The sequence below is a fragment of the Antechinus flavipes genome, chromosome 3, assembly GCF_016432865.1.
Source record: "Antechinus flavipes isolate AdamAnt ecotype Samford, QLD, Australia chromosome 3, AdamAnt_v2, whole genome shotgun sequence".
In the NCBI taxonomy this organism is placed as follows: domain Eukaryota; kingdom Metazoa; phylum Chordata; class Mammalia; order Dasyuromorphia; family Dasyuridae; genus Antechinus; species Antechinus flavipes.
The window spans coordinates 171,949,233-172,071,128 of NC_067400.1; the positions used below are offsets into that span (position 1 = coordinate 171,949,233).

At 34.8% G+C, this 121,896-nt stretch overlaps 2 protein-coding genes and 1 long non-coding RNA gene across 5 annotated transcripts; 2 read left to right on the plus strand and 1 right to left on the minus strand.

Annotated features, from left to right (window-relative positions):
• Positions 1-3,473: 3,473 nt before the first annotated feature.
• On the plus strand, positions 3,474-28,550 carry LAMP1 (lysosomal associated membrane protein 1). Its single transcript, XM_051984236.1, has 9 exons — positions 3,474-3,931; positions 12,853-12,971; positions 13,736-13,958; positions 14,073-14,228; positions 23,509-23,717; positions 25,006-25,128; positions 26,669-26,735; positions 26,842-27,012; positions 27,502-28,550. The coding sequence occupies exons 1-9, from the start codon at positions 3,877-3,879 to the stop codon at positions 27,639-27,641; spliced, it is 1,263 nt and encodes a 420-aa protein (XP_051840196.1). The 5' UTR covers positions 3,474-3,876; the 3' UTR covers positions 27,642-28,550.
• A 5,388-nt stretch (positions 28,551-33,938) lies between these two features.
• Positions 33,939-102,310, minus strand: GRTP1 (growth hormone regulated TBC protein 1). 2 transcript variants are annotated; one of them, XM_051984237.1, is made up of 8 exons: positions 101,406-102,310; positions 99,472-99,623; positions 87,252-87,410; positions 83,598-83,722; positions 79,762-79,858; positions 48,599-48,771; positions 48,190-48,375; positions 33,939-34,343 (listed from the first exon to the last, which is right to left on the minus strand). In XM_051984237.1, the coding sequence occupies exons 1-8, from the start codon at positions 101,462-101,464 to the stop codon at positions 34,254-34,256; spliced, it is 1,041 nt and encodes a 346-aa protein (XP_051840197.1). In that variant the 5' UTR covers positions 101,465-102,310; the 3' UTR covers positions 33,939-34,253. The 2 variants fall into 2 exon arrangements, with proteins under 2 accessions (XP_051840197.1, XP_051840198.1); XM_051984238.1 differs by lacking the exon at positions 99,472-99,623 and having other exon boundaries at positions 101,406-101,478.
• A 146-nt stretch (positions 102,311-102,456) lies between these two features.
• LOC127553492 (uncharacterized) lies at positions 102,457-105,718 on the plus strand. Of its 2 annotated transcripts, none has more exons than XR_007951754.1 (2): positions 102,457-102,553; positions 103,163-105,718. It is a non-coding gene; the product is annotated as an uncharacterized LOC127553492 (long non-coding RNA). The 2 variants fall into 2 exon arrangements; XR_007951755.1 differs by lacking the exon at positions 102,457-102,553 and adding an exon at positions 102,573-102,868.
• The last annotated feature ends 16,178 nt before the right edge of the window (positions 105,719-121,896 follow it).

A 121,896-nucleotide genomic window follows, 5' to 3' on the forward strand; every position in this document is an offset into this window, starting at 1 on the left:
TCTTTATATGTACACATGTGAAATAATAGCTAGATTTTGTAAAATGTTTTCAAGTTTACAAAGTACTTTCCAAATACACATTTTATCTTCACAACCCCTAAAAGATAGGTGCTATTTTGCAGATGAGGAAACTGAGGCTAGTAGAGGTTAAATGTTTTGTCCTGGATCACATACAGCTAATAAATATCCCATATGAACTCAGGTCCTCCTGATTCCAGTTCCATATTTTTTTTTAATTTAATAATAACTTTATATTGACAGAATCCATGCCAGGGCAATTTTCCACAACATTATCCCTTGCACTCGCTTATGTTTCGATTTTTCCCCTCCCTCTCTCCATCCCCTCCCCAAGATGGCAAGCAGTCCTATATATGTTAGATATGTTGCAGTATATCCTAGATACAATACATATTTGCAGAATCGAACAGTTCTCCTGTTGCACAGAGAGAATTGGATTCAGCAGTTCCATGTTTATAAATGCACACTTCATGTACATTTGAACAATAAAAGAATTTGTACCATAACTTCATTTAGTAGTGATGCCAATTTTTTGGGTTCCTAACAAGCCTGATGTACAGAGATCAAAGAGTAAGTCCTTCCTCTTCTTAGCAGCTTGAAAAAGACACACACTTTGGTAGAGGAGAGGTATCCCCCAAATTCTCTAAGAAATTATAAAATGGAAAAGTTCAAAAATTGCTAATTTAGGTAGATGTGATCCTTTTCAATTAACTATTGAATAAAAGGCCAGAAGCATCTCTGTATGTTCTTACTTCTTTATAGATCATATAGCAATCATTTCTATTTTGGTCAGAAACCCTGATGGTCTCCCCCTCCAGATTTATTTATTCATCTATTTATCCATCCATCCATCCACTTATTTGTTTAGACTAGGTGAAAGAAGTCATTCTTTGCTTCATTTGCTACCTAGCCTTAATCACTGAATAGGTGCAATTTCAAATTTGAGACCTGTTGAAAGCCTCAGTTTAAAAAGGCCAAAGTCTCCCTTTGCTTCCATCTCCAGTTATTCTCCTGATCCATATATTGCCACTGAAGCCAGATGGCTTTGAAGGAGATAAAGGAAGTGATTTTGTTTTATGAGAGAGAGAGAGAGAGAGAGAGAGAGAGAGAGAGAGAGAGAGAGAGAGAGAGAGAGAGAGAGAGAGAGAGAGAGAGAGAGAGAGAGAGAGACCTGCACTACTTTAGGAAAAATCACCTTAGCAGTTTAATGATAGATTTGGAGTGAGGAAAAGACCTCAGGCAGGCAAACCCAACAACAGGTTATTGTAATAATCCAAGTTGGAGGTAATAGGGGCTTGCACTAAAGAAGTGGCAATGACAGAAGAAAGTAATGCATTGGAGACATGTTGCCAAGATGAAAACTCCTAGAGCTTGAGAGGGTTGAGGAGGATTCAGACAGTAAGATAAATATGGCTCACCTCTGGGTTTTGAGACTGAAGAATCATAAAAATAAATGGTTATGCCCTCTAAAATAATGGAGAAGGAAGGAGGGTTTTGAAGAAAGATATTAAGTTCAATATGCCAGGTACTGTGCTAAGTTTTAGGGATTCAGTCAAAAGACCAGCTCTTGCCCTCAAGAAGCTTATATATTCTATCACTTCTCTTGAACCTATCCCTTTTTCCCCCATGTGAAAAATAGCTACCCTAATTCAACAATCTATCACCTCCAAAATAGTCTATAAAGAGCCTTCTAATTGTTTTCCTGTCTCACTTTCAACCTCCAAACTATTCTGCTTTATGCAGTTTGCCAAAACTTTACTGAGGCATAGCTCTTAGCATTATTTCCTTACTCAATAAACTCCAGTGGCACCTTATACCTTCTAAGATGAAATATAAACTCCTGTTTGCTACTTTAAAACCTTCTCAAGTTAGATCGAAAGGACAATTTCTTCCTTATTATTTATTACTCTCTTTGTACAAACACTTGAGTTCAACCACACTGGCTAACTTAGTTCTTTGTGCCCGATTCTCAGTCTGAGTTTGTACACATGCACATGTACACATGAACCCTTATTCTGGTTCCTTACTTCAGTCTCTTGAAATCCCTTTTTTCCCATGAAGATTCAGTCCAAACTCCTCAGTGAACAGGTTTCCTTTCTGACATCCATCCTTCATATGGTCTTTTCTTTCCTTCATATATTCAACCATATTAGAGAAATTTTAAGCTCCTCTAAGATTGGCATTGGTTTCACTAATTGTATCTCTAGCAATCATGAATCCTAGTAGGCACTTAATGCTCTCTATATAAAACCCCTCACAATCTTGCCCCTTTCAATTTGGGAGGGTCTTCTTACATTTGACTTCCCTGCATATATAAAATCCAACTACACTGGTCTCCTACATGTTCTTTGCACACAGCACTTGCCTTTTCATTGGCCGTCTCTCATGCCTGAAGATTGGATTCTTTTTGTTTGTCCTAGTCTCAGGATTTAAAACAGATCTCAAATCCCACCTTCTGCAAGGTTTTCCCCTCCCCTACTTTTAGTTTCTTTTTAAAAAAACTGATTATCTATTTTACACTGCTTTATATCTCGAATATATAATATCTTCTCCATTAACACGGTCAAGGGCCACGTTTTTTCCTAACATTTCCTAGTATTCCCCAGCACTTAGAACAGGGTGGAATATACAACTAGTGTCCAATAAATTAATGTTTTTACATTTCCCTCTCCTTCACATCCAGCCATACGGGCATTCCTAAAGACCTTCGATTACGATTCACTCTTAATCTGGGCTGGGGTCTACCAATTGATATAAATAACGAAATAAGTAGTCACTTCCTCGTCTCCAAACACCGAGGTTACGGCAATGAGCCCATCCATAACTGCATCCATCCTGGTCACTAGCAAGAAATAACACGGGAAAGGTTGTCTTTATTTGAAAAATGGTCTTTTATCTAAGTAGTTCATGAGTGAAAACAAAGCTGCTTTATCAAAGTTTCCATTTCTCCATTCGGCTTCCTTTTTCCTCTTCTCCCCGGAAGTACTGTTCCTTTCTTCATCCTTTCCTTTTTTCCTTCACTTTACCCCCTTTCCACTCTCTTCCCACACGGATCTTTGGCTCTAGTGATTAGGTCGCGACTCCAGGATGTCAAGCAGGTGATCGTTCCCTGGCGGGACTCGCAGGAAAAGATGCTTTCGTTCCCCACTTCCCATTCCCAGGAATACCGAGTCCGCCTGGGTCACCGGGTTGCCCAAAAGTAAAGCTCCGCAGGCCTTAAGAAAACCCATTCTCACCCCCACTCCCACCCCAGAATAAGGAGACTGCGGAAGAGTTAGAACATTAGATAAGATAGGAAGACTCAGACTGGAATAACGGCGATAGCTCAGGATTTCGAGTTTAAAAAACAAAAGTACTTAGGTCTAGTCCTCTCCCACGGAACACGTCATATCGCGAGAATTCTCCACTTATTCTCTTTCCCCCTCCCGTCTTCTCCGCAGGGGCTCACGTGACAACGTGGGGGATGGGGAGGGGCGGTCTCGTTGCGGCGATCACATGATCGGCAAAGCTGTCCGCCGGGGTCTCCTTGAGCTGCGGTTCCCGGAGCTGCTGGGGTTTCTTCTTTCGTTGGCTGGGACGTCATTTGTCTTGCTCTCCCCATAACCTATACCCCTCCCCACCTTTCTTCCTCCCTCGTTTCTTCCTTCATCTACCACTTCCCTTCCACCCTTCCGCCAGCGCGCCCCTCCTCGGCGGTTAGCAAGTTGGGGTGCCCCTCGCCCCCCGCCTCCGCTGCCGTCGTCACTGCCAACCGCCGCCAGGCTCGTTCCCCGAGTGCGTCTCGTGCCCCTGGCCCGCTCGGCGCGCCCCCCGCTCCCGGTCCGTCTGTCTGTCCGTCCGTCCCTCCTTTTTGCGCCCATGGCTGGCCCCGGTGGCGCCCGGACGCCTCAGCTGCTGCTCCTGCTGCTTCTCGGTAAGATGGAGGCGGCGGGGAGGGGCCCGAGCCTCGGCTAGAGAGAAGATCGGCGCAGACTGTAGCGGAGGGTGGTGGGATATGGAAAAGGAGGCCCCTGCTCCGGGCCTTGCTCTCTCCGCCCCAACAGTCCGGCCTTGGCCTCGGCTGACTGCCCTGCCAAAGCCGCCGGGGGATGGGAATGGTTTTGGTCCGAAGGAGGTATGAGGTGGGGGCGGCACCTGGATAGGGCCTTTCAACGTAGACGTCTATTTTATGACATCCCCCGTCCCCCCAATCCTCCCAATAGTGGCGATCAGCTCCAGGCCTCTGAGGCCTGAGGAGAGGGCACGGGCCGGAGCCTCGGGTTTGGCCTTTGCCAGCCTCCACGAGGAACGTTTTTAAGTTGAGGGTTTAAACTAACGCGAAACTTTTTTTTTTTTTTAAACTATTTGCCTCGTATTTTTATTTATCGATTTGTCACTGTGGTTTTCAGATAGTTGGTTTTGTTGACCTGGTCAGCCGGGCCAAGAGAAAGCAGAAACATGTGGGCCCTGCTCTTACAGCCTGGAAGAAGTTCAGATCTTGTCTGAAAAATCGACTCAGCTTGTTGTGACTCCAGTTAATACTGTGGCTTTCCCGGGGGAGAGGCTGGGAAGAGATTCCCAGGGCCTCTTGGACTTGGTCCTTGGGTTTCGCAACAGCCACTCCCATCCTTCCCTTTCTTGGGTTCTTCAAATTCGATGGAATCCAAATTAAAGTTTGGGAATTTCTGAGATTTTATCCGTAGCCTTGGGATATAATGGATTGTAAAAACCAAGATTTGGAGTCCTGCACAAGGTACTCGCTTGCTCCTTCCCCACTGAGAGGCTTGGCAGTCACAAGACCTGGGTTTCGGATCTGACACTTCCCACAGCCTGGGGATTCTTTGGCAAGTCACTTGTCTCTGAGCCCGAGTTCCTTCGTGTGTTAAAACTGGGGCAGTACTTCTCATCACCTTCCTCCTCTGGGTTATGAGGGGGAAGCATTGCAAATGAGTTGTCTTATGGACTCATATGTTTGGGAGACTCATGATTCCCAAATGATAGGTGCAGGCTCACTTGAACATCACTAAGAATCTAAGGATTTCTTGAAAGTGCTGACAGAAGAATAGAGAAAGGAAATCAGCACCTATTTCATAGTCTTAACTGCAGATATGTTTTATTTGTTTTATAAGGTAAAGACCCATCTCCCTCGCCATACACTCCTGTTCATTTATCTATTATGGCTTCTTTTTTCTCCATGACTTTGCCCTTCAGTGCAGAGCAAATCAATGATTAGAATGTGTTTGGATTTTTGGAAAATGTAAATGTGTGCATATATTCATGCATTAAAATAATACCTTAAACTATACCCTGTTTAGATCAGAAATCACCAAGAGCACACATGCAAATATTTCTACCTGTTGAGTAAAATAATTTAATTCTGAATCTTCTATAGCTACAGAGATGACCTTGTTCCAGTAGTAAACCTGAAACCTTTGCATGTGACTGGTGAACCTTGCCATCATGTGTAATTAGTTACAAGTGGAGTTGTTTGAACAAGTCAGCTATTTTGTCATGTCACAAATACAGTACCTACTGTATTTTATTAGAAATGCTTGTAAGCATTATAATTCATTTTTCCTGTTTGTTTTAAAAACTAACCTCCATGAATATGGGAGAAAAAGCCATTTCTTGCTCATATAGTAATAACTTATTTCCTTCCTGAATTCAGAAATAAGATCTCACGTTATACCTAGAACCCAGGCAGCTTCTTGAAAATTTTGGAGGAGGCAAGAGTAGAGACCAGCAAGTCCATCCTTATTTATTGCTGCTCCCCCCTTCACCCAAAACATGATAGCATATTGATTTTCATATAGACCATAAGGTATTGATAATATAGGTTGAATTCTTCTTTAATTATACTTTTAGTGGGACAGCTATACCTTATTTTCACACTCTGTATTTAAAGTTACTTTCTAGAAATCAAATTAATTTGATTTAAAAGAAAGAGTTTAACAAAAGTTCATTTAGTGTATGTTAAAGGGAAACAATTATACAAGTATATGCAATTATGTTCCTTCACTACTGTTATCTCTAATAATCTAAGACCATTTTTTAAAATGAACTTAGACCCAGTTAACCCTCCTTTAAATGAAAGAAGGTATGTTCTGCCACAGGTTTATAATATTACATTGGTATATCATAGTCTTTCCATTTTTCTTACGCATAATGTTTATTATGCATCTACTTATAGGGTGCATTGCATTGTATTCGGTACTTGGCTAAATATTCATTTACTTTGAGTTGAAAGATATTAGCCAATTCAAATAATTTCTAAGGGAAGTCAAATAGACTAGGCCTGGTTGCTAAAATATATTTTTATTTAAATCAAAAGATTGAAAGGCTTGAATCAGTTTTTCTACTAAAAGTACAATTTTGTTATTTAGAGATGAAGTATATATGATCTTCACAATTGTGTAGGTGTGGATTTTTATTTTATTAAACACTAGGGGATTTTTTTTGAAAGTTAGAAAAACACTCACCATTAACAACAGATTTATTGAAACATTTCTTCCACATTTGCAAAACAAGCAATTATATAATTTTAGATATTTTACTATTTGCAATGTGTGGTTTTGGAAAAGCCTCACAAAATGAAAAAGGCAATTTCAGTCAGGTCAGCATTTTAAAAATTAAAGTACTAGGTTAACTTAGTGTCTAATTTCTCTTCCTGTTGATTCATAGACTGGGAAAGAGATTAGTTTTCCTGTCTTTTAGTTTCTAAACTGTTTCTTAGTTTATCATAAGGAACACACATAACAGGAAAAGGAATGAGTGTTGAGAGATAGATTATAATCTTTTTTTTTCCATAGCTTTTTATTTACAAAACATAGGCATGGGTAATTTTTCAACATTGATCCTTGCAAAACCTTCTGTTCCAACTTTTCTCCTTCCCCCCACCCTCTCCCCTAAATGGCAGGTAGTCCAATACATGTTCAATATGTTAAAAGTATATGTTAAATACTATATATATATCCAGTTCTCTTGCTGCACAAGAAAGATCGGATCTAGAAAGAAAGTAAAAAGACCTAAGAAGGAAAACAAAAATGCAAGCAAACAATAACAGAAAGAGTGGAAATGCTATGTTGCGGTCCATACTCATTTATTTCCTATAGTGAGAGATGGATTCTATCTTGAGGGGAAAAGATTGAACAATCCTTGAAAAAATATTAATAAGCTCATAGAAAGGCCTATGGCAAATTAGGTAAATGTTCAGAGCAGGATTCTGAAGAGACATGAAAGAACTCTTGGGAAGAAATACCCACCTACACTAAAATTATGGATTCATTATGGTTCAAAGGAAGAAAGTAACCCTTCTAAATCTAATAAAGTTGTTAGATTTTTGTTAGAAGAGTGTTAACCACTCAAACATTTTTTAATTTTGGTACTTAAGTGGTTGCTTTCTTTCTTTCTTTCTCTTTTTTTTTTTTGCTGAGGGGTTTGGGATTAAGTGATTTGCCCAGGGTCACACAACTAGTGTCTGGATCAGATTTAAACTTGGGTCCTCCTGACTTCAGGACTGGTGCTTTATCCACTGGACCACCTAACTGTCCTCACTTAAATAATTTTTTTAAAACCATCTTAGTAGCAAACTTTCTGGGATACATTGGAATATATTATTGAAGCTGTATTGTGAGAAAGTGATTTGTAGATAGCTCAGTGACTTAAGGATAAATCCTTGTACAAAGTATTTGCAATATTAGTAGGAAATGTACAGTCTTTCCATGACCTATTTATAAATTTATTCTTTAGAAAGATTATATGAACATGATTAGTAGATGTGATAACTTCTCTTCCATGCTGAATATTTTTGTGCTTTATTTTATATCAAAGCTGTAGTTAAAAATCTATGTACAAGCATTTTTAAATATCTTGGTATTCCAGAGATTGGGAATTGAGAGTTGCAAGGGATGGGATAAAGCTAATCTAATCCCCAACTCTCATTTTATATTTGAGGAAATAGATTTGTAGAGGCTAATTTATTCATCTAAGGTCACACCATGAGGTAGCTCTTAGAACCTTGATTAAAAATCCAGGTCTTCTGTTTCCGTTATTAATGATTTTAATGCAACTTTTCCAATTTAGATAAAATTAAATGTAATTGTAGAGGGAGACTTTTGCAATCATAGACAACAAAATAGGAAATCCTTCCATTTTGGACTGTTGCAGAATGAAATTTATGAGGTTCTTTCTGTGGTATTTTAAGTCAGTTTTGTATTACTTTGTATTATTGGTATCTGAGCAATTTATTGGTTATTTTATCTTGAGCCTAAAATTTAGTATTTGGAGCTTCAGAAAGAAAAATTCACATATTGTAGTCTACCTTGAATTTGTATAGCATTATCCAGTTTTAAGAGAACAAGTATTCTACAAAAATTGAAGAACCACCTAAATAATATGTGACCTTCTTGAGTGCAGGGAATGGTCTGGCTTTGTCTTGATATTCCCTACAAACCTCATATAGTAAATATTCTTGAATAATTTGATTACTTTCTGCTTATAGAAGTTCCTTCAGGCCACTATCATTCAGAGCCTACTTTTGATTAAGGCACAATTCTGGTTAGATTGATTAAAATCCTTCTAGGGAGAGGGGAAAGAAACTAAACATTTTTGGTATTTTGTGCTAAGTGCTTTTACAAGTACTATCTCATTTGGTCCTCGAAATAAACCTGGTGCTGTTATCCCCAGCAATCTAGGACAAAGGTAAACAGATAAAGTCACTTGGTCAGAGTCGGAAAATGGTAAGCATTTTAGGTTGAATTTGAATTCAAATCTTCCACCAGCTGCTTCCAAATTCTGAAATAACAATAAGAACCTTAGAGGTAATCTTGTTTCCCAGCTCCTAGCTATGGTTCTAGACAATTAGTAGGATAGGAAGCTGACAGTAGTGCTCTGGCTTAGTGTTCTGGGATCATTCCAATCACCTCATTATGAGTCAAAGAAGTTCAGTATCATTTTCAAGCATGGAAAACTGTAATATATTTAAGTTCCAGCTTCTCTCCCTTTTAAAAGCTGAAATTTAACTGCTTTGATTTATTAAAAGGGACAGTGGCTATCTAGAAAGTCACTATTAGTTGCTGGTGATACACTAGAGTGAAAAAGTTAATGCTATCCGAGTCTCTCTGAGTGTATCAGAGGATCAATAAATGAGTGAAGGAAGGAATGAATTTATTGCATGTTAATTAAACAGATGTACAGAGAGGAAAAAAAAACAGTTTCTGTTCTCATGGAATTCATATTATAATGGGGAAGATAACACATAGAGATGGTTTCAGTTTTTCATTTCCAATCACAAATTGACTTGTTTGGCAGTCCTATTGAGGAAAATTTTCTGGGTCTTCAGAACCTATTACTATATTACTTCTGTTTGGGGCAGGGAGAGGCCACAATGGGTAATGTTGATAACTTGCAGGGCTCTTGGGCTGTGGCTGCTGGTGGTGAGAAGTGGTCCTCTTCTCTACAGCGATTGTTTCCTTTGGTGATGGCTGTGGGGTTATAGCCTAGTGCAAAGCATGTGATTTCTAGGACAGACCTACCTATTCAATACTAAGGCTCCTAGGTCCTAGGGAGATCTCCATTAGGATGGTCTGAAGAGGAGGTGTGCTGATGTGTGTCTTGACTGCCATAGCCAGGTATTTTCAACATAAATTAGATAGAGGGTAATTTTAAAGAGAAATTTATTACTGGTGGAAGCATTTCATTTAGATGGTGACTTTTAAACTGTAAAAGGAAACTAGGGGATTTGAAGAGGTGTGAATGAATAGGGTGTGGGACAGTCACTGCAATCAGCTGAGAACTTAATAGAAAAAGATGCCTCTTGGACAGGTATGATTTGGACTATGGTCTAGCAAAAGAAACAAAAGGAATGATTAGATAGCTAGAAGAATCGAGGACCAAGAAAGCTGTGTCATGAAAATCCCTAGAGGACAGGAATGCGTACATAGATAAAATCTTCAGTGTCAGTTGCTATAGAGAAATCCAAAGATCACTAATGGCTAAAGGGGGCAGATTGAGATGATGATGATGTCAGAAGCCTGGAAAGTTGAGATGCTTAAGATTGAAATTCTGAAGACCCAAAAAGAAAAATTCCAACAAAAAGAGAAATGGGATTTTTTTTTTAAGAGACTGATTTTGGATGTACAGGAAACTTAACCAGCCAACTTTTTAAAAGTACAGAAGATGGAAGGAGGACAGGTTAACAGAAGATGAACATAAAAGAGTTATATAGACTCAGAAAAGAATGTAAGGATTGTTAAATCTCAAAATGATGTGAGGCTTCTAAATTATATTAAGGGGAAGGGTGATCAAAGAAGGAGATAGGATATCTGCTTGAAGTGTATGGGATGATAACTGACGAGAGAAAGCAGAGCTGTTACTTGTTGTATTTTTCCAAAGAACTGTACTCTGGAAATAACAAAAAATAAGGAGATAGTAACATATTTCTTAACTACCCTTGATGAATTATTACTTTTGATAACTATCTACTAAGTATTGCCTATAGATAAACTGCATTTTTGAGTTTCGAAAGAATGGCAGATGGGATTGTGCAACACTCAGTGATATTTGAATGATCATGTGGAAAAATAGCCACCATGAGTTTGGAGAAAGGCAAGTTTTGTTTCTGTTTTTAAAAAAGGGAAGAATATAAAGTCGTCTAAGACACTGGTCTATGGACCAGTGAACTTTAAATTCCTCAGAAAATCATTTAAAAAGTGTTTGGTGAATACCCGAAAGGGAAGCAGTGAATATAAAAAGTGAGCTTGGTTTCCCCAAGAATAAGTCACACAGGGGCAGCTAGGTGGTGCAGTGAATAGCCCTGAAGTCAGGAGGACCTGGTCTCTGGTCTCAGACACTTAACATTTCTTTGCTGTGTGACCCTGGGCAAGTCACTTAATGCCAATTGACTCAGGGGGAAAAAAAGAATGTCACACTTACCAAACTGACCTTTTTCTTTTTTCTTTTTGACAAGATTACTAAATTAGTAGATGTGAGGAATGTGGATATAATTTATATGTGGATTTTTGTTGTGGTTCAGTCGTTTCAGTTTTATCATGACTTGGGTGGTTTTTTTTTTTTTTTTTTGGCAAAAATAATGGAGTGGTTTGCCATTTCCTTCTTTAGCTCATTTGGCAGATGAAGAAACTGAGGCAAAACAGGGTAAAATGACTTAAACAGGCTCATGTAACTAGCCTTACTAGGCTTATGGCCACATTTGAACTCAGGAAGATGAGACTCCTAGCCTGGCACTCTATTCACTGCAGTGCATAACTGCTTCATATTATTTTTAATAAAAACTTTTTTTTTAAAGGATGTTATTTTATTCTCACTTGCAAAAGCAATTTTTAACATTCATTTTAAAAATAAATTTTAGTTCCCTAAGTCCAATTTTTCTTGTGCAGCAAAATAACTAACTATATGGATATGTATACATACATATATTATATTTAACATATACTTTAACATATTTAACATGTTTTGGTCTACCTGTCATCTGGGGGAGGGAGTGAAAGAAAGGAGGGGAAAAGTTGGAACAGAAGGTTTTGCAAGGGTCAATGCTGAAAAATTACCTATGCATATATTTTGTAAATATAAAGCTATAATAAAAAAATACCAAAAAAAAATACTTTTTAATTCCAAAATTCCCCCCTCCCTACTCTCCTCTCTCCTCGAGAAAGCAAGCATTTTGATGCAGATTATTTATATGAAATCATTCATATTTTCTTATCAATCATGTTGCTAAAGAATGCAGACAAGAAAGAAGAAAAAGAAAGAAACCAAAAAATACTCCATTTCTTTTGGAAGTGGATAGCATTTCTCATCTTAAATTCTTGGGAATTATGTTGGATCAAATTTCCGAGAAATTGCTAAATTATTTGAAATTGATCATCATACAGTGTTGCTATTGATTTTAGTAAAACTTTTGATTAAAATATTTTATATTATTCTTGTGAAGATATGTATTACATGATCAATAATCCTAAGGATCTGGAATTAGAAAGTTAGTGCAGTTTAATAATTTTTGTTAATGATTGGGATAAAAGGAGTGATATTATGCTCACTGGATTTTCTGAAGACACAAAAGTTAGCGTCTGCATGGCTTACATGCTACATGACAGAATCAAGATCCAAAAGGATTTTTTTTACAGACTAGAATCTCATTCATAGGCAGGTATTTAAAAAAAAAAAAACAAACAAACACCACCCCCCAATAAAAAATAAAAGAGGCATGAGTTGGAAGCAGTTCTAAAAAGATTTTAGTGTTTTGATGAACTGCAAAGTTAATGCAACTTGGGTTGTATTAATCTTAGCATAACTTCCAAGAGTAGGAAGGTGGTAATTTCATTGTACTCGTGCTCTTGTCAAATCTTATCTGGATACTGTGTTTAGTTCTGAACACCATGGTTTAAGAGAGACTATTATAAGTTAAGAGTGGCCAGAGAGAAGGCATTTACGATAGTGGACCAGAGGATATGATGTTCAGGATCAATTGTAAGAATTGGACCTGTAAGAAGCTGTTAAGTGAAGGAAGGATTAAACCTGTTTCAGAATAAGTAAAAGTGGAAAGAAATAAATTTAGTCTTAACCAGAAAAAAACTTAACAATTAGAGCTGCCCAGAAATGGAATGGGCTGCCTTGAGTGGTATTGACTTCTTTTCTCTGCCTCACCCGTACTCCACTCCCCAAAACAGAAATTTAAGATTCGTTTATGGTTGGACTGGTAAGTGGCTGTTCTCAAATTCTATGTGATAGATGACTTCCTGGGGAAGGGTGGAGGAAACCCAACTCGGTTTGAATGTCCTGTTTTCCTAAAAGTAAATTTCATTTGAATTTTTAATTTTTCCCCCTCATTGTCAACAGGACTCATACATGTTGCATCTTCAATATTTGTGGTGGAAAATGGCACTAAAACTGCATGCATAATGGCTAACTTCTCAGCTGCCTTTATTATGAACTACACCACTAAGGGTGGTTTTCTGGTAAGTAATAGCTCAAGATTTTAACAAACATTGAATTTCATTTTAGTTTTTTAACCTTCACGAGTGGTACAGTTTACTTTCAGTTTTCTTCTTTTATTAGATGCTATGTTAACACTATTGTCAATATTACTTTTAAAGCAATTTTTAACCTAATAACTGCAAGGGTAAAACAGCTCAGTGTTTCTTGTCAATGACAAAACTTTTTAAAAAGTGTTTGCTTTCCCGGCCAGGGAAGAGTTATTTATTATTTAGACTGATAACTTTGCTCTGCACTTTCTGGGTAATTTCATTTTAGTGAGAAAAATGGGTTGTAAAAAATCACTGTAAGTATCAGTAATTGAAAGCAAATACAAAATATTGGCAGGTGACGATATTTTTACTTAACATAAAGGGCAATGCCATTTCTTTGAACATATCAGGGTTTACAATTTAAAACCTTAATAGGCTGACCATTTTACATCATGTTTTTGCTATTATGTTTCATTTAGACTTTTTTTTTTGACTTAAGGTCTTTCTTTGAGAGGTAATATGGCCAATAAAGGGTCAGGATTAGAAATCAGAGTGTCTTGGAGTCATCTCCCATCTCTTGAAGACAGCTTACTTAAGACAATATGTTATGGGACAAATGCTGATTTATATTGGTATAGAGAGAATTCCCATATGAGTGAATGAGCTTTAACCAACAAATGACATGTACAGAAGATATCTGTGAATTCACTTAATAAACTTTATTCTAACAAGGTTTCAATGTAATTGTCTTGTAGAATACAAGTTTTGATCTTCCACAAAATGCAGCGGTATTGAATAGCAGCAGTTGTGGTCAAGAGAATGCATCTAATCCCATTCTAGTGATTGGTTTTGGAGGAGGACATACTTTGACTATGAATTTCACAAGGACTTCAAAGAGTTACCAAGTTCAACTATTAAGTTTTGCTTTTAACTTGTCAGATAAAGTTTTATTCCCTAATGCAAGTGCAACTTCCAAAGGTAAAGAGAAATGTATTTGACCAGTTTATGGAGAAAATTTGAGGAGGGAATCATGAAATTCTTCATTATTTGTAAATTTTTATTAATTTTTTTGTTGTTGTTGTTGATATACAGAAATGAGTGTGGAATCCCAAACTGATATTCAAGCAGATATAGATAAAAAATACAGATGTATCAGTGACAATCAAATAAGTATGAATAATGTAACAGTAACCCTGAGGGATGTTACTATTCAGGCATACCTTTCAAATAACAGCTTCAGTAAGGAAGGTAAGTGCTTTTAATTAATTAATCATTGTTGTGTTCTAAATGACTAAACATTGCTATGTTCCTATTGCCTTATATCTGGACATAATAATTTGTGGATTAACATCCATATTGGCAAATGATAAGTTGGTAAAAATTGCATTGTATAAGGAAAACAATATGCCAAGCCATCTTTTTCTTTCAACTAAATTGGCCTTGCAAATTAGGATTGATGAGAGTTGATTAAAGCACTGGGAACAGGTACTATCTCCTTAGTTTCTGTGGATCATTATAAGTTTGTATCTTGGATAACATATCGTACCCCTTGTTCCAAACTGTTGGTTTCCTTTTCAGTTTTTTCATAGCTCTTATATTTCCTAGTTTTCCCAGTTAGCAATCTCCACTTGTTTGTTTTTTAATTATTTTTAATATTTTTAAACTGTTTTCATCTCTTTCAGGAACTCTAGTTGAACTTGTTGCTTAGGCTGTATTTTTCTTTGAGGCTTTGCTTTTAGATTCTCTCCTTTGGGGTTTGTGACTTCAACTTCCTTGTAATTGTAATAATTTTTAATTGTAGGATTCTTTTTTATTTGTTTGTTTGCTTACTTCTCCATCCTGCTTCCTAACTTCATATTAGGTTTGGACTCTTATCTACTTCTGCAGGAAGATGTGGACTGGTGCTTTCTTGGGATTTTGAATATTGCATTTATTATTCCAGGATCTCAGAAATAGCTCAGGTTGGGAAGCTGCAAGCTTTCAGTTCTCTCAGGTCTAATCAAGGATGAAGTGTGATCATTGTCTTAGTCTGAGCTTTGCAGATTTCTGACCTGGGTTAGGAGCAACAGTTGTATGAACTGGTCCCATATGGAGTTTCAGTAGACTGTGCTGGATTATGTGATAATCAGCTAGCTGGAAAGTTCTGCTAGTTCAGAGTGACAAAATTGTAGGTTCCCTTTTGGTCTAGGATTCCTGCCCTGGTTGTGGCATTGCAGGGTTCAAACTGCCTGGAGTCTGGAATTGAAACCTCACTTTGCTTCTGGTATTAGACCCATACAAGTATTGCTTACTTTGATACTAACTCCTTGCTCAGAGCATAGTTTAGGACCTGTAATGGTTCCTCCCTGCTGGGATGCCACCACCTAAGCACAGGTCCCTTTCTCAATTTTCCCTGGATCTGTGACTCTGAACTGGATACTGTGCAATAGAGTTGCCAGTTGGCACTGTTCCTGCATAAGTTTTTTCTCCCTGTATTCTGGATTTGTGACCTCCTCTTTTCCTGTTACATAGCTTTCCTGCTGGATCTCTTCCCCAATGTTTGCTTATGGCTCTGATATCCAGAGTATACTTATGCTAGAAAAATAGCTCACAGTAATTTTTTTTTTCTTGGATTTCTCAGTTAGAAAAATCTAGATCTCTTTTTAAGAAACAAGGAAATGGACTTGCCAGTGCTTCTCTTTTGCTCCTCCATCTTGGCTCCCATTATCTTACGAAAGCAAGTAGGCTTAAATATTATAATCCTGTCTCATACATAGAAGAGAGACTCCATTTTTGTGAATAGGTCTTGAAGATAATTTGAAAAATTGCTACATTTTATTTTTATTTATTTTTTCCTTATTTATTTATTTGTTTATTTATTTAAATAATTATAACTTTTTATTGACAGAACCCATGCCTGGGTAATTTTTTTACATTATTCCTTGTACTCACTTCTGTTCCGATTTTTCCCCTCCCTCCCTCCACCCCCTCCCCCAGATGGCAAGTAGTCCTATACGTATTAAATATGTCATAGTATATCCTAGATACAATATATGTGTGCAGGACCAAACAGTTCTCTTGTTGCACAGGAAGAATTGGATTCAGAAGATAAAAATAACCCGGGAAGAAAAACAAAAATGCAAACAGTTTGCATTCATTTCCCAATGTTTTTTCTTTGGGTGTAGCTGCCTCTGTCCATCATCGATCAATTGAAACTGAGTTAAATCTCTTTGTTAAAGAAATCCACTTCCATCAGAATACATCCTCATATAGTGTCATTGTATATAATGATCTCCTGGTTCTGCTCATTTCACTTAGTATCAATTCATGTAAGTCTCTCTAAGCCTCTCTGTATTCATCTTGTTAGTCATTTCTTAGGGAACAATAATATTCCATAACGTTCATATACCACAATTTACCCAGCCATTCTCCAATTGATGGACATCCTTTCATTTTCCAGTTTCTAGCCACTACGAACAGGGCTGCCATAAACATTTTGGCACATACAGGTCCCTTTCCCTTCTTTAGTATCTCTTTGGGGTATAAGCCCAGTAGTGAAATTGCTACATTTTATAGAATTTTAGATTCAGAGAATTCTTACAAGAAAACTGAAACTTAGAACTTTTGTCCATGGTCACATAGTTAAGAGACAGAAGTAAAATTATAGTTATATCTTCTGATGTAATTCCCTTTCTAATCCATTGCCTTTTTTATTACCACTTAGTATCAGTAGTTATTTATATGATTTTAGGCATGTAACCATCTCAGTGTGACAGTTTCTTCATCTATAACTGAATATAGGCTGAATGCTTAGCCCAAAGTTAAGCAGTGTCTGTCTTCTAAATAGGATTGAGGGGAATAAAATCCAACCAGCAGAACTAAACTGTCCTCCTATAACACTTCTCTACTAAATCTTGGGGAGCTGATTGCAAGTAAATCATGTAGAAGATAATGATCATTGCAGTTGGATTTCTATCATGAGGAGGAAGAGTCCTCTAAGGAGGGGATTCTAAGGCACGATCATTAACACTATAGGAACAGAGAAGATAATTTACTATGTGGTATGAAATGTTCATTTTGAGGAATCATAGAAAGGTTTCTGGGGCATGAGCTGTCTTGAAAGCTAAGCAAAATAGTTTGAACATAATATAGACAAAAGGAAACATTTTAAATGCTGGCGGAGATTGGAGATGATTAGATGATTACATTGATATATTGAGGGAGAAAATACTTGAATTGCTGGAAAGAATATATGAAAATATTTCCCTATTTAAAATGTTAGAGTTAGACAATTGAGAGAAACTAAGTGATATAAAAAGTCACAAAATTTCTGACTTGAAAGGACCCTTAATTGCCATCTGGGCCAACCCATGCCTGAAAAAAAATCTAATATATCACAACTATAAGTTTATTTGAAGACTTTCAGGGGACCATAAATTACTTAAGTCAGCTTTTTCCACTTTGGGTCACACTTGATCTCAAGGCTGATTTTGCTTTTTTGAAATTTCTATTACTTACTCATAGTTGCAAAGTGGAACTATTCTGATCCATCTTCTATACTGACAACCTTTCAAGTACTTTTGAAGACAACTATTAGGTTTCTACCATCACACTCTCCTCTCCATTCTTCTTTCCAGGATAAATTTGTCTAGCGCCTTCAGATGATTCTGATGTGGCATGAACTTTAGACTGTTCTTTGAGAAGGCCCTTGTCTAGCTTATCAGTGTGTTTTCTAAAATGTAGGACACAACTGAACACAAGACTCATGACAGGGTCATAGTATAAGTAGTATAGGTCTGTTACCTTATCTGTGTTCTTGTTAGCTATGTTCTACTCTTGTAGAATAGTAACATTAAATTTTTTAAATGATATTCACATTAACTTAGTAAGTGTGAAGTGAACTCAAATCTCTGAGTCTAACCAATTCAAAATGCATTTAATTGTACTTCATCATATATATGTTGTATTTGTTTACTTGTCATATTGTTTATGACCTTTATACACTATAAATTATAATCTTAAGATCATAAAATGAAAATTTTAAGGGACTTTAATAGTCATCTAGTTCAGTTCCCTCATTTTGCAGGTGTGAAAACATCACTCCTGAAAAAGTTGGTGCACTTGGCTCAAGATAAGCAATTTTGGAGTAGAAAAATTACAAAAACCCAGATATGAATCGAAGTCCTTTTTATTCTAGAATCCAGTATGTTTGTCTATTATACTAGATTAGCTTCCATTGAGGGTAAGGCCTATTTTTGTCTTTGTATTTCTAGAACTTGCAAGCAGTACCTTGTATACAGATAGATGCTGAGTACTTTCTGAATACATGAATGAAATGTTTTCTTGAAATCTAGGTAAAAATAGATCTACAACATTCCTCTACCAGTTTAGTAATTCCTGTGGGAAAAAATTAATATTAGTTAGGTATTGCCTATTCATGAAAACATCCTAAGTTAGCTTTTTGTAGTTACATTTCTGCTTTGAGATCTTTATTAACTATTTCTTTGAAAATAAATTCTAGGATTTTATGAGAAATTAAGTCAAACTCATTGGTTTAGAGTTTGACAATATTGTGCTTTTGCTTTTTCTAAAATTGAGGCTTTTGCTTTTCTTCACGTCTGTTTTCAGCTTTCAGAAATAGTAGCTTAGGCACAGTTGGCAGTTTTTATAATACCCCAGGATATACTGTTTGAATGAGATGATTTGATTCTCCATTGAAGCCTTACCTTCAATGCTGTGAATTTTTATCTCTATTTATATAGGATACCATCTTCCTAGGAGCCATTTTTGTTATATTGTTTTCAGTCTAAAATGTATTCTCCTTGGCAGCAAAATCAAGTCAAATAAATAAGAAATGAGCAGCTTTGCCTTGACTCTTTTGGGAGCATCACTTATCCTGGTGATCTTATCTTTTCTCTGGTCCTTCCTCCTCATAAAGTGAAACTTTAAATCATTGCTTTAAATTGTTTTCTTGCTTCTGTGTACTTTATTTTGTAATCACGTTGCTTGTTTTGTGGTGTAGTGATATTCCATTACATTTATCTGACACAACAGTCAAAACCAATGGATGGGCATCTCCTTTCTAGTTCTTAGCCAGTATAAACTTTTATACTATTTTTTTATTTTATATTTTATATACTATTTTTAGTATAAAGAGAATCTTCCTCATAATTCTGCTATCATTGGGTCAAAGGGGAGAATATAATTCTCTAGAACTATTTTCCAGAATAGGTGGACTAGTCAACAAATAATTTTAGAAGTAATCCATTAATGTGTTTATCTTGCTTTTTTTTTTTTTTTTAAACCACAGCTTTTCCAACATTTTTGTCCTGAAACTAGTCCCACAAAATTGTGCCATGCTTTTTTCTATTCTTACTGTTACCTTCCTTTCCTTTCATCTTTTGGATATTGTTTTGAACCTAATTTCTTCCACTCTGCTTTCTAGTTTTTCTAAGAGTTCTTGTTAATAAAGAGTTTTTTCGAAAAACTATGTAATATATATTTTGTGGGATCTTTGAGTTCAAATTTTGATTGTTCTACATCTAGTCTGTTTAATTTTTTTGTTTTTCATTTTTTAATTTAATTTTAAATGGTTCTGGTTGTTATTGCTTTATAATGTAGCTTGTGTTATGGAAATAATATTTTAATTTCCTTCATTTTACAACTTTTGCCTTTTTAGATGCTTTATTATTTCATCTAGCTCTGTAAAATAGCTTGGTAGCTTGTATAACACTTGATTTATTAATAAATTTAAGAATAAAATCATCCCCTAAGCTATTAGGGTTTTCAAAAACTTCATCTTTTATGTTACTTTTGAATATTTTCCCCATAGATAACAGTTTTGGAAAACTTAACTTTACTTTTTTGATAAGGTTGTCTCATCAGAGGAAGTCACAGGCACCATGTATATGACCTGGGTGATGGAGTTTATTCATAACTGGTTGACAAGTTCAAAAAATGTGGCTTAATGGAGTAGAGTCAACCTGGAAAGAGTTGTTTAGTACAGTACTGTGACTTAGTTTGTTAAATATTTTTGTTGGTTTGGATGAAGAACAAAAGCCATAATTTTCATGTTGTTTTGTATTGCAAAGCTGAAAATCAAGATAAATAAATTCTGTCATCTGATGAATTAATTACCTGTCTCATAAGATTTTGTCAATTAATTTTAAGTTGTTAAGATTGACAAAAATCTTTATGGGTTAGAACTGGATCATAAACGGAAACCAACAAATTGAAATATAATAGATATAAATGTAAAGTCTTACTTTTGTTTTAAAAAACAGTTGTAAAAGAACAGGCCTCGTAGGGAGGAAGACATAGGATTTTTAATAAATGTGAGTCCATGACTGCCAAGAAAAGCATAGTAAGATTGAGCTTCATTCATAAATATATAATATCCAGAATAATTGAGGTAGTCATTTCAGTGTTTTTCTGTGGTGGTCACACCCATATCTGGAATATTGTAGTCAGTTCTGTGAATGCATTTCAAAGTGGTTATTAATAAACTACATTGTATCCAGAAAAGGGCTATTACTGAAGGAGAGGGTCTGGAAACTTTGGTAAGGAATAGATTCATTTGCCCTTTTTGACAGACTGACTAGCTTACAAAAAAAAAAAAAAAAATTCTTAGTCTTACCCATGATTCTTATCTGAATTTGGGTCCTGAGAGCAAAAGTTCATGAGACATAAATAAGATTTCTCTTTTGGGGGATTTCATATTTATACAGAAAATTATACAGAAAAATTTGGAAATAGATAAACTTTGTTTCTTTTCAGACCCTCAGTCTTATGGTTCATAGAACTGGAAAGGAACTTAAGATTTTCTAGTCTAGACCTATAAAGAAGCTAAGGCCCTGAAAGGAAGTGATATATACAAGAAGAAACATCTAGTAAATGCCAGAACTAAAACTTGAACCTGTATCCTTTGACTTCTAAACCCTTCGTTAACAACTCTCATTTTAGGCTTCTCTTATCCCTTTCCCAACTTCTCCATATGCTGTAAAGTTAACTTGTCTTCTTTCCTATCTTTCCATTCTGAATTCAAATAGAAAGGAATCCAGATAACTAAATTCTCTATCTGATGGTTTAATATGGTTTCTGTAAAGAAGAATTGATCTAAAAAGGAAAGCAACATAAGCCAAATCTCAGTAACACTAATATGTTATGGTCTCTTTAGTCTTACAGAAAAACTAAGAGTTTTTGTTTTAACCCATGGTTTAGTTGAAGAAGTAAAATATATTTAATAAGAGGACTGTTTATTCATTCTATCCTTGCCTGGTGTTGTGTTCTATGAATCATTCCTTCTAAACTATGCCTACTTTGGGCATACCTCACTGGGAATCATCTTAATTATCATTTCTGTTTATACCACATTAGGGCACCCAAGTATTAAGAGGCTGATTGTAGTGTTAACTTTACTGATAATTAATATAGTCATAGAAATGTTGAAAACTGTACCATTTACATTTATTTATTCTACTAGTTTTAAAGAAGCTGAGATTTCATTAAAAATACAAAAAGCTGAAAAAATTCTGGGGCAGTTAAAATGCATTAATTAAACTAGTTATAAGAATTTCAATTGCAAATTCACATTTTGTTCTGGTGTAGGTTGTAGCTACAGGCCCAGTAGCTACAGGGTGCCGGCCCTGAAATCAGGAAGACTCTTAAATTTAGAATTAGACTCAGCTGAATGACTCCAGTTTAAGACACTTAACCTTTGTCTTGTCTCAGTTTTCTCAACTGCCTAGTGCCTGTAGTAGGGACTTAATCAATACTTATTTCCCATTCTTCCTCTTTAGTAGCTATGGTCCTGATTAGACTTCTTTTCTACTTAGTTTTTTCATTTTTCTTTTAGTGCCTCGTGGATGTATTTTTACTTGTGTTTTCTAAAGTCTTTGAAGGGGCAGCTACAGTGGATAGGGCACTGGCCCTGGAGTTAGGAGGACCTTAACTCCAATTGCCTTGCAAAAAAGCAACAACAACAAAAACAAAAAATAAAACAAAAATTAGTCTTTGCAAAATAAAATCTTTCATGCATCATGTCAGGAAAAATGGAGGCAAACATAGGATTTTTTTCTGTGTGTGTGGTTTTTTTATATACAAAACATATGCATGGGTGATTTTTCAATATTGACCCTTGCAAAAACTTCTGTTTCAACTTTTCCCCTCCTTCCCTCCACCCCCTCTCCTAGATGGCAGGTAGTCCCATACATGTTAAATATGTTAAAGTATATGTTAAATACAACATCTGTATACATATTTGTACTGTTATCTTGTTGCACAAGAAAGATCAGATTTAGAAAGAAGGTGAAAATAACCTGAGAAGAAAAAATAAAAATGCAAGTAAACAATAACAGAAAGAGTGGAAATGTTATGTTGTAGTCCACACTCATTTCCCAGTATTCTTTCTCTGGCAAATATAGGTTTTAAAGTCAGTAATTCCAGTCCATCTCCTTTCATGTAGGAGATGAAAAGTATGTTTCTTTTTCCAGTCTGGGAATTGCAATTGGTTATTGTGTTGATTCAGTTCCAAAGTCTTTGAAAGTTATTTGTCTTTACAGTGTGTCTTAATTCTGCTCATTTTGCATCAGTTGATTCTCTGAAACCATCTCCTTCATCATTTTTTATAGCATAGTAGTCTTCTATTACCATAATCTGTTCAGGCATTCCCCAGTTGATGGACACCCTCTCAGTTTACACTGCAAAAAGAAATGCTATATTTTTATATATGTGAATACTTTTCTTTCTTGGATTTCTTTTGGAGTAGTGGTACAGCTGCATGAAAGGGCATACACAATTTTAATAGCTTATATCTTCCTATAATCCTTTCACTGTTGACTTTCCATGTTAGTCATCTTTGTATAAGGTGAAATACACATAGAGAGCTACTGATTGGCTTCCTCCTGCTTAGGATGGGCTAGATTCTCACTACCTAATTGAGAAATTGAGGGAAAAAATGTTGGTAGGATAAAGTGAAAAGGATATTTGCATAATAGATGCTATTTGTAACTCAATGATAACTTGGATAATTTGAAGCAGTAATTTCTTGGATTTTTTGGTGGGTTTTGGGAGGGTAATCCTGAAATATTTATTTTAAAAGAACATTATTATCATATGAAACTATTAGCTTGGTAATGAATGTGATAGTTTAAAATAGTTACGATAGTAATATTATTCTGTACCAAAAAAGCTAAGCATCTGCCATTATGATCTTTATCTAGCATTTAATTATCTTTGGGATTTTTGGTTCAAGTTACTACCTTAATTTTAAGAGAGAAAGCCACCTTTGTGAACTATTCAGATCTTTAGGAACAAATGTTATTATTAATGGCATTTTGGTTAAACAGAAAAACATTTTCTCCATATGTAGGCAAGAGTTTTTATATATGAGAGTGCAGTTCTGCTAAAGATGGATTATGAGGAAAAGTTCTGCAAATCTAAACAGATCAAAGTTTAGCCCTATTTAAAGACATTCGATTTTATGGAAGCTAAGATTATAAGACTTATGCATTCCATCAGCCATATTCAGACCTTTGCTTCTTTCTTTCAGAAACTCGTTGCAGTCAAGATACACCTTCCCCAGCACCAGTGCCTACTACACATCCAACAACAACTGCACCTATACCAACACCTACTAGGCCTCCTACACCAGAAACTCCATCTGTTTCTAAATATAATGTGAGTGGCACAAATGGAACTTGTCTTCTTGCCAGCATGGGTTTACAACTGAACTTCACCTATGAGAAAAAAGACAATACGGTATGTTTTTTCCTTACATATGCCATCTTTAATGGGAAATTTTTTACAAACAGAAGTTTAGACTTTATAAAATGGATTTTAGTAATTCTTAAGTTGCAAGTCTAATTTGTCTTTTTAAAAATCTTATATTTTTTGATCAATCTCCTTCATTTTTTACTATATATAACAAAAGCAATCCCTTTTAACAAAGATTTTTAAAAGAAAGGAAAAAGTCATTTTAGCCAAGCCACTCAATATGTGTAACAGTATGTACAATGTTTTACATCAGTAGTCTTGACTCTTCCCTGACCCTGCCTCTACTACCTGTGCAAAGAAAGGAGAGAGATATTTTCTTAATTCTTTTCTGGGATACTATAAATACTGTACTATGAGACTTAGTACAATTTTAATACTTTTCTAAGTGAATACTTCAAGTGAAAAATTGAGTTTTTCTCAGATTTTCGTTATCTAGAGCTTAAGTGATTCATCTTTTTGCTTCCCTAGAATCAAGTAAATTGTGTGTATCTAACTTTTGTTCTGGGTTATGATGGTCTATAGCTGACCAAGGTTTAGGAGATAATGGGCTATGACATTCTTTTATCCTAGTAAACAATTTTTGGAATAATCAACAGCCACAAGGTTGATTCTGTTGAGAACTGAAAGATCTGTAGCTTTCTTTACTTTTAACATTTTTAATGTGTTCGTTTTCTGGTGTGTTCTTTCTACCTGAAGATATAAAGGAATGTAATGTAGGATTTTTTTTACACTGTTTTTAAAGAATGAATAAAAATATTACAATATTGGAGAAACCAAAAAAATTGAGGAAGAAGGGAATTGAGAATATACAATCTGTTAGGAACGAGGAATATACATGTATTGATGTTATTAATTATATGATTGATGTTAATTAAATTGTTATTGCCACAATAGGACCAGCATATAGAAGCACTTGAACAACAAATACTTTGAAAGCACAATCGAAATTTGGGAAAACCTAAATGTATGATACTTATTTCATCCTTAGTTCTCCATGTCAGTATAGATCAAAGATTAAACTCTGATTTTTCAGAGCTGTCTACCTTTTGATCAAATTAACTATTTCTACCTTTGTGTAGTGCTAAGGATTTGATCAGGTATTTCTCATGAACTCTAAAAATAATTTATGTGGCATTGGCTGCATTTGTTGTAATAGAGCATAGCAAGAAGAAAAGATAGTTTATTTGAAAACAGTTGGAGGATAGCTGTATAGTGAATTTTTTTTTCTATAAAAGATTTATGGAGTAATAGAACTAACTTTTTTCGCCCTCAGAGTGTTAGAAGAATAATTAATATCAACCCAAATAAGACTACTGTAAATGGGAGCTGTAGTCCTCAAGTAGCTGTCTTGGAGCTGAACACTGAGAATTCTACTCTCACTTTCCGTTTTGGAATGGTAATAATTTTCTCTTTGGGGAAGGGCAGAAGGAGGGAAACTTTGAAGGGAATCCTGTATTTGCTTCATTTCAATCTTAGTCTTAACCAAAAAGCATGAATCATTTTGATTCACAGTGGTTGCATTACTCAGAGGGAAAGAGAAGAGCTGACAGGTTTGGCATTGGCTTTAAAAGTACATTTTCCAGGAGGAGCAAGTCAGTATTTCATCATTTTCATGTTAGAATTAAGTGAGGACCTTAACTCCTGAAATTCATGGGTCTTTGGTAGTAGTGTCAAACGCAGAATGTAAGGTTCCCTTGGATTATATGGATGTATAAGATAACATTTTTCTTAGATACTGGAGAATAGCAGAGTAACTAAAAATTCTTAAGAATCTTATCCTAGAACAGCAGTTATCAAAGTATGGTCCAGAGTCTCGTGGGGGAGTGGGAGAGGGGAATCTAGTCTGCAAGATCAAAATTCTTTATGATGATACAAAAGATATTTTCATTTTTAACATGGTAAATATTGATAGATATAATCGACATTTATAAATACAAGCTCTTTGGGATCCTCAGTAATTTAAAAAGAGCTTGAAGGAGTGCTGAGAACAAAGAGTGTGATAACAGCTGACATGAGTTATCCCCATTTCTTTAGTCATATAGCCACCGTTCTATTTCAGGCCTTCCTCACTTAATTTTTTCTTGTGTACCTTTGCTTTTCTTTGGAATCTCATTGTTCACACTCCTGCTTCAGTTATGTTAGTTGTTCCCTGTTGAAACTAAGGTAAAATACAAACCTCTTACATTTGGCCTTTCAAAGGCTAAGCTCTTTACAACCTGCTTCCAGTCTTATCCCTGGAACCTGATTTTGCATTTGTGTTCTTTTTTGTGTTCTCTGTTCTTTGTACATATCTCTGTGCCTTTGCAAACACTCTACTCTCCCTTCTGCCAGAATGATATCTTTCTATTTTTCTTTATATAGTATTTTTTCTCTTTTAGATATAGGAATCATTTAGCAATGAGAAAAAATAGGAATATATATTATGGTATAGGACCTCAGACAAAGACTAGATTGAAATCCTACTTTTTATACATATTGGCTTTGTAAACTTAAACCAGTCAGTTACTCTTTTGGCATCTTAGGCAAATTGAAATTTACACATTGCAAAAAAGGTGTTTCTTGGGACGGGGGGCTACTCATCACTAATGCCAGTGAAACCACAAGTCTTTTAAAAAATGGAAAATTAAGGTAGTGAATCTTTTCCATTCTTTATTCATGTTTCTTTTCTGTTTCAATCCCCCCTCCCCCCAAAAAAATATACCATTAGACTATGTTGCTTTAGAAAAATATAAGTTAATACTTAATTCCTTCACACTGTGTGAAAAGCTTGCTGAGGGTGTTTGTCTCCATTATAATAATTGCTGTGGTTTCTCTAAACAAATATGGGTTTATTTTGGTTCCAAATCCTTATTCTTGGTTCCAAAGCCAAAGTTGTTATTGTGATCAAACTTATTGTCATATGTGTCTAATATTTAATGTCTTTTTTTTTCTTAAAGAATGCAACTACTAGCAAGTTTTTCCTACAAGGGATCCTCTTAAACACGACTTTGTCTGATGCTAAAAGTAAGAGTTTTGTTCTTATTTTTATTTGATCATAAATAACTTATATTTTCTTAGTATTCTGTAGAATTATATTTGACTTAATAAAAAAACTATGTATGTTACACAGAACCCAGTTTTGAAGCTTTCAATTATTCACTGAAAGAGCTACAAGCCACTGTAGGAAATTCTTACAAGTGTAATGCAGAAGAAAATGTTCAAGTCACAGAGTCATTTTCAGTCAACATATTCAAAGTTCGGGTCCAGGCTTTCAAGGTTGAAGGTGACAAATTTGGATCAGGTAAGTAAAACCTGTTGAAAATATTTACTGTCTTCAATGGTCTTATAAAAAGCTCTGAAGTAATCTTATCAGGATGGAATCTTATGGATTAGTAAAATCACAGATTCCTGTTTTTAATCTCTTCTATAATTGTGCCTTCCTTTTCCAAATTTAAAATCTATTGGGAGAATTACTCTTCTGTGATAACTTGCATAGCATAACTTAAGAGTTTTAAGTAACTCTTAAGTTACATTAAATATTTAGGAGCAATGTAATTGCTTTTAAAAATAATACCTCTTTAATGATGGAAGGAATGGGTTTTGTCTGTTTTGTATTTTGTTGGGTTTATACAGTCAGCTATCCTATAGGAGCTAACCTCTCCCCCTCTGTCCTCTTTCCTCCCCCAGTTATGTAAACCAGTAAATATAAGAGGCAACAAAGTCTCTTTTAAAGGAAGAAAGGAGAAAAAAAAATCTATTTTAACCTTTTGGTGCCTCCTTTTTATTTCAGTGGAGGAATGTCTTCTGGATGAAAACAACATGCTGATCCCTATAGCTGTTGGTGGAGCCCTTGCTGGATTAGTCCTCATTGTTTTGATTGCTTATCTTATTGGAAGAAAGAGAAGTCATGCTGGATATCAAACAATTTAAAGATTGCACTTATTTATCCACCACTATAGATCAACAGTAGTTGCAAGAAGCCTATGGTTCATTTCCCTGAGCTTAAATTGATATTGAAAGGGAGGCACACTTTCTTGCTAACTGCTGTCCCCTTCCTTCCCCCTCAAAGTCTGCTTTATCAAATGTGAAGTCCATCTTGCAACATTTACTATGCACAAAAGAGTATCTTCTGAAATGATGGTGTTAATTTTGCTAACTTGGTTAAATATTTTGCTAACTGGTTAAAGATTAATATTTACCAAAGTAGACATGTAAGCTAAGGTTAAGAGTGCTTTTCTAAATTGGCATTGACTTCATTATCATTTAACTTTTTAAGACTGGTGTTCATTTATTTCATTCTTTACTTCAGATTTAAGCCTCATAAAGGGAAAAACTTCAGTCTTACTACTTATAACTGCCCTGTGATGTAAGTTAGCAAATTGTTATGCTGATATACTTAAGAGATTCAAATAACAACTGAAAAATCAAAAACTAAACAAAGTACTACAGAAGGCAGGGCTCTGAAACTCTTTAAATTTAGCTTTAAAAACCAGAAAATGCCTGGCATGTGCAGAGGGTGAACAATGCAATATTCAGACCTTATAGGAATTCAATTGGACAAAATATTTCTTTGGTATTTTTAATGCTCTGCCACTTAAAAGAGATGGTACTTTTTTAAAAATAAAATGGGTGTTATTTTTATTTACATTTTTTGTAAAGTGAATTTCACTCTTCTGTTTGAAGTTCCAGGGTGATCCTATTTCTGCACATGTGTACAATATAGATTTCACTCTGCTGATTTTTCTGCTTAAAGCTTGGTTGGGGTTGTACACTTTAAGGATCAGTTCGGATGTATGCATTGCCTGTAACAATGCTAATAAAAAATTCTTTTTCTTTGTTTGTTTGGACCTGGTACTCTTATCACCTGACATTTAGGTGTGTCAGTGGGATCAGTGTTTACCCAATATTGTGTGATTTTTTAGTTAAGACTAATTAATTGGCACAATGTTTGGTTGGTTCTCTTTGAAATTTAAGTGGATTATGGCTGAGATTGCATGCACTATATATAGTAATATGTGTAACTGTGGGGTGAAAACTGGAGCTGGTTTTAAGGCTACATTTTGGTTTTTGCTTTATTCTAGGGGTTCTTTTTGGTTTCAGGATTTCCTCCCCTAAAGAACTTTTGTTTATGTATAAACATTTACCATGTAGGAAATTAAAAGTATCTTAGTGTTAACAATGAAAATAGTTTTGACCTTGCATACCTCTAAGACTCCCTGGAACACAGTTTGTGCATTCATTCTGTGAGCATGCTGAGTTATAGTAGGTTTTCTTCAAATTTACCGTTAGTTAACTGCCCTTATTAGTTATGCTCTTTGCGAAGGATATTTTAAAAAAACAACAATGCCAGCCTTCTCTTTGAAGGAACTTAATTAAAAACACTATTTTGAAACTCTTCTCTTTCACTTAGATATTTAATGTCACATAGTCCTTTCTGTCTACACTCATAAGACCATATGTGTTATATTCAGTCTCAAAACATCCAAATTCATATCCAAAATGCTGTTATCTCAGAATACATTTTTAGAATTGCCTTCAGAGATCTCTGTTTAAATAAGATGGTAAAATTTCATTATTTGAAGATTCAATTTTGGAAAACACTCAAAAACCAGGGGCAATTTAAAAGTTTGTTGGAGAGTTGTAATAGATTAAAGTGTAAAAACAAATGAAAAACAACAGAACAAACCACAGACATTGCCTTTACATCTGAGAGAGGAATTAAAATGTAACTATAGAGTTTATTATACCAGAATATATAAAGGCAAAGGAGAAAATTTAGAAATGCTAAAAAGACCTACTAAGGGAAAGATGGCTTTGTAAAGGTGTGTATCAAGTCAAACTAGTCATTAAAAGATGAGTTAGAATTCTCTTTGAATTAACTACTTGGAAGGCCCAATTGTAGGTGCTGGGCATCCTAAAACATGGGTTTGTGAGTGCACAAACACACATGCAATCCTCTATCTTCAAAGTCCAGTAGGAAAATACAGTATGGAGCAACATACATCCAATAATTAGGAAAGAAAAGTTTGCCCACAGTGGGGAAGGATCATGGAGGGAAAAGACGGGGTAGGCTTTTTATATAAAGATAAGCACAATGTTCAGGCTTCTACTTTCAGAAGCTCTTTGTCTCAAGGCAAAAGATAACCAGATCCAAAAATATTGAGAGGATAGGATGATAAAGTAGTAAGTCAGGGATTAAAAGCATTAAACATTTGATTTCAAAGGTTCACTTTCATAAATACTGATAAAAATTCTGAGGGTTTTTATTGTTTGTGACCACCTAATCTCCCTGTCTTAATCCCATTCCTTCCCACAGCTTTAATCTTTTGGATCTTTTTCTTATTGGGCTCCTTTTGTTTTCAACTTTATTGACAGCCTCTGATTTTCAGCTGTTTCTACCAAATTGCTTTTCTGTCTCATTTGGTAAATGGTCATCTACACTTTTTATCCCAACTTTGTGTCTTTCGAGGTTCGTCTTGGGCACTTTAGCTAGTTCGGTTCACTTCGGTTTGATCAGTGTCCATGGGCTGAAAATTCTCTTTGCATGTATTGCTCCAAAATTATATCTAGCATTAAAATCCTCATCTCTTGATCAAATCTTCAAGACAACTCTATGTGGCTGTCCCATAAGTGTCTTTTAACTAGTTTCCTGCAATCTATTCATCCTGCTTGGTCACAACCTAGTTTTGACAACCTTCTTCACAGACTTAACACTCCCCAATAAAATTGGCCTGCTATTCTCAATCCAACATTCCATCTTTTACCTATGCTTTTGTACAATTTTTGCCTCAAGTTTGGAATACATCTATTTAGCTCAATTTTTGAGAGTCCTTAACATCAAGACAGCTCAGTTTTCACCTATGAAAAGTATTTCTTGAGTCCTCAACCCCAATCCTCAGTCATTGTTCTCCAGGTTCAAATAATCATCTATTGAACAATTTAGCTGGTTAAATGTGAACCTCAGTAAAATCTGAGTTCTTCTGGAATAGGGATATTGCGTTCTCTTTCAAAGTACTTGATGCATGAAGAAAGTTGATGCAATCAGGCTCTATTAAGAGGCATAGATCCAAAATGCAGAATAATAGAGTTTATTCTGCACTGGTCAGACTACATATGGAGTATTATGTTTAGTTCTAGGCATCATTTGAAAGCCATTGGTTAGCTCTGGATAGTGATTAGAGAAGATGATGAAAGGCTTGTTAGACTAAATAAAGATCAGTTGAAAGAACTGGGAATATTTAACCAGAAGAAGATTTAGGAGGAATATGCTAGCTATCTTCAAGTTTGCCTCTGCAAAGAGGTATATCTAGACTTTATATCTTGGGAGAAAAGAACAATTAGAACTCTTTAAGAGCATGTTGGACAGTCTTGTGAAGTTCTCCCCATTTGGAGACATTCATACCAAGGTTTTGTGATCACTTTTTAGGCGTACTGTAGATGGAGTCATTTTTCCACATACAGGTTGAATTGTAATGGCCTTTGAAGTTGCAATTTTGAGCTTTTGTGATAAAAGGCACTCAGGCTGGAATTTTAAGCCTTCCCGATTTGACTCCTATTTGGTTTTTCATTCAGTTTTCACATTACTGGTTCTTCACTTCCATCCTCCCATCTCCAAGGGCATCCCCCTCTACATTTTATTTTTTTAATTGAATTTTTTTATTTTTAAAACATGCAAGGATAATTTTTTTCAACATTGACCCTTGAAAACTTTGTGTTCCAATATCTTCTCCTCCCCCCACCATGGAATGTAATCCAATATAAATTAAAACTGTAGAATATTGCGTTCTATGTATGCTTTGGTGCTGTCTCATGCTAGGGATGCACTTATTCTCCACATCAGCCTCAAAAATACTTTTCTTCAAAACAGGTGGCATGTTCTGGGTGGCCTTTACTGATTTAAATAGCATTTCTTTAAATGTTTCCTGCTTACCTATATGCCCCCAGTAGAATGCAAATTTTTTGAAGCCTTTTTTTCTTTTTATTTCCAGCCCTCACTTTGAACACTGTAGATAACATAATGTTTATTAATATGATTTATGCTGAGATACTATGAAAAACTCATTGGATATGGGAAGAAGGTGAAGGACAAGAGAGTTTAGAATTATTCAGTTTATATATAGGTCAGGAAGATGGTAGTAGCTATCAACAGAAAAATAGTAGAGATGAGGAAGTAATGAAGTGTTTTTTCTATGATTAACTCCATTTTCAACTTGAGACGCTAATGGGACATCTTATCAATGTCCATTTGGCATTATGGGAGAGGAGATAGATGAACCAGGAAAGGAATCTGAGAAGGAAGTAGGATAATAGCAGTGAGTCAGTCATTATTAAGGATCTAGTATATGCCATGCCCTAGAGAAGGAAATGGCAAACCACTCCAGTATCTGCCAAGAAAATCCCAAAGTGGGGTCATGAAGAATCAGACATGACTGGAAATTACAACACATAAATTTGCCATATATCATGTCACCAAAACCAATGGAAGAGAGGATACCAGAAGAAGATAGCCAACCTTAAGTCTAAGGTTAAGGACAGATAATGAAATTTGGCAGTTTGATAGGTTACTGTTTTAAGGAAGTGGTAGGATCAAAAGTCAGAATGGATAGATGTGAATGGTGAAATAGAAGCCCAAAAGGAGTATGAATTTAGCAATGAAAGATATGTAAGAAAACTTGAGGGGATGGCAAGGTCAATTAAAAGTTTTTTTAAACATGCATTAGCATTATTTGTAGACAGTGACAAGCATAGAATTGTAAGAGATAAATCAGTCTGTGGCTTCAGGGAAGTTAAGATTCTACTGGGAATGAAACCAAAATAACAGGCAGAGATTGAAGAAAAGAGGAAGGAAATGGTCGATGTGGCAAGATCCTGAAGAAAATGGGATAGAATCAAAAGCACAAGTAGAGGGGTTAGCCTCTTCCTTAAAGCTTGCAAGTGAGTGTAGCATGTGCTTGATTAACTAGTTTGAATTTTAATGAGAAAGCTAGTAAAAGTGATGAGATGGGGAATAGGACACTCTATGAGTTCATACTTTGTTAAAATGTGTTATAATTGTTGAGGGATAAGAATATGCCCCTGAGGGCTTGAGAACTTTGAAGCAACTGCTTTGCAGTTATGGCAATCAATCATGGAAAGGAAAAATGGCTATGCAAAAGAGATTGCCCTTATGTGGTAAGGTTACATTTATTTGAAATGAACTTAGTTCCTTTGGGTGCTTTTTCCTAAATAACATTGAGCAGCTTGGGTTCCAAGAAGACAAATGGGAAGATTGATCCATGTTTGAGGTTTGGTGGTGGGAATGGCAAAATAGGACAAGAGATATAAAGGTATAATTTAACTTGTTCATTTTTGAAGACCAATGACATCAAGAGTCATACATGAATTGGATTTAAGTGAGGTAGAATTGCACAAAATCGTGAGCTATCTCTTGCAGAGTTATTGAAGTCCAGCGGCAAGACAAAAGTCAGGATGACTGACAGTGGCCTGGGATTCAGTGGACAACCTTGGCATCTTCAGTGAAGGACTGAGTTCTGAGCATTCCACAGTACTTGCTTCAGCTGCCTTCATGGCCCTTCTTCGTACGCTTGGGACACACAACCCCTATTACATCACTTAATTCATGGTCCTTTCACTTGCCCTCAGTTTGGATTAGCTCATCTACCAAGACAGTTTTACTAGGGTATGGCTACTGAGGCTTACAACTGCTTAGAGCCACAGATGAGACTTGGATGCACGCCAACCGTGGATGAACAGTCCCCCAAAGGTCTCTGCACCACAGGGGCTAGTGCTCCTTGAATAACCATGTGTTCCTTTGTATTGGTACAATGACGTAGCTGGTGGTCACTCTTGGGCCCTTGGAGGAAGGCTTAAGGGCATCCTATCCTACTAGAATTTACTTGAGAGCTAAAGTGAAATAGGGGATCTGAGCTACTAACCAAACCATTCACCCATATCTGCAGTTCATCCTATCATCACCATAGTTGTCTCTCCCACTGTTACTAAGGATGAGAGGAAACATTGTGCAACACTAGCTTTCTGGGCAATTTAGAGATTAAAAGGTGCCTCACCACAAACAGACTAAACAAAGATGGAAGCAAAAGGCAGACAAAATTATTTGTAGATTGTAGAAAACGTTTGAATTTCACCATAGGATAGAATAGGTCTAGTTTTTTGCTCATTGATCCAAATCTTTTGAAAATTGCTAGTTGTGTTTAGTCACAAAGAAACTTGGGTTGCCATACTTTATTTAGGTACAAATATTTATGTAATGTGTACAGATCATTTAATTTTATATTATAATTATTAATGCCCAAACAAAAATATTTCTCTTCAGAAATCAACATGTAGCTCACATTCTGTGGAAAACAGAATGACATAATTTTGAATCATTTTTTAAAAATTGTCAATGTTTAGTGAGAATATGAATATTTATACCCACATATGAGAAAAGTAGTGAAAACTTGGTCATGTCCACTGTGGAGGAGACAGTTCTCTCAGCCAGTGCAAATGTAGGAGGAATGTGGAGTTAAAGACACAGTTGGTTTATCCCTGAGCAAGTAGCTTTTCTCTGCAGTTCTTTCGAAGTTTGGTGATGGTGGCATTGGACAAACTTCCAGGTTCTGTAAATATTTTCTGAAATGGAAAAAAAAATTGTTAGGAAATGGTTTGCAGGTTCTTAACCTACCCACATTATTGGGTGGAATATTTTTTTGGAAACAGAAGATTCAAAGAAGATGAGTAGGCTTGGGTGGGTTGACATAACAGTTTGTACTGATGAAGTATCCATGTGGCGAGATCATAGATTCATTAACATCCCTATCCTTAAACCTATTCACTAAATAATAGTAACAAGTGGTTCCTATAAACAAGTTCTAAATTCCTATTAACAGCTAAAGGGAATGAAATGGGGGCATGAGAACATATAACTCATTTAATAAGATAAAAGAACTTTTTGTTTTCCTAGAGCATTTCCCTCATCCTATATTTCTCCCTTGCCTCCATTCACTAACATATGGAATTCCCTCTCCCAAATAGAAAGTTAGTTTGAATGGAAAGCAAGGCAGAGATCATTCCATTTAAAAAACAAAACTTTTTATCCCCTGGACATAGCATATAATAGTCATTTAATAAATATTTATTGGAGAAATTAATGAACGTTAAATCTTTTTTTGAATTAATAGTATCAAAAGTATATACAATTAAATCTTATAGAAAGTACCCTCTTTACTCAAAACACTTTAGTTATGAAACTTTAACACAATGACTTGGTATGAAATTGTGGGAAGATGATAAGTTAGGAACTAAAGGAACTTAGATCTGCCATAAACACTTCTCCATCCAGGTATAAAGTTTAAAAAATACATTGAAAGGAATAACAAAAACAACAAAAGAGAAATAGCTCAAAGTTTTATCCTGTCTAAAACCATACAAAAAGACTGCCAGAGTGCACATGCAGCTCAGATTCACAATAGCAGACAGAGACCAGGGCCAGGCCCAGGAGACCTTCACCCTCTATAGCCACAGCAAAAGGAAATATCAGAATAACAACTAAAAAGCAAATACCTGGGGTCTTGCAGAAAGCTTGCTCCCAGAACAATCGGTACCATCTTACTGGGACCTCTCAGGGTCACAGCAAAAGATGGAACCACTTCTGGGTTCAGAACAAGGCAAAGAGGAGAGAGAAGGGGCCCAGAAATTCTTGCAGAAGACTGGTCCCATTCTTAGTTACTACATCTAGGACTTGCCATCAAAAGGGGCTTGTCCATACCATCAAAGAGTAGAGAAAAAATTTTAAAAAGCATTTATTAAGCACTTAGTATGTGCTAGTGGCACTCTGCTAGGTGCTGGGACTACAGACAGAAGCAAAGCAAACCTTGTTCTCTCATTTCAATGGGAGAGGACAGGACATAAAGGTAAATTGGAAAAAGAGAAGGGATATGTAGCATGGAGGGAAGATGGCCAGAAAATGATATGGAGGCCTGGTTTCTAGTAAGATAAGGTCAGTAATCAGCTATCAGAACTAGGGAATGCAGAAGTTAAGTTCAAGGTCCCAATCCAAAAAGTGGCAGAAAATATGAGTGAACAAAAGAAAATGACTCAACAATAAAGAAATACTATAGATTGAAAGAGAAGCCCAAGAAATTAAGATAAAGGGAAGAGAGTAACCTCAAACAAATCAAAGGAAAGCCTCAGAGAAAAGAATGTTCTGGCCACAGGGAATAATGTAGAAATGAAGTTAGAGATACACAATGTAATGTTAAATGAAATTACAATTAAGGAAGAAAGAATGGCAAGTAGAATTAATAGGTTAAAACAGAAGGTCAAGAACTGGTCTCCCTAAAGATTAGAATGACCCAAACAAAATGTAGTAATTTTATGAGAAAACAAAACTCTAAAAGAATAAAAAAAATAGAAAAAATATATAAATGATATACTATCAAAAAACTATCAAAACCAGACCTATTTAATAATCTAAGATTAAATACCTGAAAATCATGACCAAAACAAAACTCTAAAAGAATAAAAAAAATAGAAAAAATATGTAAATGATATACTATCAAAAAACTATCAAAACCAGACCTATTTAATAATCTAAGACTAAATACCTGAAAATCATGACCAAAAACCTGGGATTCCATATTTTAAGAAATTACAATCTTCATTAACTTCATCACTATAATGCTATTCACATATATTTTATAGATTTATTTATATAAAATGTTTATTATTTATAATTAAATATATTTATGAATGAAATATATTTATACAAAACATTTTATGTATATATTTTGTATTTAAACTATATATATTTATTAAATTTATATAGTACTTTAAAAGTAATTTAGAAAGTACGGGTTACTATTCCTATTTTATATATGACGAAACTTAAACTTAATTCATTGTTTTGTCCAAAATCACTCAGCTAATGAATATTTAAGATGCGATTCAAACTCAGGTCTTCTTCCTGATCCCCCATTCCAGTACTTGATCTATTATACAACCCAGCTATCTCATAAAGGAAAACTCATTTATTAGAGCCAGAGGACAATGAAAATAGAACTGATCCACTATCATCTCCCGAAAGAATTCTCAAAATAAAATGAAAAGTAGACAGTTGACATTTCTTTTTTTAAAAAGGGGAGAAAAAGTTAAAATTGTATTAATGATGAAATTGAAAGAGGAGAGCTGAACAAATCGACATACTCTCTGAAAGACTCAAATCCCAATCTGTGAAAATACAGAGGAGGACCTTTTTTTCCCCCACCAAACCTCTTCAGAACAAGGAACCAATTTTCCAAATTACAAACTTTGGATAGCAAGAGCAAAATAAAACCCCAGAATAATGAAAAACAGTTGTATAAACAACTCAAAAGGAAAAAAAAAAAGTATCAATGTGGGAAGATGATATTGAGAAAAAGGAGTGGGAAAGGAAAAAAAGAAAGTAGAAGAGGGAGGGAGGAGGGAGGAGAGGGGAACAAGGAAGAAGAGAGGAGGGAGAGAAATGGAAATAGATGATAGGTAGAAGACAAATTGATTGATAGATATTACATGTTTACTAGTGCCAGACATTCTGCTAAGTAATAGAGACAAAATAACAGAATATCAGATTTGGAAGGAACCTCCTACTTACATCTGACAAATTATCATCCAATCTAAGCCAGACTTCCAAAGAGGGGGAAATCACTTCCCTAAACTTTCTACTTCACTCCACTTCTGGATGGCTAGAAAACTATGCCAGGAAACTTTTTTTTTAATCTTAAATTTGCCTCTTTGCAACTTTTATCCAGTATTTTTAATTCTGTCCCATGGGGACAAGCAAGAAAAGAAGGTTTTTTTTAAACCCTCTTTCATGTAATAGTCCTTCAAATACTTAAAGGTAGCTGTTATGTCCTGACTCCTCCCTATTCCATTTTCACTTCTTCAGGCTAAATATTACTAATTTCTCCAAATGACCCTTGAATAAAATGAACTCGAGGCCTTTCATCATTTTGGATGACCTTACTCTTGATGTTCTTTGGCTCACTGATATCCATCTTAAAATATGATTTCCAGGACTGACGATAGTAATTATCACTCAGGGACCAAGTATAATAGACACTACCATCTCCTTCTTCCTGCATTCCTGATCTGTCTCTCATTACAATCTAAGTGGATCAAATGATTTGAACTTAACAGTCTAAGAATCATTATCATTAGCCAAGAAAACAAATAAAGATTGAGCAATACTTTCTTCTCTCTATCTCTTCAAACTGCTCTCTCTAAAGTCACCAATGATCTCTTAATTGCAAAATCTAATTGCCTTCTACCCCCTCTTTCCCCACTCCCCCCCCCCCCCATCTGCATTCTTTTTTGGCTTTCTTCTTGACAGCGTTTATTGCGGATCTTCTAGGTACTGTATTTTCCCTTTGGGTTTTTGTGATACTTTTGTCTCCTGGTTCTCCTATTACCTGTTGAATCCTTCCTTCTCAGTGTCCTTTGCTAGATCATCAAGATCATATTCACTAACCATGAGTGCCCCACAAAGGTTCTGTCCTGAGACTTTCTTTCTTTCTTTCTTTTTTTTTTTAATTAAAGCTTTTTATTTTCAAAACATATGCATGGGTAATTTTTCAGCATTGATCCTTGCAAAACCTTGTGTTCCAAATTTTCCCCTCCTTCCTCCTACCCCCTCTCCTAGCTGGCAGGTAATCCAATATGTTAATTTATTAAATTTAAGTGTTAAATATGTTAAAATATATGTTAAATCTAATATATGTATACACATTTATACAGTTATCTTACTGAGCTTTTCTTTGTAATTTCTCAATACTATGGTTTTCTAGTGATCTCATCTGCTCCTGTGGAAAATGATCAGGTTTAGACAGATACCTCTAGTTTTCCTGATCACCAGTCTTGAATCTCCAACTATTTACTGGACAGTTTGAAATAGATATCCCAGATAGCTTAAACAAAACATGTCCAAAACTGAACTTATTTTCTTTTCCCCAAACCCCTCATCTCTTCCTAACATCCCTATTCTTGTCAAAAAATGTCACTATATCCTCCCCACCAGTCAACCTAGGCTCATAACTTAGGATTTATCCTTTACTCTTCATTCTTTCATTCCCTGGATCCAGTAAGTTTTCATGTCATATCAATTCTATCTTTATAACATCTCTTATATATGTCCATTTCTCTTCTGTCACTGCCATTACTCATATCATCTCATGCCTGAACAACCGAAATAGCTTTCTGGTGGATTACCTTCAGTCAAATCTCTCCCTACTCTAGTCAGCTGCCAAATTGATTTTTCTAAAGTGCAAGACTTACTGTGTTATCCCCATTCTATAAAGTCAAGTAACTTTCTATTACCTCCCAGGATCAAATATAAAATCCTGTGTTAGGCTTTTAAATTCCTTCAAAATCTGGTCCCTTCCTCTCTACATAATTTGGGATCTGTTGATACTGTCCCATTTAGTATTCCTCAAACACAACATTCAATTCTAGGCATTTTCACAGATGTCCACCATATCTAAAATTCTCTTCTGTTTCTTGGCTTCCTTCTTCACAGCTAAAGTTTTATCTTCTGTAAGAAGTCTTTCTTAGTCCTTCTTAATCTTCTCTCTGGAACTCTTCTCAATCTAATTCTTATGTATATTTTTTTAAATTACATCTTATTTGTTTCAATCAGAAAAAATCCACATTCTTCTCACAAAAGAAAAATAAGACTCTTTACAAACATGTAGTCATGCAAAGATAGTTTTCAACATTTACTCTTGCAAAACGTTGTGTTCCAAATTTTTCTCCCTTTCTCCCCACTTTTCCCCTCCCCTAGTAGAGTTGTAATCCAATAGAGGAGAACAAGTAATGCAATATAGGATAAATATATACAATTCTTCTAAATATATTTCCATATTTATCATGCTATCCAAGAAAAATTAGATCAAAGGGGGAAAAAAAGAAAGAAAAACACAAGCAAGCAAACTACTACAAAAAAAGTGAAATTACTATATTGTGATCCACTCAATTTCTGAATGCAGATGGCTCTCTCCATCACAAGACATTGCCCTGAATCACCTCATTGTTGAAAATATATACATACAAATATTTACATCACATTTGATTATGACATAATCTTGTTGCTGTATACAATGTTCTCTTGATTACTTCACTTCATGTAAGTCTCTCTAGGCCTTCCTGAAATAAACTTGTTGATTATTTCTTATGGAACAATAATATTTCATTACATTCATATACATAATTTATTCAGCTATTCCCCAACTGATGGGCATCCACTCAGTTTCCAATTCCTTTCCACTACAAAAAGGGCTGTCACAAACATATTTCACATGTAGATTCTTTTCCCTTTTTATGATCTCTTTGGGATACAAATCCAGTACAGACATTGATGGATCAAAGAGTATACACAGTACAAACATATAAAGGCCATCAAGAATTTCCATGTTGTCCAAGTTCAAAAAATAATTGTTACATTATTTTGCAATCTTTCACCTCTCTATCAAGAAGTAGATAATATATATCATTAAATGGTGATAGATGGTGGTAAGAATTTTTTATGTCTCCCCAAATTGTTTGCTTTGACAAAATTAATTGTCACCGCATAAGTTGTTTTCCTTTCACTCTATATCAGTTCATACAATTTTTCCTAGGATTTTCTGAAGCCATTTCATTTCTCTTTCATTCATCATTTCTTACAGCACACAACAATATTCTATCACATTCATATGCCGTAACTTGCTATTGTAGTCCCTTAGATTCCTATTCCTTAACATTTCAAAAAAGAACTATAAATATTTTTGTATATCCTTAAAGTTTGTTTTGCTTAGGACTAATCCCTCCTTTAACTCACTCTTTTTCTAATTCCTCTTCCCCTTTCTCTGTTTTCCCTAATGAATGAAATCTATTTCTATATCCAACTGGATATGCATGTTTTCTTCCTTTTACACGTTTAAATGAGAGTGTCAGTTGCTCCTCTCACCTCTTCATTGTTTGTATAGATATCTACTAAAGCATCCTAATTATGTAAGAAAATTTTTCCTAACCTTCTTTTCCCTTCCACTCCCTCTTCCCATGACCAGTATTTCCTCTTTCCCTGCCTTTCCATTCTTTACTTAAGATCATCAAGACAATACAGAACCACTCTCAGATCTTGCCTCATTAGATTTCCTCTGTGACTCCGATGACAAAGTTTACTAGGTTCAAAACCAGTTTGTGCTTGTTTGGTCCTTTATTCATGTTTACCTTTTCATGATTCCCTTAATTCCTGTGTTTGAACTTGTCAAGATTAGGAGGAACCCTGTTTTTCCATAGCCAAGGCCCAGCAAGCAGGCTCTGTCCTGAGTTTGGCACAAAAACAATCTTTTGCCCTTACTCTCTGGTAACATGCATTATTCTGACCAGCAACAGTTGTTCTCTGAAGATTTATGATTTTCACATTAATTGATAACCACTTAGATTTGCTAGACTTTCCTATTTCCTAGGAACCTGAGAGCCAGGAGCCAGTAATATACTGCAGCAAAAAATTATCAATAATACTTCCTGACATTTTAACAATTCCCATGCTTATAACCACTAAGTGAATCAAACCAAGATGTTGCACTCCTGTTCCTGCCACTTGAGACAATCAACTTAGAGATTGTTCCCACAACACCCAAGAACACCTCTATTGTCCCCAAAATGTCTGCATGCATGGGCCTGTCATGGGAACTGTTTCCTCAAGACCTACAAATACCTGTGTTGGGTCCCGCCTTTTGTGGTTTTCGTGCATAAAAGCTCTATCCCTACTATAAATCATAATCTTCCTTCCCTGGTGAACTTTGATTTTCAAACCTGTTTTCTCATTGTAATTAAACTTCTCTTTGATTCCTGGCCCTCCTGACTCTAGCCTGCTTTGTTTGGCTTTCACCAGTTCCAGTCTGGTTGACAAAATTTAAAGTCTCTATGTAGCTTTGGTCTTTTCATCAGGAATGCTTGGAAATCTTCTATCTCATTAAAGATCCATGTTTTCCCCTTCCAACATTATACTCAGTTTTGACAACTAAGTTATTCTTGGCTGTAAGTCTATATCCTTTCCATTCTGGAATATTGTATTCCAAGTTCTTTGCTTCTTTATACTAACAACTGCCAAATCATGTGTGATCCTACTGTAGGTCCTCAGTATTTGAATTCTTTTTTCCCCTGGCTGCTTGCAATAATTTTTTTTAAACTTAGAAACTATGGCTATGATATCCTTGAGAGTTTTCATTTGGGGAGTCTTTCGGGAGGTAACCAGTCTATTTTTATTTTGCCCTCTTGTTCTAAGAGAGAGTTGCAGTTTTCTTTTAAGATTTCTTGAAATATGATGTTTGAGCTTTGCTTTTAGTCATGATTTTCAGATGGACTAATGATTTTTAATTTTTTTCTCCTTTTTCTGTTTTTCAAATTAGTTTTTGCTATGAGATACCTTACATTTCTTTTTATTTTTTCAATTTCTTGACTTTGTATTCAAGGTATGTTTTTCTCTGAGGCTTTGCTTGCAGATATCTTGGAATTATTTTCTTCTGGTTTATATTTTGAATTGCCCTATCATTATAATAGCTATTTATGGTAGAATTCTTTTTTTAATTTTTTCATTCTGCCAGCCAACTTTCTCACTTTGGACTTGATGTTAGGGCTGCATTTTTGGAGGAAAGATTGGATGCTTTCTTAGTATATTGAGTACTGTGTTATTCCAGAATTTCTGCAAAGGCTGGAGACCTGCAAGTTTTCAGTGCTTCAAAGTGGTCTAACTGAGAGCAAAGATTAATTGCTTCTCTCCTGCTCTAAGCTCTGCAAGTTCTTGACCTGGTTTTCAGTCTGAGCAACAAAAGACTGGTGCTGAACTCAGCTTCTATCAGTCAGCTAGAAAGCTCTGTTGGTTCCGAGTGATAGAATTATACATTTCTCTTTGGTCTAAAATTCCTTCTTTTGCAGAGTAGGCTAGCTGCTAGAATTGAGACCCTGTTCTACTCTTAGGGTCTGGGGCACATAGCTGCTGCTTGCTTCTGAACTTTCTATTTTATAGGCATATTACTCAGGATCTCCCTATAGGGGAATGCTAACCCTGTGCACAGGTTCCCTTCTCAATGCACTTTAGAGCTCTGATTGAGAACGAGTAGCAAATCTTTGGTGTTTGCATTTGTGCCTCTCATAGTATTCCATTGTGGGTCTGGGACTTCTTGCTCTGGTGCACAGACACTCCTTGGACATGAAGTGATCCAAAACAGTCCTTCTCTCTCTTATCCCCATTATTCACATTCCCCATTATTCTCTGTCTGCTTATGCTGGGCAAATGACTCACTGTGACTTTTTCTGGATTTTCTTAACAGGATTAAGTCTGGTATATTTTCCAGATCTGTTTGGAGGAATTTTATGGAGGTGAGCTCAATTGTGCTGCTTCCTATCCCATGTATATTTTGCTTGTATGTAGTTGTTTGTATGTTATTTTCTACATGAGAGTGAGCGTAAGAGTGGAGGCTGTTTTGCTTTTCTTTATATACCTAGCACAGTATCCATAAAAGACCCTTAAATTCTTATAGACTGACTAGCATTGTAGTCTTTACTCATACTGGGAAGCAGTTTCAACTCTTTTTTGATTCTCCTCTTATTCCCCAGTAGAGTTTAAAACAACAAAAACATCTTTTTTGGTCAAAATTCCTTACTAACCTCAGCTCATTCTGAGTTCCAGTACTCTTAACATAATTCCCACAGGAATAATAGAAAGTATTGGTGCCTTTTCTGATAATTATAGTGCATCTAATTATAACTTATGGATAAAAGAATATTGCATGAATCTTTGGAGTTATCTCCATACAAATTATAAGTCTAAGTAACACTACTGGCAGAGGCTTCCCACTAACACAAAGGACCTAAATACATTTTGGATACTTAATTCTCTGACTTGTTGTCCTGACAACAATAAAACCTATAAAACTTCAGTATCTCTGGCAATCTACCAAGAATAGCCTCCAACTTTCCTTACAAGCCCTCAGGTTAACAAAGCTTCCAAATGCAGGGTGAAGGATATAGAAAAGACTTTTACCCAAGTCCACAGACAGAGTGAGTTGGAGTCCTTATTCTATGTGCCATTATCTTTCCAGAAACTTAGACAATTTCTATGATGTACAGTTCTGTCATTGGTAAGGGTCCCAAATTCACAAGACTGAGTTTTGCTCCTACATGGCCTGCTCTTTTCCATAGCCCTTTCATCTACTCCCCCTCCAAGCCCCCATGAGGATATTTTGCCAGCAGTTCTAGTCACTGCCCCCATGTAATTCTTAGATCACAGGAGTCTTATTGTTATTGCCGTTACTCAGTTCTACTGCTATCCTCAGTTCAGTTCTTTTCTCTTTAAGCAACAAAGTCTTTATTATTTGATCTATGGAATGAATCTCAAAGTATGGCATCTCTTTTATCCCCCTAGTTTTTAAATTTTTCTTTTTTTTTTTTTAAGCCTTCAGGCCCTACAGCCCACTCTGCACATACATGGCTTTTTTAGGTAGCCAAGGGAACTCCCTCCTTCCATTCTGGATACAATGACTCACTCATGATGAATCTATCCCACTTGCCTCTTCTATAAGTCGGACCATGTACCACCTCTTTGCATCTTCAAATGAATCTTGGAGTTCTAAAGAAGCAATCAATTATGTTCTGGTTTCCTTTAACACAGAAGACCCCCCTCCCTTTTTATTGAAAGCATTCCGAAAGAGAAGTGAGAATAGGGAATCTGGTACTTATAAAAGGTGTACTTACCATATCTACACTATATATGATTTAAAATTTAACCAATAACTGCTGGCAAACTGAAATTAGAAATATGTTCTTAAAATGAACTAATATTTCAATAATTTAGACATTTTTCTTTACTTTTTATGTCTGTACTCTGTTTCTTGCACAAATTTCCTCCCTAATTTCTCCCTGGTTCCCAAAGGCTATATCATCATAGCACAAGTTCTAGCAGGTCCTAACCAAGCTGCAAAAACTTTGAGCATGGATCTATAGATGGATTGATTATGTCTGTTGCTTAAAAATTAACTTACTTAAATTCGAGTCATCTACTAACTTACAGTGGGATAGTGAACTGGGTTCATTTTAAAAATACTTATGTTAACAAAATTATGTACCCTTGTAGTATGTAGTACCTTGTATGTAAGAAAACTTTCTTATAATAATTCCCTATTTCTTTTCAAAATAGTTGGATTAATTTGCAGCTTCACCAATTGATATATATTATACATCATTAACTAACTCCATCTTTTCCTCTTTTCTTAAACACACACATGTATAGTATTCTTCTGAGAAACCCAATAAAAATTCTTAATGAGTACTGCATTAATTAAATTAATTAAAGAATTAAAGACAAATATTAGGGGGATACATACTACATAGTACATACTACTTAAAGTATGTAGTACATACAAAGTATGTACTACTTTGTAGTACCTTATTTATTTAGTGGGAGAAGTATTTGTAGATTCTTTTGCTTATTTCACTTTACTTCAGTTCATATGAAGTCTACCTATGTTTCTCTGTATTTTTCATATTCATTATTTCTTAGAGCATAGCAATGCCACACTACATATCATAAACTATACTGTCATTTCTCAATAGATATGAATCTAATTTATTTCTAGTTGTTTACTACTAACAAAAAAGCTACAATAAGCATTTTTGTGTATATAGGAACTTTTGTCTTATCTTTAACCTCCTTGGAAAAGTTAGCAATAGGATCTCTTAGTCAAAGGGTAAGAACATTTTAGAAACTTTCTTATAATAATTCCCTATTTCTTTTCAAAATAGTTGGATTAATTTGCAGCTTCACCAATTGATATATATTATACATCATTAACTAACTCCATCTTTTCCTCTTTTCTTAAACACACACATGTATAGTATTCTTCTGAGAAACCCAATAAAAATTCTTAATGAGTACTGCATTAATTAAATTAATTAAAGAATTAAAGACAAATATTAGGGGGATAGTCTTAAAGCCACTGGTAAGGCTGAATGCAAGGGCTACCAGAGAAGTCCAGAGTCCCTCCCTTCTATTAAGTTCTTCCTGCCAAAAAAAACAGGCCTAATGGGATGAAAGCCAACTCCTAAGACAACTAAAAACACTGGTGGCATTAGCTTTCACTTCTAGGACTGCATTGTCACTCTGCTGAGGAAGAAGCAGCAGGAACTGAAACTTCCAAGGAGCTTCACAATTTCTTTGTCTCCCAATCCAAACTGGTGCATTGTCATCTTAACTTTCTCCTTTATGAAGCCACAAAAAATTGTGATTGTCCATCTGGAAGCCAAATTTAACCTGAGAACACTTACATAAGCTCCTTAGAGAACTTGGAACCTGTGCTAACTTACTCTAAATAGTCCTTTAATAGACCCTGCATCTGACAGTGTATTATGGTTTGCATCTTACTTAATAACCTCTCATGTCTCCTCATGCTATAAGAGTACTATCTGTATTCTACTTTGTTCATCTCCTTTGCATTGGGATTTAAATGAGTACAGTATTTCTCTAAGATTGCCTTCTAAGGGAGGAAGGATATTGCAGGCTGCATTTATGTGGGAGTACCAACACCCATGAAATCCTGCATCCTTGAAATATCACAGTATTATCTCTTTTAAACACATCTTTAAAAAGCAACTAAGATTTTTTTTTCTCCAACAAGGAACCCAATCTTCTCTTGGACAAAAGTGTCCTGAATAGGGTTGGATTACTCCAAAGAATCAGGCCAGGAAGATTTCCATGACGCCAGGACCCAAGGTAGAGTTTCCAGTCAGCATCCCAGCTGCTCCATTTCTCCCATCCTCCTCTCCTATTCTTGATAGTTTTGTTTTAGTTTCTTAACTGATTGTACTGGATCTATAATGACATACTTAGCAATACTGTGAACTCTCAATTTTCCATAAGAAGCAGGAAAAAATTAAATCCACTGAAATCTAGTCAACAGTTTTTAACTACCTTCTCTCCTGCCCTCCCCAAGATTTTTGAGAGATTCAACATAATAAGTCTTCATTTTAGTTTTTTCTTTGCAGCATCCCTTCTATCACTGCTTCATCCCCTATATAAAGTTAGAACTCATATTTTCCCATAAAGTAGGTATGAAGAAATTGTTCAAATTTACCCTAGAGGACTTCCAGAGGGAGAAAGTAATATGGCAATATGGCTCCATTGAGCTCTCTCAATATTCTCTTCCAAATAACTTTAAAATGACTCCTCAAATTGAATTCTGGAGTTGGCAGGACCAAGAAAAGATCGGAGTGAGATATTCCTCCAGTTCAACACAACTTAGCAAGTTGGAAAGAGAGATCTATGATATGGGGGTGAAGATCAGTCTGGAGAGTGGGGGGCACAGCAATGGTGGAACTAGAAGGTGGGGGAAAGGAGCATCAATAGTTTAAGAAGCTCTCAAGCCAGAGACAGTAAAGGTTCCTGGCAAATGGAAAGAAAGAGGTTCCAGGCATTCTTGTGCTAGTACTGGATGTGTGACCAGATAGGATGTTTGGCAATTCCGTTGCCTACAACAACTTTTAGATCATAGTTCAAGGGAAGAGAGAAGCACTTTCAGGTGAGGAAGTGGAAACCCTGAGGAGCAATATCATTTTTGGTGACCAGGAATCAAGGACTAACAAATTAATTGCAATTCCAAGATATCAGGGACTCTTCCTCAGTAAGAAACAGTGCAGAGCAGATGATCACACTTCTCCCCAGATCACACCACCTTGGAAGCACCCCAAACTTCCAAATCCCCAGAACTAGCTCTGAAAATAGCAGTGCAGGAAAATCCTGAAGCTTGAGACAGTTCGCTTCACACTCACTTCTCTCACCAATTTAAAAAAAAAGGAAAAAAAACCCAAATGATTAACTAATTCCTCAAATTAAAATAACAAATATACATAATTAAGCAAAACAAATTCCTGTATTGGACCTATCAAAAATATTTCTCTCATTTTGTACCTTAAATCCATCTTCTTCTTTGAGGAAGTGAGCAGCCTATTTCATTATGGGTCCTCCAAAATTGTGGCTGGTCATTGGGTTAATCAGAATTGTTGTTTGTTTCTATAATGTGCTAATACCTAAAACTTCATATACTTTACCAATTTTTTCTACCGCTCTAAAGCATATGCTGATGAATGGTAAATTACCTAAGCAACAGAATGAGGAAAGGAAGCAAAAATCTATACAGTTTATCATTTAGATGTGGTCTCTAAAGAAATAAAGCATTGATGAAAATATGAGTATGGTGTAACTTAAAATATAGCATAGGGTCAACAAAATTTTAAAAATACAAAAACCATTCTTAGCTTATAAGCCAAGGAAAAATAGGCAGAGGGACTGGATTAAGCCTGTGAACTGTAGTTTGCCTAATTCTGGTCTAATACATTTTTTGCAAAGGACATCTACTACTATAGTCTCTTCTTTTAGATTAAGCATAAAAAAAACACAAAAATATTTTACCTGCATGAATGTATGACATTCAGTAACAAACGGCCCCTTTGTGACCTGTTTAAATTTTTCACATATATCTGGGAAATTAGTGGCTTCCAAAATAGAGGCTTGGTGTTGCTTAATTAATGTTAAGGCCACACGAAAGATAACTTTTGAACCCTCATAAAATAAACAATCCCAAATTCGGAGCACCGTCTGTAGAAAAACAAAATTGGAAAAACAGATCACCTAATTATAATGTAATTATTACATATGATACCTACAATATATATTGTATTATTTATTATATACATTATAATGTAAATTATACAAATTATTATATATATTTATATAATTATATGTAATAAGAGTTAAATATATACTTGAGGATTTTTAAAGGGCTAAGGAAATGTCATAGTGAAATGCATTTAAGTCTTACCTCTACTGGGAGGATATCAATAAATAAACAAATAAACCAGCGGGAGACTACTAAGGTCCACATGACATTATGTCGCTCCATTAAGTTTGCCACAGATGGGATTTTCATCTTCACAAGCTCACCAAGAACTTCTTGATCTGTTTTCAAACCCATCATTGCAGGACTATAGTAATCTTTGACAGAGAGAACAAGAGAATGAAGAAAAAAATTAGTCACTGAATATCATATCTTCTTTTAAAAAGAAGTATCAATTTAATCATAAAAATCACAGGACTTCAGAGTTGAGGACAACTCAGTACAGTTCTCTTCCTTCATAGATGAGAAAGATAAAGCCCAGAGAGTTTTAAGTATATTGACTCTGGCAGAGCTGAGATTAAAACCCAGACTCCAAATCCAGTATTATTTGGGCTCACAATAGCCACTATTTCCCCTTGCTAACTTTAAAACATCTCCTTTGTTTATTCAACTTTTTAAAACAAAACTAGCAACATGGGACACACCTTCAAAATGGTGATGACAAAATTAAAGGAAGAACTACGTGAAGGACTCTCCCAGACCCTTCACAGAAAATTAATACTGTTTTGGTCTTAAAATCAAATAGACTTCAATAACCACAACTACTTCTTGAAATGACCACTGGGGGGAATACTCGTGCTTTAAAAACAAAGTATGCTTTCAGCCATGCACTCACTGACCTGTCTTATTTATCTGGTACCTACAAACTGTAGCTGATGTCTTTTTTCATAAGGGGAGAGCAGAACATAATGCTTGAATTTTCTGAATGCTGGGCAATTAAATTTCAGTTGTAAATTTAGGACCGGGGGGTGGAATGGGGGGAGGAGTCTACAAATTGCTTTCATGGGAGTTAATAGGTAACTTACTATGATGGTTTTTTTTCCCCAGGGAATTTCCAGGGGAAAACCCTCAAAACACTGCAGCTCAACTTAAAAACTAGGAGAAAGGGATGCTAAGGGAATCATCACAGTGACTGGTCCAAAGGATCTGTGTTTTGTTTGTGTTCCTGCCTAAGTCTGTCACTCTTTGCATATGTTACCCCTGAAAACTGATCTCTTTATTAGAAGAGAAATTAAATCTTTTGATTTAATAGAAAAGATGGAGAATTGCTAGATAAGAAGAAATAAATAAGTCAGAAAGTAAATATGAAAAAAAGATTTTGAAGAGGTGATGGGAATAAAATAAGTGTTAAGTAGAAGAATGGCACAGAAGAAAAGAAATATTGCAGTAATATAGAAACAGATTTGTTAAACCCATCCCAAAGAGGATAAATTTAGACCTTCTGAAGAGATTGCACTCTATTGCCAAGAAAGGAAAGTGATGTAGAAAAGGTTAATAAAAAAGATTAAACTTATAGATTTGTCTTCTGCAAATTCCAGGAAATTGGTTGTTAAGCATTTACAAGAATACAATTCCTTGCATTTAGAAGGAACAAAGAATTCTACTGTGGAGCAGGGAGTATTTATATAGCATTTATTATGCACCAGGTAGAGTGCTAAGCATTTTTACCTCATAACAATCTTTTTTTTTTAATTTAAATTTTATTTTATTTAATAATAACTTTGTATTCATAACAATCTTTTAAGGTAAGTTATCATCCCCATTTTTATAGTTGAGAAAACTGGGACAACCAGAGATTGAGAATTGCCCAATGTCACACATCTAGTAAGAGTCTGAGACCAGATTTGATACATTTCCTCAGGTTGATGCTCATCTATCAAGTAATACATTAAAAAAAGAAAAGAAGTCATTAAAAATGTTTAATCTGGAGAAAGGCTTAAGTGGAACATGATAGCTGTCTTCAAATATCTAAAGATTTGCTATCCGGAGAATGAATTAGGCTGCCTTTGTACAGCATCAGAGTACGCGACTGGGACCAATAGGTGGAAATTATATAGTGAGGCAGATTTTGACTCAATATAAGATAAACATTTCTAAACTGGAAATGCCTCCATTTTAAAGATTTTGCCCTTACTACAATTTGCATCTTTACAGTTGATGATGGATGACTGTTGACAAAATACTGTGGAATCAATTTCTTACACTGAGTGGGAGGTTACATTAATAATAACAGTTCACATTGATCACAGTTAACAGCAAGATTATATGATGATCAATTGTGATGGACTTGGCTCTTCTCAATAATGCAGTGAATCAGAGTAGTTCCAATGGTCTTGTGATGGAAAGTGCCACCCGCATCCAGAGAGAGAACTATGTAAACTGAAAGTGGATTGAAGCACAGTCTTTTCATCTTTTTTTCCCCCTATTTCTCATGGTTTTTTCTCTTTTGGTCTGATTTTTCTTGCACATGATAAATATGGAAATGCTTAGAAGAGCTGCACACATTTAACCTATATCAGATTGCTTGCTGTCTTGGGGAGGAGGAAAGTAAGGGAGGGCGAGAGAAAAATTTGGGATGCTAAGTCTTACAAAAATAAATTTGAAAACTATCTTTACATATTTTAGAAAAATAAAATGCTTTCGAGAAAAAAGAAGAAAAAATAATAATAGCAATTCTTATTTAAATCATCTGTGATTTTAAAATGCTAAGCAAAACAGAAATAAAAGAGAAACAGCATCTGTCCTTATGGAACATACATCCTACTGGGGGAAGCACATATGTGCATATACATGTATAATAAAATAGCTACGAGGTGATTTTCAAGGAGAAGGCACAAAAAAGCCAAAAGAAATCAAGAAAGGCTTGATAAGAGAATAGTGATTCTAAAAAGGGAGATGCATACTGCATTCCAAGCACAAGCAAAAGCCAACTCAAAGGCATGAAGATGGATAATGGAGTAGGGGTATATGAAGAGCAGTAAGAAAGCAAATGGCTCCCTTTTAGTCTTCAAAATGTCCGAGTAGCAATTGGGGCAGGGCTGAACAAATTGTGAGATAGGAATCCAATGGTATACTATTATTTTATAAGAAATGATGCACAGGCAGATTTTAGAAAATTATGGAAAGACTTACATGAACTGATGCTGAGTAAAGTGAGCAGAAACAGGAGATCACTGTATACAGTAACAGCAAGACTACAGATGGTCAGCTTTGATAGATTTTGCTCTTCTCAGCAATACAATAACTTTAGACAATTCTAAAAGACTCACAATGGAAAATGCTATCTCCACATTTAGGGAAAGAACCATGGAATCTGAATGCAGATTGAAGTATATTATTTTCACTTTTTTCCCTCTTGTTCTAATTCTTTTTTTCACAACATGACTAATGTGGAAGTACATTGTATCACCTAAATTGAGTGCTATCTTAGGGAGGACAGAGGGGAGAGAGAAAAAAATGGAAATCAAAATTTTACAAAAATAAATTACAAAAACTAGTAAATTTAAAAAACAGGACAAACAAAAAAGTAGAAGAGAAAAATCTCTCAAGCTAAGGGGAAAAAATATATCCTTCACCAAAGCAGAAGATAGAGGAAATTACAAAAGATAAAATCGTTAACTTTAATTACTTAAAACTGCATCTAAGATAAGAAGGAAAGTGGTTCAATGAGAAAAAAAAATCTTTGCATTAAATTTTCCTAATAGATATTCAAAATACATTTAAAAAATGTGAGTAGATGACCATCAGTTGGAGAATGCCTGAATAAATTATGGTACATGAATATAATGTTCTATAAGAAATATTTCATAAGAAATGATAAGCAGGCTGATTTTAGAAAAGCCTGGAAAGATTTATGTGAACTGATGCTGAATGAAGTGAGTGGAACTAAGTGAACATTGTACATTAACAAGATAATATGATGATCAACTGTAATAGATTTGGCTCTTCTTAATAATGTGGTGATTTAAAACAATTCCAATAGACTTGGGATGGAGAATGCCATCTCCAGGGAGAAAACTATGGAGACTGAGTATGGATCGAACCATCATATTTTCACTTTTTTATTGTATATTTTTCTCTTGTTTTTTTCCCTTTTAGTCTGATTTTTGGACAACATTACAAATATGGAAATATGTTTGAAAGGACTGCACATATTTAACCTATATCTGATTGCTTTTTGTTTTGGGGGGGGGGGAAGAGAGGGAGAAAAATTTGAAATGCAAAATCTTACAAAAATGAATGTTGAAAACTATCTTTACGTGTATTTGGAAAAATAAAACACTATTGAGAAAAAAAAATGTCCCAGTGGCACAGTGCAAAGTTCTGAGGATATAAAGAAATGCAAAACAAACAAACTAAAAGCTAAACCAAAACCAAAACAATCTACTCAAACCTGCTCTTAAGCTTACAATCTAATGGGAGAAACTACATGCAAATAATTGAAATAGGATAATCGGAGATAATAGCCTGGGGAGGAAAGGCACAACTTTAAAAGGGATAAAGAAAAGCTTCTTCTGAAGCTTGGGGTTTTAACTGAGACTTGGCAGGAAACCAGAGAAGCCAGGAGGTAGAGGTGAAGAAGGAGAATGTTCCAGGTTTGAGAAATAGCCACCAGGAAAATGTCTGTCATTGGGAGTCTTGTGCAAGAATGGCAAGAAGACAGGGTCACTGGGTCAGAGAGTAGTGAATAGGAAGACTGGAACGATAGGAAGGGACGTATACTATAAGAACAGAGCCTGTGATTTTAAAAGCTAAACTCAGAAACTGCAAAAAAAAAGTCTTTGGAGGGAGGAAGTAAAAGAATAAAGATCAGCTCTGGAAGGGAAAGGAGCTCAATCTCAGCAGTCACAAATGTGACTCTCCAAAAAAGTACCCTGCTTCAAGGACAGCTCCTGATTGCTGAAGTCTTTTCCTTTCCCCTTAAACAAAATGAATCTGTACGGAATCTGTCCTTAGCTCCCTAAGTGGACACTGCTGTCAGCTGATTTGGGGTGATACTAGGACAATGATGATATAATGTAGCAAACACATTAACCAGAACCACATTAAATCTTAATTCTATCTGTCCCCTGGATGTAGACAGCAGATTCTCAATTATCTACACAGGATTTTTTATAGAAAAGACTACTCAGTTGGTCCCCTGACCCTTTTCCTGTACCTGTCATTCCAGGTCAAACTTTCCTTTTTTTTTTCCCACACTAAGTCATCTCTTGTTTTTCCTGCCTTCAGCAAATCTTTTAAAGGGATATACCATCTAAGGCTGTTTATTGTTTATATATTTACCAGGAGATCCTGAAGAATGTGCCAAATTCCCTTACCCATATGAATTATGATGGGGGAAAAGTGCTAAGACAGGCAAAGTTCCCTATCTTCCTCTGCTCCATTTTCTTTATTATAACATCCCATTTGCAATAGGGGACAACGGAGGGAATAGTCTTTTAATAGCATTTCTTCTCTTTTTTATTGGAGTCATTAACACAGACTTAAATTCTACAAGCAATGCCCATGACACCCAAAACAGCCTAAGATGAAATTGGCTTCCAGCATCCCAGAACAATAACAGGATTTGTTAAGAAGAAAGGATAAAGACTAATCCTGCCATGACCTTGTTCTCAGTTACAGAGAACTTGAGAAGAGGTTCCAAAAATAAAGGCACTCTATCAGAAACTGTTATATGCTTAATCACCAGGCTCAGGTCACCAAGGTATGTTAATTAAATTAAACCCAGAACCTTTTCTACTTTCCCCTCTTTACATGTCTGAGGCAAGACAACCACTACGGATTCAAAAACTGCTTGTCAGATACCCCCATCCCATTCCCAACCTCCAATACTGATTCTTAAGCAGAGGGACATCAAGTTAAAGAGATTTTAAAGCAAGGTAGCTCCCCTGGCACAGCAGATTGAGAACTGGTATTGATATCAAAGAGACTGGATTCAAGGCTTGACAACTAAAATGACAAACACAAAAAATACTTATTTCTAGGTCTGTTTTTTGCTTCATAAGTCTGGTATTTATATATATAAACACACACATACACAAATCTATATATTAAAGCAAGTACCTCTTTCTTTCTCTCTTGATACACACAGAAAGAGACAGAGAGAGAAGAAAAAAAGACAGGGACCTAGGTCTCAAGTAGACCTCCTGAGTCTCATAAGGAATAATGAACAGTTATCTAGAGAATCCTAAAATATATAGGTATATTTTATAATATATGTGCTTATAGATACACACATGTATACACACATATACATATGTATAATGTACAGGTATAATGTATATATATAAAATGTACATATATACATAAATATACATTTATATATACAAACATGTATGTAAATATAGATATAATATATACCAACATGTGTACACACTTAGATATAGACACCCATGAAAAACAATATGGAAAGTTGGCCTTGTATTCAGAAAGGTCCAGATTCATAACCTTCCTCTGACATGTACTGGCTGCATGATCTTGTGTAACTCACTTCATCTTACCTAACCCAGGTGATTCAAAGTCTCTAAGTTACAAATGAGTCAGCTGCCTGCTAATTTACTTAGGTAGAAACAGTAGGAATTCTGTACACTAATGAAATTTTAGTTTTAGGGAAAAACAAACAAACAAAAATGTAGTCTTGCACAAATCTAGAGTCATTTTGCCATGAAGGAACTGAAGGAAGAAGTGTTTGGATGCCACATAAATGTTATCAGAAAACATTTTTACTATTCTAACAATAGTTAACATAACAAAAATATAAAAAGAAAGCCTTGCATAATAAAATTAGGTACTTAAGAAATTTTGTTTCATCAAATTACTATCATCATTCTGTCCATCATTCTCATGAAAATTCAGAATCTTTATGGACATTAAAAAATCCTTGGAAATAATTTAATAATAAAGTCACTTTTTCCTTTTACTTCCTTACCCTTGAAATATAATAGAGAATTCTTTGACATTCCCTTTCTTTTATAGGGAAGACATTTGTTAAATGCTGACATCTAAAACAATGCTCTGTGTCTTATTATTGACACCTTCTATGAGAAAACATAACTTTCTGACATACAAGTTCCTAGAAACAGGTGCTGCTTTCAAATACCCAAGGTAGCAAATGGGATAGGGGAGGACTTAAAGGCATTTGATGGCAGTTTGTAAACAAGGATGGCCCTATGAATCTTGATGCCTATATATTTTTATATTCCCTACCAGGAGTTTACAAGTGCCACAGAATAACCACAGTGATAATTTATTCTTCTTTCATGGCATCTTTTTTTTTTTTTTTTTTGTTCAGAGCTGTGATTTCAGCTGTATCGAGAAATACTTGTGAGGAAATTTCCTTCAAGGGATGGAGGTTGGCAACTGTTTAGTAATTTTTAATCTTTTTTTTTTATCCTCAGATAGCTTATATTCTTTTTATTTAAAAATTAAAAACATTTAAAATTTTATTTTTAATTTATGGCATAAAACAAGCATTTTCTTATGATAGTACAATAAATGTAATTTTTAATCTAAAAACAATTACTTCGAATTGTATGATGCAGAATAAAGAGTCAAAGAACTTTGGTTCAAAAGTTGTATCGGTCACTTACTACAGGGAGGATTTTGGGAAAATCATCCTCTATCTCTTAGTTTCTTCAACTCCAATTACTAGGTGAGTCCATACCATCCCTGAAAGAAAACTTGAATATTCCTATTTCCTTCTTGGAATTCCCATATTATTTATTGCCTCCCAATCATTTGGCAATCATCATGATAACCTTGCCTATTATTAATCTTAAGTCTATGCTTTCATATAATAGCAATTTGGGAATCCCAGGTATAGCCCTGAAACTCCTAGAAGGGGAAGATGAATCAGTTAGTCAGAAGAAATTTCTAGACATTGTACTAAGTGAAAGGATATAAAGATATAAAGTATGTAATTATACTTTATAAAGACACAAAGTCCTTGCTTTTGAGGAACTCATACTCTAATGTATTCCTAAGCAAAATCCTGGTTTCATCCATATACTTTCTGAGTATCAGAAAGCTCCTAAAATTACTGTTATGTTGCCTCTAGCTCCTGCCCACCCCATCCACAGCCCATGTGGACTCTCTAGAAGCTGATAACACATGTAACAGGCAATGTAGTGACATTGGAAAGTGAAGTCAGAGAACCAGGGTTTGATTCCAGCTCTGCCACCTGCTACCCATGTGAGTGTGGAAGGATTGTACATTGATATGAAGTAAAGAAAGCAGACCTATAAAAAGAATATTTACAGAGATAAGCTATGTAGGGAAAGTCTACACAAACACCAGGATAAATGACTAAAGATTAGATTTATTTATTTGTTATCTGCTTTATTAAAAAGTCAGATTTTAATATATATCTAATCTGTTTCTATATTTAAAGTTAATTGTAAATTACCTGGAAAAAAAGAAAAGAAGAAAAAAAGAATATAGAATATTTAAGTATTTTAAACTCTTTCCCAAACTGATGTTTGTATATGGCAATATGTCTGAAGTCTATATATGCAGTTAGCTAATAGTAATAATAGCTAATAATAATAGCCAAGATGAAAAGAGAGAAAAATAAAGGGTGGGGGGGAGAAGATGGAGACAGGTACACAGCAATCATAATTGTGAATGTGAATAGGATGATCTCACGGATAAAATCAAAGTGGATATCAGAATGGATTAGAAAACAGAATCCAGTAATAAGTTGTTTACAAGAAATACAGAACAGAACAGAAAGACACATACAGAGTTAAAATAAGAGACTGGAATAGAATCTATTCTGCTTCAGCTAAGGTTTAAAAAAAAAAAAGATAGGAGTAGCAATTATGATCTTAATGCAAAAATAGCTCTAATTTAAAAGAGATAAACAGGGAAATTACATTTTGCTAAAAGTTACCATAGTCAATGAAGTAATATCAATACTCAACAAATATGCACCAAATGTCATAGCATTCAACTTCTTTTTTTTTTTTAATAACTTTATATTGATAGAACGCATGCCAGGGTAATTTTTTACAGCATTATCCCTTGCACTCACTTCTGTTCCGATTTTTCCCCTCCCTCCCTCAGATGACAAGCAGTCCTTTATATGTTGAATAGGTTACAGTATATCTTAGATACAATATATGTGTGTGGAACCAAACATTTTTCTTGTTGCACAGGGAGAGTTGGCATCCAACTTCTAAAAGGAAAAGTTACAGAAGGAAGCAGACAGTAAAACTATACTAGTGAGGGGCCTCAACTTTTCCTTTTCAGAACTAGATAAATCTAACAATAAAGTAAATAAAAAAGAAGACAAGTAAATAAGAGAGTCTTAGAAAAGTTAGATAAGATAAGACCTCTGAAGAAAACCGAAAGGAAATAGAAAGAAGACTACTTTTTTTCCAGTGCAAATGGCACTTTCAAAAAAAATAAAAACTGATCACTTATTAGGGAATAAAAACCTCACAAACAAATGTGGATAAGCAGGAATATCAAGTGAATCCTTTTAAGACCATAATGCTATAAAAATTACATTCAAGAAAGGGCCATAGAAATAGAGACAAAAATTCATTGGAAACAAAATAATTTAATCCTAAAAATGAGTGGGTCAAATAACAAATCATAGAAACAATCAATAATTTCATTAAAGAGGATGATAATAATGAGACGGTATATGAAAATTTATGGGATGCAGCCAAAGCATTACCTAAGGGAAAATTTATATTTCTAAATACTTATGTCACTAAAAAAAAGAAAAAACAGATCAACAAACTGGACATGCAATTAAAAAAAAAAGAAAATTAGAAAATGAACAATTTAAAAATCCCCTAATAAACACCAAATTGGAAATCATGACAATTAAAGGAGAGATGAATAAATTTGAAAGAAAATTAGAAGCTGGTTTTATGGGGGGGAGGGGGAGGGAGAACAACAGAAAAGATAAATCACTGATTAATTTGATTAAAATTTTTGATTAAAATTTGATTAAAAAAAAAACCCCACAATACCAGTATCAAAACCAAAAAGGGTAAATGACAAAGGTTAAATAGGAGTTATTTTGCCCAATTATATGCCAATAAATCTGGAATCATGTGAAATGGATGAATATTTCCAAAACCATAAATTGCCCAGATCAATAGAAGAGGAAATGGAATATTTAAAAAATATAAAAAGCATAAAAAAGAAATTGATTAGGCCATCAACACACTCTCTAAGAACGAGAAAAAGCAATCCAGGACCAGATGGATGTGAAAAGAATTCTACTAAATATTAAAGAACAATTAATTCCAATACTATGTAAACAATTTAGGAAAATAAGCAAAGAAAGAGTCCTACCAAATTCCTTTTGAGATAAATATGGTGCTGATACCTAAGCTAGGAAAAGCAAAGACAGAAAAAGAAAACTATAAGCAAGCTAATGTAATAAAAATGACAATTCTATCTAAATTAATTTACTTATTCAGTTTCACACCAATCAAAGTAGCATGAAATTATTTTAGAGAGCCAGAAAAAACATCAAAATTCATCTGGAAAAACAAAAAGTCAAGAATATCAAGGGTATCAATGAAAAAATAGATGTGAAGGAAGGTGACTAAGCAGTATTAGATCCTAGTAATTACAAAGCAGTAATCATTAAAATAATTTATGGAATGGTGAAATCAGTAGATGAAGTATATATTAGGCATACTACTGTCTATCACAGGACATAGTAGTAAATGACCATAGTAATCTAGTGTTTTATAAACCCAAAAATCTAAGTTCTGGGTATGAGACCTCACTATCTAAAAAAAAAAATTTGCTAGGAAAACTGGAAAACAATTAGGCAGAAACTAGGTATGTAGACCAACATCTCATATTGTATACCAAGACAAGGTTAAAATGGGTATGTGATTTAGACATAAAAGATGATAACACGGACAAATGAGGGGAGCATGGAAAATTTTACTTGTTAGATCTATGAATAATGAAAGAATTTGTGACTAAATGAGAGAGAGAGGGGATCATGGAATGAAAAATGGATAATTTTGATTAAACTAAAAAGATTTTGCACAAATGAAACCAATATAGTCAAAGTTAGAAAGAAAGCAGGAAAACAAGGGCTGGGGGAAATTTTAAATACAAGTTTCTATGGTAAAGGCTTCATTTCACAAATATATAGAAAACTGAATCAAATTAATAAGAATATTATTCCCCAATTGACAAATTCTCAAAGTTATTAATAGGTAGTTTTCAGAAAAAAAAATCAAAGTTATCTATCAGTGTAGTCACTTTTCAATCACATCTGACTCTTTGTGACCCTATTTGAGATTTTTTTGGCAAAAACACTGAAGTGATTTGTTATTTTCTTCTCAAGCCCATTCTATAGATACATAGTAGTAAATGAGGTTAAGTGATTTGCCTAGTCTCACAGCTAATAAGTGTCTGAGGCCAGATTTGAACTCAGGGAGATGAGCCTTCCTAATGCCAAGCCCAACATTTTATCCATTGTGCCATGGTCTGTTTAAGCTATTAATAGTCATGTGAAAAAAAAATACTCTAAATCACATTGGAGAAAAGTAAGTTAAAACTTTGAAGTAGCATCTCACACTTCTCAGACTGGCTAATATGACAGAAAGGAAAATAACAAACATTGAAGGAGATGTAGAAATATTGAGACACTAATGCACTACTGGTGGAACTGTGAATTGATCTGGTCATTTGGGAAAGCAATTTGGAATTACACTCAAAGAGCTATAAAACTACATACCCCCTGACTCAGAAATAGTAATACTAGATTTGTATCCCAATGAGAGTTTAAAAAAAAGAAAGAAAGAAGAAAAGTACCTATATGGACAAAAATATAGCAGGTTTGGGGGGGTTTTATTTTTATTTTTTGCGATGGCGAAGAATTGGAAATTGAGAGGATGTGCATCAATTTTGCAACGACTAAACAAGTTGTGGCATATGATCATGATGCAATACTATTGTGCTGTAAGAAATGATGAACAGGGCAATTTCAGAAAAAACCTAGGACTTATACGAACTGATATAAAGTGAAGTGAGCCAAACAAGAACACCATACATAGAAATGGCAATATTGTATGACAATCAAGTGTGAATGAATTAGCTATTCTTATCAGTACAATGAGCTAAGAAAAATTTTGAAGGACTTATGATGAAAATTTCTATCTACCATTAGAGAAATAACTGCCAGAGCCTCAATGAAGATTGAAATGCATTTTTTTTTAAGTTTTCTTATTTTTCTTGCTTTTTTGGACTCATGGTTAATATAAAAATGTGTTTTGCCTTCCCAATAGGTAGTGGAAGGATGGGAGGAAGAGAATTCAGAATTAAAAATTTAAGAATAAAATGAATGTTAAAATAAATGAATAGTCTAAAGGGAAGAAAAAAGAGAAAGGAAGAGAAGAAGGAAGGAAGGAAGAAAGGAAGGAAGAAAGAAAAGAAGGAAGGAAGGAAGGAAGATGGTGGAAAAAATAATTAATAATGTCAGTGGCCAAAGAATACTGGGCATAAAGGCATTACAGTCAGCACCAACATCCCTTTCCACTTCAGAAAGGAAGGGGATATGAAGATTCTATTACTCTGGTATATTTCATGTACTTCTGATCCATTTACTCTTTCAGAAGTAAAGATTAATTTGCATATATTTGGACAAATAGAATATTATTTTTTTTAAAAAGAAGCAAAGATTAGTTCTGGAGAATGGAATTGGGGTGTGATCTTAGAGATACAGTCCACAAGACCCACACTAATGAAATTCCCAGCAGTGGGAACTGGACTTGCATGGACTCATACATAGTTCAGTGTGACAGTCCCTTTTGAGCCTGGTGGCTCCTGGAATTCACCAGGATGGGTTGAAATCATTAATATGTATTTCAGCCTATTCTCTCCTCCACCTTCCTCATCATACTATAGCCTAATGACATGTCTTTTATAAATAAAAGTGTTTATGCTTCTTTCTCCAAACTGTTTCACTACAAAGCAGATGTTTGTCTATAAAAGTTGGCAAAACCACAGAACCTTCCTTTTGGTTACCATCCAATTTCATGGTACATTTGGCTGCCTTAGGGATGTTCTCAAGCGGCCAGTATCCTGACTAGTACGGGTAATCTCAAAAAGAAAGACATGCTAGTAACAAAAACTGTATTGTATCAACTACTAGGTAAGAAATCTGATTTCTGTCCAACATTATGAACAAACATTGATTTCCTTCCACATGTATATACATAATCCTTTCAAAGGACAAAATGTACCAACTTTATTTTCTGAACAGAGATTAAAATGACACAAGATTTCCCACTACATTAGTTCACTGTACTTTACTATGAATTGAAAGCAAAGAAGCAATCAACCTGGACATGAAGATAAATGATCAGGTTTTTACAATGTGGTTTTGTTTTCTTATTAGTTTTCTGAATTCCCCAAATATCATAGATCCTGATATTTAAGAACAATTGTTCAGACACACATGACCAGAAATAAAATTATAGCAAGAGTAAAGAAACAATGACAAGAGTAAAGAAACGATGATACCATTAAAATATTACCATGTGAAAAAGTCCTTCAGCATATTAGATATGTTTTATGGTTGATTTATGAAAAGACATAGACAAAAATCACACAAAGCTGTAATCTGTACTGATACAAGGAATGCCTGCATCCATAAAATCTAAGTAACTGGGGGGAAAAAAGAAAACTTTCCAATAAGTCAATCAATGAGCGATTAAGTATCTACTAAGTGTTAGGGACTGTGTTAGGTGCTAAGAATACAAGACAAAAAAGGAATCAGTTTTTTTGCTATCAGGGAGCTTACATTCTAATGAGAAAGATGATATGTATATATAAGAATACATAAAACACAGACAAAATAATTTCAATGTAATTTGTGGAGGAAGAACATGGTGAAAGTTATGAGGAAAAGGCTCCACAGAGATGTTACTTGGGTTGGGTCTTGAAGGGAAAAAATAAAATTACATACTTGGAAAGAGAAGGGAGGCAGATATGAATAACATGTATAACAAAGGTAGAGAAATAGGAGATAAAATATCGTGTAAATTGAGAAGGCCCTTTTGGTTGGCACATAAAAAATATGGAGAGAGGAGTAATGTATAATAAAGCTGGAAAGGTAAGTTGGAAAGGTTATGCTGGGTTTTAAATGCCAGGGAATTTTATATTTTATCCTAGAGGCAACAGGGAACCATTTAAGCTTAGGGAATAAGGGAATCAAACCTGAGCTTTAGAAAAGTTAAGGAGTTTATAAGTGATTTTAAAAACTAGATATCACTGGGATTTTTCACACATCTACTTGAATCTTACTAATACAGACAGTTGAAAATTGATTATCTCTAGAATTCATTCTAAATGACATAAAAGAACACCAAGCAGGAAAACTTAAGAACTGTGATAGCCTTACTCTTCTTCCCTTGATCTAGGCGTAGTGGTTCTCAAACTTTTGTTATCAGTATCTTTATATTATTAAAAATCACTGAGGATCTGTCCAAAAAGTTTTTTGTTTATATAGATTATATTTAATCTATTAGATTAATATTAGAAATATTAGAAATTAAAACTAATTTTGAATTTGTAGATCCTCCAAAAGGATTTCAGAGATTCCCAGAATTCTTTGAACCACACTTTGAGAACCACTGATTCTAGGGAAAGGTGAAAGAGAACAAGATGATGATGATAATAGGAGATGATGATAATAATGATAACTAACATTCATATAGTATTTACAATGTGGCAGCCACTGTGCTAAGTGCTTTACAGTTATTATTTCATTCAATCCTCACACCAATTTTGGGAAGTAAGTGCCACTGTTATTCATATTTTACTGTTAAGGAAACTGAAGGAGAGCTCAAGTGATTTGTTCAAGGTCACACAGCTATTACATACTGAGCTAGATTTGAACTCAGCTCTTCCTGACTCCAAACCCAGTGTTCTGCCATCTAAAAGAGGTAATTCTTAAATTTATATCTCCAAATTGTATCTTTTACCCTAACTTGAATCCAGCTAATTATGAGACATTTGTATCCCTCATCTCAGCTCTATCATAGACAAACTAAAATCTCCCCCACAAAACTAGATCCCCTTCCCAACTCCCCACTTTTAATAAATAGAACCACCATTCTCTAAGGCACCCAGGTTTGAAATCCAAAGAAACAGAATAGTATTTAAGAAGATGAAATTAGAAAGAGTACTTTGCCTAGACTGAAAACAGATACCTCAAATAAGTGAGGCAGCTAAGTGGATAAAGTGCTGAGTCTGGAGTGAGGAAAACTCATCTTCCTCAGTTCAAATCTGGCCTCAGACAGTAAGTTAACCCATCATGAGCATGTCACTTAACCCAGTTTGCCTCAATTTCTTCATCTGTAAAAAGAAATAGAGAAGAAAATGGCAAATCATTTCAGCATCTCTACTAAGAAAACCCCAAATGGGGTCACATAAAGACACAATTGAAATGATTCAACAACAAAGATGGGAATGTCCAAAAGAATGGAGAAGATCACAGAGAATGTTACTAAAAGAGGATTGGTTTGGGAGTTAGATGGATTGGATCCCAACTTAGTTAATCACTATTGCTTCATTCCTTTCTAGGCTGGACTCCTGACTCTTTACAGGACTTATCTACCCTGCCACAGAAACCTCTTCATCCTGGAAGCTAATTCTATTCCTGGACAACTTCTCACACTGACCCTTTCCCTTAGTGACACAAATGTCTATCTGTAATTCTGATGTTATACTGGTGACAGTGATGTATATGATATGTGAATCATGGAGAGCCTTAGAAGAATCAAAATGTCAGTACACATATTTGGATTTTTATATTTATATTTTAAAATGAATTACAATTAATTTCATGTATGATTAATTTTGATTTAAAAATTTCACACTATTCCCCAAAACCAATTAGGGACATCCTGAATTATGTCCCCAAATAAGAATTAATATCATTCTTCTTAGTATATTGTATACACTGAATGCTTGGTTTAACGATTGACTGATGGATCTTTTATTTAGGTCACGCTGCTCCTTAAAATTGCTGTCGTAGAAAGGAAAAGTTATCAAGTACATGCATCTAAATGGAACATACCAGCGCCAGTTGTGCGCTAAGAACTCAATAATTACACAGAAGACAAGGACAGAATATGCTGACAAGATTAAAGTAATGGATTATCTAAAAGAGAGAGATTTAATCAACTAGCTGTTCAGCAAAGATTCACCATGAAATAAAGAAAGGATTTGAATGTTCTTGGTATAAACATTTACATGATACTTACATGATGTAATAAAAATCCTAAAAGAAACTATCCAAGCTTTTGTTGAATACCCAGATTCTATGCTCAAAACAGAAGACACACTGCCTCATCTTTAGGAGTTTATAGCTAAACACAGAAACAAGACTAGATGGCAACTTAACAATCCAGTTCTAAACTGGTCTGGACAGATAATAAGTAATGTAGGAACTGAAAGAGGGTATCTAGATAGACCACCGGGCTTGGAATTAGGAAGACTCATCTTCCTGAATTCTAATCTGATTTCTGATCCTTTCTAGTTGTATGACTCACTTAATCCTATTTGCCTCAGTTTCTTCATCTGTAAAATGAGCTCTAGTGACTCTGCCAAGAAAGCCCCAAATGCTCATGGAGTATTAGTATCTTTGCCAAGAAAATCCCAACTGGGTTCACAAAGAGTCATACATAAAGGAAAAATTACTAAACAACAAAAATTGAAAGGGAAAATTACTACAGATAGGCCAGGACACAGAAGGATTCAGAGGGGAAAAAAATGTGATTTGAATTAAACTTTAAAGGACTGGGAAGATTTGGCTAGACAATGGGATTTCTGTCTTCTCTTCCTGTCAACCTACTGTTTCCATTTTTCATCAACAAATAAATGATATATGGAAGATCATATTAAATATTGTTCAAAATAATCATTCAGTTACAATTCCTATTATAATGACTATTATAATGACAGATCAGGGTTTTTTTTTTTTTGAAAAAAGCTTCAATTGTTTTATTCTATTCAAAGCAAAAAGTATTATTAGATGCCTACAATATACTTGATACTCAGATAAAAAACAATAACAAAAAAACTCCCGAAACCAGTTCTGCCTTTATTTTTATATTCTACAGGAGGGATACAACATTCACACAAAAAAGTAAATAGTTATCTGAGGAGAGAGAAAACACTAACAAAGCAATATCTAACAGAATTACTTTGTACATATTTTTATTTAGTTACATATCTATGTGCTGCTTCCGCTACTATCTTGTGAATTCCTTGAGTTAAACTCATTTTTATCTTAATACCTTAAGCTCAATATCAATGCCTACAACAATACATGACACACAAGTAGGTGCTTTGATGATTAAGGTCTATCAGACTATCTTAGGTAGGAGTTACCTTTGAGTTTAGCCTTGAAGAAGTTAGGGATTCCAAGAGGGAAAGAGAAGAGAAAGTCTATTCTGGGCATGTGGGATAGGCTGTACAAAGATACTTTTACTGGGACACAGATTATGTAAAAGGGAATGATAAGTAATACATTTGGAAAGGCAAAGAATAAAGATCTAGAGAATGAAGAGATTTATTCTTTTTAAAAATAATATTTCATTTTTTTCTAATTTCATGTAAAAATAGCTTTTAATATTCTTTTTTTAAAGAAATTTTGAGTTCCAAATTCCCTTCTTCCCTTCCCTCCCCTCTCCCTAAAATGACAACTTCGAAGCTATATACATATGTAATCACATAAAATACATTTCCGTATTATTCATGTTGTGAAAAAAAAAGAGACCAAAAATAAATTTAAAAAACATTAAAAAATAAAATGAAGAGTAGCATGCTTATATATATATTCAAATTCCATCAGTTCTTTTTCTGGAAGTGGGCAGCATTTTTCTTTAAGAGTCCTTTAGCATTGAGATTTACTCTTAAAAATATATTCTACTTATCACATGAGGTTGTTAAAAAAATGAATAATAGTTTAAAATTTTGGCAAAGTAAACTGGGCTTAGAGAAAATAATTTATACTCTATAAATAGAAAATCGTAACTAATATGATTCTCAGAGTGAATTAAACAGATGAAAATAATATTAACAATAACTATAATGATATGAACATAAAAAGCTTAAAAAGAAACTGATCACTTTATTTTTATAATGACCAATCTGAGCCCTGAATAAGAATTGGAAAACAATTCCTTTCCTTCTCTGAAGAATGGTCTACTATGGGCAATTAATTGATTTTGCTGAATTGCTTCCTCTCACCTTCCTTTATCCTTTAAAAATCTCATTTGCAAAGACAGGCTCTCTATGTAGGAGACTGAGATAAAGGTGATATAAAAAGAAAAGCTATAAAAATTAAACAAAATTAAAAATAAGGATGGATTAAAATAGTATATGACTTAGAAATCTGACAGTGGAAATTTCACCAAAAGCCACCAGCATGACAATAGAGCTTACAAAAAGACATAAGGATGACAACAGAGCTAAAATCATCTTTTTTAAAAATTGGATTTCAAAATATTTTTAAACATAAAAATTTCTATCTCCAGAGAAAGAACTAATAGAACCTGAATGCAATTCAAAAAAACTGTTTTGTATTTGTTACACTTAATATAAGTTGCTGTTTTAGATGCTCTGGAAGAAACAAAGAGATATAAGGAAGTAAAAGTAAGATACTAAAAATTTTGATAAAAAACAGACTTTCTTTACTTCCCATAGAAAGACCAGCTACTGGATTGTTTGGGTTTTTTTTGTTTGTTTGTTTTCAAAAACTGAGGTCAAAAACAAACTATATGACTCACCCACGTCACGTAGGTAATAAAGAGCAAAATTAGAATTCAAATCCAGTGGGGGAAAAACAAACAAAAAACCCCCCATTGTTTCAAGTATCTTCAAGGTCACATAGGCTTTTGAGGGAAAGTCAGGGAACTTGACTTTGAGAAGATATGAATTCATATCCTCCTCCTGATACTTCTTGTGGTATGACCAAAAAGTAAGTTGCTTTTCCCTTTACATTGCCCATAAAATGGGGATAATTTTATGCATCTAATTGTTGCTTATCTTTCCTTTTCGGAGGACCAGGGACCAATAACTTCGTAGAGTGAATTGAAATTGGCCAGTGGTGGGACAAAAGTCAGGACAACTGACCAAGGCCTGGGGTGCCAGTGGATGACTTCTGGCGTCTTCAATATTAGACCAAGCTCTGAGTGTTCCCAGCACCTGCTTCAGTCACCTTTATATCTATTGGAACAAATTGTTCTCTTCCGTCCATTCCATGAGGGAAAGTCTTCACATGCTTGAGGTAGACATCCTCTAACTCACCAAGGGATTGAGGCTGCCAATTATTCTCAATAAGGTTTAGCCATTCAGCCACGACAACTTATTGTATTGTGGCCACTTCTTGGAGCCACAGGTGATTGCTGAGTGCCAGGTAGATGCCAAAGATGGATAAGCAGCCCTAAAAAGGGCTTAGGAAGTCCTCATACCAGAGATGCTAATCTTCCTTGAACACTCCATCCACCCAATATACCTGATAGACTTCTTGTGAAGATCAGATGAAATAACCGTATATAATATTCTTTATAAATGTTAAAAAGTCTTATGCCAGATATTTTTTTTTCTCTTTGGGAAAATGTATCTGGCATTTCATGCAACTAATTAACTTATGTAATTTTGCAAAGCATTTCATTCAATAGCAAGAAATTACTTGTAATGAGATGGGTTTTTTTTTTGACAACAAAGTCCAATCTTTTAGTTTCTTCCTATAAAATTTCTATCCATGTACACACTCTTTTATTTTTTTTAATTATTTATTTTTAACATTCTTTTCTTTTTGAATTTTGAGTTCAAAATCTTCCCCTGTTCTACCTTCTATTCAGTGAGAAGGCAAGCACGATGATATCAATTATATATGTGAAATCATAAAAAATTTCCATATTAGCCATATTGGTGATAAGAGTAATAATGTCTAAAATTCATATAAATGCTTTAAAATTTGTTTGCCAAGCACTTTATTTATCTTGCAAGATCCTCAAAACAATCCTGAATGATGCAGGTACTACACTTAATCATGTTAAGAATTTTACAATAAAATCTGCTGTGAATAAAGTATCTGGGAACAATTAAAAGTTGACTATTTATAAAACAAAAATTTTAAAAAGAGAAAATTACTAACTCTGTGACCCTGGGTAAATCACTTAACCTTGTCTGCCTCAGTTTCCTCATTTGTAAAATTAGCTGGAGAAGGAAATGACAAACTACTTTAGTATCTTTGCCAAGAAAACCTTAAAAGGGGTCACAGAGAATCAGACATGACTGAAAAAATGACTGAACAGGCTAAGATGATAGGAAAAGATAATGATAAATGCTGGAGGGCATGTGAGAAAACTGGGACTCTTAATGCATAATGGTCACAACATAATGGAGTTGTGAAATGATCCAACCATACCGGAGAGCAAATTGTAACTATGCCTAAAAGGCTATAAAACTGCACATCCTTTGACCCAGCAATGTCACTACTGGGTCTGTATTCCAAGGAAATCATAAAGGAGGGAATAGGACCCACATGTACAAAAATGATCATAGCAGCTCTTTTTGTGGCAGCAAAGAATTGGAAAATGAGTAGATGCCCATCAATTGGGAAATGGCTGAATAAATTATAATATATGAAGGTAATGGGATATTATCATTCTATAAAAAAGTGATGAACAAGCTGATTTTAGAAAGGCCTGGAAAGATTTACACGAGTGGATGCTGAGCAAAAGAAGCAGAACCAGGAATATACACTATACACAATAACAGCAAGATTGTACAATGTGTGATAGACTTGGTTCTTCTTAGTGATTTAGTGATCCAAAGCAATCTCAATAAACTTTGGATAGAAAATGCCATCTGCATCCAGAAAAAGAACTATGGAAATTGAATATAAATCAACATAAGTGATGTTCACTTTTTTGCCCTGTTTTTTTTCCTCTCCTGTGGTTTTTTCCCCCTTTGTTCTGATTTTTCTCCCCCAATATGACTCATAAAGAAATATGTATTACAAATTTTTTAAGCTTTAAAAAAAAGAAATAAAAATGACCATATGAATATAAACATATACAAAGAAGATATGATTTTAGAGGTGAAGGGATAAAATTAGCAATGAGGGCATTGGTATAGGTGTCATATCATAGAGATTTCAAGAAGGAAGGAAGGATACATGGGGGATAGATGTGTAAAGAGTCGGGAGAAAAGAGGAATGGTGTATAAATGAAGCAGCAAGGATGCTAATTTGGCTGGAATATAGATGTAATATAGAGTAATATATAATTGATCTGGAAAGAAAGGATTAGAACCAGATTGCAAATGCCAAATAGATGAATTCATAGTTTATCCTACAAGCAAAATGGGGTCCCTGAAGCTTCTGAGCAAGGGAGGGTCAGAGCCTTATCTACAGTTTAGAAATGTCAATTTAGTTGCTACGTGGAGAATGGAAAAGATTATTCATCCCTGTTTCCTCACATACACGTACCAGGATTGGGATTACTGGATAACAGTTGTGTATATACTTATTCCTATATGTATGTCGAAAATAACAACTATTGATACATATTGATAAATGTTAGAGAATAGAGAAAGAAGAGCAACAGGATGGTGAAGGGCCTTGAGTTCAAGCCATAGGAGTATTTGTTGAAAGAAATGGGTTGTTTAATCTGGAGAAGAGTAGATTTAGGGGGAACATGATAGCTACCTGAAGGGTCAATGTATGGAAACATGATTCTAGACTAGCTTTATATGGCCCCAGAAGGCAGAATCAGAAACATTGTCATTGATCCTTGGTTCTCAAAAAGGACCAGTGACATTAGAAGGGTGATGTCTTGACTTGAAAGTGAACTGGATTTAAGTGAGGTAGGGTCTATGCAAAGTTATCAACTTCATTTAATTAGTAGAAGCTACAAAGAAGCAAATTTAAGCTTGATATCAGGGAAAATTTCCTAACAATTATCAATGTCTAAAAGTGGATTGAGCTACCTTCAAAAATATAGGTAATTCCTTCTTGGAGACTTTCTAGCAAAGGCCATTTGTCTGCTAAATTGTAGGGGAGATTCTTTTTCTTTTTTCTTTTTTTCTCAATAGTATTTTATTTTTCCAATTACATATCAAGAAAATACTATGCTTCAATACTCAGTCTGCCTCCATAATTCTTTCTCTGGATGCAGATGGCATTTTCCAGGGAGATTCTTTTTCAACTTCAGGTTGACCTGTATGGCTTTACAGGACCTTTTCACCTACAAAATTTTATGATTCTGTGATCTTTTAGTTCATATAGCCCTGAGCTAATGGAATAGAAACAGATGAATAAAAAAATTTCATGATACAAGAAAAAAATGTTTTGATGGGTTTAATCTGCTAAAGAGTTCTCCTCCCCTCAAAGTGGTGATTTATTCACCTATTAATCATATTAATGAATTCACACTTATACTCAGCAAATTCTGAGGCTGAGTGAATTTGAAAAGGTGAAACATCCTGAGATTTCCTACATTAAGTAAATTGATACAGCATGAATGATGATGAATAAGCCATATTGTCAGTTGAATTGCAATTAATATGAAATTATAATTACTTTAAAATGTGCACTTTTATGAAAAGCAGTCTGCTGATCATCAGATGATATTGCATGTGCATAGAAATAATTCTCAGGGCAAAAAATTGTGTCTACATAAAAGAGCTAAAAAGTCATAGTGCTTCTACCCAAAAACTAACCACACAATATAAATCAGACTCTGGAGAGAATATAAAATATGTAATTTTAATCTTATAACAATTTGCTTTCAACTTAGGATGCATACAAAGTAATCAGCATGTGTCTCCCCTTAGTGAGAGATAATAAGCTCTCTCCAATATAGAAGAAAAGATTCTTTTCCAACATCTCCTGCAGTCTACTCCCCCGCGGTCCTCTCCACCCCATACTCAGGAAAGGAAAGGAGCTGGGTTTTGTTCCAGGACCCACATTGCTGGATGCATACCACAATATAGCACATATTTAAAAACCCTACCATTTGTGATAACAAAATCAGCTTAAATCTCTCCTCTTCTGTCTTTTGTACCAATTTTATGCTTGCCTATTCTCAAAAATAGGTATGTGGGGAGTGGGAGATAGGGAATGAGGAGTGGGTGTGAAACAGATTGTGGCCATCCAATGTCAAAGATAACATCTGTCATCTCTTCCCCCAGAGAAGTGTACACATAACAGAGAATGACCTACCCTACCCTCCCAGGGTTCAGTAAAACTATCCCTAGATGCTGTCTGCATAATGAAAGAATCAGGTTTAACCAGATTTTCAGGCCACTCATATATTCCCTTCACAAATTTCTGCCCCAGGTCTGAATGGGATATCCAGATAGATAATCAAACAGAAGGGCTCCTAGTTCAATTCTTTAGAATCAGTCATGAGGCACTGCTGTGTGCTTCCTGTTTCAAAATTCTTTCTCTGCTTGTGGGCTAGTCAAGTAAACAAATCATATTTGACCTGAAAATGTGTCAGAGGCTGCACTTTTCTCTTTGAATCTTTTTCAGAGAAGTTTGAGGGAACTGAGCCTTGGCTTAACCACAGTGATTAATTGTGAAAGTCAGAGAACTCGAAGAATTATTTCTATCATAGAAGTTGTAAGTAAAACCCTGGAGGTCCAAAGGAAGATGGAAATTAAGTTAAGCACCTAGTAATATTGTGTTTTAATATATAGGCAAGAAGTGGATACTAAGGGAGTGACCAAGATGGCACAAGAAGAGGAAATAGCACAGACTTCTCTCAATAATTATATTTATTGCACATATTTAAAAAAAATATAAAAAATATATAAATATATAAAATATATTTTAAAAATATAAAAAAGTTATAGCAGATTGCTTGTTTTCTTGGGGAGAGGAGGAGATGACGGAGGGAGGGAGAAAAATTTAGAATACAAAGTTTACAAAAATGAATGTTGAAAACTATCTTTACATGTATTTGGAAAAATAAAATACTATTGAGAAATTTTTTTAATTACCCCCATAAATATCTAAGCAGAGATCATTCCCAAGTGATTAGGAAATCCAACGAGGAAAAAGTTAAGTCAGTTTTCTAGCATAAGAGCTAGCTAGGAATCGTATCTGACTCCAGAACTGGATAACTAAGATTCAGAAGACTTGGAGCTATACTCAGCCAGATCTTAGACTGTATTCTGGGCAAGGAGTGGCCATAGATTGTCCTATGTATCTTGCAGGGTGCAGAAACGGGAATTAGCCACCAGTTGTGCCTCTGTGACTGCAAAACTGTTTGGAAACATAATGTGGACTTAAGAAGCCACTAAGTGTGGGGCTGACCTGCAGCTGTATTTTAGAGCAAGGAGAAGTCACTTATCTAGAGGGTGCATTTCAGACCTATCTTACTATGTACTAGACTGGGATCAGGAACAGAACCAAAAATGGCAATAACCCCAGAGAGAAGCTTGGATTCAGACCTAGCCCACTCTGAGGAATTGCATAGCCTGAAACACTGAATGGGTGATTGTCTCTGCCAAACTGAGACCTGGGAAAGACTTTAGCTTAAAAAGGCTGTTTCCCACTTTTTTCCAGACCATCTCCAGTCATCCTGATCTATATCTGGCAACTGGACCCAATTAATTTCAAAGGAGAAAGTGAGGCAGATGACCTCACACAGCCTCCCTCACTTAAATCCAATTCACTTGCATCTTATGGCATCACCTTCCTGATGTCATGGTCTCTTTTGAGAACAAAGGATAGACAAACACTCTTAGGATTACAGCAGAGTGACCAAGGTAGGGAGCTTAAACTAAAAAAGAACAAGTAGTTCTGTTGTTTCAAACTTGAAGATTTTTGCAGTTAGATGACAGAAGTTAGAGGCAAACCTTTAGTTGTGTCATCCAAACCTAAATTAGGAGTTGCAAAATGATCATTTTTCATTTTAGAATAGAATGCTTAGGATGCTATCTGGCCTGAGAAACCCCTGTAATCTTTGAAGAATACAAATCTCAATACCTTGAGAAAGCAGCAGCAGGACCCAGAAATATAGAACAGGGCTTAAAAAGGCCCTGACATTCCTTCCAGAAGTGTACAGAACTTGGTCCTAATACAAAACCCTAATTCAGAAAGTAAGACTGGAAGAAAAAATAAATGACAACAACAATAACAAGAAGACTCCCATGATAAAGAGCTATTATGTTGATGGATGCTCAAAATACAAACCTAAATGAAGAAAATAATTTCAAAACATCTACCAGCAAAATCTCATAGAAAATTACAACTCAGTTGCAAGGTCAATTAGAATTCCTGGAAGGAAGAAAGCAAGAATTTTTTTTTAAACGTTTTAAAATGTTACAAATGAAAAGGCAATGCCAAAGGCAAGATCTGGAAAAGAAATGAGTTTTAGAGGAAATGTTTGAAAAAATTAACAGTTAAGTACAAGATGTATAAAACCATACCAAAAAGAGAATCCCTGAAAACTAGAATATACCAAAAAGAAGTTAACAAGTCCAAGATATAAAAAAGAAAGATTAAAACAAATAGGTCTATTGAGGAGACTAAAATTGATCCTGTATAATTTTTTACAGATCCTATTTACATTTTTTCCTGTAATTATCTGTCATAGTTTTCTGTTTCTGAACTTAATTCAGAATTCAGATTACGTTTAGAAATCCAATTCTCTTCCTAATCATTGTTCTATCCTTGCCTCAAAGAATTTAGCTAACTCCGGTAGAGTGGGATTTAATATTTTTACACCAACAAGCTATCTTTTAAGGATATTTAGTTTGCTAATTGAAAGAAGTTTGGACCACCATCTTGAAGATGGACTCAAACAATGAACATTTCTTAATCACAGGAGAGGAGAGGGATTGTTTCTAACACCCATTTCCAACTATCAACCAATTACATTGTTCCCCATGTCTCAGCTATATAAACTATCATGTTATCTTTATTTCCTATTCTGCTCTTTATTCTGTGCTCCCCAAAAACTTACAAAAAAGGAGGTGTCATTTTGCTCAGGGTCTTTAGCTGGAAACCAAAACAGTCATTGACCCATCTTATTCTCAGGTTACCAGCTTTGATAACAAAAAATTATCTTGCTCAGAGAAATATGCTCCAGTTTTTGTTGTTATTGTTGAACTGTTAACTTGTGTCAATATATCATAGAAAAAAACTAGCCTGGAAGAAAAAACAAAGAAAGATAACTTAAGAATCAATAAACTATCTGAAAGTAATGATTCCACATCACATCACCTCAAGAGCCTAGATATTCAAGAAATAATGAAAGAAAATTGCCCAGCTCTTTTAGAATCAGAAGGCAAAACAAAAACAAAAAGAACCTATTGGTCCTCCTGATGGAGTCCCCCAATTAAAAACTCTCAAAAAGATAAGAGTCAAAACACAGTTTCTAAATTTAAAAAAATCATGCAAGTAGCTAGAAAGAAAGAGTAAATCCTGTATTTAGAAACTTAGACTTACTTAGAATTACTTAAGATTTAGCCGCTATCATTTTCAAAAGAGCAAAGAACTTAGAATATGGTATTCCAAAAAGGAAAAGATGTAAGCTTCAACCAAAATAACTCACCCAGAAAAACTATAAGGTGGGAAAAAGGACTTTTAATGAAAAAGAAAACTTACAAGCATTCTTATGGAAAGTCCAGGAGTGAAGAAAAACTTTGAAATACAAATGGAGGAGTCAAGAAAAACACACACACACACAAAAATAGAACTAAGCAATCAGGAAAGGACTATACAAAGATGTTATGTTCCAGTGAAACACTAATATAATCATGGTTCACAGAGGGAATTAAATAAGATAATGTACCTGGGAGTAGTGTTATGTTTTAAGGATGATGAAAGACTGAAAGGGAGGGAAAACAGAACGTATTAGAAAAGAAAGGGGAAGGAAAGATAAGACAACTTATCTCACATAATTGGGTTGGGTGAGTAGAAAACTACACAAATAATGAGAAAGTGGTGGAGGGAGTGGTTGTCACTTGAACCTCATTTTCAGATGCACCAGTCAAAAATGGTACAAACAACACATAAACATACAATGAAAATACATAAACATATATAGAAAAATGTTAAACTTGACAAAAAAATAGGAGGAAGAGGGATGGCTGGAATAAGAAAGTGAGTAGGTTTAGGGATGGATTAATTATTGAGAAAACAAACTCTAGTCTCAGAAAATGATTTTGAAGAAGAGTTTAAAGGAAACAATGAATAATTACCTGGGTTTGGGATCTGAATGAGGGGAAGAGAAAAGTGGCAGAAGAGAGAAGATTATTTGATTATAGATCATTAGTACTTCTTCTTTGTAAAAACAATTAGGGAATAAAGAGAAGAAAAAATATAAGAAAACTAGATGGAAGAAAATGCACAATTAGTGACCATAAATATGAATGTGAGACAAATTTACACAAAAAATGGAAGAGGATAACAGAATAATCTAGAAAGCAGAATCCCATAATATGTTGTTTATAAAAAACAAAGACTCACACAGAACTAAAATAAGAGGCTGGAGCAAAATGATCTAAAAAAAAATACAGTGATGTTAGACAAAGCAATAGCAAAAATAGTCTTAAAGGAGATAAGCAAGGAAATCACATTACTCTGAAAGATAATGTAGATACTAAATTAATACAAATACTTTACACATATGTACTAAATGACAAATACCCTAAAGAAAAGCTAAATGAACCATAAAGAAACAGAGTCAAACTATAATAATGGGCACCTCAATGATTACCTTTTGAACAGACAAAATCCAATAAAAAAAGAGAAAGAAGTTAAATACCTAAATAAAATTTTAGATTGGTTAGATATGATAAAGCACTATATGATATTTATAGATAAAATAAGAATAGGAAGAAGTATATGTATGTGTCTGTGTATATGTACATGTGAATATATAAAAAATCTCTCTCAGCTGTGCATAGCATATTTACAAAAACTAACTATATATTAGAACACAAAACCTCAGCAATAAATACAAAAAAAGCAGAAACATTACACAACACAATTTTCTGGCCACAATACATAGACATTATATTTAATAATGAAGCATCAGAAAAAGTATTAAAATGAATCGTAGTCTAAATGATTATACTACAAAGAATTGTTATGTAAAAGAACAATTAGTAGAAACAACAGACATTTTAATTAAAGATAATGAATATCAACAATGATATTGAGATAATATATCAAACTTTGAATAATATAGCTAAAGTAGACTGTAAAAGAAAATGTATATCTCTAAACACTTTCACAACAAAAGAAAGGATATATCAATGAAGTGGATATGTAACTTAAAAAGCCAGAAAACCAATATATTAAAAACTTCAATTAAACACTAAAATGGAAAGCCTGAAAATCAAAATAAGGATGAAAAAAAAGTGAAAGCAAAGAACAAAGGAATTAATTAAAAACATCAGGATCTCTTTTTTTAAAAATAGAAATAGATTTTTTTTTAAGTAAGACTAAATTAACAGTATTAATAAGAAAGGAAAATTTACAACAAATGAAGAATAAAGGAAGTTATTAGAAACTATTTTTGCCCAATATGTCCTGACAAGTTAGATGAAATAGATGAACATTTACAAAAACATAAAATGTCTAAATTTATAGAATAAGAAATAAAGAATTGAAATAGGCCAATCTCAGAAAAATAGCCTTTTTGGACTTTTTATCATGCCAAAATAGCTTCTTTACCCTAAAAGTTCACTCTTCTACTTCAGCTCCTTCCTCTTATTGTTTCAGTAGGTTAGATTTATGAATAAGCTATTGCTAAAAAACAAAGTTTGCATTTGAATAATGTATGAATACTGGGTCAAACTGAGCAATGCCTGAAAAAATAGGAAGAGAAAAACATGTGTATATGTACATGTGAATATATAAATTACTATGATTACTATGATTAAATTCACAGATAGAGATAGCATTTTTTATTATTTACTTACTTTTATTTAAAACTAAATACAAAATTTTAAAAATAGAAAAAGAAAGATAGAAGAGAAAAATTAACAATAATTGCAGAACATCAGGGAGGAGTCAAATTATATAACAATAAATTTCAATTTCCATTTCAAGAAAGCACTTGTAATAGAAAAGATTAGATATTCATGACTGTTGATCTTTTCTTTGCTTTCTTGTAGGTTATTCTTTTGTTGTTTGCTGTGCACTTTTTGCTTTATCCTTTTTTTCCCTTTAATCCCCTCCCAACTTTTCCCAAGTAGGCTACAGTATACATGGGTACACACACACACACACACACACACACACACACACACGCACACATGTATGCAAATATATTTTCACATTTACATATGTCTATATACATTCACATATATATACCTATATGCATACATATATAAAGACACATACATACACATGCATTTATATATATGTAGCATGGATCTAAAACAGTATTAATATCACTGATATATAATGGAGATTTCTCTCTTGATTGAATCTTTAAGTTATATATATATATATATATATATGCTGTGAACTGTTCTGCTAAGGATACAAATAAAAGTAAATAAGAAAGTTCCTGACATCAGATAAGTTACACTTTAATAGGGGAAGATGACATGAAAAAGGGAAATAGAAAGAATGGGATAATGGGGAAAGGATGGGGATAGATGGGACTATGGCACCAAGTTATATAGATGGCTTAAAAGTGACATGGAGGCTTGGTTTTCAGCAAGAAGAGAAGAATTCAACCCAAACGGCTGAGTCTAAGGTTCCAGAAAAAGGAAAATGAGATTGATTATCCAGGTGAAAGTAGCATGGTGGGATGATTCACAGTAATTGGGACAAAGGCTAGTGAAGTACCAAGATATCCAAAGGAACTTGAGTACTATAAAATAACTATTGGTTTTCTGAGGTAATTCAAAACCAGGCATCTCTTAGCTAGAACTTAGCATCTTTAAGAATTATAAGGCCAAAATATAAACAAAAAAAGGATATGGCTGGCTTAATTTGGGTAACCAGATGTTTGGCTAATGTTAGAATATGTATTTTAGAGTACATTGCAGCTTATCTCCCAGTCCATTTGAGTAGCTTCATAATGTTTTTTTTAAAAATAATAAAACTCCTTCAAAGCAAATTATAGTTGGGACAGAGGGATTTACAATATAATTACCCTAAATCTTGGCCCCCCTCTAGGGCCCTGAATAGGAATTTTTTTTGACAAGGCAATTGGGATTAAGTGACTTGCTCAGCTAATGTGTCAAGTGTCTGAGACCAGTTTTGAATTCAGGTGCTCCTGATTCCACGACCAGTGTTATATCCATTATAGTTGCTCTGATAGAGGAATTCAATTCAGTATTTAAGAACTAGGCTTGTGGTCTCATCACTATATGGAAATTCTATAATAACTCCTTCCATTTACAAAGACTGGGAAATTGGTAGTCTTAAGAGAGTTACTGGAAGAGATGTGGCCAATGTCACAAAGTTAGAATTTGTTAAAGGCAGAACTTGAATTCAGATCTTCCTAACTTCCAGGCCAGGCCTGGATTACTTTTTGATATTTCTCAACCAGGAAACACTATTTTAAAAAATTCTAATTGCTTTACACGTCTTTTTGGAGACAATTGGGGTAAAGCGATTTGCTCAGGATCACACAGCTAGTGAGCTCTGGTCCTCCTAACTCCAGGGCTGGTACTCTATCCACTGCACCACCTAGCTGCTCCTATTCTTCTTTTCAAAACATTTCTAATGACAATTTTGCACTTCATTCTATTCCCCATAGTGACTTACTGTTTTATAAGGATTGTAAGAATTTGTGAGGATTTTGTATAGAATAGGGAAGCAAAATGTTTATTGATGGATCCAAAAGATAGGGCAGATGTGGGTGGATGGGATTTTAAAATATATATCTTTTTAATTAGCAGTTACTAGGAATACATTAACAAGTACACCTCTCTCATCCTTTCTGATGGCTAGGATAGAATAAAGCTTAAGAAGAGATGCAATATGTCCCTTGAAGTTTCATTATAATGGGCACAGATTGAATAACAGATGATCCAAGTGTATGGTTTTAGTCCAACACTGGGATCTGAAATGAAGAACTAATAAACTGCATCAAGTACTAAAAAAACTCATCTGTTCTATCTGAAAACAATCTGATTCAATATTTTTCCTACTTCCACCTGAATTTCAAAAAGATTATTAACTTCAACTCCCAAACCACTGAACTGTTTTAATAAAATGCTGATTTATCAGCTCTTTCTTTCTACAACCGCCCCTCCAAAAAAAATCTAACTGATGGCTCAAAGAAAATCCAACATTATAAAAGCAGCTTTCAACATACCAGGCAATATTCTTCCAACAAGAGCATCCAGTAACCAAAAGGACTGCTCTTCACTCTTAGTAATAAGAAGCAGATATCCTGCCAGGAAATTCATTCCCTATGATAGAAAGAACAATGAAGAGGAATTCATAATGGGCCTTAAAATAATCTGTAAGTCCACATCAAAGATCAGTTTTCAGTTTATCTTGTTTGATTCAATAAATATAATACTCCAGATATAGACATAATAAAAACAAAATATAAAATTAGAAGCGATAAGCATTCTATCCTGTTTGGTTATGAATTACAATCAAGGACATAATATCTTTGGAAAAGTCTAGGAGGGAAAAAGGAAGAGATATTTAACCAATTTCCAATATTTCCTTTGAATATTGATGTTTAATAAGTTTTCATAATTTCATAATTTATGAAATTTCATGATAATGACAGCATTAAAAGAAGAAATCACACAACTTACAACAAGTTTTCCCAAGGCTTAATCCAAAATACAGAGTGTCTCAAAAGTCTTTTAAAATTGCACTGACTTTTAGGATACCCTGTAATTCAATAGTATAAAAATTATCATAAAGCATAAAATATACTGTATAGCTAAAATCCATATGGAAATAAATAGTAGATAGAGGAAAAAGTCTTTTAAAAATAGTTATAATGATTGACAGAAATATACAGCAAAGTTTGGAGATCAAAACACTATAAATATAGAACCAAAGTTTGTTGAAGAAAAAATAAATAAGCCTTGGTAATAAAAGATAATGTTTCAGTCTAATCAAGTCTAACAGGAACAACAGTCTTGGCTTTTTACATTCAATACTTACTTGTAGACAAAAGAATGTGTAAAAATATAATCTTGTGAATTATTTAGATGCAGTGATAACTAGTATCTATTACTGTTCTTTGAGGCTGGCTTTTTGAAAAGCATCTCTTATTTCATTCCTCGCTCCTTAGTTTTCCCTCTCCTTCCTTCCTTTCCCCCGGAACTAATCTGTGATAACAGGCAGCTAAATGGCCTTGGGTTCCTCAAATTGTGCCCAGAAGCAAAAGAAAACATTGTTCCAACTGGAGTCACAAAATTAAAAATCAACCATATGCAGTTGGGCAGACCTCTACATCAAGCAAGTTACTAGAACAATGTTGCAGAACTCAGTTTTGGCTCTTTGCAAAAAATCTCAAAGTCAGTCTGGCTTTCATCTCTGTGTGTCTCATGCACAAAAGCCTAAAAATCTCAAAAGCTGCTTTTCAGTTCTCATGACAGCAGATAGATGCCTGCAACCATGGTGACAGGAACCTGTTTGGTACTTTCACAAAGTGGTCATAAAAGATGGCTCTTCTGAAAACATTCCAGGAGGAAGTACTTCAGCAGCCAGCAAAGTCTACAGAACAGAAGTTTGGCCCACACCTTAAAACTCTCCTGGGCTTTTTCCTAGCATGATGTTTTGACCTTTGATCTCTAATGAGCACAATAATTTAGAAAGCATCATCATAGAGAAAAATCAGATAATAGAGAACACATACACACATAAATTATGGTGTCTGACTCAAAATATCTTCAGTAAGTGTTGAGGTAGATGTTTTCCAAACTGATCCATTTTATAAGTGGCCCACTGGGAAGGAATTTTTTCCCCCAGTAATTCATGCAAATTTATACTGAAAACTAAAAATATGATGAAACCTTAAAGGTTTTACAAATGTTAGCTATATTAGTAATAATATCAAAACCATGTAGGACTAGGACATCATGCTTGGTTGTCTTAAAGATACTTTTAATGAGCTACAGAAAATGATCTTTGATCCCAATAGTCTCTTTCGATTACAAAAAGCAGGAATTTTTTTTTACTTATTTGACAGTTTACATAATAATAATAATAGCTAGCATTTATATAGTGCATTAGAGTTTACAAAGCACTTTACAAATATCTCATATAATTCTCACAACAATCTTAGGAAACAGATGCTATTATTATCACCATTTTACAGATAAGGAAACCAAGCAGACAGCTGTTAAATGACTTGCCTAGTAAAGGCTTAAGGTTGGATTCTAACTTCCTAATTCTAAATCCATAACACTAAAAAATAACAAGACAATAAAAAGTCATTCAATTATAGAAAGAAATCATTTTATCCACCTATGTAACTATCTGAAGAATAACAAAGCATAAAAGAATAATAGCAAGACAGAGATTCATTCTAGGAATTTAAGGTCATTGTATATGAATGTCATAAAAAATGAGAAGAATGAAATAATATTATTACATATCATTTTGCTTATCCTTTATACATCATTTTGCTGCTGGAATTATCCTGAAAATGCTTTCCATGAGCCTTATAAAAGACAGGCTAACATTCAGATACTATAATTCAATTACAAAAAAAAAGGCACTTCACATTAAACATTTTTAAAACTGGCTAATAGCATTTAAAATTTGTAAAGTATTTTACATACATGCAAGGGATGGGTGGAGCCCCAATGAGACCAGCAAAAACGTGAAGGTCTGTAGAGGCTAAAAGTCAGAGACACTGAAAGGTAAAAGTGAGAAGACTTTCAGGTGAACAGTTGAAAGACTGGAGAGGTGAGTAACTCAATTGCATATTATGGAAGCATATTAAAAACTTCCTTAGCTCAAATGAAAATTGTATTATTCAGATTGAAAAGCTTTTTTCAAACTTTTCTTATTTTGAAAATGTATAAAGAGTTAAGAATAAGAGCTAAGATGATGGAATGGGTCAAGGTAATAACCAAATTTAACTCTTGCTTTGTTTAAATCATTGCTTTCTTACCTCCTAGAGTGATGGGGCTATTAAACTACTCTTTTCCTCCATTGATTTTAAGGAATATTATACTGATTTCAGGAAGAAAGTGTCTTTGATTATTCGAGGAGAATAGTTTAAAGGAGTGGTCAAACAAGGTATCAAATAATGTCTATTATTTTGGAATATTAATCCCAAATTGTATTTTAATATATATAATGATCTTTTACTTGTTCAGAATTTCTATAAATGTAACTTTCAAATCCTCTTGGAGAGAGAGATATCTAAAGTCATGATAGAGAGGAGTGTTATGCCTGTTTGGATACTTCTCTAAGATAAAAATGCTAGTATTTAGAATAATTTTTAAAAAATTGTTTCTTGAAGACTGTGCCTAAAACTTGGAGTATAGTATTAATATTTTTCTTGACAATATGAAGAAGCCAGCAAGATAACAAATATGCTTCCAGGTCACAGAAAGCATTTATACCTTTGTTTCTAGCTCCTTGTCTAAAATTCACAAAGGAATGTGGAAAGTAAAAATAACTGGATTGAAACTAATTACCCTCAGGCAACATGAAAATAATTATCCTAAGTAGCACATGGTAGGAAAGGACTTTTGAGGAAAGGAATAATGTCTTCATTGCTGGCAATATGTTGAAAAAGCTTAGTGACACTCCAATGTACAATTTACCCATCAAAAAATAAGCTCTAGAGATAAGCTGATTGATCAGTCCAATAGAGATGTTGTATCTTAAAAGCATCAGCAAAAGCAGTATTGGAGACTGATGAGGAGCCAACATGACCACTGAATGACCTGATTGACCCACTGTCCCTTCTAGCCAACACACAGAATCCTTAGGAAAAACAACCAAGATGTAGGTCTAGTAAGAGACTATGTACCCTGCAAGGAGCCAGCCCTACAAATTGCCAGCCCAGCTAACAGCAAAATGAATTGTGGTGAACTCCATGAGGACTTCTGGCTACATTTTTGTATCTGCAAGAAACATAGTTCTTAATGTTCAATATATCTAGGACTTTCATTTTTTCATCTATGGAATATAATTATTTAGAGTAGTTTAAACTATACTTACCTGGCAATATCCTACACCTTGATTATGATGTCCATATGCTACCAATACATTATATAGGGTATGTTGTAAGCAGGGATCAGCTGTCTGTCTGAATTTTACGTTGTCTGGAAATGTCCTGTTCATGTCTACAGATATATAGGAGAAGAATAAGAGGATGATATGAACTGGCAAGACAGAGAAAAACATGTGCTCATAATGAAGGTATGTTTAACATATATACCTACTAGGAAAGCTCAGGACCATGACCTGCAATATTTTTGTATTTTATTTAGTATTCAATTAATCCAGTTCTTTTTGAGGAAAGGAAATTTTACAATCCCCAAGGATGCAAGATGGATGATTCCACTATTGGATTCGGACCCTTTATGGCTTCCTTTCATTATAGTTGGCTCATATGAACTCACTCCCTCAAATCAGGGAAAGAAATGAACACACTCCGTGTGTTCTACTGAGTCTACTGATGGAAATGTAAGATCAGATGACAAAGTGACAAAGGATCATTGGAGATTGCTGGACAAAAACCCAAAACTGTGTGCTCCATTATATGTTACAACTCAAAGCTGGATAGCCCTGAAGCTCTTTGCAGGGAAACCATGAAATAGGACCAGAATGAATGGGATTCTTGGTACTCATATTTGAGGGCATCCATGTTCTAAGGGTCATAGGAACATGTATGAGAAAAAGAAAGAGGTAAAAGTGCCACAGAATTTTGTCTCATCCCCTCCCCATCCTTCTCTATGACTGTAAACAAATTCCCCACCATACCTACTCTCTCCACTTACAATTTTCTTTTTTCCAAGTTATTTTTATGATTAAAAACTAAGGTACATTTAGTTAAAGAAGATTTTTAACTCCATAAACAATATGTAGTCAAACAATAACAGTCAAAAACTTTCTGTCTGGGATTTGGAAAAGAAATCATAATTCTATCAATTAGAAGAGAAAGAGAGACTTCTAGAAATATAGAAATTGAAAACAAAATTAAGTGAGATTAAATATGAATCTTCCTTTCCATTTCTTTGCAAAAGTGGGATGAGAGGAGGGGATAATGTTTAGGGAACACTTCACATGTTGTCAAACATAGCTAATTTATTATTGGTTGGTTTTCCTGAATTACTGTTTTTTTTTCTTTTTTATTCTTTGCTACAATGGTAGAGAACTGTCAACAGAACTATTATATCCTGACTGTGCTAACATCATTCAAATAAACAGCAACATTTTAAAATTGATTCTTAAATGTTTTTCTTTGTTGTTTTTTTTAAACTTTTAAAAAAATATTAATTTTGTACATAAACAGTGAGAATTCAGATTCAATATCAATTTTATGTTTTTCCCTCTCCAAATCTGGAAGTGGAAATTCTCATTTAGACCAATAGGTATTTGCAATTCCATTATTTATGATAATCATAATGGATACAATTTTACATGAAACTCAGACCTTCAGATCATTATCAGCTTCAGATCAAATCAGATCTATCAGCTAGATAGAACTTTGGAGAATTTTTTAAAAATTATTTTATTTTATTAATTCAGGAGACAGAAGACCAGACAAGTTTAAAACAACAACATCCCATTCTGTTTTCCTAATCTGATCATTCTTTCCCAAATGAGTTGTTTTAGCCATGGTGAGTGATTAACCGCCTACCTCTGCTAATCTGGAGAGTCAGATGCCACTTATGCTATGAGACCTTTGGCTGTACATTTGTTCTGTCTTGACCTCAGCTGACTAAGAATTCTGAAATCTGGGGACAAGTTTACAACCAACTACCAGCATTCCTGGTCAGCTCCCAGTTCTCTGGCCTTCACTGGAGACCCTTTGAACTTTGAGCTTCAGGTGCTGAAGAAAAGAGTCACAATATGATCACAGGACCAGGCTATTTGTAACGAAGGACACACTGGAGCAAAGTCTCATTGCTATCCAAGGAAATGTAACTTTTGAATAATTACAGGTTCTTCTGAACTTACATCACTAAAAGTTCATTTGCTCTCCAATAAATTTTATTTCTCTCCGGAAGAGCAAGCTCTAAGAGGTAGAGCTATTTCAAAAGGACATTGACACAGTACAGGATGTGATTTTTAAAAAATAAGTTACCTCAACCAGTACATTCCACTTTCACTCCTCTTCATTCCACTATTTGACAACTGATTGTCATTTATAGTATGGAAGGATATAAAATGAGATGTCTATGGGTAGTAGGAATATTTTGAAAAACTTTATAAATAAAATACAACCAAATGGATGATTAAATCAAAATTTCCTACTAATACAAAGAATTAATTTTCATTTAATTATTGTTTCAGTGAATAAAGACTATGGATTTTTGGGGGGAGTTATTGAACAGTTAGTTCTAAAATATCACTAATCATGATTTTAGTTTAGTCTTTAAAACTCTCATATCTTGGTATTTGAATTGTGTTACAGCTTCAAAAAATTTGATTCTTCCATATGAAATGAGAAAACCAACTGCTAAGAATCATCTTCCATTGATACTTTAATAATAACTAATTCCAAGACGATGAAATGAGCACAAGGATAACAGATGAATAACATGGAAGTAAATAAGATCCTAGAAAATCAGCTTCCTGGGAAATTTGTAGACTGATACCAAAAAGGAGATTCTAAAAATAAATGCAAGTATTTGTATATTCTTCCTATCTCCCTTTCCTAAATGTTCAACACAGCTTTTTTTGTTGTTATTGTTCTAGACTTGTAATTTTCCTAGTGAGGAGAGAGGGAATTGCCTTTGCCAAGGTGGAGTTATAACCTATAGTCTGAAATGGTTGCCTAGAGGCACTGAGGGAATATGAAAATTGTCCAAAGTCACACAAATATGTGTCAGGAGAAAATTTTGAACCCAAGTCCTCTGGATTCAAATGCCCTCTAACTACTTATACTTTTCATCTCCACCTTTTCCTTTTTAAAAGCAAAACCTGTGATTTTATTGGTGTAGGGATCATTTAGGGAAGGGTATTCCCTTCCAGTACCAATCTTTACTTATTCTGATGTTTTGAATCTAAAATTTAAATATATTTATTGCCTTGAGCCACAGGTCTTCTGATTCAGATACTAGTTTTCATTGTTGTTGTTGTTGTTTGTCTTTTATTCTCAAAGAGACATAACATCAGGAAGGCAATGCCATGATATGCAAGTGAACTAAATTTAAGTGAGGGAAGGCTGGTCAAAGTCACCTGCCTCATTTTCCCCTCCAGAGTCATCTGGGTCCAGTGGCCAGATATTGATCAGGATGACTGGAAATGGCCCTGGATACAATGCGAAACCTAGACCTTTTTTAAAGTTTGTTTGACTGAGGTCATACTAGTCTTAATCACTAGCTTTCCACCACACTGCTTCATATTTATTTTTCCCTCATAAATCACCAAAAACATTTTCTTAAATGAGCTGCATTTTCAAATTAAGAGCAATTTGTTGATCTTCATTGTAATACTCAATATTATTTATTGAGCTTCATTTTTATAGTCAATTTGTTGATCTTCATTGTTATATTCAATATAATTTCATTAGCTGGTGCTAAGTTTAATTAAACAAGAGTCAAGCTGTGGGAGCAAAGCTTGCTATCCCATACAGTACTGTCTAGTCTATATCATTTAATGCACACTGCCATTGGTTAGGAGTAGGAACGATGAGGGCATCACCTGTCTTGATTGCTTCCACTAGTTTATCATTTCTTTCTCCTTCTAGCAGCTTCCGATAATATCCTGGGTTTTGGTCCATCTGTGCCTGCGCTCCACTTGTGGCCATCCAGACGAATGCACGATGTTCATTGGGAACACCTTTCCTTACATAGCGTTTTACTGAAAGAAGAAAACAGACACATAGTAAGCTTTGGAAAGAAAAGACAAAGCTCAAGAAGAATTCAAAATCTAGAGGAAAAAGGTTCTTGGAACAAATGGTAATGAAATTCAAATGCTCCCAGCTCTTGACACAGAAACTTAAAGACAACAATAAAAACCTAATATACGATTGCCAAAAACACAAACTCCCAAACCCAACTTTTAAAGAGAAAATATGCAGAATCAACAAATAATACACATTCTACATTAATGCTGAAATAATTAAGTTATCAACCATCAATCAATAAGCTATAAGTTCTGGGCACATTCAAAGAAAGCAAAAAATTACTTTTTTTTTTTTTGCTGAGGCAATTGGAGTTCCTGTTCAGAGTTGGTGCTCTATTCCACTGTGCCACCTAGCTGCATTGGAATTGGCCTGAATCATCTCATTATTAAAGAGTCATGTCCATCAGAATTGATCATTGTATAATCTTGCTATATTGCCATGTACAATGATCTCCTGGTTTTACCCACTTCACTCAGCATCAGTTTATGTAAGTTTCTCTAAGTCTCTCTGAAATCATCCTGCTGATCATTTCTTATTGAATAATAATATTCTAAAATATTCATATACTACAACTTACTCAGCCATTCCCCAACTAATGGGCATCCATTCAGTTTCCAGTTTCTTGCCACTACAAAAAGGGCTGCCACAAACATTTTTGCACACGTGGGTCCTTTTCCCTCCTTTATGATCTCTTTGGGAGACGGGCTCAGTAAAACACTTTGGGATCAAAGGGTATGCACAATTTGATAGCCCTTTGAGCATAGTTCCAAATTATACTGCAGAATGGTGGAATCAATTCACAACTCCACCAACAATGTATCAGTGTCCCAGTTTTCCCACATTCCCTCCAACATTTGTTATCTTAGCCAATCTGAGAGGTATGTACCTCAGAGTTGTCTTCATTTTCATTTCTCTGATTATAGTGATTTAGAACACCTTTCCATATGACTAGAAATGGTTTCAATTTCTTCATCTGAAAATACATGCAGATTTTTGTGTGACAAAAGAAATTGAGACGGATGTCCATCATTTGTGGAATGGTTGAACAAGTTGTGGTATATGATTGTAAAATAATACTATTATGCTATAAAAAACGATGAGCAGGATGGTTTGAGAAAAACATGGGAGAAAACTTATATGAACTGATATAAACTGAAATGAGCAGAATCAGGAGAACATTCTATACAATAAAAGCAATGTTGTAATGATGATCAACTGTGAAAGACTTGGCTACTCTGATCAGTACAATATTCCATTACAATTCCAAAGGACTCCAGAGAAAGAATTGATGGACTCTGTATGCAGATTGAAACATACTTTAAAAAATTATTTTTGCCTTTTTTGGGGCAATATGGCTACTATGAAAACGTGTATGATTTCACATGTATAACTAATATTTAATTGCATGTCTTCTCAATGAATGGAGGAGGGGCAGAAAGAAGGGAGATTACAGAACTCAAACTTTTTTTAAATGCTAAAAATAAATAAATAAAAGGGGAAAATATCAATCTGGTACTCATGAAGAATTTATATGCTTCACCAAACTGCCAAAAAGGTCCATGATACACACAAATGTTAAGAACCAACTCCTTTTCTAGACTAAAACTCCCTTCCCTGACTACTATTCATTCAACTTAAGTGTGTATTGTCTACTCCAGTTAGAATGTAAGCTCCTTGAAGCCAAGGACTGTTTTATTTGTCTTACTGGCATCTAACACATATGTGACTCTTAGGAAGCACTTAATGCTTTTTTCAGGACTCATTTATATGGGAAGCAAACAAAATTTTTAAATTAGCATCTCTATGCATTTCTTTGGATGTTCCCATTTATCTTCCAATACATATCTATAATTGCCTTTGAAGAACATCTTACAGTTCTTCAGAAGTCTTTCTTAACTAATTTCTGGTACTCATGAAGAACTGATTGTTTCAGCAGACATAGCACACTGGCCATTCTTTCTACAGTTGATTTCATTTTCTTTCATGACCACATATAAAAAAGAATTAGAGAATTGGCAGATTGTTAGATCCCTATTGCCAATCAATCAGTTAACTAGCATTTATTAAGTCTCTATTGATGTGAACTCAATCACTGTATTGACAGGAATTTATAAAACGAGCCCCAGTTATCAACCATGATGAAAATTCAGTTTTCCTAGATTGTCCAGTTAGCATCTATAAGCAAGTCTCAACAGCTCATTACATGTCCTTGTCTTCCCTTTATTTCCCCTTCTTCTCTTTGAGGTATAAAAAAGTTATGTCCCCACAAAAGCAAGCATCTTAATCACCAGATTCTGCCTTGCTTATTCATAGTTTAAGTCTGTGAGCTACTTCAAATAATAAATGGCAAACCTTTGTAATCTATGATGGATGGTTTATGTCAAGATTGTTTAATATTTCTGCAAATTAGCTTTCCACTTCCTCAATGTGCTCAACTTTCATCACGTTATTCTACCTCATGCCACATGAGAACAGTCACACTCTTAATTTTATCATAACCCTTAAGTGTTGTACTTTTGTGAAAGAATATTAAAATTCCTTTATTGCGCCACATACTTTATCATTTCATCCCAACCTATGCCTAACTTCTGCTGAATTTATTATATCTCCTCCCTCTTCCTCATGATCTCCAATCCCAGCTATTCACTTTTCTATCTTGTGAATCTTGATCATATAATCAAACATTTATATTACATTATCTTCTATTCTTGAATTCCTTTATCCTACATGACTTGTTATAGTCTAATACTGGATTCTTTCCACTATTCACATCCTCTGTCCTTCTCTTCATGTACCACTGAATAATATTGAAAGAAATCATGAAATCACACTGACAGGTCTCCTACAAATTTATATTATCTAATTTTAACAATCCTAACTAAGCAAGACAATCCTTTTCCTGTTCATAATTGTAGCTGTCACTTCCTATACACTCTCTCAGCAGAGAGTCCCTTGTCTCTCAGCAGAGGTCCTTGCCTCTGACTTTATTGAGAAAAGAAAGCCCACTTGCCATAAACTACAGAACTATCAGTCTCAACTTTACATATTAAATCTCTTAAAATAGAACCATCTCCCCTCCTTTATTCCAGTCTTTGATTAAGAAGTAGCCTTTCTCTAAGCAAGGTCAATCTTTCTAACCTTCTCAGTCTCTTCTTTAATATTCAGTCTCTGCCTATATACTGGTTCATTTCCTAGTATCTACAGGAACATTTAGGTGTCTTCCATCTGAAAAATAAAACAAAACATAAAAAAAACAAAACCCAGTAGCCAGAACCTTTCACCCCACTCAAACTATCATCCCAGACTCCCAGAAAAAATTATCTATATTTACCACTTCTACAATCTCTTCTCTCACTCCTCAATCTCATGCAACTTGGTTTCTGATCTTATATCACTCAGAGGAAGGTACTCTTTATCACTAATCTCTTAATTGCTAAATCTTAGTTCTTATGCTTTTCAATTCTTCTGTAACATTTGATATTTGAATCATCCTTACTTCTTGTATACTCTCTCTTCTCAGTTTTTGTGACATTGCTCTCACTGGTTATTCACTCCTCAATTTCTTTTGCTGGATTTTAATCCACATTCAATCCCATGTTGTAAGGGTACCATAAGGCTTTGTCCTGAACCACTTTCACTTTCATCTCTTCCCTCCCTCCCTCCTTTTCTCCCTCCCTCCCTTTCTCAAGGATTTGAGCATCATCTCTATGCATATGACTTTCAGGTCTATATACTCTTACCTAAACACATTGTGACCACCAGCTGTCTATTCAACATTTCAAACTGGATGTCCTGTTGACACTTCAAACTCATCATGCCCAAAACAGACTCATTTCCCACTGCCAGGAGAGTGATATCCAACTTTAGAATTTCTGTATTTCAGTGAAAGGTACCACAATCACTCCAGTGATCTAGATTCGTACTCTTGGAGTCATCTTTATTTCTTCTCAATTCCATATACCTACTCAGATGCTAAATCTTGTCAACATCTCTCACATGTCTCCTCTATAGTCACAAAGCTGTCACTGAAGTTCAGGCTCTCATTACTTCTCCTGTGGACTATTATAATAGCTTCAAAATTCATCTTTATTCCTCAGTATCTTTCCTCTCCAATTTATCCTCCACATAGCAATTCCTGAATTATAAAATGGGAGAAGGCTGATAGGCATTGCATAGTATCTGCTAAGCATCAGTTATTGTGCCAATTGCTTTATTTGGTCCTCACAATGGGAGGACCCTGGGAAGAAAGGGCTAATCTTATTGCCATTTTAAAAGTTGCTGTTCAGTTGTGTCCAAGTCTTTGTGAATCTATTTGGATTCTGAGTTGGTGGACTTGTCCAAGGTCATACAGCTAATAAATATCTGAGTCTGGATTTAAATTCAGGTTTTCCTGACTCTAAGCCCGGTGTTCTATTGCCTCTATGCTACAAATTGCCTCTGATCAAATATAGACCCTTCTTTCAGCATTTGAAGCTCTTTGCAACCTGATTCAAACCTATTTTCCCAGTTCTTTTATACATCATTTCCATTCAAATATTCCATGTGGATTAGTCAGACTGATCCCTTTACTATTACTCAAAGTGAACATTTCATCTCACCTGTGTATCAACTTTACATAGTCTGTTCTTCATATGTGAATTATTTTCCCATTCCTTTTCCACTCATCCCCTTTGAATCCCAGGTTTAGCTCAAGTGAAACCTTTCATATGAAACCTCTCTTGATCCTGACAGCTGCTTATTTTTCTTTCCCTAAAATTACATTGTATTACTTTGTGATGCAGTGACCAAAGCTCAGATCAGATTGATAATTGCTAAATTTTTGGTGCCAAGTATTTACCTTTGGAAATCAGCAAAACTATAAATAAGGGGTTGGTTTTTTAAAAATTGTCTATACTTAAGAGAGTGACAAAGAAAATGTTAATAATTTGGGTTAAAGTTAAAAGTGTCCTGGGTACACTTTTCCTCCAGGAGAGCTGGTTGTTAAACAATTATTAGGACATTCTGGCCTGTTACTTATTTTTTATATATTGATATATGTCTCTCCTTAGAGAATGCAAAAAGATCTTGAGAGCTTTGCATAGCCAGGTTCTATGCACTTTAGCTTAGCACAAGATAGCTGCAATATAAATTATTCCTTGTTTTTCTCCCAAGTGAAGTTTAATAAATGCTGGTTGGCTTTGTCATTCAACATGTGCAATTTATAGAAATACATAAATTATAAAAATACACAAAAATACATAAATCCAAATGTCACTTTATAATTGTTCTCATATGCAAGGTATTCCAAAAGTCTTAATAAAGTTTTAAGCTTTGGTAAATTGCACTAAGACTTTTGGGATATTCTATATGTATACAGTTCACAAAAGACCTTAGGGATTACTTGGTCCAATTTAGACATTTTAGAGGTTAGGAAACAGGGTCACACAGGAAATAAGCAGCAAAAATGGAATTTGAATTCAAATTATTTTCCTACACTTTGTTTCCATTGTAACCTGAAGGCACTTCTACAGGATTAGGAACAATGATTTTATTTCTTTTTTTTAATCCCTGTCCTTGGCATCTTTTATACTATTTTCCACAGGCCCTCAATAAATGCCCAAGTTGTATTAGTGTAGATATTCTCCAAAGTCTCTTCTAGGTCTAACACTTTCTGATCCCAAGGCTAAGCACAGTGCCTGGCACTTAATAAATGTTTATTTATTAATTAATTTCTCTGGATTTGATGGAGAACTTCAGCTAAATATGTAAAAGGATTTAGATCTGGAAAGAATCTTAAGGACCACTCATCCAACTTTCTAATTTTATAGGTCCAGAAAAGTACAGTTTGTTACTAATATTTTTAATTTATATCAGACTCTGAATTCAATGCTCTTTCTACCAAGCAAATCTGTATACATCTTTCTTTACAGAATATCATTTAAAAGATTTGTATAGGAATAATGTTCAAAACTTTTGGATCCTGAATTTCAATTTCAGTGATTACTCTAAACTCTCCTAAAAAGCACATATTCCAAAAGTCCATATTATTGGACTAATTGTTAAATACTCATTTTCAAGTAAGAGAGATCCTCATGCAAAAGAAAAAACTAAAATTGGTAGATTTAAAAGTAAAAAAGCTTAGCACAAAAATTGTGTTCTAAGTGGCATAATCAAGAGAATTGTTTCATATTGACTCCAGTATATGGATTAAGCATTTTAAATAGTTATTTTAAATGGCAGCTGTACTGTTAGAAATTTGGAGATAAAAGAAACTAAGGGAAAGCTTTCTTTAGAAGAAATCTTTATACCAGATGGTTAATGGCAAATGCCTAGAAATCAGTATAAAATTTGAGAAGGAAAACAATTCTTCCTTTCAGGCAAAATTTATTTTGCTAAATTTCCATTTGTTTTAGCACGTTCTTTATCCTATTTCAAATGTTTATCTCATGGGTAATATTAGACACAAGCATGGGAATATTCATTCATACATTACTTTATTTTCCCCTAAAAACTAAATCTAATTAGTTCTTTAGGAAGTACTTTCTATGAGTGAAAGATAAGTGGAAAAGTGAAACTAGTACAATTTCTAACCAACATATAAATAGAGAAGAGAGCAATGGAGGGGTTGATGAAACTTGAGCCAATCTATTTTTCATTAAGTTACCTCAGAACAAAAGTGACACTGTGTAGCTGACGTTCAAATTATGTCCAAGCCCAAGACTTACATGAACTGATGCTAAGTGAAATGAGCAGAACCAGGAGATCATTATATACCTCAACAATGATACTGTTTGAGGATGTATTCTGATGGAAGTGGATCTCTTCGATAAAGAGAGCTAATTCAGTCTCAAATGATCAAAGATGGGCAGTAGCAGCTACACCCAAAGAAAAAACACTGGGAAATGAATATAAACTGCTTGCATTTTTGTTTTTCTTCCCAGGTTATTTATACCTTCTGAATCCAATTCTCCCTGTGAAACAAGAGAACTGTTTGGTTCTGCACACATATATTGTATCTAGGATATACTGTAACCTATTTAACATGTAAAGGACTGCTTGCCATCTGGGGGAGGGAGTGGAGGGAGGAAGGGGAAAATCAGAACAGAAGTGAGTGCAAGGGATAATGCTATAAAAAATTACCCTGGCATGGGTTCTGTCAATAAAAAGTTATTTTAAAAAATTATGTCCAAGTCTCAGTGTACAACATTGTTATTTTGAGTACGTTGACTCACGTTGAAAAGAAGCTACATGTTCTAACTAAAATAATGTAGCCATTTTATTTTCCTTTAACAATGCTATATAATACTGTTTTCATATTCAATCATTTAAAAAACCTACAAATACTTGGTGAATTATTTTTAAGCAAAAAAATAACCCATTAAAAACATGACTCCACATAATTTTCTGGTTTTTTTTTTTTTCCTATTTCTTATGTTATCCATTAATTTTCCATAACACCTGTGGGGTGGATATATGAACACCTAATTTTCCCCCATTGTAGAGATGTTAGTATAAGAAACAGAAATCAGGCAACTATTAGTACTTTCTCTTCCTGAAATGACTTTATCATTTCCTTATTTATGTACATGTTGTGTTCCCCAGCAGAATAGAAGCTCCTTGAAGGCAAGGACTATTTCATTTTTGTCTTTGCACCTTTAGCATATAGATCAGGGTCTAATATAATATAACAAATGCTTAATAATTGTTTGTTGAGATGAGATCACAAGGGAGAAAAGAGTTGAAAAACCATGTATTAAACCCCCACTACTAATTAGACATAGTTTTAGGCACTTTGCTAAAAACTTTACAAACATCATGAGGTCAGGAGTGGATTTAGGAACAAAATTTAGAAAACTAACATGGCTTGTTTACACTAGACTGGTTTTTTGATATTATAACTGAAGTAGCTAGCATCAAGCAGGAAAACCTCGATGAATTCCCATCACTCATTCTATCTTTTGCCTGGTATAACATGACTGTACTAAAATATATACATTCATTTTCATCATACAGATACACAGATAGATATAGATATTATATATGTAATTGAATTATGTTTTACATGTTTAAATATACAAATATAGGCATATATACATATATATATATGTATGAATGTATATATGTATAGATGGCTATCTACCAAAGTAGATAGATCACTGAGCTTGGAATGAAGACTCATCTTTATGACTTCAAATCCAGCCTCAGACACGCACTAGCTAAGTGACCTGGGCAAGACACTTAACCCTGTTTACCTCAATTCTCTCATGTGTAAAATGAGTGAGAGAAGGAAATGATAATTTTTGCTCCCCTCCCCCGCATAAGATTACAGAGTTGGATATGACTGAAATGACTCAACCACATATATGTATGTGTATGTATACATATACACATGTGTTTAGTATGTATGTATGTGAAAGTAGCATAAAATAGTGGATAAAACATTGCCCTTGGAATCAGCAAGATTTGGATTCAAGTCCCACCTCTGACAAAAACTGAGTGTGTAACCCTAGGCAAAATCATTTAATTCCTCAGTATCAAAAGATATTGATATTATAACTAATATCATATGAGAGTTTGAGAGTTTCTCAATGTTTTAAGCAATATATATATTCAAAAAATACATATCCTTATTGGATGCCATCTGCCTAATTTTGTAACCTCTTTGCATTTATTATAGCTTAATTTGTAGTATAGAATTAAGATCATTTCTGGAATTTTTTGGTAGCAAGAATCTTATTTAAATTTATAATGTAGATCTATTTCTGCAGATGAGAATTAAATTATTTAATTTTCCATCCAAATTCTTATTCTTCCCTAAATAGTGCATTAGTTTTTTAGCGGATCAAAAATTATGACTTGGGGTAACATGATAGATCCAACTCAAATGGCTAAAGATACTAGATGATCAATACAACCAACTTTCAATTATCTACATCAAAAGGGTTTAGCAGTAGCACAGATAATTCAAAAGGTGAGAAAATCTCTAGGGTCTCTTATTTTCATACTTTAAAGAATATTCTTGGGGCAGCTAAGTAGAACAGTGTGTAGAGTACCGACCTTGAAGTCAGTTAGGCCTGAGTTCAAATCTAGCCTCAGACACTTAACACTTCCTACACTGGGCAAGTCACTCAACCCTAATTGCTTCAGGGGGGGAAAAAAGAATGTTCTTTCCATTGCATTTTATATACAAAATTCTGGAAACTTACAAGATTCCTAGCAAAAGAAAAAATCAGTTAGCCATACTGTGAAGAACATAAGAGAAGCCAGAAGGTTATTCAGGTTTCACCATCCTTTTTCCTTTACAAAATATATCTTCCACTAATAAAATCTGTATAAGACTGAGAGCTGAGGTTAAAAGTTAATCAAAGAGGCCTTATTGGATTTGAAGGTGCTGCTATTACTTTCGGTTACTTCTTTCCTAGTCAGTGGACATAAATGAATGTTTTCCCTTATAATAATATCCCTCTTTAATGGTTTCAGGGAAACCTGGAAAGATTTGTAAGAACAGATGAAGAGATAAAAAGAACAATTAAAATATTCCATACAATAACAACAATATTTTAAAGATTATCAACTTTTAAGTCTTTTTTTAAAAGTCTTTTAAAAGACTTATGAATTTTTATCAACACAATGATCAAACCAAGATTTGAGAAAACTCATGAAGAGACAAGTTATACATTTTCTAATAGGTCATAGATTACAAGATAAAGCATATGGTTTTCTCTGACATGGTCAAAACAATGTTTTGCTTGGATATGTTTGTAACAGGAATTTTTACATGTGTTTGTTGTGTGTGTGTGTGTGTGTGTGTGTGTGTGTGTGTGTTTTCTTTTCTAATTTGGGGATTGAAGGAGGGAGACAGTCCATTTTCATTTGAGAAAAAAAAGACATTAAAATCACTCCACCTTTCGATATTAAACTGAAAAAAACAAGAAATATCCAACTGTAACACTAAATGATCAATACATATTCTGCTTATGCTAAAAGAAAAAGTTATATTTATGGCTAATATTGTGAGTTAAGAGATAGCAACAATGGAGAGGGAAAATTAAGTCTATTCTTACTTAAAACCTGAAGACATGATGATGGGGGAAATAATGAAGATGAAAGGAAAAATTACAAAGGATTTTTTTAAAAGCACAGATGAATCTCCAGAGAGGAAAATAAAATAAAGAATGAAGAGCCAAAAATAGTCAGAAGTTAAGGAGTAAGACAAGGTGATTTGTATGTATGTATGACAATTTTAAGTGTGTGCATATTAAAATAATGAGGTACTTCTTTAAAATTATCTACTTGATTACTAATTTCCAGAATAAACTCAAATTTTTTAGTCCCATGCAGACCCACCTTAGGATGACACAAAGCTGATAATATTGACGTTAACCTAGAAAACTAAAGGTGGGAAAATTCTTGGGGTTTATGAATTCATAATCAGTCCAAGCATAACAATTTTCTTTAAATTTAATCTTTTCCAATCTGCTTATGCTTTCAGTCTTCTACAACTGTCACCCAAGAAAAAGAAAAATCAAACCCCCAAAATAAGGTTAAACACAGTATTCAAAAGGATATAAAAAAAAGGAGAAAAGTAGCATGGATATAAGAAGCAGAATCTTAAAATAAACAAGAAGCAATGAGATGCAATAGGAGAAACAACACTGATTTAACACTCAGAGAGAGACAGGTAGCTGTCATTTATTAGTTGGGTCACTTTGAATTGGTGAAGGCAACCTAGAAGTAATATAAACCCAGAGTGCAGCTCTTGGAGTGAGAAGGAATTGGGTTCAATTCCTGTCTTTAACACGTAGTAACTGTGTGACCTTGGTAAAGTCACTTAAAGTTTCTCAGCTTTGATTATCTTATATATAAAAATAGAGATAACATTTGCAGTTGGTATCTTGAAGAGTTGCTATAAGGCTCAAATGAGATAATGGATGCAAATTACTTTGCAAACTTTAAAGTATCACATAAATGTTTGATTATTTTAAAAACTATTAATAAAAGACATTTTACAATCTGATTTAGTGGAGGAAGTGTTCTTAGAGGATAGTAATAATTGCTGACCTTTATATATTGTTTTGAGGTTTGAAATTTTCATTTGATCCTTATGAGGGAGAAAATACTTTGACTGTTAATATGCCCATTTTATAAATGAGAAAAATGAGGCTTTTCCTCTGCTCACACAGTAAGTGTCAAAGGTGGAATATGAGCCTAGCTCTCTCCCTCTTCTATGTTCTAGAACTCAACAATGCTTGGCACTTATTGTTGCTATGTGGCTCAAAGGGCCTGGAGTCAAGAAGACTTGAGTTCAAACCCAGCCTCAGGTACTCATTAGCTATATGATCCTGGACAAGTCACTTAATTTCTATTTACCTTAATCCACTGGAGAGGAAAATGGTAAACCACTATATTATCTTTACCAAGAAAACCCCATACCAGGTGTCAAAGAGTCAGACATGACTGAATGACTTGCATATAGTAAATGCTAAATAAATATTTTTTTCTTAATTGATTCTAAATCCTTCATTCTCTTTCTCCCTTTTATTCTCTACCCCTCTATTGTTGAAAAGAATGCCGTAAAAATGCACAAAACCCTTTGAAAGTTTTCCTAATAATGAGGACAACCACCAGAGAGGAGAAAGTAAGAACAGAGACAATTCAATAAACAATTCAAAAGCCTCAATTTAGTTTAAGTCCTTGAAGCTTCAAAATTTTAGGAGAAAAAAACATCGATTTTCACCTTCTTTCTCTATCCCATAGAAAAGCTACTTAACTGTTAAAGTCCCACTGAATCTCCTTGAGGAAAGACTTAAGTGTCCCCCTCCACAACTCTTACTACTTGGATAAGTAATTGCCTTATGGTACCTAAGTTCAACTGTATAGCCTTAAAAATATTTAAGCCAAAAAAGCACATATCAATTTCACTGAAGTTGCTAGACAACATAAATTTTTCCATTTTAAAAATAGCACTTGAGATTATGAATGAACTTATGTTGGTATACATCAACTTATGTATGTATACACCAAGTTAAAACTCACCTTTCATACTTTTCTGGACACTATTTTTTCCTTTCAAAAGCTTTGACCACTTGATTGCTCTGTTAGTGAGAATCCTCAGGTAAGTGGAAAAAAAGTCTTCATAAGAGACATAATCAAAGTCTGCAGGCCTTTCAAATCCATACGGATCGATTCTGATATTTGGAAAGGAAACATTTACAATTAACTTTGTAAATATTTCGCATTTCTTTCTTTGTATAAATATTTTTTTCATTCCCTTCCATCCCCATAAAAGCTCTGTGAGGGTATCTTTGTTTTTGTTTCAGAAATACCTGGAATTCATTTTATGAATACTTATGGAATTGATTAATAATAATTTAAAATATAAAGATGATAACTGCTAATAACTTCATTAAGCTTATCTCAAGAATTTGAAAGAAAATACAAATATTGGATATATATACATACAACAATCTGAAAAGGATACATTCCCAATGCTTGGAAAACTGGGATAGACAGAATAAAATTTTGAAACACGTGTTTCTTTATTATAAGAAAAATTTTTATCATTAACTTAGGTATGTTTAAAATCCAAAAACAAAGTCTGAAGCTATATATATATATATAAAACTTAAGCTAATCATCTGTTTACACCTAGGAGATCTGCCTTAGCAGATCAACACAAGGCTATGTGGACAAAAAAAGACACAGGCTGTCTTTTATAAGCCAATACTTAATATTTAACTATTTTTGACTGAGGAAAAACAGTACCAAGTAGGAGAACAGAGCCAAGAATTTGGTAACTGAGCCAGGGCTGGAATTGAAGTCTTTCTTTTGTACAAGGTATCCAGATTTGTATTCAAATCTTGCCTGGGACACCAGCTGTGTGACCCTGATCTTGTCACTTAATTTCTCTCTGGCTGGGTTTCCTCACCTGTAAAATGGAATATTACCATCTATTTTCCTGGGTGGGTGTGAGGATAAAATGAGATAATATTTGTTTAAAAAAAATTATTTGCAAATCTTAAAGTGTTAGATAAATGGCAACTATTTGCTATTCTTCTTCATTTATTATTTCTATTACTAGAACTTTCCCTTCCAATTTGCTTTTCCTTCAGTTGTGGCTCTTGGACTAGCTTGCTGTGATCTCAACAAGTCATTAGGACTTGGTTTCCTCATTTATAAAATGAAGGGTAATTTTTTAAGATCCCTTTTTAAGTCAATAATTTTCGGAAAGGAACCATTAACTATCAAATACTCTCTTATTGAGAGACTATCTTCTCTTCCTTCCTCTGAAAAGGAAACTCCAGCGATTGAAATAGGTTGAGCCAGCTAGCAGGTTCTCCAGCCCACTCAGGTGGCACTATAACAGCATGTGTGGGCCCCTAGAATGAACCCTGTGCTCCTGGAAAGAAACTGTCGTTCTGCCAACTAGAAGGGAGGCTTCTGGATACTATTCCAAGTGAAGTGATTATAAATATAACGACCAGAACTGTGCCAGGCACAGAGAGAGAGAGAGAGAGAGAGAGAGAGAGAGAGAGAGAGAGAGAGAGAGAGAGAGAGAGAGAGACAGAGAGAGACAGAGAGAGAGAGAGAAGGAAGGAAGGAGAGAGAGAGAGAGAGAGAGAGAGAGAGAGAGAGAGAGAGAGAAGGAGAGAGTGAGGGAAGAAGAGAGAAGGGGGAAGGGAAGAAAGGAAAGGAGCGGAGGGAGGGGGGAAGAGAGGGAGCATGCCTCCTGTGGAGGAGAGTGGCTCACTAAAAAACTGCCTAGGGGGAAAAAAATATGGCCAAAGAAGCGCATCACCTCTCAGTGACGATCAGAATGCTATGCCACAATTGCACCATCTTCCTTGCTCAACCCAACTCCGCGCAACCCAACAGCGCACACCTGCAAGTCCCGCCGGCTGTTCGTGCCCTCCCTCTCAGTGACAGACCAGAAGGGCCGGGGGAGGAAGCCCCGAACCCACTGCAGATACCTGGGGATCCGTTCCCTGGCTGCCTGCGATGCCTCGTCCTCCCTGCGCCCAGTTTCCATGGAAGGCAGCGGTGACTTCCTAGTGAGTGGGAGCTGCAGTTCGGGAACTGAGTCCCAATGTGAGGCAGGGGCGGAATGGGGGCGCGAAAGAGTTGGGGTGGAAGGAGAGGCCGCGGGGGCTGGGATGAGCGGAGAGGACCGGCTAGGACTGGAGAAGAGACTCTCTGCTCTTCGCTCGCTCGGTGCTGGGCAGCACCACCGGCACGCTAAATTCTGGAGCGAAAAGTGTCTTCACTAAGGGAAGCGGCCTCCGTAGCCTTTACTGGAGCCAGATCCGAGAAGGAAGCAGGAGACCAATGGAAGATGGGTGGTGCAGGGTCCAAAGTTCATCGCCTGGGATCCTAGAAGCTACTTGCCTCCTCTCTGGCCTGACAGCCTTTGGGAGGAGATAGAGCAAGCAGGAGAAGGAGGAGGGAGCAGGGCCAAGGAAGCCCAATGGACTAGGAGCGCGCCCATCACTTAGGACTCCGGGAGCTGTGGGCAGGCTTTCGGCCGCATTTGCATGCTTTCAGCTCCCTCCGGCCTCGATTCTTTGGCTCTCACCAAAAGACCTGGAAGCAGCCAATTACAAAGGTGCAGGAAGAGGCACGGAGGTTGCACCTGGCCCTGATTGATTTAGGTCAAACTGTGGCCCTAAAGCAGAAAACTTCAGGAGGAAAACTTGAGCAAGGTCCCCAAAGGTAGCAGCGCACAAATCCAGTCACACGCTCCTAACCTGCTCGCTCTGACTTCCCACCAGCATCTAGCTCGCTTCCCCCTCGATCACGTCTCATTTTTTCCCTTCGCCTTGACCCAGGCTGTCAGTCAAACGTCGAGGGCGGAGCCTGTATCTCCACCCCTCTGTCTCTTATTTAGCTACTGGAGAAGCTGGATTGGGAATGGGTTTAGCAGAAAGGGGACTCGCCATTAGCTGGGGCCACCAGCGTACTTTAGGGGATGTGATGACAGTCACTGCTAACCTCTTGAGGGAACTAGGAAAAAACTAGAAGCGGCTGCGGTCCTCGGGTGGACCGGGACTTGTGGGCCCCTCCTCTGATTTAGCAGCTGTTGTGATTCCGGGCTGGAAGCGTGCTCCTTGGACTGGTATTTGTAAGTTGTACGTGTATGTGAACTCTCCTCCAGTCCAGGGGAAAGCGAGCGTGTGTGTGTGTGTGTGTGTGTGTGTTTGAGGGAGAGACACATACAGAGAAATAGAGATGGGGGAAGGAGAGGGAGAAAGAAAGGGAGAGAGAGACTTCACAGTGTGGGGTGGGGAAGGGAGCGTCACCAAAATTAAAACTTGAAAAAACCGGACCTAACCCAAATACCAGTAAGAAACGACCGACCTTGGTGCTCAGTGATCCAGCCAGACGACTCAAATACCAGCTGGTTGGCACCCCCCCAGTGGGGGAGGGGGATCTCAGGGTGAGTAAAGCAAGCCACAGTGCAGGAAACAAGGCAGGGAGTTGTCGTGGAATCCTGTAAATCCCTGACCACCGGTGGAATTCAACTACTCGTGGTTTGCGGAGCGTCCAGCCAGCTTTTTAAGGAAAGAAATTGCTACCCTTCCTCCCCACCCCATTCTTTAAAATCCTGGGCTTGATAGAATGCAAAGTTTTTGTTGTACTGATAAAGGCGAAATTCATGCTTTAGGCTTGTGCATCTGCAGAAGAGACAACAATCCTACTTATTTTTCTTTTCTTCCTTCAAACCTTTCAGACGTGCAAACAAGTCTAACTACATCATTTCAACATCCTCAAAATTGGTCAATCCTGTATCCCTCTCTACATTGGAGGACCCACCTAAATGTGGTATGCCTCATTTCCGCCTTCCTAGAAGCAGCCACGAAAACACCCCCAGGGGCTTATAGCTAATTGCCTGAAACAGAGTGAGAAACTGAACGAAAAGAGGCAAAGCCATAATCTTCTTCCTACTCCTCTTGCCTCCACACCCTTAATCAAATCCTGACTTTCCAGTGAGCCAGCTTTTGGAAAATTATAATTGCTGCCAGAGAAACAGCCTGTAAAGTAGTCGAACAATGATTACAGAAAAGATTAACAGATGATATTTTTCAAAAGAAATAAATTCTTCATGACTGACTTGTATGGATGTAAAGGAGGCCACTTTGTTGGTTAAACCCAGATGACCTGAGATATCGCTCCCAGCTGAAAACGGAGATAATTAGGAAGACGTGTTAATCTTTCTCCCTCCTCCGTGTTCCTTCTTTGCAACTTTGCTGCCATTTTTCCAGACATCATAATTTCATAGTCTTGGGAACATGAGTCAGAAACCTAGGTACTTGCTGTACTTTTCTGCAGAAATACACAGATAAAATTGTCTTTTGCTTTTGGATTTTAAAAAGGCAAATAATTAAACTGTTTATTGTTACTAAGGTTTTATCTTCCCTAATGTAGCCCTGATTTACAAATTACTTTTATCACTTCATTCCCTACTGAAATGTATTTCTCAGTTCTTTGTCAAAGAATTAACCTAAATAGGTATCTTCACTAAAGCAAATGTGTAGAGTTAAATGTCTGGTGTCCCTTATCTCCCATCACTCTTCCCGCTTTGTTGCACTGGTGGAGTCTCCATTCATATTTGTATGACTGAATGGATTCCTTAGATTGCGTTTCCCCATAGAATCAATGTTATAATCGCTTTTTATTTTTCAAAATTCAGGCACAGATAGTTTTCAACATTCATCCTTACAAAACCTTGTGTTCCAAATTTTTCTACATTCCTCTCTTCCTCCCTTAGACACAAATAATCCAATATAGGTTAAATAGTGCAATGCTTCTAAACATAAAATCAATGTTTATATAAAAACATTATTTAGGTAGTTTAAGTTTTGAACCTAAAGTTAATAAAACTATGAGTATGAATGCATACTACATTGATTTGGGTCAGTTCACTTAATCTCTGAAATTTGAGTTTCTCTTTTGTAAAATGGGAATAATAATATTTGTATATACTTAGAAGCCTACATGTTGTTTCCACAAATAAAATGCAAGTTCCTTGATATCTGTATCCCTTATACATAGTATAGTCCCTAGCACATAGTATGAGCTTAATAAATGATCATTGATATAGCTTATAGTATGTTTGAAACATACTATTTTTGTACATATTAAAATGATGGAAAATAAATCTCCAATTTACCCTATATAATCTCTTGTTTGTACATAATGGCTTGCAAGTGTCTCCTATTAGCATGAATTCCTTTAGAGGAATAGTTTTTTTGCTCTTCTTTGTATTTTCATTAAGTTGAAGCACAGTATCTGGCACATGGTAGGCACTTAATAAATGCTTATTAACTAACAAATTATTATAAAAATGTGAATTATTTTTGACACATTATGGGTGGACTGGCCTACGTACCCAATCATGAAGAATTTGTTTTTATGAGAAAATACACTAAAGCTAAAACATGCTATAGAAACCTTTTCCCTCTTCTGAATTCTAAGTAACCTTGAAGAATACTAAACAGTTTAGTAATTATTTTACTAAAGCCATCGTTCCTGGGTGTCACTCATGAATTCACTCTTTGCTAGATGTGTAAATATAAAAAGCTTGAAGACTTTAGGCTTAACTGAGCAGCCATAGTATTCTCTTTACTTATATAACTTTCCTTGTTTAAAAGTTTTTCTAAGACCCAATGTCTTAGGACATTGTGTAACTTCAGAGTAAATATAGAGGTAGAGAATTCAAGCATTTGAATTTCCTAATTCGGACCTCTAAATAATTAAAAACATTAATAATACACATTGGACAGATTATAATTGAATATATTGAAATTAAAGAATTGCTTTAAAAAATTATTACAAACTAGGGTCAGTCAGGGATCTGTTTTGTTGAGCCAAAGTTACATTTTGATGTCCTGACCTAGTTTCCCCAATTGTCCTATTTAGTTATTCTGTCTCAGGTTATAACCTTTCCCTCTTAATGTTTGAGATAAAGGTTTTATATATTTAGGTTATAGACATTCCTTCTTAATGTTTGACAAGATAAAGGTTTATCCATTTTAGATGTCATTAGAATATCAGTAACCCCCCTCCATTGTGTCATCCTAGGGGCTTCCCCCACCATTAGGTTATCCCCATCTAGGTGCTTCCCCCACTATGACATTGTTCTTGTTATCCTATAAAAAAGCTTGCTGTCCCGATACTCGGGGCTAGACTCTTTGAGATGATAGTCTGGTATAGCCCTGGGATCAAACATGGATCCATTGGTCCCAGTATTTCTCTCCATTTAATAAATTTTTGAATTGGACTCTAATCTCTTGTCTTGCTCAGTTTCTTCAGTATTACAGTTTGATGGATAATCCATTTATCAGAAATCATTGCACAGCCTCCTTTGGTAGAATATTGACAAGAATAAAGAACTCACAAGTCTTCAGACCTAAGGCTAGTCCTAACCTTACCATTTAAGCATATGACTTCTGGCAGTCTTCTCACTTGTTACATAGGAGTATTAATATCTGTGGTCCTTATCTTAGAGAGTTGTCATAGTGAAGAAGGTTGTGGTCCCTTTAAGAAACTTTATTTCCTATTGATCTGTGATTCCTTTCAGATTCCCAGCCCCTCCTGGGGTTGTCTTTCTGGGATGCCAGAGCCTTTGATTCAATTACAAATCCTGGTCAAAAAGCATCCCTTTGAATTCCAATAGGAGATCTGTGCTTGTCCCAGCCCCCATTCTGATTTGCTTGGGCTGCCCAGCTCCCACTGGTTCTGATCTGCTCAGGCTTCCCAACCCCCACTAGGACACCCAATATAATAAGCTTCCATCAACTAAAGTCTTTGCAGATGGACCTTGGTAGCTCACTCAGCTGCTAGGACTTTCTGCCCACTGAGAACTGCATTCTCAGTGCAAAACTCCAGTTTCCATAGATCTGCCACTATAGAAGTCAGTCTCTGGATAAACTCATTTCTATATAACAATAAACTTTCATTTTGTAACTAATATTCTGGAATGAGTGAATTTTTTCACTCCTAAAACCTGCAGCCGATTTAATGGGGATTCTTAATAACTCTTATAGCCACTAACCTCTAGACCACTCTAAACCTCATCAATAGGATCTCTGTTAGCTTACAGACTAATTAATAGTTGTAAGGGACTTTAGGGGTTATCTAGTTTGTCCCATTCATTTTACAGGTACATTGTACAGTGCTTTCATGACTTGAAGCATCACACAGCTAATAAGAGGCTGCAGTAGGATTTGAACCTAGATCCTCAGACTTTGAATTCAGTATTCATGCCACTTTCTTGTGCTTCAACAAATTCAATTAAAGGAACACTTATAAAACATGTACTGTGTACAGAACACTGTGTGATCTCTATATCATTTGTCATGTTTTTCTCTTTTGCTGTAGTTTCTGACAGAGATGGTCCTTCTTGCCAAGGACAATTGCTCTACTTGATCCTGTCCTCTCCCAGTGTCCACTTCTTTCCATTCATAAAATCCCCATCCTAGAAGAGATCTTGTCACTTCAAACCTGAAGCATTTAGTAGCCTCCTAATTGGTCTCCTTGCCTCAAGTCTCTGCCTATTCCAATCTGTTCTACACAGATAGTTGCTGTTCATGATTTATTCTTTTTTTTAATAGTATTTTATTTTTCCAAATATTTGCTAATATAGTTTTCTACACTCACCTCTGCAAAACCTTGGATTTCAATTTTTCCCCCTTTCCTCCTCCCATAGACAGCAAACAATCTGATATAGGTTAAACATATATAATTCTTCTAAACATATTTCCACTCTCATCATGCTGTACAAGAAAAATCTGATTAAAAGGGGGGAAAGTGAGAATGGAAAAAAATAAAACAACAATAAAGGTGAAAATACTATACTTTGATCCACATTTGGTCTTCATAGTTCTATATGGATGTAGATGGCTCTTTCCTTTATGATTTGTTCTTGAAAAGGATCAATGGCATCAGGAGGGTGATGTCTTGACTTACAAGAAAATTGGATTTAAGTGAGGAAGGACTTTGCAAAGTCATCAGCCTCACTTTTTCATCCAAAGTCAACAGAGTCCAGTGGCCAGACAAAGATCAAGACTATTGGTGATAGCCCTAACTGCAATGGGAGATACCATGGCCTTTTTAGGATAAGGTCTTTCCCAGATGTCAGTTTGTCTGAGGCAAGGTCCCTTCAATAATTAAACTCTACATAAGAACTGAGGCAAAAGTTGGCCTAGCTTACCTTCAAAAAGAATCTATTTAGGAGGAGAAGACACTCAGAGTTTCTGGCTAGAACACAAATAGTACCTATTTCTAATGCATTCTTCTTCTGTTTCTTAAACAATTTTCCTAAAATCCAAATCTAACTATGCTACTATCCTATTAAATAAATTCCTCTGACTTCCCTAATCTCTAAAATAAAATATAAATTTCTATTTTTGGCTTTAAAAAAAAAAACAAGGAAACTACATTATATTTAAAGATATGAGAACAGATAAAACATACTAAATGTATGTAGCATAACATTTAATTCATAGAGGAAATGTTAATTAAACTACAAAAAGATAGCTCTATTATACTTTGGCTTACCTCTCCCAGAATAAGACCTGCTATATATTTCTCTTAGGATTTTATAGGTCTCCTGAGGGGTGACTACCCACTCTTAGGTGCCAATGAATAGTACCTCAATTCATTAATCCACTTAGCATCAATTAGATTATTTCAAAGATATAAAAAGAATAAAAGTGAAAAAAATTACCCCCTCAATGTCATGAAGGCACATTCCCTCCTTGGTCTCTGGAGAGTCCAAGATCATTCTTAGCCCGGACTCTACGTAACATTGTTCCTACCAAATTCACATCCACATGAATCATGACTACCAAATAGATGAATTTTCATCTCAAATACCAATGACTAAGTCCATCTCTGGGCATGAGATGCTGGGCTGGGCTGGGAAAATAGCTCTCTGGGATATAGGGATGCTTGGATGCCCAGAAACTCAAGACATTTGCCCTCCTGACCTTTTGAAAACTTTCAAGATCAGAGGCTCTCGTTGTAGAGTGGAAAAGAACAAATGTAAAAGCTAATGATGGAAGCCCATGGAGAAGGGTCTTACAAAGCTCTCTCCTGAAGCATTGCCTCTCATTCTCTGCTGATGATGAAGAAGTCAAATTACCAGAGTAAGGCCAAAAAGAATGAGGCTCTCAGGCCTTTTTAAATGTCCGCCCAGCCAATTAAAGGCCTCCTATGTGATTGTTGATTGGAATTAATATCTAAAAGTCTATGTGTATTATTACACTGTTTATCCATGGATCTGCCATACACATCACAATGACTGTCCCAGAAGCAAGATGCCCAGCCCTTTCACAAGGAGAATTTGCTCGGCCAATCATGATGATGCACTTTCCTGAATACTATGGGTCCCTTTTAAATTTTCCCAGGAAATAAGCAGGGGTGTTTTGAACATGTTGTCTGTGTTCCTAATCCAGAATAATCCTCTTGGATTCCTTGGGAGGCATAAACACTTTTAATATGACAAAACGTATTATAGTTTCACATAAATAGATAAAAATCACAATCATTCCCAAATACAAAGTAATACAGATTCAACAATCAAAGAATATTTCATTAAAATTACCAAAGATTACAGCTTGCTTAGAATTTAACAAGTATCTCGCTTGGTACTTAAAATAGCGTTTCTGAACCTGTAAGCAAAAAAGAAAAAGAAAAAAAAAAGAGCATATTTCCAAAGGAAACCTGGTTCCCATCAAGTTTTGAAGACTATGAGTCATTTTCCCCAAAGGGATATAGAACCTGAGATCTTCTGAAAGTTATCTTCTTAGGCAAGAAACCATATGAAGTACCAATAAGTCATCTCTAGGTGCCAGGAGGCACCCTATTCTTGGAAGCATCTCTCCTTTTGTTTTGAACCCAGATTCAGAAAGAAAATAATGAAACTTTTCCTAGGAAAGCTGGGTTCCCACAGAAATGTCAAAGCATGTAGGATTCTACATATAGGAACTAGAGACCTGAGCTTGACTGGAAGTCAATCCTCTGGTAAGCCTTTAAAACCCTTCATAATCTGTCCTCAACCTTTTCCAAACATATCATTTGTTACTTTCCTTCAAGCATCCTATGTCTTCTTGGTATTTCTCACACATAATACTCTCCCACCTCATTGTTTTTGTACTGTCTATATCTCATGCCTTGAATGCATACATATGCCTGTCACTTTGACTTCATAGGAATTCCTCTTATTTCAAAAATGCTGGCAAAATTCTGCCTTCTACAGGGGCCTTTCTTGAGCTCACCTGTCAGTGCCCCTTTCTGCCTCATTAACTGACATTTAGCTATCTTGTACTTATTTTCAATTTTTTAATATTTATCCTTAAATATTTATACATATACTTCCAAATTTTTCCAAGATGAATGCAGGCTTTTGAGAAGAGGAATTGTTTTATTCTTTTTATTTGCATTCTTAACACTTAGGACATGACCTAGTACATAATAATTAATGTATTAATCAAAGACTCAACTAAAGGGCTATCTTTTATATATATGTATGTATTTATATATTTATGTATATGTATGTATTATATATATATATGTATGTATTATATATTTATATTATATATATTTTCTTGATTCCTCCAGGTGCTAGTGCTTTTTCCTAAGATCACCTAGTTATCTATTTTGTATATTAGCTACACATGTGTGTATATGTATTAGATATTATGTATAAATGTGTGTGTTGTTACATTGTTTTCGATTGTGACTGACTCTTCATGATCCCATTTGGGGTTTTCTTGAGAAAGATACAGGAGTGGTTTGCCATTTCTTTCTCCAAATCATTTTACAGATAAGAAAATTTAGGCAAAGGAAAAGTGGCTTTCCCAGGGTCAATATGTGTGTGTGTTTGTGTATGTATTTTGTGTATACACATACATAAATATATGTACATATAACATATATGTATACATGGATATCCATATATCTAGTATATAGTAAGTAAATAGTAAAGCAAGGATATAGTAAGTTGCTGAAGGATAGAGATTTTTCACTTTTCTCTTTGTAGCCCTAAATGCCTAGTGTAATTCCTGACATATAGTAGGTGCTTAATAAATGAATGGTGATTGACAGTTTTGAGCTTGACTCTTTGATTAACTTTTCTCTTAATCTTTTTCTATCCCTTTTAAATTACTAGCTTTCCTTGTTCTTTTAAACATGTCCAGCTCTTCCCCATTCTTAAAAAACAAACAAACAAACCTTCATTTGATCTTACATGGACTCAGGAGATTTCCCTTTATCTCTCCTCTATTTCTTAGCCAAACTTCTGGGGAAAAAAGTAATCTACATTTGTCGCTTTGATTTTTTTACCTCTCATATCCCTTTAAAAATTGATGCATTTTGTTTTGACACAATAAATATTTCCTGAGAATCAAACACTGAACAAATTTGTTTTCTTTTTTTCTTGTTTTAATTCTAATAGTTTTGTTTTTCCAAATATATGCAGATAGTTTTCAACACTCACCCATGCAAAACCTTGTGTTCCAAATTTTTCTTCCCTTTCCCCTTCCCCCCAACTCAGCAAGCAATTCAATATAGGTTAAAAATGTGCAGCTCTTCTAAACATATTTCCATATTTGTCATGCTGTGCAAAAAAAAAAAAAAATCCTGAAAAAGAAAAAAAAAAAAAAACTAAGCAAAGAAACAAACAACAACAAAGGTGAAAAAGCTATGCTGTGATCCACATTTAGTCTCCATAGTTTTCTCTCTGGATGCAGATGGCACTTTCCATCACAATTCTATTGGAATTACTTTGAATGATGGCATTGTTGAAAAGAGCCAAGTCCATTACAGTTGATCATCACATAATCTTCTTGTTACTGTGAACAAACACATTTTCAAAGTAAATTCCTATTTCGAACAAAATGAAATAAAACACAAACAACTTGGATGTGGTCAATCTATGAAATGTTTTTTCTTAAGTTGCTTTTATGAGGGGGAGTCCAGTGATATAAGGACTAAAGGAATCTATCAGCAAAATGTACTTTTAAATGAAAAACAAGAGTTAGATTACCATTAATCATTATATATGACTAGTTTTGTTGCTTCCCCATGTTGATGTTAGCTAACCATGATGTCATAATATCATATTAAAATATGATGTAATATTTTAATCTTTTATCTATTATCTTAACTCTGCTTTCTTCAGATCACTTTATATAAATCTTTCTGTGTTTCTCTAGCTTCTTCATATTTACAATTCTTCATAATACAGTAATAATTCATTATATCCATGTATTATAATTTGTTTAGCCAATCTTCAATTATTGATGGCCTTTCAAATATTTTAGCACGATCTGACTCTCTACTCAATCTTTTGCAATCTGCTTTTGCTAAGACTTTTGATTGCTAAATCCAAAATCCTATTCCTGATTCTGCAAGACCTCTCTGTAACTTTTGACGGACATATTTCTGAATAGTCTTGTCTCTCATACCTTTCATGACATAGCTCTCTCCTGCTTCTCCTTCAACCTGTCTAACTGCTCCTTGTTTGTTTCAGATTCCTGAATCATCCATGTCCCAACACTTAAACCATGGGTGATACCCAACCCTGGATCTTAGAGATTTTTTTCTTTTCTTTCTGTATTTTTACTCAGTGATCTTATCATCTCTCATGGGCATAGTTACCATCTTTATGGTAACTATGTATGTATACTTAATCTATACATTTAGCTCTAATCTGTCTCTGAGCTCTAGTCTTGTATCACCAGTTGCCTGTAAGGTTAGACATTTCTACCTAGATGTTTTGTATACTTCTCAAATTGTCTAAAATATAATATTTCCTCCTTTCAAACTCAGCTACTCTAGATATTCCTGCTCTTTTCAGACTATCACGATCCTTCTAGTCAAGATTTGCAACCTCAAAGTAATCTTTGATTCCTTTCTCTGTCTCTGTCTCTCTCTCTCTCTCTCTCTCTCTCTGTCTCTCTCTCTCTCTTTCTCTGTCTCTTTGTCTCTCTCTCTCTCTGTCTTTCTCTCGTTCTCTCTGTTTCTCTCAGTCTGTCTGTCTCTCTTCATATGTAGTCACTTGTTTAATTTTTAAAATTCTATCTTCAAAACACTTTTTGCATCCATTTCCTTCTTTCCACTTACATGACCACTACACTAGATCAGGTCTTCATCACATCCTGCTTGGATATTGCAATAATCCCCTAATTAGTCTCACTCCTTATATTCAATCTCTTCCTTTTTCAATTATTACTACCCATGGCTGCCAAAATAATGTTTCTATAGCATAGATTTGGCCTTGTGACAATCCTGTTCAAGAAGTAAGTTAAGATGAAATACAAACTCTTCAGTTTAGTATTTTAAATTTTTTCTACTTTGATTCTAACAAACTTTTCCAGACTTATCTGATACACACTATTTTCTTTTTTTTTTTCTGTAATGGTATTATATTTTTCCAAATATGTGTAAAGATAGTTTTCAACATCCATTTTTGTAAGACTTTATGTTCCAAATTTTTATCCCTCCCTCCTTTATCTCTTCCTTCCTCAAAACAATCTGATATTAGTTGAATATGTGCAATTCTTTTAAACATATTTCCACATTTGTTATATATATACACACTATTTTCTAGCCAAACTTGCCTACATATTCATCCCTATACATTACTTTTCATTTTCTATCTCCAAGCATTTGCACATAAGTCTGGGAGACATTCTGTAAAAAATAGTGACATGAATTAATTAAATGGGATGCTAATTACTGTTAGTCAACAGTAGGAAAATGAATCAGAATCAGTGCTTGAGCTGATGGAATTTGGAATCACCCCAATGCTTTTGGGGTTCTTCTGGAACTCTGAGGGGGAGCTAACCAGTTTCACTCTTCGAGAATAAAGCCAAAATATTGTTATGTCTAATTGTTTCTCCCAATAATGTCATCTTGGCCATTTTCTGACCATCAGCCTATATAACTGAAATCCAGATACTTCAGAATGACTAGGTCCTATGATACCAGGAAAGCAACTAGGTCCAGTGGATAAAGCACATACCCTGGAGATGGAAGGACTCAAATCTGGCCTCAGGCACTTAATAGTACATAACCCTGAGCAAGGCACTTAACCCTGTCTCAGTTTCCTCATCTATAAAACAAAGTGGACAAGGAAATAGCAAACCACTCCAGTATCTTTGCCAAGTAAATCCTAAATGGGTTCATGAAGAGGCAGAGATGACTAAAACAACTGAATGACAAATGATATCAGAATCAGTGAAGCATTATGGGGAAAGCTTGTTATTTCTGGCCTTTTGGCATCTAGATTCTACTCTAGCTTCTCATGCTTACTACTGGTGTAAGCAAGTAACTTAACCTTCATTAGGCTCACATGTAAGCCTATGAAATGAGACTGAACTAGATGACCTTTGAAAATACTGCTAGCTCTATATTTGTGATCCTGAGGTATGTGGGTTAATTATGTAGTCTTTCTTCATGATAAATGAACTTAGTTCAGTTCCATGAAAATGCCATACAAATGATTCACAATCAATCATTAAACAATGTTTCTTAAATGTCTCCTATGTGTCAAACAGTGTGCTAAGTACTGGGGTTGCAAGAAGAGGTGAAAGATAATCCTTGCCCTTAAGGAGCTTACAATCTAATAAGGAATAGAAATATATAGCAAAGCAAGCTATCTATAGGATAAATTTTGTTGTTGTTCAATCATGTCTGATTCTTTGTGACCCCATCTGAGTTTTTTTGGCATTTCCTTCTCCAGATCATTTTATAGATGAGAGAACCAAGACATATGGGATTAGTGACTTGACCATGTCACACAGGTAGGATCTAAAATAAGATTTGACCTTAGAAAGATGTCATCCTGACTTCAGGCCCAGAACTCCATCCACTGTGCCACATAGCTACCCATATAGAATAAATAGAAAATAATTAACAGAAGGAAAGCATGAGAATTAAGAGGGGATGGGGAAAGCCTCAAGAAACATACAAATTTAATATACAGCCTGTTCTTAGTTAAGTAAATAAAAAAATATACCAATATACACCAAATATACCAAAATATACCAAATTAATTAAAGTAATTAGGGACAGGAGAATTAGTTTCTGATCACCTAGGATCATCAGGAAAAGTCTCTTGTCCTCTTCTTGGAGGTGTGATTGAGCAGAGACTTGATTGGAGCTAGAAGTTTGGAGAAGTAAAGGTCAGGAGCAACAGCATTCTAGGAATGGAATATAGCCTTTGCAAGGGTATGAGAGTGGGAGATGGGAATGTTATATATAGGACAGTAAGTAGACAAATTTGTCCAAAATGCCTTGGGGGAAATAAAATATAATCACCTTGGAAAGATAGTTTGGAGCCAAATTATTAAGAGTTCTAAATGCCTAAAACAGCAATTTTATTTTGTTTTAAACATAGTATGGAGATACTGAAATTTTTTGAGAAATGAATTTATTAAACACATTTTTGAGTACTATTGCTATAGTGACAATCCAGGCAACAGCTAACTAGGACTTGAACTATGTTGATGGCTATGGGAAGGGAAAAGATTCAACGAATATGAGTAATGATGTAGATGTACTCACCAAAGCTTGGCAACTTGTAAATGGGGGATAAGGGAGAATGTAAAGATTAGACATCGATAAGGTTGCAAACTTATATGACTAGAAGAATGGTGATGCTGTAGTCAGAAGTGGGAAAGTTAGGAACAGTGAGTTTGGAACAGGGGTGAGCTGGAGCCAGACCTAATTGGCTTATAAGTTTATTGTTAAATTTTCATTGTCAGCATTCATGCCTTGGAAATCTACAAATGCTACAAATGTGGCCTTCATTTTTTGTTTAATTTACATTATGAACATGTTCTTCATTCTTTGTTAAATTAAGTTGCTTATTTAGACTCAAGAAAGTATTGGAGAAAATGTTCATAATGCAAATTAAACTTAAAAGTGTAGCATGTGAGGAACAGTTAGGTGGTATAGTAGGAAAAAAAAAAAACATGGCTTGGAGCCAGGAAGATCTGAGTTCAAATACAGCCTTAGACACTTACCAGCTGTGTGACCCTGACCAAGTCATTTCATTCTGGTTGCCTTTTTTTTTTAAAGTAATTTATACTTTTTATTGTTCTCAAAAGTCAGTTATTAAATATTTAGCAATATATCCCTAGTGTGGGAAAAGACAACAAATACTATTTTCAACATGTTGAATTTAAGATGCTTAGATAACATTTAGGTCAAGGTATCTAATTGACAGAAGATGATGTAGGCCTGGAGCTCCAAATAAGGGCTCTGACAGGTACATTTGAAAGTCAAATGCAAAAAATGAGACTGACTGAAACAGACTGTAAAAGAAGAAGAACAGAGGGGCCTAGGACAAAATAATTGAAAAATTAAATAAAATAAATAATAAAAATAAAAAATAAAAGATAAATTCAGTACTGTACTTACAAGAGTAGACAGATGCAATGTCCTCTAGAAATCTAGAACCAGATTTCTGATTTTAAGAAAATAGAAGGCATAGGACAAGAAGACATCTAATAAAAAGAAATGACTTTCAATGTGAAGATAGAATGGGATAGGGAGAATAGGGACAGGAGAGATACGATTGACTTGGGTGGGTATGAGGAACTGGTGATGGTAGGAGAGGAAAGGAATTTTCATTTGGGATCTGAATCATTGGGATTCTGAATGGAAAAAAAAATTGACTAGCTATAGGAGAGTAGAAGGTCACATTCTTCCAAAAAGCAGTTGTAGCTATCCTCCAGGCCTCAGTCAGAGTTGATTTGATGATCATTCACAAGGGAAAAAATTTAAAAGTTGAGATAAGGTAGAGATTGGGTAGCAAGAAGTCTGAATCAGAAACTATATACCCTGGTACTAAGGAGTGGAAGGGGGATAAAGAAAGGTCAGATAAACTTGGCGAGCAAAAAAAGATTCTTACTATAATTTCTGTGGTTATAAAGATTATTTCATTGGATTTTTGTTAGGGGGAGGGTAGAGAAGAGGTAGGAGAAGTTTTAGGATTTAGGCTATAGCTCAGATCTTCAATCTCTCTGACCCTATCTTCTACTAACTTCAAATACACCCAAGACTCTCCTCTCCTTAAAAAAAGTGTTCACTAGACTCTAACACCCCCTCAAACTAGAATCTTCTCTTCATTTATCAGAAAAAAACTTGTAGAAAAAAGTCATTCACATTTCTTTCATTTCATTCATTTCTTAAGTCTTTATAATTTGATTTCCACCATCATCATCCAACTGAAATTTCTCTCTAAAGTTACCAATAATTTTTTAAAGTTAACTTTTTTCAGTCAGCAAAAATCATCCTTCTCTTCCCCAACCAATCTTCCAGCCAACTAAGAAAGAAAGAAAAATAAAACCCTGTTACAAACATGATGAGATTTTGAGTAACTGGATTCGGTTGGCAGAGAGAATGAAATACAGATGGAGTTGTTCCCTGGGGCAGGTAGGGAAGGGCATTGATAGAATCAGTTTAGGTTCATAGTCCTACCCTCAGGGGAGGTTGCTATATCTGTCCAGAATTCAGAGGTATGTTAAGCCCCTGAGGTTGAATTTCTCCTTTAATCTGTCCCTAGCTCATGTCATCTTTGCTGAATCCTCTTTGGGTCAATTTGCCTTGCTGAATCTCCTTTGGGTTAATTTGCCTTGTAATCTGCCTTGTGGTGTCTTTCCCCTCTCCACTCCCCCATGACATGACCATCATACTTCATGGTGCCTTTCTCCTTCTTAAAGCTAACTAACTATTCTGCTATTTATCCTGCTTGCAAGGGCATACTCCAACTTCATGGAGTGTTCTATTTCTTCTGACTAATTATAAGATCCACTATGGAACTTGTCTTTTTCATCATTAATTATTAAAAAGCCTTTTCCTTGCTATGTGCTATTTCATATTTACCATTCTTATTATCTATCCTATCTCTTCATTTTGTCTGTAACCTCTTCTCCTAAATAAACCTACCTTTTGCCAAAGAGAATGGCCATTGTGAATTCTTCACATGATTGAACCCCAACATTTGATATTAAACCCCATCATCTGGAACCACAAATGCTCTCCTAAATCACATACCAATCATGTATAACAAATCACACCAAACATATATAATCAAGTAATATAAAATTTTGCATTGATCATGTTAAAAAAAAAAGTTTTATCCTGTCCATGTTTGTTTTTTTTCAGGAGATGACATGTTTCATTAGTGGTCCTCTGGAATTGTGACTGGTCATTATGTTAATTAGGGCTTCTAAGTTTTTCAACATTTTTTGTCTTTGCAATAATGTTAGCTTTTAAAATTTTATTTTTTCAATCAATAAAAATCTATCATCTCTTTCTTCTCCTCCCACATTGAGAACAAAAGAAAAACAAACAGGTTACAAATATAGTGTTGTTCAATTGGTTCTTTCTCTTTGCACCTGTAATTTGGGGTTTTCTTGGCAAAGATTTCCTTCTCCAGCTTGTTTTACTGATGAGGAAAGTGAGGCAAACAGGGTTAAGAGACTTTCAGAGTCTTGCAACTTAAAAGTATCTGAGGTCAGATTTTAACTCATGAATTTGAGTATTCCTGATTCTTAAGTTCAGCACTCTATCTACTGTGCTGCCTAGTTGCCCCTACAAAAACATGAAGTAAAGTCAGCACACATTTCTTAAATTGTCATTTCCAAAGTAAAATTTGTCTCATTCTGCACTCTGAGTCCCTCAACTTTCTATCAAGAAGTAGAAGCAAATTTCATCATTTATCCTTTGGAATTGTAATTGGTGTAATTATACTGATAAGTTCTGAATTCTTCCAAGAGTGTTTATCTTTATGATATTATTATTATTGTATAAATTATTCTTCTAGTTCTGTTCATTTCACTCTCCATCAATTCATACAAGTCTCCCCAGGTTTCTCCTTTGCAATTTTTTATAGCATAGTAGCATTCCTTCATATTTATATACTATAACTTGTTCATTCATTCCTAATATAATCCTTTTTCTATCCATTAATATCTTCACATTAACATCAACTTAAATCTACACCCTCTATGTCTATCCCTACTCTGACCTATTTCTTCCTGTTATTGTCTGATTTTCCCTGGCTGGCAATTTGCTTTATTCAGTTGAACTGAAGGCTGCCCCATGGATCTGCAATGCTACTGTTCTACTGAGCTAGGACTAAGAGTTTCAATTATTGATCTGTGCTGTGATTAAAACCTTCACACTGTCTTACCTGGACACTATCTGTGCTTTTACCCATCTATGCTTTTACCCAAGTAAAACCTTCACACTGTCTTACCTGGACACTATCTGTGCTTTTACCCAAGTGAGACTGACCTTTGTCTAACACCTTCCAAATTGTCTTGAGCTTGAAAATTGTTTCATTTCATATATTGGTAGGTTCTATTATTCCACTCTGTTCAGAGGCTTGGTTTCATGTGGTATTTATTCTAGGGAAACAGGAAGCAGCCTCCTGGCTTCATTATCTTGGCTGCATTCTCAAAAGTCCTCTCCATCCCCAATTAAGGGCATTTCTTCAGATTCTTATTCTTTGCTACTTCATAAAGAATTAAAAGTACTTTTGTATATCCTCAGTTAATTTGTTTTTCTTGAGACTAATAGTTTCCTTAATCTACCCTCCTTTTAAGTTCTCTTGTCCCACTTCTCCTCTTTCCCTTTTCTCTTTTGAGTAAAATGCATTTCTGTAGTGTGTGTGTGTGTGTGTGTGTGTGTGTGTGTGTGTGTGTGTTCTTCCCTCCAATTAATCAGTTCACATCTACTTCCTGAGAGGTCCCTTGTAACAAAGTAAAACTAATAATACAGTGACCTCATCTGAAATATATTATATATTTTTTTCAACTTTCTGTCCTTATCACATTGAAAAAGAAAATAATTTTTGGTAAGAAACATGCAGTAAATTATACTCCTGATTCTGCTCATTTAATCCTTAATCAGTTTATAAAAGTCTTCAAAATTGTTCATTTTCATGATATTGCTGTTATAGTATAAATTAATTCTTCTGATTCTGTTCCCTACACAATGCATTATTTTAAGCCTTTCCACATTAAAAAAATATATATCCATTTCCTCATTTCTTATAGCATAGTAGTTCTTGATCATATTCATATATTATGATTTAGTCATTTTTCAATTGTTGGAATCCCTTTGGTTTCCCACCACAAAAAAGCTACTCTCTCTATATGTTCTTTTCTCTCTTTCTTTGACCTCTTTTGGCATAGGTCTAGTAGAAGTATGTCTAGATCATAGAGTACACATTATTTAGTTAGTTTTTTTTTTTTTGTATATAATTACAAATTGCTTTCCAGAATAGTTGCATGGGGACACCAACAATGCATCATTGTGCCTGTTTTTGCATAGTTCTCCCACATTTATCATTTTTCTTTTTGGTCTTTTCTAACGAGTGTGAGATAGAATCTCAGAATTGTCAATTTGTATTTCTCTAATCAACAGTGATTTTTTAATGTTGATTTCTTCTCATTCCTTATTCTTATCCTTCCTACTATCTTCTCTCTATTGGCTCTCCTTTCTGACTGAATGATCTGTCTCCTTTACTGGCTTATCATTCATAGCATGCCTTCCTACTGGGGATGTTTCCCCATTTTTGTATTTCTGTTATGGGTACTTGTGTATTCTCCCTCTTTATTTTGATCAATTTCTTGTTGACTTGTCATTTCCATATATATATAACTCATATCTATGTGTACCAGATCTATAATACCAGTCTCTCCTTTGACCTTCAAAATTCAATCACCACATTTTTTTAAGTAGGATTCTTTTAAAAATAATTTTAAATGTTTTTTATTATTAAATCTTTTTTATTTTAAAAAAATATGCACAAATAATTTTCAACATTCACCTTTGCAAAACCTTGTATTTCAAATTTTTCCCCCTCCTTTCCCCCAGCCCCTCCCTTAGGCGACAAGTAATCCAATATATGTTAAATATGTGCAATTCATCTATACATATTTCCACAAGTATCATGCTGCACAAGAAAAATCAGATCAAATAAGGGGGAAAAAATGAGAAAGAAAACAAAATTCAAGCAAACAATAACAAAAAGAATGAAAATACTATGTTGTGATCCACTACTCATTTCCCACAGTCCTCTCTCTGCATTCAGATGGCTCTTTTCATCACAAGACCATTGGAACTGGCCTGAATCATCTCATTGTTGAAGAGAGCTACTTCCATCATAATTGCTCATCTTATAATCTTTTTTTTTATTATAGTCTTTTATATTATAATCTATTTTTTTATTATAGATATATGCATGTATAATTTTTCAGCATTGACAATTGCAAAAGCTTTTGTTCCAATTTTTCCCCTCCTTCCCCCCATCCCCTCCCCCAGAAGGCAGGTTGACCAATACATGTTAAATAGATCATTTTATAATCTTGCTATTGCTGAATAACTAAATATTTCTAATTGAATTTCCCAGGGCCATCTCAAACACAAGTCAAAAATAGAACTTGTTATCTGGTTGTTGTTGAATCATGTCTAACTGTGACCTCATTTGGGGTTGCTTGACAAAGAAAGATTCGGGATTGGGAGAGAGGTATTTATACAAACACACACATAGATATACATGTATACATATACACATATATACACACACACACACACATTTCTCTAAATAGAATATAAGCTTCTGTAGAGTAGGGATTGCTTTATCTGTGTATTTTTATTTCCAAAACTAGGATAACACCTGCCAATTTGTAGAAGCTTAATAATACTTGCTGTTGGATTGATGGATAGCAACTGGATTATTAACTTGATCTCCTAATCTCAAGTTACAGCCTAATAGTCAGGAAAAGACAATTTTTTCTTCTCCACACCAATCCTAAATCATAACTGATTCAAATGTTTACCATTGTAATATACAATCAAGAATGCTTTTATCATAAAGAACAAAACAAAGTTTTCATCATAGAACCTAAGGCAGAAGGCAGTCATTGTTGACCTTGCATCAATTTTTTTTCTTTTTGTAATTTAAAAAAAAAATTCACACAAATAAAAAATGAGAAAAAAATTGCCATGTACACAGTAGACCATAAAAGAGGATTTAATTTAAAACAATAAATTTCCATTTCAATAAAACCTAGATTATAAATATTATACATTATTTTCAAATTTGCTTTCTTGGTGGATTTCTTTTGTTCTCTGCTGTGCAATTTGCCACCACAGAGAGCTGCTGCAAATATTTTAGAACCTGTAAATTCTTTTCCATTTTCTTTAATCATCTTGGGAAAGAGATTTAATAGTAGTATTAATGGAATTTTTTTTTTATCATAGCTTTTGGGTAGTCCAGTTATTCTTATGTTTTTCTTTTTGATATATTCTCCAGATTAATTGTTTTCCTTATGATATTTTTCACATTTTCTTCTATTTTTCATTATTTTTATTTTGTTTTATTATTTCCTAATATCTAAAATATCACTCACTTCTCCTTGCCCAATTCTAGTTTTG

Coding starts and splice junctions, on each gene's coding strand:
- LAMP1 (XM_051984236.1), top strand. CDS start 3,877: ATGGCTGGCCCCGGTGGCGCCCGGACGCCTCAGCTGCTGCTCCTGCTG. Junction 3,932..12,852: donor GCTGCTCCTGCTGCTTCTCG/GTAAGATGGAGG, acceptor CATTGTCAACAG/GACTCATACATGTTGCATCT. Junction 14,229..23,508: donor TAACAGCTTCAGTAAGGAAG/GTAAGTGCTTTT, acceptor TCTTTCTTTCAG/AAACTCGTTGCAGTCAAGAT.
- GRTP1 (XM_051984237.1), bottom strand. CDS start 101,464: ATGGAAACTGGGCGCAGGGAGGACGAGGCATCGCAGGCAGCCAGGGAA. Junction 99,624..101,405: donor GCCAGGGAACGGATCCCCAG/GTATCTGCAGTG, acceptor TCCAAATATCAG/AATCGATCCGTATGGATTTG. Junction 79,859..83,597: donor AAGGTGTAGGATATTGCCAG/GTAAGTATAGTT, acceptor TTTCTATCATAG/GGAATGAATTTCCTGGCAGG.